This window comes from Vidua chalybeata, chromosome 7 (genome assembly GCF_026979565.1).
Source record: "Vidua chalybeata isolate OUT-0048 chromosome 7, bVidCha1 merged haplotype, whole genome shotgun sequence".
Lineage (NCBI taxonomy): Eukaryota > Metazoa > Chordata > Aves > Passeriformes > Viduidae > Vidua > Vidua chalybeata.
The window spans coordinates 627,117-736,648 of NC_071536.1; the positions used below are offsets into that span (position 1 = coordinate 627,117).

The 109,532-nt window shown below is 53.9% G+C and overlaps 3 protein-coding genes across 14 annotated transcripts; 2 read left to right on the forward strand and 1 right to left on the reverse strand.

The window, feature by feature from the left end:
- Window positions 1-10,396: 10,396 nt before the first annotated feature.
- Window positions 10,397-46,452, forward strand: COL18A1 (collagen type XVIII alpha 1 chain). 2 transcript variants are annotated; one of them, XM_053947478.1, is made up of 43 exons: window positions 10,397-10,483; window positions 10,969-11,036; window positions 32,695-33,239; window positions 35,862-35,942; window positions 36,035-36,094; window positions 36,276-36,414; window positions 36,516-36,619; window positions 36,705-36,731; window positions 36,829-36,999; window positions 37,087-37,113; window positions 37,204-37,266; window positions 37,346-37,432; window positions 37,572-37,625; window positions 37,705-37,854; window positions 37,976-38,029; window positions 38,211-38,255; window positions 39,167-39,307; window positions 39,389-39,451; window positions 39,564-39,590; window positions 39,709-39,753; window positions 39,875-39,937; window positions 40,286-40,321; window positions 40,392-40,481; window positions 40,621-40,650; window positions 40,760-40,786; window positions 40,950-41,012; window positions 41,156-41,230; window positions 41,323-41,358; window positions 41,477-41,530; window positions 41,743-41,808; window positions 41,995-42,066; window positions 42,266-42,299; window positions 42,430-42,492; window positions 42,582-42,625; window positions 42,719-42,841; window positions 42,938-43,082; window positions 43,236-43,309; window positions 43,389-43,517; window positions 43,700-43,735; window positions 44,033-44,293; window positions 44,377-44,574; window positions 44,853-44,968; window positions 45,051-46,452. In XM_053947478.1, exons 1-43 carry the CDS (start codon window positions 10,473-10,475, stop codon window positions 45,262-45,264), a joined length of 4,011 nt encoding a protein of 1,336 aa, XP_053803453.1. In that variant the 5' UTR covers window positions 10,397-10,472; the 3' UTR covers window positions 45,265-46,452. The 2 variants fall into 2 exon arrangements, with proteins under 2 accessions (XP_053803453.1, XP_053803454.1); XM_053947479.1 differs by lacking the exon at window positions 37,976-38,029.
- On the reverse strand, window positions 46,247-52,735 carry SLC19A1 (solute carrier family 19 member 1). The gene is made up of 6 exons (XM_053947487.1): window positions 52,590-52,735; window positions 49,116-49,414; window positions 47,688-48,435; window positions 47,251-47,443; window positions 47,026-47,167; window positions 46,247-46,926 (listed from the first exon to the last, which is right to left on the reverse strand). Exons 2-6 carry the CDS (start codon window positions 49,326-49,328, stop codon window positions 46,738-46,740), a joined length of 1,485 nt encoding a protein of 494 aa, XP_053803462.1. The 5' UTR covers window positions 49,329-49,414; window positions 52,590-52,735; the 3' UTR covers window positions 46,247-46,737.
- A 149-nt stretch (window positions 52,736-52,884) lies between these two features.
- Window positions 52,885-109,327, forward strand: PCBP3 (poly(rC) binding protein 3). 11 transcript variants are annotated; one of them, XM_053947796.1, is made up of 17 exons: window positions 57,466-57,554; window positions 63,517-63,591; window positions 64,742-64,851; window positions 75,921-76,058; window positions 81,571-81,714; window positions 81,983-82,006; window positions 82,786-82,818; window positions 83,357-83,473; window positions 83,979-84,110; window positions 84,381-84,509; window positions 86,773-86,847; window positions 89,275-89,316; window positions 93,535-93,613; window positions 94,325-94,384; window positions 97,398-97,450; window positions 100,201-100,370; window positions 108,936-109,327. In XM_053947796.1, exons 5-17 carry the CDS (start codon window positions 81,646-81,648, stop codon window positions 108,979-108,981), a joined length of 1,029 nt encoding a protein of 342 aa, XP_053803771.1. In that variant the 5' UTR covers window positions 57,466-57,554; window positions 63,517-63,591; window positions 64,742-64,851; window positions 75,921-76,058; window positions 81,571-81,645; the 3' UTR covers window positions 108,982-109,327. The 11 variants fall into 11 exon arrangements, with proteins under 11 accessions (XP_053803765.1, XP_053803768.1, XP_053803771.1 ...); XM_053947791.1 differs by having other exon boundaries at window positions 81,643-81,714; XM_053947795.1 differs by lacking the exon at window positions 75,921-76,058.
- Window positions 109,328-109,532: the final 205 nt, after the last annotated feature.

Sequence of the window (109,532 nt, forward strand, 5' to 3'; positions counted from 1 at the left end):
CCATCTTGGTGTCATGCCTATGACCTAGGCAGATCTAGTGCTGGTTATTACTGCCTGCTTGTTTGCCCTTGTTGTTGATGGGTATATCTCTTTGTCACTTTCTCCTGTAGGATGAGAGGCCTGTGTGGAGGTTGCAGTCTGACCCTATGGGACAAAAATGAAACCCTGAAGAAGAGTAGACTGAAGACCTCATCGGGGTCTGCATTCTTTCCTCATGAGGAGCAGTGAAGGGACAGCTCCAATCTCTGCTCTCTGTGACCAGTGACAGCACCCAAGTGAATGCCTGGAGGTGTGCCAGGGGAGGTTTAGGTTGGATATCAGGAAAAGGTTGTTCCCCCAGAGGGTGGTAGGGCACTGAACAGGCTCCCCAGGGAATGGTCACAGCCCCAAGGGTCCCAAAGCTCTGGGAGCATTTGGACAACCCTTTCAGGCACAGGGTGGGATGGTTGGGGTGTCTGTGCAGGGCCATCCTCAAAACAACGCATCCCCACAATCCACATTCCTTTGGATGAACATGACCTCTCCATGTTCATGAGGAAGTGGTGCCTGGGGACAGTGGCTTTGTGTGCCATAAGGGAGGCCACGAGGGTGTCCCAATGCTCCCTGGCTTCACATACCTCCAGAGAGATGATCTGACTGCGGCACAGAGGCTGCTGGTGCCATGCCATGTGAGCATCAGAGCTGACCTGGCAGTTACATCCAGACACTGGGGCCCGGGAAAACCCCACCATTCCCAGAGGTGAGACCCAGAGGACCTGGAGAGCTGGAATCTCAGGGTGAGGATGAGACAGTGGGTCAGGGAGGGGTTGTTTAGCTATGGTTTACTCAGGCAGTGTTCATGGCCACTGCCTCTCCAGGAGCAGACTCTGGCTTTTCAGTCTTATTAAAATTCACAGAAAGTTTTGCTATGAATATTTTTTCCCCTCCTTTTAAATCAAGAACAGACAGTCCCCGGTGTGCCTCAGTGCTGGCTCTAGGTGAGCACCGACAACACTACAGATGCAGCTCATTAGAGCACGGGCAGCAGGGTGATGATCCTGCTGCGTATTCCTCTGGGAAAAACTCCTATTTTACAGCTTAGGCTGGCTTTCAAACAAGCGGGGCGTGTTCTGGATCCAGTCCTGACTCCAGACTGTGCTAACGTGGTTGTCTATGTAAGGATCCGTGGGAAACTCGCCCTTGGAGATGGCCACAAACATTCTCCCAGCCAGGGACCGCCGTCTGTCCTGCCTATGTGTTGAAAGATCGGCAGAGGGCAGGGCAATCCCGAAGGATGGATGAGGACAATTCCCAGGAGCCAGTACCCTACTGCAATGCCGTGGGTGGCACATACGATTAAGAGTAGGCCATGGTGCCCAGTCGACCTCCTCCCTAGGGAGGGTGCAGCCAGCTGGGCAGGGTCCCTGGCAGAAGATAGATAGGGTGCTAGTGAAAGTGCACTTGGAGGTGCCAGAGTTCCTTCTCTTGGCATCCTTTGGGACACGGGGAGCAAGCTGCCTACCACAGTAGTGTGAGGTCCACCCAGGAAGCAGAAGCTGAGATAAGCTACCTATTGCACAGGTGCAAGGTCCACCTGGAGACAGAGCCATCAATAAACATACACTCCCAGAGATCAGCCAGGACTGAGCTCAGGTGCCTGGGGCTGTGACTGAAGGATGTGTGGTTGGGGACACCAGGTGAGGCCACCCAGACCCCTTACTGCCCTCAGGGGTCCATCACTTGGGGCAGCCCAAGGTTTGAGAGGGAAGCAATGAGTGCCTTGAGGGCCCAGCTCTGCTTGGGACTGCTCTTCTGGATGGGGGCTGAGAGGAGCTGCAAGGTGGTACCCATCCCCATGGCTGGTCGTGACCAGCTCCCTGTGACCTTTTCCTTCATGGACAGGAGTTTACAGATTCTTTTGGGGGTGACCTGCTGGTTCAGGAAAGGGGAAAGAGCTGGGCACTGTGTTTGTAAAGAGGTTCTGCCAGAGGCCAGAGTACCCCCAACTCCCCAACTCTTGGTACCTTTTCTTGTGTGAAATCCCAGGAGCACCTGGGTCATTGAGTGTTGGAAAGGGTCATTGGCTGCCTAAGGCTGATTTGCTGTGTTCTCCTGGGCACTTGGCTTTCAGGAGTCCTTGGCACTTGGAATGTGAATGTGCGCAGAGCGATCTTATCCCCTGGAGATGCTCTTTGCCCTTCATAGCAGATGGGCAGCAGAGGAAAGCCCCAACTTTCCTATCCAAGAATTGTAGGCAGATAAATGAAGCAGATGAGCATCCAGCTGTGCTGCCAGGGTGATGTGCCTGAAAGCCAATTTCTGCCAGGGGCTGGGGGCCGGGCAGTGGTAGAGGAGCTGCACCTTCTGTAGAGGCCTTGGGGAGGGGAAGTGGAAGGCAGAAACACTGAACCCACAGCCCAGATCAACAGCCTCCTTCCTGTAGCAACAGCCATGCTCATAAATAGCAGGAAGTATGGAGAAGCAATGAAAAAAAAAAAAAATCACAGGAGACAACTGCCCAAGAGTCCCCAGCTCTGTGGAGCCCGTCGGGAGCAGAGAGATGCCCAATGCCCAGCAGGCACCATGAGGGGAGCACAGGGAGGTTCAAACCCACACCCGTGTCTCCTACCTGCTGCATTTGGGGAGAGCTCTGACACCTTGAGTTCTCTGGGACAGAACCAGCTCTTTCCTTTCTACACTCAACCCCAGCATGGGAGGGGAGTGAAGAGGGCCCCTTCCTCCCCACCTCTAGCAGACAGCAAGGGCAAAAGTGGAAGAGAACAGAAAGCCTCCAGGGGCCAAACTTGCACCTTGTTTCGCTGCTGGGGGCTGGGGGTGGGAATTTGGCAGCTCTCCTTCTTTGGAAAGGGTCCAGCTGCCTTAGGAGAGAAATTCCTTGCATAGCTTTGTTGTGAAGAAAGTGCTGACCTGTTTGGGGGCATTTGCTGAGCAAGTGAAGACGAGCCAAAGGCAGCTTGTAAGTGCTGGAAGAAAATGGCCCACTTTGCTCATCACCAGCGTTAGGCAGCTGATCAGGATCTCTGGGGGAAGTGGTGCCTGGGGACAGTGGCTTTGTGTGCCATAAGGGAGGCCACGAGGGTGTCCCAATGCTCCCTGGCTTCACATACCTCCAGAGAGATGATCTGACTGCGGCACAGAGGCTGCTGGTGCCATGCCATGTGAGCATCAGAGCTGACCTGGCAGTTACATCCAGACACTGGGGCCCGGGAAAACCCCACCATTCCCAGAGGTGAGACCCAGAGGACCTGGAGAGCTGGAATCTCAGGGTGAGGATGAGACAGTGGGTCAGGGAGGGGTTGTTTAGCTATGGTTTACTCAGAGATGGTTTGACATCTTGGGATGCAAGGGACTCCCACAAGACATTGATCACTACGGTGTCAAAGGGGATTTAAACCAGCAGCAGGTGGCTGGGGGAGAGGGCATGGAGGGACTGGCGTAGGAAATGGACCTTATGTTCACTTCTGAAAATGCCAGCAGGAAAACAAACAGTGTAACTGCAATAAATATGGGAGGCAAATCCGACCTCTTGCAGTGCCAGGAGAGCAGCCAGGGCGTAACTTAAAGAACGTCAATTTAGTTTAGATAGAAGGTAGCATTTTTTTAGGATGATGGTGGTGGAACACTGGCACAACTTGCCCAGGGAGGTGGTGGATGCTCTATTCCTGGGAACATTTAAGGCTGGGATGGACAGGTCTCTGAGCAACCTGGTCTAGTGAAAGGTGCCCCTGCCCATGAGATGGTGTTTTAAATGCCCCTTCCAACACAAACCATTCTGGAATTCTGTGATTCCATGACTCCATGTTCCTTTGCCTGGACAACAGAGCAAGGGCAAACCTAAATGTGTTTCCACATCAACACCAGACACCTAAACCAGCTACTCACATATTTTAGGGGAGGCTATAATAAGGGGACACATCCACTTGCAGACTGGATTGAAGTGTTGGAGAATAAGACATAAAGATAAAACTTTTTAATGCAGGACCACCAGGAAAAGGTGCTACTCTGGATCTGCTCTGAAAATGAGGAAATATGTCCAAAAGAAAACCCAAAACACAACAAACCAGGCCAATCGCAGACAAAAAAGAAAAATTATGAGTACAAGGAAAAGTGATGCTGAGGAGTAGAAAGTCTCCCAGAAGAACAGGAAAGCTGAAAGAATGCATCAAGTCAGATATAAATAGGGAAGCAAGACAACTAGGAGCAACCTGGAGGCTTGTCCTGCTAAATGTGCTCAAACCAGTGGTGACCAGCTCAGCCAGTCTTCTGCAGGTACTGGGAGGTGGGAAGCGTGCACAGGGATGGGATGGACACAGTGACAGGGCTTTCTTGTGGGGGCATTCACACTCCTACCCATTTTTTCCCTCAAGGTGGGAAAGGCTCTTAAATTGGAATAAAAATCCTGGTGGGGTTATGCTGGAGAGACAAGCTAAATGTCCTGGACAGTTTGGAAGTGGCCAACACCAGGATGGGGACACTGATGGTCAGCAGGAGCATGGTCAGGTCCTGTCCTGGGGTAGTACAAGGATTCTTGAGCCTGGGGATACTCACAGGAGCAGTCCTTCCTTGGGGCCACTCCCCCTCCCCAGAAGGGAGCCTGTGCATCCTGTCACAGGGAACTGGGGCAGAACCTCAGGATATCCAGCTGCTGAGGAGCCTGGAGCAGTCCAGTCCTTAGTGGGGAGCTGGGAATTTCCTTTTCCCAGGGAGGGAACAGTTCCTATTTTAAGTCTTGCTGGAGCAAATGGCATTGATTTTTTTCCCTCTCTCTCTTGCTCTCATTTTTTTTTTTTTCTTCCAGATGAGTCAAAATTGACCATTCCTCTGCAGAGAAGATGCTGAGTGAAGCCTGGGAGAAAAGAGGTGACAGCCTCAAGGCTGCTGGGACAATCCCCAAGGAAGCAGTGGGAACATGCCAGGATCTTCCATTTTGAGGTTCTTTCCTCTGTGTTACCTGCACATAGGGAAAAGCCAGGTGTTTTCCACTACCCACAGCATCCTTAAGGCACTGCTGCTCCCTCATGCAGCCACCACCCTGCACTGCAGCCTGTATCCTGTCCACATCCAGCTCCCTGTGAGGCCAGAGACAGCCACCTCAGCGCTGTGCCTTCCAAGGTGACAGGGATGCTTTCAAGGCTGTCCCCCAAGTGACAGCCTGGGCTCAGCCCCATTACTCTCTCCTGGAGGTCCTTGTCTTGCCTGGCTGGATTTCAAAGCTCTCCCTTGAGCAAGCACCTGTCTGGCAATGTAGGAAGGAGGAGGAACATGTTATTTTTCTCCAGTTAAAAATGAACTGCTTTTCAAGTGGTCCCTCTGGAAGGGCTGGTGAGGGGAAGCAGGAATCCAGATGAGTTTCCTTGCTTTGTGGCTGCTGGCCTTGGCTCATACCCACCAGGGAAGGCAGCTGGTGATGATTTGAATTGAATTGAATTGAATTGAATTGAATTGAATTGAATTGAATTGAATTGAATTGAATTGAATTGCATTGCACTTTGTGGGGAAAACAGGAAGGGGCACAGTCCATGGAAAGGAGGGAGATCCTGGGAAACCCATCCCAGCCAGGACTTGGAGGCTGTGGATAGCTCCCACTGGTCAGAGAAGGGATGTGGAGGGACTGGAGATGGCAGCCAGGGTGTTCTAGTGTGGGAGGAGAAGGACTCCTCCCTTGAATGAGCAATTCAGGCATCACAGAAGGTTTTGGGAGCTCTCCCAACCTTCCTGAGTTTGGCAGAGATGAGGGAACAGCTCTTGTTACCAACGAGCCCCAGCCGCGCAGAGGGATGGGGATTTTGGGCAGGATGTGTAGTGGGATGGGGGAAAGGGGTGGTCTCTCCATCCTCTCCAATAGATCCCTCGGAAGCTTTGAGGGGACTAACCCTGCACCCTGCACCTGGGGCATGGATGCCCCAAGATCTGAGGTGGCTGCAGAGCTCTGCCCTCCTCCTCTTGCAGTGCTGGCCCGCGACTGCAGAGCGGGAAGGGAAACATTTCCCACAGCCAGCCGAGAGGCAGGGACCCGAGGGCGAACCGCTGGGATGAGGCATGTGAGAAGCATCCGCCGCGTCCCCTTTCCCATGGAAGGCTTCTCCTGGTCCTTTCTCTGATGTGTGCTGAAGTAGTGGTTTTCCTCTGGAGTGGATGAGTCAGCGAGAAAGTCGGGAGGGAGCAGGGGCTGCCCGGACATCCCAGGTGCCCTGCCCACTGGGAAGGCTGTGTGGGAGGGAGTAGGCACTGCCCAGGGGTGTGGGCAGAGAGCACGAAACATACATGTGAACCGGGAAGCTGGGGCTGGCTCTGTCCCTGCAGACACAGCACGGGGCTCCCCAGTTCTGGGAAAGGAAGGGAGGGTCCCTCCTTTGGTCCCCCTCACCCTTCCCTGGGGAGGAGGTCACTGTGCGTAGGGGTGAGCTCCCAGCTGTCCCTCTGCTGAGTGAGTGGCTGTGTCTCTGCTGGCTCCGCAGAGCTCTCACTTGCTCTTCTCTTCTTCTCAGGCAATTTCATTGACAATGTCCAGCTTGGGAACACGCCAGGCCAGCTCTGTCACGTCAGGATTCCACCAGATGGAAGCTCTCCACAGTGGCTGTAGGATGTGGCCAGGCCTGGAGTCCCCTGCCCAGCAGCTCTGTGTGCAGGGCTCAGGGCTGTGGACTGGCCTTGCTGCGCAGGGAGGTGATGGTGTGGTGGTTCCCCGGCCCCGTTCACCTCCCTGCTGAGCCTCAGCAATCTGTGCTGTCCCATCCCATCCTCTTCCCATCCATGGGTGGGTGGGCTGCGGGTGGGCTCCAGATCTTGCAGCATTTCTGCTGCTAGCCAGGTCTCCAGCCGGCCCTGGAACACCTCGTGCTCACTGCAGCCCCTTGCTATCACACCCACCGGCTCTGGCTGCCGAGGCCAGGCATGGTGCTGCTGCACTCTCAGCCCCAGCAACCCGGCCTGGCTGAGCTCATCCCCCGCCTACATGGGCAGGTAACTGTGCTCCCGACTCAGCCAAGCCCCTGTGCCTGCCAGCTTTCCTCACTGAGGGATTATCTGGATTTCCAGTTGTTTCCACTCCTGCCTGTGCTGCCTGGGTCCTTCCCAAACTCCCACCTTTGTGGCTGTGCTTGCTTCACCTCTGGAAAGGAGGGATGATTTTCATGTCATCCCTTGCCACATCCTCTCCAGAGGTGTCAGCTGAAGGCAGGGCATGATGCTGCCCTTTCCTGAGGACATCCTGGCAGGTCCTGGGCCATCAGCAGACACAGAGTTCTGAGCCAGAGCAACAGATGTGACAGCAAGATGCAAAATCAGTCCCAAGCACTCACACCTGGAGGCTGCCTCGGGAGGAAGCAGCTTTAACACGGACAAATGGCATATCAAAGTGGCAGCACCAGCCACAGTCTCCCCATGGGGACTGGCCCAGATGGGACAGCCCTGTCTGGCGGTTGTTGTCTGCTCCCTCTGTCTGCTTCAGCCTTTGTTTTTCTGCAGGGACACCTGCCAAATATTGTCCTCCACCTTCTTGTCCTTTATTGCCCCCCGACTCAATTCCTATGTCCCCCACTGCTCCCCAGCATCCTCACTTGGCATGGTGGCAGCGTGACTAAGCAGGTCAAAGGAGCCTTCGAAGGCAGCCGTCCACAAGCCACGTTTCTGGGCCCTGGTGACAGCTCACGGTGCCTGCTGGCAGCCCCGCCGCTCCCGCCGCTCCCGGGTCACGGCTCCTCGGGCCGCCGGCGCCTGGGGACACGCCGCCCCTCCTAGCGCCGGGCCAGCCGAGCCGGGAGGGGGACATGGGCCCTGGTAATGCATGTCAGCCCCGGAGCCACTGCCGGGGACGCGCCTGGGCCACAGCAGACGAGTTTCCAGCCCCTCCTCTCTGCGCGAAGGAGGGAAAACAGGCCAGTGTCCCGCAAGGTTGCCAGGGTGACATTTTTTTGGCGGCCGTGCCGTCGCGGCCGCTGAGCTGGCAGGGGCTGTGTGCTGGGATCTGGGGCAGCCACTCTGTCCCTGCACCGGGGTGTCCCTGCCCGGGGCCACCCAGCAGCGTGGGGCCACCCAGCAGCGTGGGACCACGGGCCGCAGGATGCAGGTGGGAGCCAGGCGCAGGGGTGGAGGGACAGCGGAACACTGTAGGATCCACACAGAGATGAAAAATGCCAAAGCTTTGCTGGAGCTGGGAGCCTACGGGGTAGGAGAGCCTTTTTGGCTGGGGCTTGGGAAGTCTGGGCTGCAAGCTGCAAGAGCCACCATCGGAGCACCGCTGGTTTCCATTTGGTCGGGTTTCGAAAGAGCTGCCTCCACTGGCAGCGTGGGTGTCCCTCCTCCTGCAGCGGGCAGTGTTTGTTTGCTTGGGAAAAGATGAGCCTCATTATCTGTCCTTCATGGGTCTCGGACTTTAAAGCTCAGCAGGAGGAGATTTTGCGATGGGAAACTGCCCTGGTGTCAGGCAGGCTTCGCATGGAGGAGGGGGACCACGGCCCCGCTGTGGCAATGGGGACAAGCACCAGGGCTGAGACATAGGCGAGACAGGAGGGTGGCAGAAGGTGACGCGCTCGAACAAACGCAGCTGGGTCAGGTGGAGTCTGGAGGTGCAGCGAGGAGGAAGTGTGGGATGTAATCCAGCTCCACATTGACCTGCAGCAGTGATAACATCGCTGTGCTCCATGTGTGGGAAGGTTCGGGTAGGCAGTCAGTGTAGCCCCCAGTGTTTGCACCTCCCGGCTCCGGCAGCGCTAATAACACTGGAAGGGCCAGAATTCCCCCATGGAGCCAAAGCAGCCTTTGCAGAGCTGCCCACGGGCTCTCTCACTCCACCGGAGCACTTATCCACCCGCTCTGATCCAGCCCACATAAAGCCAGGTCACTTCACACAGGTTTCTGCTATCAGGCAGGATTCTTCTCCATTTTCAAGGAGTTTTTTTTTTCCAAGCACCATCCTTGTCCCAGGACTCTCCTCCCCCTTGCTCCAGGTCCCGCAGCCCTTCCACTCCCCCAAATCCCTTCACGGAAGTGCAGCCCGGTGACTCAGGGCTGCCAACATGTTGCCTTTTGTGCAGCTCAGGCACTCCAACCTCTACCTGGAGGGAAGGAATCCAGCTGCGGGAGAAGAAAGGGCTGGTAAATCACTCAGCATCCAGCTGTGAAAGCATAAATTCAAGAGTCCTGACCACGTGAAAACATTCTGCAGCCAAACAAGAGGCAGCTTCGGTGTGTATTCATGGCCCCCAGGCCGGGGTTGTGCTGAGGGACTACCTGCCTTTGGCGCCATTGAAAGATTTACAGCCAAAATTTGGAGAGCGCTAGTGTGCCCCTGTGTGAGCGCAGAGCCGAGCAGATGGATGTCATGGTTTATCCTGCTAGATCCAAACCCTGTCTTAGACTAAACATGCCTCTGCCATCATTAGTGAATCACTTCTACATCCCCTCGAACCTTCCAGGGCTTGGATTTCAGAAGCTTTTTGCTGCCGCGGGGCACCAAAATGCTATAGAAGACAAAGCAAGGTGTGGCAGCAGGTTTTGTGGGGATTATCCCGATGGGATAATCCTGGGGCTGGAGGAAGAAGAAAGCAGGGGTATGGGGAGAAGTGAAAGTGGCAGCAGCCCCAGCTTTAACTGTTTTCCTGCCACGGGCAGGGTGAGGTGCGAGGCGCTGCTGCCCTGGCTCTGGCATTGCAACCTGCAGCCAGAGCTGCCCCGGGAGGGTGTCCAGGAGCCCCTCAGCTCCACACCCTGCCGGGCTGGGCTGGGCTCACGGCACTATGAAGGAGGCAGGATCGTGGAGTTCCCAAGCCCCGTGCACACAGTGAGGGCGAGCGAAGAGCCAGGAAAGGAGAACTGCGGTGCCATGTTGAGAGCGCCCAGCCCTGCTCCGTGCCCCGGGGCTCGGATAAGTGCTGGGAGAGGGAATGAGCTCAACTCGCTGACTCACTCCCTCCTTCAAGACCAGACCTGGCCTGCGAGCCGAAGCCCTGGGCTTGGTGGAGTAGGAGGTGCCAGGGCAGGGTCCTGCGGGCAGTGAGTGCCCTTTAGAGGTGAGGGTGCTCTCCGGCGCCCCGGGCAGAGGTGGGATGCTCCTCGGGGAGGGATGCTCCTCGGGGAGAAGAGCTGTGCCTCTCCCACTCACCCATTCCCGGGGAGTGCCCCCGACCCCTGCAGGAGACCGCCGGCTGTGAGAGTCCCGGCCCCGGGGGCTGGGGGCGGGCTGAGCCCCGGCCCCGGCTCACCCGCCGGGGGCGGGCTGAGCCCCGGCCCCGGCTCACCCGCCCGGGGCGGGCCGGCCCTGCCGCCCCTCCCCTCCCCTCCCCGCCCCCCAGGCCGTGCCGATCCCGCCGCTTCGAGCCGAGCCGAGTCGAGCTGAGCCGAGCCGTGCCGATCCCGCGCGCCGAGCCGAGCCGAGCCGAGCCGAGCCGAGCCGAGCCGAGCCGAGCCGAGCCGAGCCGAGCCGAGCCGAGCCGAGCCGAGCCGAGCTGCGCTGCCGGCGCTGAGCGGGCACCATGCGCACGGGGTGAGCGCCGGGGCTGCGGAGCGCACCGGGCCCCTGGAGCCGTCGGGGATGGGGGGGGCACAGGTAGTGCGGGAAGCACGGAGCCGCCGTGGAGAGGCGGCGCCGGGAATCTGGAGCCACTGGGGAGGGAGGCACCGGGACCCTGACACAGGACGAGGGAGGGAGCCGCCGGGGAGGGAAAACGAGGACCCTGGGGGGCGGGGGGTCCTCGGTGTAACCATGGCGGGACTCCAGGAACACCGGTACCGCGGGGACACCGGGGAAGGCTGGCACCAGCACCGGGAAGCTGCCGGGCTGGGAGGCACGAGTAGCGCGGGAAGCCGGTGCACACGAGGGGCTGGGGGGGTACCAGGACCCTGAAGCCGCCGGGGCTGGGGGTCCCGGCTGTGACCGTGGGAGGACCTCGGGGTGGGGCTGGAGGCCGGGGGGCGCCCCACATTCGGCAGGAGGGTGGGTAACCTCTCTCTCCCCTTCCCTTCCCTCAGGTGCCCCCCACCGCGGCTGCTGCTCGGGCTCTTTGTCCTGCTGGTCCCCGCTGCTTCCCAGGAGCCGGGTAACGTGCACGGGGTGCTGCGGGATGCTGGGGAAGGGAGTGCCTGCCGCCGTACCCAGGGTTCTATACCTCCTCCCTGTCCTGAAGCCCCCCATCGCCTGGGAGGCTCTCCCCAGCAGGAATGGGGACTGGAGTCTCCTCTCCAGCCAAATGCTGCGCGCAGTTTTGATTCCCGAAGCTGAGGGTGATTCCTTCAATGGCCGCATCTCTTGTGGCTCCCGAGCCAGGGGGTCCCGTGTGCTCCATCCCATCAGCGGCCAGGGATGCTGGGGAAATCCTTGACTGCAGTTCCCTGGGAGGGGAGTGGTTTGTCAGGTCCGTGCTGGCTGTGGGACAGGCAGGATGGCGTTGCCCCAAAGTGGCTGTGCTCCATATGTTAGCGTTTTCTTCACGAATCCTCCCTGTGGCTGCATGTCCTTGGAAGTGTTATGAGTGGTCGGGAGCCTCGAGCGTATGCCCTGGGGATGCAACACCTCCCATACTCTTCTGGGCTTTTCCCTGCCTTCAGGGGCTCCCTGTAACATCCCACTTCTCAAGCTGCTGGTGTGCCGGGAGAGGGGAATTCAGTGCTGACTCAGCTCTCCAACCCTTCTTTCCCCACGAGGCACATGAGCCGGTTCTCCTACTGCCTGTGTTTCTGGTGAACTTTACCTCCCTGACAGGAAAGCTTCCTGCCGGCTGCCAGGCGGGATGAAAGCCCTCCTACCCTTGCAGCCGGTCTCTGGATGCGTGCCCAGTGCCTGGAGGCAGGAACAACCACTGCTGGCACAGAGAGCCCCCACTTGGATCCCAGGAACCCCAACTGCCAAAGCCACTGAGCTGCAAGTGACAATCCAAAAACAAGGATAGAGTGGATTTTCTCTGGGGTAGTGGTCTGGTCTTCGTCTTGTGCCAGCATGGTGTGAAGCATCACTTGTGTCCCTCTCTGCTGTCCCAGGCTGGGCATGACGTTTCTGTTAGTGGCATCCCCAGGTACAGGCAAACTGCAAGTCGGCCGTGAAATTGGTGGATTATTTACTGGAGCAAGGCTTTGTGTCATCTAGGAACAGCTCTGGCACTGTTCTGTGGGCAGTAGGGTCAGCTGTGGAGGGAAAGAGGCTGGCTGGGGCAGCGGGGATGCCCAGCACTCCCAGAGCTCGTCTGGGAACGCTAGGAGAAGCTCTCCAAGTGCCCTGGGCTGCATTTATGATGCCGCTTTCAGTGGCGTGGGTGCCTCCCCAGGGACCGCAGGAACAAAGCTCCCCTTGGAGATCTGCAGACATGGGAACATCGTTCCCATGTGAAATCCTGAATTGGCTATTTTAGGTCCCTGGAGACTGTCCAGTGCAGCCAAGCTGAGCTGGAGGGCTGGGCACTGCTTTAATAGTGTGTACTCAGAGTTATCCATGCCCTTCCCATCCTCTCCCATCAGCATCCTTGGGCACTCAGGGCTGGCCAGGACCCGCTGCTGGAGGTGCATCCTCCAGCTTTGGGAAGCCACACTGGGGGCCCCCAGGAGGTTCCCCAGGGCATGCAGAGGGGATGTGTGCTGGGGGAATGCAGCCGGCGCCGGTCACCACTGGCAGGGAGGTGCCCGTCTCACCCAGCTGACTTGGCTGTCTCCCAAAGGCAGGCTGCAGATCGGGTTTTAAAGGAATTCAGTGGGTTGGTGTGGCTTCTTTTCATTCTCTTCTTTTTTTTCTTCCCCCCCTTCCCTTGGTTCAATGTCCAAGGACTGCAGGGCCTGTTCTGCCAGCCTGCCTTTGTGATGGCTTCTGGGGAATGTTTGCTCCAAAGGCTGTCCTGGCATGGAGATAACCTTACTGTTTATCTGCCTGCCTTGCAAATTTGGGGGCTTAGCTGACCCAAGCTGTGCTGGCCTCTTATCACTGGATCTCTGGGATTCCTCAGGAAGGGCACATAGCCATGAGGAGTAGCGTGAGGATGCTGCCACAGGTCTGGTCTGGCGAGTGTGGGGGGAATCACAAATAGGTCTATGAGTGACCTCAAGCATGGGTGGGGTCAGACGCTGGGAAAATCCCCATTCTGGGGGGGCAATCCTGTGCCAGGTCCCTGGATAGGGGTGATCTGCTGGCCAGGCCACTTCTGGTGATAGAAGCAATCATGCATTGGAACAGACTGCCCAGGGAAGTGATGGAATCACTATCCCTGGAAGTGTTTGAAAAATGTGTAGATGTGGCTCTTGGAGACATGGTTTAATGGTGGAACTGGCTGTGCTGGGTGAGATCTGATGATCTTGGAGGTCTTTTCCAACTGTAATGCTTCCACGATTCTGTTATCTTCTCTCACACTGAACTTCTGTGCTTCAATTTGGGGTTGGGAGGAGCCCCAAAAGCAGCCCCAGCTCTCTGCTGTGCTGCTGCTGAGGGTGCAGTCAGCCCCTGGGAATTCAAGCTGCCTTCTCCCACTGTTATGGACAACAGGTGCTGGAGCTGCAGGTTGAGAGGCTCATTCCTGATAATTTCCATCCCCAGTGGGCTGTGGGTCCTTCTGGCTGGGATTCCCCACAAGCAATCGCTGTGCAAAGTGATTTACAGCCTGTGGCACAACTGCTCTGCTGTCAGCACCTGGTGGTGTTAGACAGGGGGATCAGAGCTTTCCTAGCATTATTTTAGGAATTTCTTCAAAAGACATGAGGGAATTGGCTGTGGGCAGCACCCAGCATCGTGGCTTTGGCTTGGGCAGGGCTGGCACCTCTCAGCTCTGACCACTGAGTGTCGTTTGACCGCTGAGGTTCCCAGCAGGGGCTGGAGGAGCTGGGGAGGATGCTGTGCTCCAGAAGCTCCTTAGGCTCTTCACCTCCTTATCAGCTGGCAGGACTGCTGTTTGCAAAACCTTATCTGTGCCGTGGGAGCTCCTGGGGAGAGGGAGCTGCCCAGGCTGCCGGCAGCTGGAAGGAGACAAGGCTGTGGGCATCTCCCTGCAGCATCTCTGAGTTCCTGGTCCATCATCCTGGCAGGTGGATCCCATCCCTCCTGCCTGTCCCAAGGAGGTGGCAGCAGGAATGGAGTAGCTATGCTTGGGTGGTGCTTTAGGGCTGGAAATTAGGTTTAAAAAGAGACTGAGTAATCCTGCAGAGTGGCTGTGCTCTCTGGCAGGAGCTTGCTTCCATTGAAGCCCACAACCTTTTCAAGCCCTAATTTTTCCATTACTTCCCCAGCTCTGTACCTGAACTTGGTCCTTCCACAGCATCCATTCTCCCAGAGCTCTTGCCTTGCTTTTAGGTTTCCATGTGGTGTCTACTGGCCCAGCGGCATGAGTGCCTGGGAGCTCTCTCCCCACTGCTGCGTGTCCCTGGAGGGTTGGAGAGCTGCTCTTCCCTGTGGCCACTAGAAAACCCTGCCCATACACTTCCATATTCTGGAGAAGCAGGGTTTTTTTTTTTTTTTTGCTCTGAAGAGCAGCCTCTCAGTGACACTGTTCCCTATTTATTTTGGCCTGCAGCTGGACTAACCTCTCCTTCCAGTGTTTATGGCGACAAAACTTGGGTGCTGTTAAGCAGCAAATCCAAGCCCCTGGAGAAAACATTTTGCAATCCTGCTTCAAGCGTCACTGCATGGCTTAAAAACTCCCTGAGCAGAAAAAACTGTGCAGATGGGAAACTGGCTTTGCTCTTGGGGGGTTGTCACCACTTTTTTATGAGGAGGCAGGAGCATGTGGAGCCAGGGGAAAGGACTCATCCAAGGCTGCATCCTCTGATATAAAAGAGGGAGAGAGACTTTTTACATGAGCCTGGAGTGACAGGCCAAGGGTAAATGTCTTCACACTGATAGAGGGGAAGGTTGGATGGAATATTGGGAAGGAATTCTTCCCTGTGAGGCCCTGGCACAGGGTGCCCAGAGAAGCTGTGGCTACCCCTGGATTCCTGGAAGTGTTCTAGGCCAGGTTGGATGGGCTTGGAGCACCTTGGAAGAGTGAAAGATGTCCCTGTCCATGGCAGGGGGTAGAACAAGGTGAGATTTGGTGTCCCTTCCAACCCACCCCATATTCTGTGACAGGGACACCACGTCTCTTCTGCACCACTCTGGCCTGTCATTACTGTTAGGGATGATGCTCTAAACCCTGGAATAACAATCCCAGCCAGCGCACTGTCTTTTTCCCAAACTCCTGATAGTTTACCAAGAAAAGAATTAATTCTGGCATTTCAGTAGAGAGTTCAAAGTACTGAAGGAGACATCTGGGATTAAGTATTGATGTATATCAGCAGCCCAGAGGTATGGGATTAATAAAACACTCTAATGATTCTTCTGTTGTATCTGATGACATTTGGGAAAGCATTGGAGAGGAGTCCTTTCCAAGAGCATGCTGCAGTCTCTCTGAGTGTGCAAGCCTGGAGACAATGTCTTGCATGTTAGGAAGAAATTCTTCCCTCTGAAGGTGTCATGGCACTGGTACAGGCTGATGAGAGCAGCTGTGGCTGCCCCTGGATCCCTAGAACTGTCCAAGGCTGGGTTGGACGGGGTTTGGAGCAGCCTGGGATGGTGGAAGGTGTCCCTGCCCACGGCAGGAGGTGGGACTTTAAGGTTCCTTCCCACCCAACCCACGCAGTGAGGTTCCATGTTGGATGAGTTCCTCCTTACCCCATGTCCCAGCTTCCTCTCTGCCAGCTGTGGGGGCTCTCTGCCTGGCTCTTGTGTCCTCCAGACACATTCCTCATCATTTGGGTAGCGATGTGTGTGGAGCAGCGCTGCTGCTGCCCTCGGGAGGATGTGCCCATTCCTGCTGATGGGCGGGAGGTGGTGCGGGGGAAACCTGCGATGATTTCAGCTGGTGCTAAGTCCCCTTAAATCCTGGGCATCGGGGAGAAGTCCCTGACTTTGTGGGTGGAGGAAGGCACGTGGTAGCAGCAGTGTGTGTGGCTGTTGGTGTCGGACTTAGTTAGCCTGGGGAGCTCGTTGCCAAAGATATCATTGAAGCACAAGGAGCTAAACAGGTTTAGAAAATGGTTTTGAAATTTGTACAGCTACCAGAGGCTCTGGCATTGCCTCCACACCTTCAAGGTGTAAGCGTGGTTAATTAGCCCTTTGGGAGTGAAGGGGTGGATGGCTTTGACCTCCTAAGGAGTGTTGGAATGAAGCAGGACACTGACACCCCCTGGGCTGTGGGCTGGGGCTGCTTGAGGGTCAAGGCTCCAGAGGCTTGCTGTGCTCCTGGCTCTGACCGGCAGCGCCGTTTGGCAGCAGCAGCCCCAGCACTGGGGCTTTCTCAGCAAGCAACATCTGGTCCGGAACATCCCGTGTCTTAAAAAGGTTGCTTTTGCAGAATTTTTATTGGGTTTTTTTTTGGCATCGCTTCCCAGCCCTTTTCTAAGATGGAAATTGGTCATTAGTGGATTTTATAGTAGTTTTATTTTATTCTCAAGCTTAGCTTGCTGTTTCCTCCTCCCCTGGGGACTGTAAGATCTGGCTGTTCCTCTGACCTTGTCCCCAGGTTGTGGGAGTCTGCTCAAACAATCCAGGGTAGGAATAGGAGTTGGAGCGCCTGGAACCCAGCATTACCATCCTCACGCTCTTCCCGCTGTCACCACTGGCATAAATCTCTGAGAGCCCAATGGTCCTTGAAGCTACCTCTGAGTTTATAATTCCTAATTTAGCCACTTGCCTTCCCTTTGGAAAACACAGTAATCAAACCAATTTATTCTTTTACACCCTCCTCACTAGTCTATAACTTAATGGAGTTGGAGATTGTTGATAAACAGCAACTTTTTGATAATCCCCAGATAAGCTTGTGGTGCTCACTTGTGGCATGGTGGGAAGGCATCTGTACAGCTTATTCCTTCCTCTGGGGTCCCAAAATGCTTTCCAGAGGGGCCTGGGGACCTGGGACATGTGGGTGACATGGAACCCCTGGACACATCGTACAACCCTATCAGTGATGCCAGCATCTCCCCAGCTGTGTCCCAAACTGGAGAAGCACCCTGTCGTTCTGGGAGCTGGATCTCAGGGGGGGTACTGAGTGGGTACTCCCACTCAGGTGGGAGTTGGTGGAGTAGAAACCTGCAATGATTCCAGGGAGCACTAAGTCCCATCGGATATCAACGTGGGAGAGGAAGTGCCAGCCCCAGGCACTGTGGGCGGAGAGAGAGGTGTGTGACAGCAGCACGTCTGTGATTTTTGGCTTTTACTGTAGATTCTTTGAATGGTTTGGCTTGGAATGGACCTCAAAGCCTGTCTCGTTCCACCCCCTGCCATGGGCAGGAACACCTTCCACTATCCCAAGTGGCTCAGACTTCAGGATTTCATTAACCAGTTGTTACTTCTAGAGCTGCTCTGGGCACATCTTTTTGGTGGGGAGATGGGGATGTCAGGCCAAGAAGGCGGAGAGTGTGTGTGTGTCCTGGCATCCCCCATGCCTGTGTGTGGTACCCAGTGGGCTGAGCTGGGCTCTTGATCAGAGTCTAATCCCACCAGGATTCTCCTGGTGCTGGGCTGGATGGAGATATCAGACAGTTCCCTCCCAGCTAGGATGCAATGGGGTCGTGGGCCTGGCTCCCTCTGGGTGCCAGGGGGATGGGAATCCTCATGGCATCCTTCAAGGCCGGGCTGCCAGCCCGGCTCCAGCCAGCCCTTGGCTGATGCTGACACTGATGGCTCCTTTCCCACATTCTCCTTGGGCTCAGCCGAAAGAGTTAAGGAAGCCACTGGAGAGGGGCCCCCAGAGGCAACTGCTGGAGGTAATAATCTTCCTTCGTCTCTTTCTTCTTTTCCCCTGCTAATTGCGGAGTTGACATCGTCCCCTCTCATGAAAGGCTCTTTTGTCAGCCGAGTTGCTGGGCAAAGCTCGGGTTTGGCAGCAGGTTTTGAGCCCCGGGCCGGCTCCGGCTCCTGCACAACCCTCTCCGGCGGCAGGTAGTGAAATGACTCTTTCAGCGACAGCGATGTCCCTCCCTCTTTGGCTCCCATCTGAAACAAAGCCTAACACCTGAACAGCGACAAAATGAAACACCTAAACAGCGACAAAAATCCCTCCTTTTAGCCAACGGGCCTGATTTTCAGCCGGTTTCACCTCGGCGGCAGAGGGAAAGGTCAGCCCGTCTAGACTCTAATCCGACAAGTGTTGTATTTCTTCCCGCGGGTGTCCCAGCAACGGGATTAACCCTCAGTGCGGGCGGACATTGGCGAGGTTCCACTCCATCCTGGCCTGGTGGCCTGCATGTGTCTGGCCGGGCAGCCCCAGAGGTGGGCTGGGCTCTGGTCCCGCTCCTTGTGCCTGCCCCGGGCTCTGCCAGCGGCTCCTGGTGCCCAACATCAACCCAGCGGCTGGGGAACTGAGAATACCGGTGGTGGAACAGGCTTGTGGATATTTGTTCCACCCCAGGGGTGGGTGGGCCTCTGGTGAAGCACTTCTGCCCCAGGAAGGACACCAGGCCTGGTTTGGGGACCACACTGGAGTGGGATGCTCCACACCAGCACCGTGGGACAGCCTGTGTCGCTGTAAATCTGCCTCTCACAGTGAAAATGGGTCTCCCAGTGCATCCCCTGATCCCAATGCTCTGATCTCCCTCCCAGAACATTCCTTGCCTCCCAGGGCTCTGGTCTCCCACTACATCCCCTGTATCCCAGCACCTGGGTCTCCCAGGACATCCCTCCCTCAGTTCCAGCTGTGTAGGGGTGGCTGTTAACCCCTGACACCCCTCTGGCCTCGGGGCAGCAACAGCAGTAAACAGCAGCAGCACCAGTAAAAATGTGTCTGTTTGGGTCAGGAGCAAAAATACCCCCCTTCATTCAGCTATTTAATCTTTTTATCTCTCTGCTGCTGCTCCATCACCTGATGGCCCCCGTTTGCCTCCAGGTGTTACTGGTGGAGTCTCCCTGCCCGTGTGCAGCCAGTGCCAGAGCTCAGCACCCAAACATCTGAGGGGTGCCTCCCAGTGGGTGCTGTGCATCCAGAGCCCCCACATCCGTGGCACAGCTGCCTGATAACATTGTTCCACTTCAGTCTTTTTCAGCCTTTCCTCTGCTTTCCCGGTGGCCCCTTTCCGGGCTTTCTTCTGCCTTCTTTCCTTCTGAAGTGGCCAGCCAGGGCTTCTCCCAAGGGCCGTGCAAGCTTTGCTGTTCCCCCCATCCCACTGAACTCTGATGTTCCCAAGTGCGGGGTGCAAAGGAGCCAAAAGGGGTTTGGAGAGCACAGTCTGGGTTTAATCCTTGCTGTTGCGATGAGAGGGGCCAGGAGCTGGCTCCCAGTGCAGCCCCAGGAGCTCCTGCAGCCTCCAGCATCCTCCAAAGTGAGGTGCTGGTCCCAGGGCAAGGCTGTCTCAGAACTGCTGGAGCCTCAGTGCTCAGGCTCTGCACCCTGCAAACGGCCCCACACTTTAATGAGGAGCTGGCTAAAGCTGGTGAGGCTGTGGGCCTGGGAGAAGGGGGGTCCATTCCCCCAAATCCCAGCTGGGTGCTCTGGAGTCAGGCTGCAGCTTGCCCGGAGTCCCAGAGCGTAGCTCCTGCCTACGTGGGATTTTTTTTTTTCCCTGCAGCTGGAGCAGGTTAAGTGGGGTTTTAGAAGCGTTTTCTTTTCTCCTGGGTGCTTAAAACAACAAAAAATAAAATCCCAGCCTGGCAAGTGACACTGCTGCTACAATGAAGGGAAGATTTATGGGGATTTTTTTTTAACTTTACAGGTCACTGCTAGTATTTGTGGAATTGGCTTTGCTGCAGGAAAAACTGGTTTCCAACATGCCCACTAGGAAGAAACTTCTGCAATCGTGTAATTAAAATGCAGAAGAAAATAAAATAGCAATATTTAAGTAGATGCCAGAGGAGCTGGTGCTCGTAGCTGGATCCTTTGGAGGCTGTGTGTGTCCTCTGCCTTGTTCTGACCTTGGCTATGCTGCTTGTAGCCTGTGGCAGGAAAAAAAAGGGGCTTTTTTTGCACTTTTTCTGGGCTTTCTGGCTCCTGCACCAGCCTGCAAAAGCAGAAAAAAAAAATCTACATTTTGACCATGGGAATGTTTTAATCCATCTTGAGGCAGTTTACAGATTTTTTTTTATCACCATATCTGAGCTGGGGCTGGCACCAAGATGAACTCCTGTTAGGCAGGGAATGTTGGGACTGTGACTCCTCCATCCCTTAAATTAAAAATTATGGATTTGACTCATCCCCATCCTCTTGCAGTAGAACAGCTGCAGCCTGCAGGGTATCATCCTGGGGGTCTTGGCTCCCTAGAACTTTTAAACAGGAGAGGGAAACTCTGCTTCCATAGGATCATTTTTGGGGGGGTTGTTTTTATGTGGGTTTTGTTGGTTTTGGTTTTTTGTTTGTTTGTTTGTTTCCAGAAAATATTCACTGCTTAGACTTGGATGTTTGGGATGTGTATATTTTTTCATCTGGGATGGTGATATGAGAAAAGACCCCCTCACTTTTGGGGCACCCTGAACCCAAAGCGTGGCCATCAGGAACAAAGCCATCCCAAATCCCAGAATGCCAGGTTTAGGTTGGAAGGAACCTTAAAGTTCATCCAGTCCCCACCCCTGCCAGGGCCAGGGACACCTTCCATTGTCCCAGGCTGCTCCAAGCCCCAGTGTCCAACCTGGCCTTGGACACTTCCAAGGATCCAGGGGCAGCCACAGCTGCTCTGGGCACCCTGTGCCATGGCCTGCCCACCCTGCTGGGGAGGATTTCTTCCCAATATCCCATCCATCCCTGTCCTCTGGCACTGGGAAGCCATTCCCTGTGTCCTGTCCCTCCATCCCTTGTCCCCAGTCTCTCTCCAGCTCTCCTGGAGCCCCTTCAGGCTCTGAAGGGGCTCTGAGTCCTCCTTCTCTGATGATGCTGAAACCCCACCTGGGCATGGTCCTGTGCACCCAGCAGGTGAGCCTCGAGCCTGCTTCAGCAGGGCTTGGATTTGCCAATCTCCAGAGGTGCCTTCCCAGCCCCAGCCTCCCGGGACCCTGGGATGGACCCTGTGAATGACGTCTCCCCGCAAGCCTGCTCAGCCTTCCCAGCCCGCCCCCCCATTTGAACTCTCTGGTATGTGAATTTTTGCTAGTGTCAGAGGGTCGGTGGCTGCAAAATCCCTCCCGGTTAAAGGCGGGGGAATACCAGTGTGTGGGGCTTGGGATAATTAACAGTTGTCAGCAAAACAATGGTGACATTGTAGGGCAGGAGTAAAGGGAAAGGGCCCCTGTCTTGAGAGTAATGTTACTTTTCTATTTAAGTTGCCATAGTCTTTGCTGAGAAATGGCCCTATTCTCTCTAATTCTCCCCTTCAGGCATGCCTGCTGGGCTTTTTTTGTGTGGTTTGGATTTTTTTTTTAACCCCTTATCATCCCAGGAAACAGCTTGTGGGTACCCATCTTGGTGGTGCTGTGCTGCAGGGATGCCCTTGGTTCATGGCATTGTGCCGGTGGGCTGAGCAGCTTTGCTTTGGAATGCTGAAGCCTGGGATGGTGCCTGGCTGTGGTATCATCCCTGTGTTCAGGAGGGGGCAAGCCTGATTTGGAATCTCTGTCTTCAAGCTCTGCCTATATGCTGTCTCCATGCAAGCAGGGACACAAATTACACCCCTCCTTGTTCTTGGCACCTCTCCTATTACAGGTGGTGAACCTCAGTGCATTAAAGCTGTTTATTGTGTTGTATTTTGCTTTAAAACCAAGTGACTTGTAGAAAAAAGGAATAATTGGTCAAATACTGGCTCTAGTTCTTGGTTGAAAAGGGATGATGTGAGTTCTGGTTTCATCCAGCTCCTGCTGGCTTTCCCCAGTGCTTGCTTGGAGCAGCAAAGGATCACCCACCTGTTTGGCCCATTTACTATCCATCTCCAAGGCTGTTTGGACTTTCTCAAAAGATCTAAGTTTTCCTCCTTAAATACTTGTGGAGACATGGCAGGGAAAGGGGGATTTCAGCCTTGGCTGATATCAAGTTTTCATCGCTCAACTTGATTTCAAGGCGTTCAATTGATTGATTTCTCATTGTGGCATTGGGACGTGTGGAGTTGGGTGGGTTCAAGGCCTGGGTGCTGCTTTCCCTTTTCCAGCTGCCCCTTATCCAGGCTGTTCATGACCCCAGCATCCACTCCCAAAGGGCCTGCCAGGCACCTCTCCCTGACATGTCCCCAATTCGAGGGCCCAAGAGGTCCAGCACAGAGCACGGTGCCCCACAGACAGCAGACAGCCCGGGATGAGATGCAATGGGATGTGACAACAAAGCACGATGGCCAAGGTTGGCTGCCTGGTGCAGAGGAAACTTTGGAAAGAGCCAAAACTTTGAAAATGCTGCCAAAGTCAGCGGCACAGGCGAACTATTGTCTGAGGAGTGCAAAGAAGTGGAAGGACCACAGAGAGGACACGGAGTCTTATTACGAGCACAGCTGGGGGCTTCCAAGCCAAACAAAGTCCCCTGCACTGCAGGAGGGCAGCGCTGACAAGAGCCAGGCTGGTTGGATGAGCTGGAGATTGCAGCTGAAATCCCAAAACAAACCCCCCTCCCCGATCCCCCTTTTCCTGTCCATTCCTTAAGAAAATAGCGTTCCTCACCACCTGGCCCTGCAGCAAGCGTGTGAGCTTGGATTCTGTTTGCCACACGCTGTGTTGAGGATGAGATTAATAACCTGCCAGGTGGTTTTCCTCCCTGAAAATCCATAGCAAGGCTCCATAAAGCATCCATGAGCTGTGGCAGTTGCCTGCTGCAGCAGCACGCACCAGCTGGCACCCAGCATCCCTGGGTGGGGCTGGACAGCTGCTGTTCCACAGGGTGGAGGCTGTGATGCTCCGTTGTAGCTTCAGGTACATCGCTTGGTAGCTCTTCTGTATTTTGTTTGGTGATTTGAGGTTTTTAAGTTGTATTGGTGTTTTCTTTGCTTCTGAAGTCCTGGAAAACAGCTGGGGATGGACAACTCCCAGCTTTTTTTGCATAGGCTTCAAAGCTGGTGCTGGGTTACCTGCTGACAGTGCTTTGTTTCTCTGTCACATTGGAGGGTTAAAATCCTGGCATGGTTAAGGGACATCATTGGCTTGGAAAGCTTTGTTTGAGCTCTGGGGACACGTACCCCACCTGAGTGCCTTGTCCTCCTCTGATTCTCTGGTTGGGATGGCATCAAGTTGGATCACAAACCCTCCAAGCTACACATAATCTGTCTAACAATGCTAACCGGGGTGCCAGGTGCATTGATTGCCCTGTATCCTTGGGGAAAGAAGTGCCTGGGAATGGGAATGCATTCCTCCCTGTTCCTCAGGGAGACGGCAACCAACACCCTCCACCACTGCCTGTCCCGAGGCCGAGACAAGAATGCCAAGAACTCAATTGAAATTTGGGGCTCCCCAGCTGAGCCAGAACCTTGGTGGGGGGTGAGAAGCAGAGTCTTCTCCTGTCCAGGGAGCAATTAGTCTGCAAGATGATTTATTAACGTGGAGGAGGATGATCCAGGGGGTCGCATTCCTTCCCTTGCCTTCCCTGCCTTATCTCCAGGCTGTTGGTTGCTCTTGGGGGCAGGTGAGTGATTGGAAGCAGAGACATAGCCCCAGAGGAGGCAGGATGAGGGGGGACTGGGGGCTACAGCTCACCCCAAACTCACCTTGTGTTTTATACACCTCCCTTGGGTTTGGCTGTGCCCAAATATTGATGGTCCCTCTCCACCATCCATTCTCCCCAGGAAACCTCACAGGGTGGCCAAAGTCACTCCGGCCACAATTCTCTGCTGCCTTGTCCGCTTGTCCGTGTGGATGGGGCAGAGTAGGACACCAGCACCTCTTGGCTGTGCCTTGTCCAGCCCTACTCAGTTCTGGAGGAGGAGGAGGAGGATGCAGGTAATGACAGGGCTCTGGGCATGGCCATCCTTGTTCCCCTCCTGGGGCTATTTGATGGCTCCCGCAGGCAGTCGTGACATTTTCACGGTTTATCTTATCGAGGAATTTGCCGGGAGGATGTTTCTGGCTCTCCATGAGTAAATGTTTAGGAATGCTGCAGTCCCCTCCCCTGGTTCCAGGAGGGCTGTACCCGCCCCTGCTCCCTCCCAGGCTCTGCCCGGAGCTCGGTGATCTCAGGACTGTGTCCAGCAAAGTGGGGTCTTCTTGAGGAAGCGTCTGCGCTCTGCTCAGCCTGAGGCTCCCTCTGCTGTCCATCCATCCGTCCCTCTGCCTGTCCGTCCATCTGCCCGGCTCTTGCTGGGGGATCCTTGGGGTCGGGAGGAATTGCTGAGCTGGGCTGTGGCAGGCTCCCTGTCCTCTCCCAAAATCCTGCAGGGACAGCAACCCCAGAGAGAAACATCGGTGTGCTTTGACCACAGATGAAAAGCTGCAGGTCTTGATGACAGGCTCTTTTTTCCTATTTCTATCTATTTTCCCTTCCCCACCCTTTTTTTTTTTTAACCTATTTTTACTCCTATTTTCTCTTTTCAGTTTCCTTTCTTCTCCTTCTTTTTCCTCTCTTTTTGTCTTTTTTCTTCCATCTTTTTTCCTTTTTCTTCCCCTCCCCTTCCCCCCTCTTGCCTTGTCCTTCTCTCTTTTCCTCCTTCTCATCCCCTTCTTCTCTTTTTTCTCTTTCTTCCCCCCCCTTTTCCCCCTCTTCTTTTTTCCTCTCTTTTGTCCTTTCTCCCCTCTTTTCTCTTTCCTTCTCTCTCCTTTCCTGTTCTCATTTTCCACTTCTTCCACTTCCCCCACACATTTTCCTCCACTTCCCACTCTTTCCTTGACTTCTCCAATCTCTTTTTTTCCCTTTTCTTCTTTCCCTCTTCCTTCTCTGTCATTTTCCCTTTCTCTTCTCCCCACTCTCTTTCCCCCCACCTTCTTCCCCCAATTTCTTTTCCTCCCATCTCCACTCTTTTCCCCCACCTCTAGTTTTTTCTCTCTTTTCCCCTTTCCCCCTCTTTCCCCCCTTTTCCCCCCTCTATTCTTCTGGCCCAGGACTGAGCCCTCTGTGTCTTCTTAGGGCAGCCCAATCCCCCTTTTCCTGAGGAACCATGTTGCAGCACCAGATGCCAGACAGTTTTGGAAAGATACAGTCAGCCTCTTTGGGAGGGAACTGGGACCAGGGTGAGGGTCCAGTTTTGCTTTTCAAGAAGTCCAAGGTTATGGCAAGCTGACAGCAGCATCTCATGGAGTGTGCAAAGTGGTTTAGGGAGTCTTTAGCCTGGAGGAGGCAAAACCAAGGTGTTCTCCCTACTCTGCCAGCAAGCCAGCTGCCATGGCTTCTCCCTGGGGGAATACTTCTCCAAAATATTTCACAAGCTGGTGCCTTCCTGCCTGGCTGCTTGGCCAGTGGCAGAGCTGGTTGCACTGGACCAAGATGCTCTAGTGCCACCTCTGCCACCAGCCCACCCTCAGGGCACCTAATTTGGAAATCCCTTTCTGGGGATGCCCCAGCCCTGGCTCCTTCCCAAGGAGCTTGCGAGGAGGTGTGCAGCGAAATGAAGATCATTGACTTAATGAGGGTGTCCCACAGGATTGCTGCTCCACTCTGCTGTCATGAGCTGCCTAATTCCAGCAGGAGGGAGAAGCAGAAATTTCTTTGGCTGGGCATCCTGCCTGCACATGCTTGGGGTACCTCAGCAGGGTGCTGCTGCCCAAATCCTGGCAGCTCATGGGGGCATGTGATGCTCCCAACCCTGGAAGCTGCACAGCTCTGGGGCGGGGAGAGGCTCTGGGAACACCAAGGTTTTCCATCCCACCAGTGGCAATGGAAGCAGCAGTTACTCCTATCCCTCTCGGGTGTGCCAAGGAGTCCTGCATGGAATGGTGCCACCGCACCCTGGCCCCAGGGCAGCCAAGCCCGTCAGGTCAGGACAGGACACTCGAGAGAAGGTTGGCAGACACCTGGCTCCTTCCCCAGGCTGATGGAAGTGCTGGAGTTCTGGGAGGGGGCCACATGGAAGCTCTGCCATCTGGACAAACCCGTGTCCTGTGCGGATTGGTGGGGGCTGTTCTACAGCAGGCGCCCCTAACAGCATCGGTCACGGGGAGAGCTGCTGGCAGCAGCAGCCAACTCCCATTTTCAGGGGAAAACTTGCCTGTTTTGCTTCAAAACTACCGTGGGAAATGTTGCATAAAGCAAAATGGACATCTGAGCATTTGTCTCGGTGATTTTCCTGAATATTTTTAAACTGGAGCATCAGCTCCGGCATGTGGAGATCTCCACTCTGTTGGACCACAGCACACTCTGACCTTTCTGGTCACACACAGCCAAGGGGAGCCAAAATTGTCACCTCCCCATCAAAACTCTGTCTCAGGGACACTTCTTGAGCCATGGAGGTGACTTGCCTGGTGTCACCATGGCAGGATAGGCCCTGGGAATGCTCCATCTCTGCTTGGCCATCCCTAGGGATGAGGGGCACCGTCACCCGAGCTGGATAAGTGGATTTGGGGTAACTTTTTAAAGCAGAGGCAAAAAAAAAAAATCAAAATTTTTGGGGTGTGGGAGAGTGCCAGCGCTGCCCAGGGAAGATTTTCATCCTGGGCTCCAGGAAAACTTGTGATTGGGAAACTTGTGATTGCTCAGACCTGGCTTTGAGGTGTTGCCGGCATGTGACGTTTGGGGGGGGCAGGAAAGCTGCAGTGCTCCCCTGGCTATCCTGTGACAGCACCTGGGCAGGGGGTCCTGGCCCTGTAACTGAGCCAGGAAAGCGCCTTTAAACACTTGGCTTTGGGGACTTGTGTTTCTGGCCAGTGGAAATATTGGAAATGTTTCCTGGGATTTGTTTCCCTCCTCGTTCAGTTTTTCTCTGAGATTATAACCTTTTACTGAGGCCTGAAGTGGGGCGTCCCACCAAAGCTGGGCATCCGTGAGGACCATGTCCATGCATGACCCCACCACGTACAGCTCTGTATGCTGGTGATTTAACCAGAGCCATCAAGCAGGGAGAGCGGATTTAGGATCTTTCAGGCAGGAAGGAGTTAAACATCTAGCAGCAGCTGCTGGGACAGGCAATAGGGTGCGTCTGAAGGCTGGCTTGGCTCCCGGAGGTTTTGGGGGGCTCAGGTGAGTCCCCAGGCAGGCGGCGGGGTCCCCGAGGAGCTGTGCCAGCAGCGGGAGGCTGGCGCTGGGGAGAGGAAGGCTTGGCAGGGCCGACGCTGTGGCCACTCCTCCTGCTCTGCTCGGGTTTGAAGGGTCGAGTGCTGGAGCTTGGGAGGAGAGAGCAATGTGAGTGCTCCGAGGGTCTGGCTGAGACAGAACTCCTGCCTCTTCCCTCCTTTCCTTCCTCCAGCCTCTCTGCTCTGCTCTCGGAAGCAACAGAGCTCCTTTTCCCTTTCCAATGGCCCCACCTCGCTTGGGGTTTCTGCTCCTCCTGGCTTGCTGCTTCTCCTGCTCCGAAACACAGCTTCTGGACTGGGTTTGGGACAGCACAAAGACCACAGGAAACCCAGCAGTACTTGGTGAGGGAATCCTGGCATCAGAGCCGCCAACCTCAGCGGCAGCTCCAGCTCCCAGCCCGTCCCCAGGGATATGGGGTGACGAGGTGGCAGGAAATGTCACCACCCCACGGCAGCAGGAGCCAGATCCTGCTACAGCAGCACCCGTGGGTAAGGGAACCACAGCCAAAACCACCGAGCAGTGGGACAGGAATACCACAGGGCTGGTGGAGAGCACAGCATGGCCAAGCATCGCTCCTCTCCACAGCATGTCACCTGCCCCAGGACAGCAGGCAGCCAGCAGCCCCACTGACGACCCCCAGCTACTGGGGTCAGCGACCCTCAAGGACCCCCAGCTCCTGGGGTCAGGGACCACTGAGGACCCCCAGCTCCTGCGGTCAGGGACCACTGAGGACCTGCAGCTCCTGGGGTCGGGGACCACTGAGGACCTGCAGCTCCTGGAGAGAGGGACGACTGAGCACCTGAAGATGAGGACCACCAAAGACCCCCAGTTCCTGGGATCACTGATGCACAAGGATCTGCAGCTCTTAGAGACAGGGACTACTGAGGACCTGAAGTCGCTGGGGTCAGGGACTACTGAGAACCTGCAGCTCCTGAGGATGGGGACCACTGAGGACCCCCAGCTCCTGGGGTCAGGGACTACTGAGGACCTGCAGCTGCTGGGGTCGGGCACCACTGAGGACCCACAGCTCCTAGGGATGATGAGTACCACAGACCTGCAGCTCCTGGTGACGGGGCGCACCAAGGACCCACAGCCCTTGGGGACAGGGACCACTGAGGACCCACAGCTCCCAGGCATGAGGACCACTGAGAATCTGCAGCTCCTGGTGATGAGGAACAATGAGTTCCTGAGGACAGTGACCACCAAGAACCCAGAGCTTCTGGGGAACACTGAGAACCCACAGCTTCCGAGGACAGTGACCCCCAAAGACCCAGAGTTCCTGGGGAACACTGAGAACCCACAGTTCTTGAGGACGATGGCCACCGAAAACCCAGAGTTCCTGGGGACAGGAAGTTCTACAGCAATGGAGACACAGGTGTCCTTGCAGAGACCAGCAGGTCTCCAGCCAGGTAGTGCCCCTTTTCCTTTCTCACCAGGTGACAGTACCCCTGAGCAGGCCGTGCCATTCCAGGACCCCTTGGCACACCCTCCCCATTACTTCCATGCAGCATCACCCAACCTATGGCATGGCAGCGGCCACCCGGGGCTGGCTCTGGCCAGCAGGAATGAGAGCCAGAGTCCCCGTTGGCCTGACCAGAGGGTGGATGAGGGTGTGGATTCTCCTGCTGCTGATAACTCTGTCCCTCTGGAGTTCGATTTACTAACCGCTACCATGCAGCTCTACAGGAGTGACGGCGGGAGGCTCACATCCTTCTTTCCGGGACTGATGCCAGTGGCCAGCCGTTGCCAGCCCATCCCGACCCACCTGCCCTTCTGCAGCGTGCTGGGCACCAGCCATGTCCGATTGCCAAATTACCTTCGGCACGACAGTGAGAAGGAAATTCGGGCAGCTTTGCATGAGTGGGAGGGGCTGCTTGAGTCACGGTGCCATCACTACCTGGAGTGGTTCCTCTGCTTGCTGCTGCTCCCCGGCTGTAGCCCCTTGGTGCCCATAACCCCTCCGCCATGCCAGGGCTTCTGTGAGGCCGTCAGAGACCTGTGTTGGACTCACTTGGCTGGCAGGCGCCTGCCTCTGCCTTGCAATGCTCTCCCTGAGGAGGATGAAGGGGTTTCTTGTGTCTTTATTAATGCTTCTGCAGGTAACGTGGCAGCATCCCTGTGTTGTGTCTCCCCTGCCCAGACTCCCCCAGGGGCTGGGGGATGCTTCTGCCTTGCATCTATGGGATGCTGCCAAATCCAAAATCACTTTCCATCCAGCCTTGGCTTTTCCAAACAGAGCCAGTGAGTTTTGGCTCCCTTCACAAGACCGAGCATCACTCCCGGTGAATCACAGTGGCCAGCACAGGGGATGCTCCCCAAGCGCATCGTGCTGGCATTCAGGGCCAGTTTCCAGGTGCTGCAGGGCTTTGGGGTGTCCATCCTGGCTGGGATCAGAGCACTTGGAGAGCTGGCAGCTCCCTGCAGGAACAGGGCAAGGACCCAGACCCTGTGGCCACCCAGCCACAGCACCCTGGTGGCGAGGACGTCTCAAGGTGACCCTCAGCCATGCCTGCACGCTCCCCTCCTCCGGAGCAGCCCTTTGGGGTTAATGATTCACCCGATGGCGGCTAATGTTTGATCCCCGCTTCTTGGAAAAGGGGGAGAGGTTACTTCACCCCCAGCTTCATCATTCGGTGGCTGTGACCTTCCTGGGACCCAGACAGGGCAGGGGGGTGAGAGAAGGGAGCAGGGAGGGGGGGTGACTGGTGCTTGGAGAAATGCAGTTGGGATGAAAGCTGGAACTCCCGCCCCGCCCCTCCCCCCCCCCTCCCCCCGCCCGCCTGCCAAAGCCTCTGAATGAGGCTGTGTTCCCCTGCCGACCCCTTCGCCCTCAGGGGATGGCCGGGAGATGCCGAGGAGGAATGCCGAGACTGGGGGCTGGCAAACCAGGGTCGCACACACGGTCTCCTCGGTGTCAAAGAGGCTCTGTTCGTGGGGGGATGCACTGGGATCATGGAGATGCTTGCAGAGGAGGTGCATTCCCATCTGGGACTGCACTGTGGTTGCTCGGATGGGCAATGTCAGGAATGAGTGGGGAATGTGGGGGCTGTGGTGCACCCCATGGAGTGACTTGATGTGCTGCTGTGTGCTGGGGGTGCCCTGAATCCCACGCTGGCAGCCTGGGCTGGGGCCAGCCAGGAAGGTCATGGCAGAGTGGGAAGGTGGCTTGGGGCATCCTAGGGATGTTTCCAATGGCAGAATCACTGTGTCCAGAGACATCCCCACAGCCATCCCATGCCAGCACCAAACTCACTGTGGCCCCCACCATCTCTTCATATTCCCTGGTGCATCCCCAGTTTGCCTCAGGGATGATGTGCTGCAATATTTGGGTTCTGGATGCCCTTTGGAAAAAGCAGGTGTGGCCTGAAAGCTCTGGGAATGAGAAGGGGCACTTGGCTTTTGTAGGGGAGCAGACATTTGAAGGGGTCTCCTCTTACCCCTCTGCTCTCCAGTCCCCATCCAGCCTCTGTCACGCAGGAAAAAAGTTTTGGGAAATTTGCTTTGGGAAGTGTTAGCACCCAGCTCCCACCCCGGACTCAGGGGCGAGTGGCATGTTTGAGGAGGAGGGAGACTCCCAGAGCCGGCTGCAGCTCCAAGGGGAGAATGGTTGCAAATAGCCCTGCTAACAAAAGCCTCTTTCAGCGTGTCCAGTCATCCTGAGCCCTGGGGGGACACAGTGACTTGTCTGGTTGCAGGAATTGCAGCACTGGCTCTAACACCCGTGTGGACCCCCGGGAGGAAGCTCTGGTTTCCTTTTTTCTTAAAGCTGCCATGAATTTGGCTTCATCCAACCCCAGATAAACGCAATCCCTGCATCCTGGCATTTGCAGTTGGAATGAGCTTGTGAGGTGCTGAGCATGGAGTGACTCAAGGGTGGGTGACAGGCTGAGAGGCTGGGGGAGCCCCACTCACTCACCCCAACAGTTCTGGTGTAGGGCTGTGCACATCTGGGAGTGAAAGGGTGCTGGACTCCAGGGTCCAGAGGTTCTTCTCTAAGCAGACTGGGGAAGCCTGATCCCAGTTCAGGGCAGATGAAGGGGGTAGAACTGGTGGAAGACTGGGAAAGAGATTTTCTCCCAGTCAGGTGCTCAGTTTTGGGGTGCCAGGGTTGGGAGGGACTGGGGACTTGGGGAACAGGGTCCCTCCCAACCCTGGCAGTTTCAGAGGATCAGTGTGTCTGGCTCTGGCAGAGCAAAAGTTTGCCCCCACCTTTAGCTGGTGGCACTTCTTATGTCCCCACTGCTGGGTCCCTGTCATGGGGCTGTCACTGCGTTGGACTTGGCAGCCAGGGAGCCTGGGAATGCTCCATGTCCCAGGCTTTGGAAGAGGCACCTAGATTTTCATCACCATCCCAAGAGACGTGTTTTCCTTTTGGGCTGGGCAAGGCTGGGTTGATTCTTTCCTTTTCCTTTTCCTTTTCCTTTTCCTTTTCCTTTTCCTTTTCCTTTTCCTTTTCCTTTTCCTTTTCCTTTTCCTTTTCCTTTTCCTTTTCCTTTTCCTTTTCCTTTTCCTTTTCCTTTTCCTTTTCCTCTCCTCTCCTCTCCTCCCCTCTTTTTTTTCTTTTTAATTTTTTTCTCTGGAGAAACTACCTGGCTCCAGAGCTAAGTGGATGTTCCTGGCTGATCCTCCTGGGTTTAGCCCAGGATACCTCAAGATACACCTCTGATTTCTGCCACTCCCCATTGATCACATGAAAATCAGGGCTGGAACTGGAGACACTGAATTGTGTCAGCTCCTGCTCCTGGCTCGGGATAGGGCTGAAACTCAGCGCTAAGCATCCATTCTCAGTGCAGATCCTTCAGCAGTTTCAGAGCCAGGGTGGTTGGGTTTCCTCCCTCCCAGGAAAGGAGAGGTTAAAAAGCCTCTCCTTTGGAGCTGGCAGTGGCCCCAGGCGGTTGACATAGGAGAGGAGGAATCCAGGGCCCGGTGTGTGGGCGATGAGGATGTGCTGGCTGCCAGAACAACGGGAGTTGGCGGACACAGCGCTGGTTCACCCTCACCAGATGTTCAGCTGCGCAGGGTAGGAGAGACTGTGTCCAGCAGAACTTCCCCAATTCCCTAATTCTCAATAGGAGTTGGGAAAGGAGGCGACCTCCAAATTGAGAGCATCTGGGAAGATGAGCTGGCTTGAGCTGCATTCCCAGGGTGTTACGAGGGGATGGCTCTGATTTATTCCCATCTGGGGTGACCATAGGATCTTGTCCTGAGATGACGCGAGGGGTCACTGTGATCCCGGAATGAGTATAGATGCACCACACTTCCCCAGGGCTCCATGGTGGTTCAGCATCCTGGTGCTCCAGCAGCATCTCCCTACCATGGGCAAGACCCCTTTGGTTTTATCCCATCTCAGGGAACCTGAGCAACCTGGTCTAGTGAATTGTGTCCTTCCTCATGGCGGGGGGATTGGAATGAGATGGTCTTTAAGGTCCCTTCCCACCCAAGTCATGCTATGATTCTGTGATGTCCCAGCTGTGGTTAAAGGGCCAGCAGCTGGGAATGGGAAGCATTTTGGGAGACGTATCTGAATGATGTAGTGGGAGCAGCTCAAGGTCACTGCCTTGGTCAACACATAAATCTTGGGGCGGGTGAGTGGAGGGAGTCACTGAAGGACACTGTATTTGGGAGGCATGGGCAGGGGTGTCCTTGTTAGTGACCATCCTTGTCTGGACCTGAGACCATCCCCTGTCCTTCCTCCTTGCAGAGAGCCTGAGTGCTGAGATCAGCCTGCTGGAGCTGATTGGGGACCCGCCAACAGAGGAGATCCACAGAATTTATGGCCCTGACAACAACCCTGGCTACGTCTTTGGTCCCAACGCCAACACGGGCCAGGTGGCCCGGTACCACCTGCCGAGCCCTTTCTACCGGGACTTCTCACTGCTGTTCCACATCCAGCCCACCACGCCCCGGGCCGGTGTGCTCTTCGCTGTCACAGACTCCTCGCAGAGCATCATCTACGTGGGAGTCAAGCTCTCGGAGCTGCGTGCGGGCCAGCAGCAGATCATCTTCTACTATACAGAACCGGGCTCGCCCAGCTCCTACCCGGCGGCCACCTTCACCGTGCCCACCCTGCTCAATCAGTGGACGCGCTTTGCCATCAGCGTGGAGGAGGAGGAAGTCGTCCTCTACCTGGACTGTGAGGAGCACGAGCGCGTCCGCTTCGAGCGCTCCCCAGATGAGATGGAGTTGGAAGAGGGCTCTGGGCTCTTTGTTGCTCAGGCCGGAGGGGCTGACCAGGATAAATACCAGGTAAGAGCTTGGGTCACCCCAAGGACTATCTCCCAGAAGCCTGGAGAGATGTGACACTGCCCATGCCCAGAAGACAACCAGCTCCATGTGTGTCCCTGGGGAAGGGGACACCTGAGATGGAGGTGAAGGTGGCTTCAGATGCCACTGATTTATTGTCTTGGGGCTGACCAAGGCAAAGCTCTCAAGCTGGGCTGGCAGGAGGACATGGGGTTGCCATGCAGCTCCCACCATTGCCTTTTCTCAGCAAACACATGGAGCCTCTTCAGATCTTCCCATTCCTAAAAATACCCAGCTCCTTTGGTGGAGAAGCTGGTTTGTCTGGGAAAATGTCTCTCACATGGAAAAAATGCTTGGGCTGGAGCATATCTTTGCTGGCTGATGTTGGGCGGTGTCTCCAGGAAGACTTTGGAGAGTGAAGAAGGATGTGATAGCTCATCCCATGCTTTGAGCAGGACTCGTGTTCCAGATAAGGGTTGTGGAAAGTGTGGGGAAAATGCCCAGCTGACATGGAAATCCCCTGCAGGACTAGAGGAGAGGAATGTTCAGGTTTATCCTGGGCTGAGCAGGATTTGCCCAGCAATAGAGGCTCTGCTGAGGGGAGCAATGTTTTTCCTGTGGAGTTCTGCAAAGCACGTTTCTGAGCTTAAACATCATCCTGACTGTACTGCCACATTCCCCCTGGAATGGCTTTGGGCAGGGAAAGTTCCCCCAGGAAGGGGTTAATAATTGATGAGCTACAAACTGGTTTGCAGTAACCTGGATTCCAGGTTACTCTTTGCTCTTGAAAAGCAATTTCTTTGCTCTTGAACATGCTGGGAGGGCCAGGTCATGGCTGTGGAGGAGCTCCTCTCCCCAGCTTGAGGGGTTTGACACCGTATGGAAGGCATGGCAACAGTCTGGAGCAGAGCAGACCCTTGTAGCAGGTGATGCTCCCAGGCTTGCCAAGCCCTGATCCCACTGCCCACCCCCGGTTTTCCCATGAGGAATAGCTGGCCAAGGAGGGAAGGAGGACTTGGATGGGTGAGAGGAGAGCAGCATCTGACTGCCTCGTGGTGTTTCCATCACTGTCCAGCCCTGCCTCATGTTATCTGGAACTAACAGGGCATCAAGTGTATTAAAGCTTGGCCCTGGGTCAAGCCTCAGGATTAACTTGCTGGGAGGCAGCTGGAAGGGTGTCCTGGCACCTCTGCTCCTTCCTGAGTTGCCTTTGTGGCTGTGGCAGGAAACCTGGAGGGGCAAAGCCTGCAGGTGAGACAGAAGCCCCTGGGACAGCAGCTCTCAAGGGGGCAAATGGGGTCTCAGCTGGGGCCTGGCAGGAGGGTTCGTTTGCAGCTGGATGGACATGGTTTAGTGGGGGACCTGGCAGCGCTGGGTTAATGGTTGGACTTGATGGTCCTAGAGGGCTTTTCCAGCTTTTAACAATTCCATGATTCTGTGGATTCACTATAAGATCTTTGGTGCTGCTGCTCTCTTTATCAGAGCAAAGAGGCTGCAAAGGTCCCCTATCACCATCCGTTGTGGGACTGCCTCGCTTCAGGGCTTGGCTTGTTTGCCATGCCTTTGGAAAGCCCCAGGTTTCAACCCTGCAGCCACTGCCCAGCACCACCAGCATGGCTGGACAAGCCATGTGCCAGAGCTGGCATCACATGGGCTGAGCAGAGGCAGCAGCCAGGACCCAGCCAGACACCTAGCAGAGCTTTTACAGGGATCTTTTGGCTGTGCTCCTTGTTTTTCCTCTCCTGAGGTCCCTCTGGCCACAGCCGACTGCCCTGCCCTATGCAAGGACAGCTGGCAGGTTCTGCAGCCCACATGTTGTATTTCCTGGGATAATCTGCACTTCCTTACTATTTGTTTATGTTCTGAAAGTACCGTGTGCATCCAGGCCACCTGTTTATACAAGAAACCACCACAAATTCCTTCCTAAGGATGCTGCCTCCAGGCAAACCTCTGTAGCATCCTGGCCTCAGCAGGAGAGGTGGTGTGGGTACCAGCCTGAACCCCACAGCTCCCATTGCAAGTGGGGTCACCCAGCACATCCCAGAGCCCAGAACGTGGCCTGGGTCCTTGCTGCAAGATGAGACACAGGGATGCTGTCGGGATGGGAGTCTGCCAAGTTGGGATGCTGCCTACCCATCTGATCCCAGTGGGAAGGAGCAGGGGACGATGCTGGGAAGTGAACTCTGAAAGAAGAGATACCTCCCCCTTGGTGTCTCTTCTTTGGGCAAGACAAGTACAATAATATTTGGGCTGGCCTGAAAGCACAGGGCACCATGCCCAGGCAAGGAAACGTGATGGACTTAGGAAAACAGGGCCTGGGGCAATAGCAGTTCAGCCAGGCTGACTGCGACATAATATTAATGATTTGTAAGTAGAGTAAGTTATATAATAAATATATTCTAAAGATATAGTTTATATAGAATTAAAACAATTATATCAGTTCCTCTCACAAGCAAATGCCCCCAGCTGGGTGGTGACCTCTTCCAGCTGCTCACAGTGCAGACAGCAGATCTCATCCATCCTTTTTCACCCACTTGAGGATGTGGTTCGCCGAGTGGCACAGCAGGTCACATCACAGCCAGGTGGCATGTCTGTGTCCCCCACCCATCCGTGGTCTCTTTGCAGGGGGTGATTGCAGATTTGAAACTCCGAGGGGACCCGCGGGCGGCTGAGCGCCAGTGTGAGGAAGAGGAGGATGATGCAGAGGTAAGCGCTGGCAGCATGGCTGGGGGGGGCTCAGGGCTGCCCCCACCGTGCTCCCAGCTCAGCTCTCACTCCTTCTCCATGGGCAAATGCAGGTCTCTGGGGATTTTGGCAGCGGGATGGAAGGTGGACAGCAGCCCTCAAGCAAGGTTGAGGTGAGTTGCTGCCCACAGGTGTGGCACTCAGGGCGGGACCCCAAAATTCTCATGACAAGGAGGGCTGAGTGCCTTGCATGGCTGAGGTTGTGGGATGCTTGATGGTGTCCCAGCACCTGTCCCTTTTGGGAAGGCACTGGGAGGTGAACGGTGTCATGGTGTCCCCTCATTGTTGGCGCAGGGTGTCCCAGGGCTGGTCGATGCTGTCCCCGTGACCTCCCCCCCCGTGGTGGGGGGCAGTGGCCAGAGGAGTGGCGGGGGGTTCCCACAGCAAGCCGAGAGGACCAGAGCGGAGGAGACACTGCGGGTCTCCACGGGAGGTAATTCCAGCAGCTTTCCCCTTCCCCAGGCTGCACAAGTGGGGACATGGTGGTGGTGTGGCCATCCCCAGCCATGACTGGGTCCTTTTCTTTTTCCACAGGCACCAGTCAGAAAGGCGAAAAGGGGGAGAAGGGGGAACATGGCTTGAAAGGGGACTCGGGGACCGGTGGCATTGTAGGGCCAGGCAGTGCCAAGGGTCAAAAGGTGGGTGAGAGCTGATCCCTGGGGGCTCAAGGGTGCCAGTGACATGTCTCTGTTTGACACACACTTCTCTGTTTCTGATCCTCAGGGGGAGAAAGGAGACCTGGGTGTCAAGGTGAGCATCACTGGGGGAGCTGGCACAGAGCCGTGCTCTGCCCAGGCTGCCACCCTCAGAGACCTGCCACCCATTCCCATCTTCCTCCCCTCCCCAGGGCAGTGCTGGATTTGGCTATCCTGGCTCTAAGGGCCAAAAAGGAGAACCAGGTGACCCCGGACCCCCTGGGACCCTCTCTCGCCATGCTGATGGCTCTGTGGTTGAGCAGGTCACTGGCCCCCCAGGGACACCAGGGAAGGATGGAGCCCCTGGCAGGGATGGCGAGCCTGTGAGTCAATTCCCCCCACACAGGGTTGTCCCTGCCCCCTACCCTACCCACCTGCACACTGACCTGTCCCCTCTCTGCCATCCCTAGGGAGATCCTGGCGAGGACGGCAAACCTGTAAGTGGGGTGGAGGTGGTGTCAGGGAGATTGGGGATGGCAACCCCCTTGCCTTGCCACCTGCTGACCCCCCACTGCTCCCCTTTGCAGGGTGAAATGGGGCCCCCAGGGTTCCCTGGGATGCCAGGGGAGCCGGGCCTGAAGGGGGAGAAGGTGAGTGCCAGTGTTGCCCCCCTTCCTCTCATCCCCAGCTCAGCTGCACCCCCAAACTGCACTCTCTCTTATATGCCAGGGTGAGCCAGGCGTCGGGCCGAGGGGACCCCCTGGACCACCTGGCCCTCCAGGACCACCGGGACCCTCCTCCAAGAATGATAAGCTGGTGAGTGCCCCCTGGGACACAGGGATTTGAGGGATGGTGGGTCCATCAAGCCATAGAGGTGCGGAGTGCTGCCACCGGCCCCTGGGCGAGCCCCAGTGCCACCAGGTGCCCTGACATCCCCCTTGTGCTTCTCCCCCAGACCTTCATTGACATGGAGGGCTCTGGCTTCGGTGGTGACCTGGAGAGCCTGCGGGTGAGTGGGGGTGAGTGCCTGTCTTGACAAATGGGAGTGGGGGGACACCCTCAGCCATGGCCCCCTATGTCTCTTTTAGGGTCCACGAGGGCCACCTGGTCCCCCAGGGCCACCTGGCGTGCCTGGTTTGCCAGGGGAGCCAGGACGTTTTGGGATGAACTGCACAGACCTGCCAGGACCACCTGGGCTGCCGGGCAGGGACAGGATCCCCGGGCCTCCAGGGCCAGTGGTAGGTCTGTGGGGTGGCCAAGGAGACCCATCCCAGGGCCACTCTGTGGCAGTGGAGGACTTGGTGCCCACCAGCCCTATGGGGGTTTCCTGTGCTGGAACCAACTCCTGGGATCTTACAGGGTCCTCCAGGAAGAGATGGGGAGGTTGGGCAGCCGGGGCCCAAAGGAGAGAAGGTGAGTGGCAGGTTGGCTCTGTCCCATGTGTCCCAGGAGCATGTCACAGCTGTCCCACAGGGCATCTGGCACCCCTGGCACATCTCCGGGAAGCCCCAGTTCCTGGGCTGGGGAGCACCATTCTGCTCCTGCCTGGAGCTGGGCAGCTTCTTCACAGCCTCTTCTCCCTCCTTCTTCCCAGGGCGATGTGGGTGACCTTGGCCTCCCTGGCCTACCAGGACCCAAGGTACTGTGCCTGGGGTGGGTTTTTTTGGGGTTCTCCATTGCAGACTGGAGGCAGGGATGTTGTCTGGGGGAGCCATCTTGCACAGGAATGGGAAGGGGGGTGCTGCTATTTGTGTTCCTCCCAGATCAGGGCCACATCTCAAAGGTGCATGGAGCTGCTGACCCCACAAAGGATGCTCACCAGGCACCTGCTACCCTGCCTTGGCTTTGCTCCAGGCATTGCCACATCAGGAAGTGGGCAGGAAAACCAAGGGGGGGTGTTTCAAGACACAGAGGAGACTTTGCTTGGGGGGTGCCCACACCCCACTGGAAAATACCCCATCATCTGTGCATGACTCTCTCCTGTCTGCTTGCTCCAGCTTCTTTCCACCCTGCATCCTCAAAGGTGGAAGTTAAGGCTTGCTGGGAGCCCCTTAGAGTTGGGATGCTGCCCCTTGTGATGACCATCTACTGCAGCCTGAGCTGGGGGCAAAAACCTCAAAAATAAAGGTTTCTTAACCTTAATTCCAACTTTCTGCACTTCTGCAGCACCCAGAGGGCAGATGGGGTGGCAGGGGGTGTAAGGTCCAATCCTGTTGCTTCTAGACCCATTGCAATCCCAGGAATGCCTGCAAGCATTCCTTTATGGCACTTAGCTCTGCTGCAGCACTGGACCCAGCCCCACGTTCAAAAACATTTCCATGTTATGATTTTAGACGAGCCTCTGGTGGCCACTGAGGACATTACATGGGGAGCTGGTGGGATGAAGGGTGCCCAAGCTGGGCAATGCCCCTAGGCATGGGGAACATCAGGAAGATCATTCTTGTCCTGTCCCAGAGGGGATTTGTGAGGGCATGCTCTGCCTCCTGTTGGCAGGCTCCAGGCAGTGACCACTGCCACCTTCCACCTGTCCCCTTCTTGTCTCCTTTGCAGGGCAACAAAGGAGAAATGGGACCAGCAGGACCCCCAGGAGAAATGGGCTTAGCTGGCCTTCCTGGGCCCATCGGACCCCAAGGGCAGCCAGGGCCCCCTGGCCCCCCAGGACCACCAGGGCCAGGCTACGAGGCTGGATTTGTGAGTGGTCATTGCAGTGATGGGATGGGATGAGCTGGAGCCAGGGACAGACACAGCTCAGCCCCTTCTCCCTGCATTTAGGGTGACATGGAGGGCTCAGGGCTGTCATTCACCCCTGGACCACCTGGGCCTGAAGGACCACAGGTAGGGCCGTTCCTGCCCTTTCCCTCCTCTCCATCCTGGGCTCCCTGCGGTATTCCCGGCCATCATGTCCCCTGCCATCACCCAGTGCTCATGGTCCCCTTGTTGCTTGCAGGGTCTGCCGGGACTGCCGGGGGTGAAGGTGAGGAACCCTTCCAACATGCTCCTGTTCCTGTGAGGAACCCTTCCAACAGGCTCCATCCATGTAGGATGCCTGCAGGCAGCCTGTAGGGATGCCTCTGACACCTCTTTCCTTGCAGGGAGAGGTCGGCAGCCCTGGACAGCCTGGCTTGCCAGGACCAAAGGTAGGAGCACTGGGAGATTGGGATGGCTTTGTGCCAGCACCTAGGTGTGCAGGGCAGTGGGCAAGAGCCCTGTGCTCCATGACCTGGGACTGCATCCCACCCTTTACTGCTCCCATTGCAGGGAGATGCTGGCATGCCTGGCATGGATGGCCGTCCTGGCCTGGAGGGCTTCCCTGGACCACAGGTAGGAGCCTCAGCCCCCAGTTCAAGAAGACCCCCCTCCCACTCCAGGCAGGGCACCCTTGATAGCAGCAGCTCCATCCGCAACAGCCAAAATTCCCCCTCCCTGCTGTGGGACTTGGTTCATCGCATGTCAGGGGTGCCCACACTCCCTAGGATCCTGTCACCCCCCACCTCATTGCCCCACTGACCACCACCTCCACCCAAAATCATTGCAGCTTGGCTCATTGCCTGGAGCTGGAGGCAGAGGTGGGGTTGCCTGAAGGATTTTTTGAGCCAGAGGTGGGAGGGGGTCTGCACTGGTGAGCCAGAGTCCATCTCCATTTGGTGCTCCTCCTGCTCCTCTTTCCAGGGACCCAAAGGTGACAAAGGCAGCACCGGTGAGAAGGTAGGTGCCACCAAGCTGGGGATGGGGACCAGCCACGAATGGCCCTGGGCTAATGGCTTGTGTTTTTCAGGGAGAGGGAGGCAAAGATGGAGTGGGACTGCCTGGCCCCCCTGGCCCACCTGGTCCCCCTGGACAGGTCATCAGTGTCTCCAGTGAAGATGTAAGTGGTGGCACCTGGCTTCAGCAAAGGGCAGGGGAAGGGCATCACGAGGGAGCCATCATGAGGGAGACCTCGCCAGCAGCTCTGTCCCTTAGAGCCAAGATCAGGGGGAAAAACCTCATTTTGTCTCTTTTTGCAGAAGTCTTTGGTGGCTTTTCCTGGTCCAGAGGTAGGTGCCCTTCTTCCACCTGTGGCCACCCCTCAGCAGTGCCAGGAGGGCAACTTGTTTTTAGAAAGAGGGGGTTTGCTCTTAGGATCATCTCTGCTTCTCTCTGCAGGGCAGACCAGGCCATGCTGGCTTCCCGGTAAGTTGGTGACACATCTGGGGACCACGGGGTGGCCCTGGTGACAGCTGTGGTTGCCAGTCCTGCTGTTCTTTGCTGCAGAGTGGTGGTGGTGATGGAGGGGGAGTTTGGGGCCTGCCTTTGGTGGGTTTGGAATGACATGGACTCTGTGTCCTTTCTTCAGGGTCTGGTGGGACCGAAAGGAGATCAGGGGTCAACTGGTCCCCAGGGTGCCCCAGGGTTGAAGGTATTTACTCCAGACCACCTGCACCTCATGGAGTGGTCACATTCCTGGTCCCCCATTCTACCTGGCCACCAGGTGACACCAGCTCTGTCATGAGAGGGAGCCTGGTCCCTCCATGTCCCCTCCCACCTCCCCTTCTCTTGCAGGGAGAGAAGGGGGAGCCTGGTGTCATCATCAGCCCTGATGGGACTGTGGTCACTGCCAAGGTGAAAGGAGAAAAGGTGGGTTCCTGGCAGGAATGGGGAGCACATCCCCATCGGACAGGTGCCAGGTGTTCCCAGTGGTGATGCCTTTCCCTTTTCATTGCTTGCAGGGGGAGCCAGGGCTGCAAGGCCCAATGGGACCATCGGTAAGTCACCATCACCTTCCTCCTCCTTGTGTCCCACGGGGAGGGATGGGAATGATCCTAGGCAGAGGTAGTGCTCCCATACTGAGCATCCCTCACCCTCATCTTCTCTCCCTTCCAGGGTCCCCCGGGACGAGCAGGGATGAAGGGAGAGATCGGCTTTCCGGGCAGACCCGTAAGACCTGCTCCAAGTTTGTTTGTGTCCATCACCTCCACCATGTCCCCCTCCCTGTCAGCACATCCTGCACCCACTGAGCCCCACACCCTGCCATGTCCCTGAGGGATGGGGCGGTGCTGGGGTGTCAGAGGTGACTCTGGAGCACCAGATGTGACACCAGGGGCTGGCAGGGGGACAGGGACGAGGCTCATTGTGCTACTCATCCACAGGGACGTCCCGGCATGAACGGGCTGAAGGGTGAGAAGGGTGACCCCACAGACGTGCTGGGCTTGCGGGTGAGTACTGCTGTGACCCCCAGCTGCTGGCCCTGCAGGGCGGGGCACACACCCCGAGGGGCTCCCCAAGGACCCCAATCCCTTAGGCAAAGGGCACGTCTCCTTCTCTCAGGGGCTGGTTGTCCCCCTCCATGGTGGGGAGTGTCCGCTTTGCAGGACTTTGACAAATCTTCTCGCCCCCCATAGGGTCCCCCAGGCCCCCCAGGACCCCCTGGACCCCCTGGGCCACCTGGCAGCATAGTCTACGACAATGGCAATGTGAGTATCACCACAGTCACCATGACGGACAAGCTGGTGACTGGGCCCCCAGTGTCCCCTGCCTGCCTGGAGGGCACTGAGAATGCTCTGGTGACATCCTGGCTGGGGCTGACATGTGGGACTGTCACCAGCATTGGGGAGGGGGGGGGGCACCGAGGATGCTGCTGTCTCTGCAGCCACTTCGTTTGCATCTCCACAGACCTTCAGTGACTCCAGCCACCCGGCATTCCCTGGTAAGGAGGTGTCCCTCTTGCAGCCCCCTCTAGGCATTTTGAGGAACCTTGGCAAAGCAGGCCTCAGGGGAAACCCCCTCCCTTCCTTAGGGCTGCAGCTCTGAGATGGCATCTCTGCTGCTCCCCACAGGTTTCCACCAGTTCTCAGGACAAAAGGGAGAGAAAGGTGACACTGGACCCCCAGGACCCCCAGGTAGGTGATGTGTGCCTGCTGGCAGAGGCAGGCAGGGGGTGGCTCATGTCTGTCCTGGCTCCTCTCCCCTCCTCTCCCTCTCTCCACAGGCCAGTTCCCCTATGATGCAAGAGACTTCGGTACCAGCCTGCGGGTAAGCCCTTTGCACACAGGCAGCTGAACGCAGCATCACTTGGGGTACCCAGTGCATCCCAGCTGCTCACCCTAAGGCTGTGCCATCCCACAGGGTGACAAGGGAGATGCAGGTTCCAAGGGTGAGAAGGGAGAGCCAGGCAGCACCCCACTCTACAGTCCTGGAGTCTCTGGACTTCCAGGGCCTCCAGGGCCCCAGGGATACCCTGGGCTGCCGGTGAGTACCTCATAGGGTGGAGAGTGAAGGGGGTCGCAGTGAGGGGTGGCATCCCTGGGGACTTTGCTCCAACAGATACTCTCTCACACTGCTTAGGGTCCCAAGGGGGACAGTATTGTTGGGCCACCAGGCCCTCCAGGACCTCAGGGTCCCCCTGGTATCGGATATGAGGGGCGGCAGGGCCCCCCTGGCCCTCCTGGTCCGCCTGGGCCACCCTCCTTCCCAGGTCCCCACAGACAAGGTGAGTACCTGCTCTACTGCATTCCACCCTGCAGCCCCACATCCCTCCCTGCCACCCCTAGCATTCCTGCTTGTATCCCATGCATCCCTCCTTGCAGCTCTGCATTCCTCCCTGTGCTGCACATCTCTCCATGTCACCCTCCTTCTCCCACAGCTGTCAGCATCCCTGGACCCCCGGGACCACCAGGACCCCCTGGACCACCAGGCACTAGTGGGATGTCCTTGGGGGTGAGTCAGGGTTCTGGGCAGGGGTTGCCCATGGTGCAGGCAGCCGATCCCTGAGCCCTGCCCTGGCCTGTGCCCACAGCTCCAGGCCATGCCCACATACCAGGCGATGCTGAGTGCTGCGCACGAGCTGCCTGAGGGCAGCCTTGTCTTCCTGACGGACCGGCAGGAACTCCACATCCGCCTGCGCGGGGGCTTCCGCAGGGTGCTGGTGAGTGGGGGGGGGCAGGAGGGCACCCTGGCTGGGGCTGCACTGCCTGGCTTGAGGGGAGCGTGGACAGCGCCGCCCCGGGGGCTCGGTGGTGACTCTTGGTGATGCTTGGGGTCCCCCCACCCGTGCGCGAGGAAGAGGAGAGGGGGGCAGCTGGGATCTGATGTGCCATGCCTTTGCAGCTGGAGGAGCACAACCTGATCCCCAGTTCAGCTCTGGTGAGTCCTCTGTTTCCTGTGCACATCCTCATCCCTATCCTCCTTCCCAATCCCATTCCTATCCTCCACCCTCATCTATCTTCATCCCATCCACAACTATCTCTATATATCAACAATCAACTTCATTCCCTTTTCCATTCATCCCCAACCATATCAATGCCCATCCCCAACCATCTCCATCCCCATTCCCATCTCCATCCAACCACAACCATCTCCACCCATCCCCAACATTCTCCATGCCCATCCCCACCTGGGGCACCACGCCCCCCTTGCCTCATACCGAGTCCCCCTCCCCAGGACAACGAGGTGTATGACAAGCCGCCTACCCTCCACTACGCCGGCCCCCAGCCCCGCGGGCCCCTGCACCCGCTCCGCAACCATGTCCCCTCGGCCACCGCCCGTCCCTGGCGTGGGGACGAAGTGGTGGCCAACCAGCACCGCCTGCCTGAGCAGCCCCTGCTCCACCACCAGCACGAACTCATCAATGGGTACTACATTCACCGCCGGCCAGATCCCGCCCCTGTGGCTGCCCATGTGCACCAGGACTTCCAGCCTGCTGTGAGTGCCACATGCCAGCTGAGGGGAGCTGATGGTGGTGGCCAAAGCCGTGTCCCTCAAGCCCCGTTGTCCCCTCTTGGCAGCTTCACCTGGTGGCCCTGAACACCCCGCTGAGTGGTGGCATGCGTGGCATCCGGGGCGCTGATTTCCAGTGCTTCCAGCAAGCCCGGCAGGTTGGGCTGGCTGGCACCTTCCGTGCCTTCCTGTCCTCGCGCCTGCAGGATCTCTACAGCATTGTGCGTCGGGCCGACCGTGCCACCGTCCCCATTGTCAACCTCCGGGTATGCATATCTCCATCCCCTTCTCAACACTCTCTGAGCTCTGATGGACCACAGAATAGGATCACAGAGTCATTATGGTTGGAAAAGATCTCTTTAAGATCAGCAAGTCCAACTATTAACCCAGCAGCACCAAGGTCTGGGATGCAGAGCATAGCAAAGCTCCCATCCATCATGAAGCATGCCCTTCCCAGAGGCTGCTAGGGCTTCTGGGCTGCTCTTGGGGTGCTGCAGGCAGGGCTAAACCCCCTCTTCCTCCATTTTCCCACCCTTCCCACCAGGATGAAGTGCTCTTCAATAACTGGGAAGCCCTTTTCATGGGCAGTGGGGCCCCGCTGAGAACTGGCGCCCGCATCCTCTCCTTTGACGGCCGGGATGTCCTACGGGACGCAGGATGGTAAGTGCAGGATTGAGCGATGAGGAAATGGGGTTTGGAGCATGGCAGGGCAGCAGCAGCCCTCCACCTTTCACCCTTCCAGGCCGCAGAAGAGTGTCTGGCACGGCTCGGATGCCAAGGGTCGGCGCCTGCCTGAGAGCTACTGCGAGACATGGCGGACCGAGGAGCGCGCAGTCATGGGCCAGGCTTCCTCTTTGGCCTCTGGAAAACTGCTGGAGCAGGCGGCCAGCAGCTGCCAGCACACCTTCATTGTCCTCTGCATCGAGAACAGCTTCATGACTGCCACCAAAAAGTGATACCTGCCCTGGCACCCCCGAGTACCCCCATGTTCCCGGGGAGGGTTGAGCAAGCCTGCACCCCAGCACCCCTGGGCCCCTCAGCCCCCTCCACGCGCCCACTCTTGCCCCGCAGGATTTCCTTCTCCTGCAGACCTGAAGCCAAAGAGTATTGCCATGGCCCCTGCCCTGGGTTGGCAGGGGCTCAGGTCCCACCCGGGGCAGGGCAGCCATGGGCTGGTGGCCTTCCTCCTCCTCCTCCTCCTCCTCTTCTAACTCCTAATATTTAACCACTTCAGCTTGTTCCCCTCCCTGCTTGGATGCTCTTTTTGGGATGGCTGTGTGGGAGGATGCTCGGCAGGGAGATTTCAGTGCTGCCATGTGGACTGTTCCCTGCAAAAGCCTGTGGGGCCTCTCTCACCAGCTCCCCAGCCCCACACTGTCCTTACCAGGAGCTTGGGGTTGGACCCAGATCCCTGCTGCTGAGGCCACAGGGTCTTCTCCAGCCAAGACACCAGCACCCCACCCAAGGGACTGTCCTGTGGTGATGCTGGGGCTCTCTCAGATGGTCTCCATCCTCTCCAGGTAAGGACCATCCCATCATCATTCTCACTTCCACCTCCCATCCAGCAGAGCTCTGATGGGGGTCTGGTCTCCTCCATCCCATCCATGCACCCTGGGGGACCCCGGCTGTGCCCCCACCGCCCAGTTACAGCCACAGCCAGCCCAGTACAGGTACTGGGGTGACAGGGTGGCCCCAAGGCGCGGCCAGCTGTGCCCCTGGCACGTGTTTGTGTGTTTGTGTGTGTGTGTGTGTGTGTGTGTGTGTGTGTGTGTGTTGAGCACTTGTGGTACCAAGGGCAGGCACTGCCATCCCCCCCTCCACATGCCACCTTCTTGGGCTTGAATGGTGAAGGCACAGCAAACCTGGTTGGAATTGGTGGGGGCAAATCCAAGGTGCTAAATAAAAAACCAAAAAAAAAAAAAGAAAAGAAAAAAGAAATTTGTAACTAGCTTTTTTTGTTATTGTATGGAAATTATTACCATAAAAGCTGTGCGAGTCACACGGTCTCTATTTCTTACAGTCTACTGTATTTTGTGTAATTAATGCAATTTAAAGCGTGTGGATCTTTATATTATTTTTTTGTCATCAGTTGTGTCCTATAAACCATTTTCTAAAGGCACTGAATAAAGAAACATTCTCTTGTAGCCTGGCTCCGTGCCATGATGGGGATGCAGCGGGATGGGGTCCTCATCCATACCCCTGTATGACACACGGTGGTGGCACCATGGGAATCCTGCTCCTACTTTACGCGTGGGGGACAGGGAAGGGGCACAGCTCTGTCCTCACAGAGCAGAAAACACATCCCAACGGTTACATCCTCGACAAAACAGCACCCAGGACCAGCAGTGGGACGACACCAAGCACATGGTGGCAATGACAACGCTCACTTCAGGAGCCAAGAGCCGGCCACAGTGTCGTGGTGCCAGCGCTCAGGCTTGCACGGTGCCCGCCTCCGGACTTTTCTCCTGTGCTGGAATTTCCACTGGGAGCTGGCACAGCTCCTTGGCCAAGGCCAGCTCCACTGGCTGCCTGCGGTGGCTGTACTGGACACCCACTCTGATGGCCGCCAGCAGGTAGACCACAGCCAGCAGGGTGAAGTAGCCAAAATATACATAAAACTGCAAAAGAGGAGAGAGGGGAGAACAGCACTTGGAGCCCTCCCTTCATCCCGCACCATTCAGGGACCACCTCCATCCTAGGTGCAACCCCATCCCTACCTGGGGATGCACAGATAAGCCCAAGCCCCTCTTGTCAGCCACGATGATGGTGATGACGGTCTTCAGCACAGTAGCAAAGAAGGTGTTGATCCCGAAGACCAGAGCACAGAGCTCTTTGGAGAGGGAGGTAGCAATCTGGAAACTGGGAAAAATGGGAATACTGGTGAACCCCTGGCATCAACCCAGCTGCCGGGGTGGGAGTGGGTCCCCAGCAGCACCACACACATGGCAATGGGCACCAGGAACTGGTGGGAACCACGGAAGAGGATGTAGGCAGCATAGCACAGCCAGATGTTGGTGGTGGAGTTCATGAGCAGAAGCAGTCCTGCCTGGAATGCTGTAACCACTCCAATCACCAGCTCTGACCACAGCGTCCAGCGGATCTTCACATAGCCAGCAGCGATGGAGGCGACAGCTCCTGGGGAGGGATGAAGGATGCTGTGAGTACCTCAAGGATCCCCTGCCCTACCTAGGCTGGGACCCAGCCCAGTGACTATCACGTCATCCCCAGTGCCAAACCACCAAAAATACCGTAAGGACCACCATTCCCAAGGGATGTAGCAGGACAGCAGTGACCCCCTGCCTCTTTGGTGTCCCCATAGGAGGCAGCAGAATGTGAGTGTCCCCCCACACCCCCAGTGTTCCCATCCCAGGCGAGTTACCCAGCAGGGTGGAGGCAGCATCAACGCCTCCATTGTACACGCGGCGGTTGTCCATGGTGTAAGAGATCTCGTTCCAGAGGATGTGAGCATAGTACAGCATCAGGTAGTACCCAGCTGAGTTAAAGACCCACCACAGGGACCAGAGACGGAGCTGGGGCTGACTGGCCAGCGCTCCCAGCTCCTGCAGCATACGGCACAGCACCATGTCCCGCCAGCCCCGTGTCCCCTCGCCGCTGTCCCTCCCAGCCATCCTGTCCAGCTCAGTGGGCACAGTGGCGTCACTGGCCCCTCCGGGCCGGTTGAAGAAGAGGCTGCGTCGGGGCCGCTCAAGGAAGAGGGTGAGGATGAGGCCAAAGCTGACAAAGCCCAAGGAGACGTAGTTGAGGGTGAGGAAGGAGACACCACCCAAGGTGACGGAGAGCTGGCCCAACACGGAGCTGGTGAAAACCCCCAGGAGCACAGCAGAGCGGGAATAACTAGCCATCCGCTGGTAGCGGGACGGTGTGACCAGGGAGAAGATGTAGGAGGAGTAGGCGATGCGGGCAGCCATGGTGATGCTGTAGAAGAACTCCATCAGCTGCATAGCCAGGACAGAAGTGCCCAGCACCAGCAGCAGCCAGATGGAGATGTGGCTCAGGCTCTGCAGCACCAGCACGGGCTTGTAGCACAGGTAGTCTGTCAGCAGGAAGATGGGCACCAGCATGGCCATGTAGGAGTAGGACAGCACCGGCGTGATCACATTGGTCACCTGCCATGAGGGCAAGGAGGGGCTGAGCGCTGGGCACATCCCTGGGGATGCCCGCCAACCTGCAGATGGTGTGGGCACTGGCTGCTGACCCCCATGGCAGGACCTCCTGGGGAGGAATGTGACCAGCAGCATGCTCGGCTGGGGGTCTGGCTGAGCCTCGGCCCCTTCCCATGCTAGGAATGCAGCGTTCCCACAGGTGCAGCAGCTGGCTGGGATCGAGGCCAGCATCCCTTGGTTGGGAGATGATGACATTGTGGCTCTTCCTTGACTAACCCCATCCTTGCCAGTGGCCTGGCAGTGCACTGTGCCATCATGGAAGTCTCCCCAGTGGTAGACTCCTCCCAGCCCAGCATCCTCCCACAGACTGCTAAGGTGGGCAGGGGTCACACACTGTCCCCAGAATCAGTTGCCAGCCTGGGCACGAGGTCTTATGCCAGGGCAAGTTGAGCCTGGGACTCAGGGGACAGGGTGACCTCACAGTCAAGTGAGACAAGACCCCACAACACACCACCTCCACTCCCCAGAAAGCACCACCACAAGTCACCACATGCTGCCATGCCCAGGACATGACACCCCTGTGCACCCCAGAAGCACTGAGGGATGCTCTGGACAGCCCCAGGATGGTGACCATGGCCATAAAAGGGGACACCAGGGTGGAGGACCAGATGCCCACAGCTTACCTCTGCCTTTGTGAAGTTCTTGTCGGCCCCCAGCAGATAGGGGGTGATGAAGCTCTCCCCGGGCCGGATCTGTGTCATGAAGCCATAGAAGCAGAGGTAGAAGACTTGTAGCTTCCAGCGCTGGTCTGGCACCATCTCCGACGCTGGCTTTTTGGTACCATCATTCTTGGACATGGCTCTGCAGCAGGACAACGGCATTATCCCAGGAGCCATTAGCTACACAGGCTCTGCTGGACCATGCAGCCCCTCTTTGTCCACAGGCGCTCTCGGACGCATGGAAAACCAGGGTGCTGCAGTTTCTGTGGAAAAAGCAGCATTTGGCACAGGCTCAAAATTCCTCCAGAATCACAAGACAAATAAATACCACTACCTTCTCCCCAGGAGATGTTCTGGGAAGAAGAAAAGCAGCCATGCATCTTGCTGTGCAGAAGCAGGGGAGGTCATTTCAGGAGGCATTCGTACATCACGTGCATCCGGAGCCTGGATGCATGGAGCATCTGGATCCACAGTGGGGCATCCTCAGCTCCCACCACCTCCTTTTCCTCCCATTTAAGACTCAGTGGGGTTTTGCTGATTCCTGGAACAACACTTCCTTCTGAGCTGCAGAGGCAGAGGGATCCAGATGCCCTGCACCAGGGGATGCTCCAGAGGGGATGGCACAGGAATGTGCTGGCTGTTGGAAATGAGTTAATGTGCACACCGGGCATGGAGCCACTCCTGTTACTCAGTAGCTGTGTGGCTGGCAGGACTTCAGCTGAGCCGCTTGCCTCTTCCCAGTGGGACACAATGCCCGGCCTGGGGAGAATGCAAAATGCCACAAGATTCATGGTCCAGAGGGGGATTAAAAGCTCAGATCCTGAGGTTTGGCTGCAGGAAAGCTGGCAGTGCCAAGAGACCCGATTAGCAGTCATGGGATGAGGGCAGGAGAAGGCCTGGACTGGTGTCCTCCCAGCACACCCCACTCCCACAGGCTGTCACCAAGGTGACTTTTCATGCCATATGATTCCTCGTATGCCAATACATGCCACGGGAGCAAGGATTAGAAACCTGATTACCCTGATAACCACAGAACAACTAATCACAGTCATTAAAAAGTAAGTTCATAGTCCCAGTCTGTGTCCCAGTGGATCCTGCATGGTGAAATTAGGGGACAATCCCCTCTCTTCTGCCAGATAACACAGGATAAACAGGGACATGAGCCAGCACTGGTGGTGGCAGAGGAAAGCTGGTGGTAACCTGAACCTACAGGAAGCCAAGTGTTCATTTGCCCCAGTGAGGACCCACCGCTCCAGCAGCATTCCCATGGGATTTCAGCACTGGTGCCTGAGTGTCACCAAAACACTCATGTGCCAGAGCTCATGGCTGGGCAAACAGCCCCCACCTCCTAAACAGATCCCTGAGGATCAAAGCAGGCACTTGCACACTCGTTGCCCAGCGAACCTGTCCAGCAGTGGCTGGAGCACTGGCCCCTGCTGTGGCAGGAAGGATAAGGGGCAAGGAGCAAGGGGTAACCCCCGCCAAACACCCATCCCAGCACCGTGCCAGGATTACTGCCAGCTGTGAGTGCCTGCACTCTGCTCCATTGCTTTCTTGTCCCCAGGCTGGGCTGTGGATATCACCTGTAGCAGCCGCTTGCCTCCACGTGCACCACAACCCCTATGGGATGTTTGCTACTCTCTGCTCCCCATTCCTGCCCTGTCCATGCAGGAGGGATACACACATGCATCCCTGACCCACAGAAAACCATCCACATGAAATCTAGGATGCAGCTCCACAGAGCTGCTGCATTTCCAGGAGCACTGGCTCCTAACTCCCAGCATGTGTGTCCCCACACACTAAGGGACTCCAGACCAGAACCTATCTGGCTGCACTCAATCCCCCTTCTCCAGAACATCCCTGGAGCTACTCTTCTTGAGGTGAGCGGGCACGAGTCCCAGGGAATGCTCCACCCTCTGTCCCTGGTTCAAGCCAGGGAGTGGAGGGAAGAGGAAGAAGGAGAAGAGAGAGGGAGGGAGAGGGAGCATAGCCGGTCTGCTATCACTGTGTGAACCTGTTTGTCACCGAGTTATCTGGGTGTGACCTTGACATGGATCACTGTCACACCACACACTGCTGTCAGCCTAGGGTCACAGGTGACACAGGTGGCTGAGCTCAGGCTAAGCTGCCTGCAGAGCCATGGCTACCGTGGTCCAGAGGGGACAGCCCTGGGGGTGGGCGTGATGCCCTCCCCCCAGCTGTGTGTCGGTGACATACAAGTGACATTGCCAAGGCACCACGTGTTTTGTGCAGAGCTGCCACGCAGAATGGGGCGCGCGAATCCCTGGGGTACTGTGAAATAGAAAGCTGTGTTTCGTGTCAGGTAAATAAAGGCAACCTGTGTAGTTGTGGTTATGAAATGTGTGGAACATGGCCATGGGACGGCTATAAAGATGAGTTCTAATAAACAACCGAGGAAAGCACAGAAGAAGGCTTTTGAACCAATCTTTTGTTTGTAAATAACAATTATAAGTCTTAAGCTGTTTTGCAATAAGAACTTTTGAATTATAACTTTAGAATGTTGCTTAGTATTAAGGTTTTAAACTGTAGCTTCAGAATGTATAAGTCTTAAGTTGTTTCATAATAAGAACTTTTGAATTATGACTTTAGAATGTTGCTTAGCACTAAGGATTTTAAACTGTAGCCTTAGAATGTATAAAGGATTTAAACAGAAAGGGAAGTGACCCTATCCCAAGCTCCTGGAGAAGGAAGATGGACATCAAGGTTGCTGATTAATGATTTCGAAAAGGGAAGCTGGACATCACTACCATAGATTAATGATCCCAGGAAATAGAAGCTGGACCCCACCATCTGGACACACATCCTGGGATGTACACAATAGGGTATAGAAATTGGAAAAGAACCATCATAGATTTATGATCCTGGAGTATAGAATTGTGACATTAAAAGGTAGAATTGGAAACTGCCGAAAGCTTGCATAAAAAATGGGAAATAGAAACTACTGGGAAAAGCTTACGAATATGCATGAATATGATCAATAAATACCAGCAAGCCCAAGAACCGGTGTGCAGTCGGAGGGGAAAACCCCCGCCACGGCATCCAACGCTGTCTTTGCTCATACGCTACCATATTAATTAATAAAGTGAATTGTTGCTTGACATATTGGCTGGGTCAAGCGTCTCATTTCTAACAGTACCTTCCCTAAAACAAGGGCTGGGAAGCTGCTGAAAATGCACCCTCGCCCATCGTACGGGCACCTCTCTGCCTCCCACCGCCCAGCACCAAGGGATGGGCACTGCGCGGTGGTGTGGGGTGCACTTGGCAAAGGAGGGTGTTTGGGGTACGCGGCACCTGCTCACCCTGAAACAGGGGCGGGGGAAACAACACAGCACCCGGGGGAAACAACACTGCCGGCATCCCAGGGACCCCACCGGCCGCGTCCCTGCCCCGGCGACACGCGCACCCTGCACCCCGTACCTGGTGGGCGGCGGGCATGGGCACTGCGGGCCGCGGCAAGGCGGAGATCCGGGGCTCCCCGCTGCCACCCGAGCCCGATCGGCGGCGAGCCTGGGACAGCGACAGCAGTAGCAGCAGGAGGAGGAGGAGGAGGAGGGTGCGGGTGTACCTCGGGAAATGTAGTCGCGCTCCACGTGTGGGGCGGCGCGGAGACTACAAACCCCACAGTGCAGCGGGAAGGAGGAAGGGGAGGAGGAGGAGGAACAGGAAAAACTCCGCCAGGCCAGGACAGAGCTGCGCCGGCACCTCTGCCCCATATAGGGACAAATCCCCCTCCGAAAGCATCGGCAGGGCGTGAAGGACTCCCTTTTCCACTGCCCTCAGACGGAGTCAGCTCCTTGCCCATCTGCCGTGGCCTCTGGGCTGCGGGCCCTGGGGGACGCTGCCCCTGCCTTGGCTCCCTCCTCTGATTTATGATACCCATGGCTGCTTGGATTTATTTCTGCACCCCGTTTTATCCTGGGGGTGGATTTGTTCCAGTCTGCTCTGTGCTGTATCCCAAAGGGTCCTGAGCAGTTCCCCCCTGTGCTCCAAGCAGAGCTCCCGAAACTTCTCATCCCCTCGTCCAGCCTGGAAGCAACCACCGAGAGTTGCTTATGGGGTGAGTCCGGCCATCAGGACCTGGAGGGGCTGAATCACGGCCGTGCACTTCTCCCGGAGGGAAGAGCATCCCTAGAGGAGGTGGAGCCCCCCGAAAATCGGGTCTCGGAGCTGGTGCCCCATCTCCCGGGAGATGACGCATCTTCCGAGCGCATCTTCTCTCCCCGCCTTTCCTCCCCCTTTCCCAGCGCTCACCCTGCCAGAAGCAAATGAAAGCTGACAGGGCTCGGCTATTCCGCTGAAATATTTATATCTTCCCGCCTGGAAGTGCGGCAGCAGGATCCCAGACGTCCGGGGACTGTCTCACACACACACACACACACACACACACTCATAATATACCCGTCCCACCCAAGCAGGGCCAGGCAGCCCTCGATATTCCAACCCAGAAGCTTCCAGCCCTACTGAGCCCCCCAGGTGGTCCTGGTGAGGATGGCCAGACCACAGCAGACGTGTCCGCCAGCTCCCTGTCTCCACCCTGTCCCTCCCGCGGGCAAGTGGGACCTGTGTGTCCATCCCTGATGGCCAGGATGGTGGCAGGGTTAGGTCCCTCCCTTAAACGCAGCCGGGTGCGGCTGCAGGAGCTCCGCAGGGTGTGGGTCCGGGGCGATGTTGGGCACCGGGGCAATGCCAGCATCCTGGGGCAGAGTCATCCTGGAGCAGAGTCACCGTAGGCGGTGTCGCCTGGGACTGGCCCCAGCCACCACAGGGCAGGGGCAGGGATTGGGTAGGGGCAGAGCTGGTTTAGGGCAGGAGCAGGGGCTGTAGTAGGGCGAGGGCAGTGAAGGGGCGGGGACAGGAGTAGGGACTGAGTAGGGGGAAAAGTAGGGACTAGGGAGCTGGGACGGAAGGAGCCGGTTTAGGAGCAGGAACAGAGGCAGGGGCTGCATTAGGGAGAGGGCAATGACGGGGCGGAGGCCGGAGTAGAGGCTGAGTAGGGGGAAGAGCAGGGCAGGGGAGGAGCAGGTACAGGGGCTGCGGCAGGGGCCGAATTAGGGAGAGGGCAGTGGAGGGGCTGAGGAAGGAGCGGGGGCTAGAGGAGGAGTTGGGGCAGGGGAGGAGCAGGTTTAGAGGCAGAAACAGGGGCAGGGACTGGGTCTGGGACGGGAAGGGACGGGACAGGGGCAGGAAGTCGTGGGGCCGGGCAGAGCCGGCGGGTGGCGGGCAGAGCTGGGCTCTCCCTGAGTCAGCCCTACCCTCCCCCGTCCTGCCCCAGCCGTCCCTCGGTCCGTCCGTCCGGACACAGGTAGGACTTTGCCTTCTCTGAGGGGTGTGTTCTGGGCGTGGGGGGCCCGGGACCTGGAGCGGGGAAGGAGGGTCCCCGTGCTGGGACGCGGATGGGTGTGGTGGCGGCAACAACGGGGCTAGGCGGCTCCCTGTGCGCCAGCGCTCCGGGGAGCGGAGGGCGTGCACCCACCGACCTTGTCCCCGTGTCCCCCGCGTCCCCAGGAGGTGCCGCCGTGTGCTGCCACCTTCCCGGCTGGGCGGCTCATGCGAGGCTGCTGGGAGTTTTCGGTCCCTGGCTCCCAGTCTTGGGAGGCTCCCGGGCTCTGCTGAAACAATCCCAAAGTGCTGTCCCCGTTTGGGGATAAGTGGGGGTCCCCAAGGGGAACGGCTTTCCGACCCGCCCCCACTCGTTACTGCAGGGAGAAATGTGCATAGGGATGGGTGACGGCGGGGATGCTGCCTGACTTTGGGTGGGAATATCCCGAGGGGTCCCACGGTGTATTTCTGAGCCCTGGCTGCTGGTTTTTGGCTGTCAGCACCCATGGTGCCTTACGAGTGTTAGGCTGGTGGTCACTTATGAGCCCGTGCTCCAGGTGTGGTGGTCAGCAAGTGGTGCAAATGCAGCCTCAGTATCAGTAGTGGGGGGGAGAAAAGGGCTCCCAGGCCTCAAAACTTCCCGTGTAGCTGGGTAGATATCTCCTGGGAACCCATTTCCCCAGGCAGGACTTTTCTGTCCTTCCTCCAAAGTCAGAATCGTCATAGAATCACAGAATGATTTGGGTTGGAAGGGACCTTAGAGACCATCTAATTTTAACCCCCTGCCACAGTCAGGGCTGTCACCCACTCAGTCACTGAGCTGGTTCTTCAGCATGTGCCTCGAGGGAGCAGTGGGTGCCCTGCGCTGGGGTTGCTCCCCACTGGAGCCACCACCTCTCATCACACAGAGCGGGCTCAGGAGGGGTCAGTTTATTCAGCTCTGGTTCCTGGGGCAATGTTTATTGCCCACCTCCTTTCAGCAGGTCCTCCCAGGGTCTGAGTGAGACCCGTGCTGGGGAGGGGTCCATGCAGCAGCCTGGCCAGTGCAGCATCCTCCAGCGCGTGCTGCGCTGCAGATCCCTACCCCATGCAGATGCTGCATGGCTTCTTGGGAATCACTGCAGGGATTCCCCCCAGTCCTGCAGGCAGGGCAGGGCAGGGCAGATGAGGCAGCTCAGGGTGCCCCTGATGCTGGGGGTGTGGGGGAATGCCCACTGCTGTGGCACAGATCGGGTGTTCCAGGTTTTCCAGGCCTGGGCGGTTCATGCTGCCTATCCTTGGGAGAGCTGAGAGCTTTGGTGCATCGTGAGGGATGCAGTACAAGGGAGTGGGTGGTCCTGGTGGGAGACACAAGACACTGCATCCGGAGTCTGGGGTGAGCTCGCAGGGGCACAGGGATCCCCCAGGATAGAGGAGACGCTCAGCAGCCCCTGCTGCAGACTGTAAGGAAGCAAAATGGGAATGGAGAACCCTGGGGAAGGTGAAGAAGCCACTCAAAATCTCCATGACCTAATCCATGCTTTCAAGGAGCATTTGCATAGCGACCTGTGGGAAAATGTGAGAGAGGGAAATCCCTGTCTGAGCTCGCTTTAAATGCCCTGGGCAGGTCCATGCAGATACCAAAACACTGCCAGACTGCTGGGGTGGGTGAAGTGATGCTTGGGTCCACGGGTGTGGCAGGAGGCTCCAGCCCAGGTTAGTGGGTATCAATGTAACCCCAGCACCTTTCCCTTCTCTTTTTGATGGCTCCAGGAGAGGCTGGACTTGTTTTGGGGCCCTGTACAGCAAGGTTGCAGTGCAGCACCCACTCCTGGGTGGACCCTTCACTCCCAGTCCTGGACAAAGAGCATAATCCTCCATCTTCTTGCCCTGTCCCAGATCAGTGATGCTCATGCCCACTGCCACGGCCATGGTTTGAAGCTCCCACCTTTCCACACTGCAGGAATAGATCCATGGTCATCAGGTTGGCAGGAAAGCTGGGTGCTGGCACCTCTCTGCCTGCCTGCAGGGAGGAAAACCTCCTTTTAACACAAAAATTCCCACTTGTCCCCACAGGGCTCTTTTCTGTCAAGGAGGGAATACGGGATTCTCCAGCAGGCTAGTTCCCCCTATTTTGGGGAAAGCTCATCAAGTCTTGGCACACTAAACAATGAGGATCCCATCAGAGCTACGGATGGTTGGCGGGTTCCTAAGTGAAACAAGGAGTGCAGGAATCAAGACCCTTTCCCCCAAAGGAGTGGAAATAAAGAGCTTTATATTTTCCACCAGATTTTTTTTTGAGTTGTGTTTTCGCTTTGGTGGACTCCAAACATTGTCCTGTTTGCTGGGCAGGCTTTGTGGTGGGACATATGGAAGAGAAATGGCGTTCCCCATTTGGGGGGCCTGCGTTTCCAACCCCATTTGGACTGGCAGCAGCCCATCACTGGGGTCTCATGGCATGTCCCCCTCCCTGCCCTTGCCAGGGCAGTGTTGGCACCTGCTGGGTGCACACAGTGGGCAAACCCAGCACTGAGCAGAGGAGGAGAAAGGATCTGCATGGCAGGGCAGCCAGCCAGCTTCTGCCAGGAAAGGGTTAATGCTGGAGCTGCAGCTCTGGTATCTTGTTGCTGGCTACTTTTGGTAAAAGCTTTTTTGGCTCTGTTTCAAGGGCATCAGGCTGGAGGATGACTCATGCATCCCTGCCACCAAGGAGCAAACCCTCTTGTCCCTACTTTCCCAGCACAAGGTGATGAATTCCTGAAAATCCAAGTGGCCCAGAGGCCTCTGATCATGCCTTATAGGACTTTGGTCAGCTGGGCTGGGAAAAGCTGCATCTAGGACTTGCTTGTCCTGAGAGAATTATGGTGGTGACATCTCTCGCATGGGCTCAAACGCTTGCGTGGGTGTCCCCAGGATGGGGACCTGCTGTGGGGGACACATTGTTTGGAGGATGCTTTTGCTCCATAATTGACTCTCATCCCTTTATTCCACAGGGAAGGAGCCACCCATCCAGCTGCAGCAGCACCCTTCCAACACTGCCAGATGTGCCTTCAGGTTGTGCTGCACCTGCAACCCATTCTGGAGGTGAGGAGGCAGGAACAGCCCCACCGCAGGCCTGGTGCTGTCTGGGGGACCCTTGGGGTGATGATGGCATGTTCGCCCCTGGCACAGGTCATGCAGGCTGGTGACCATTCCAGGCTGGACACTGCTGTGGGCATGGGGTCACAACCATGGGTATGGGGACATCACCATGATGATGTGTGATGAGGTCCCTGCTGCCCAGTGTGCTCTGAAAAGGATAAAAATGAGGCCTTTTGGCGATGGCAGTGGCTGAGGGTATCCAGGGAACATCTCCTTGTGTGCAGGCAGAAAATGGAGGGCTTGGAAGAAGTTTTGAGGTTTCAGGGTGGAGTCATTTCATACCAGGCAGCCTAACCCACCTCTGGAGTGACCATGCTTGGGGTGGGAGCTGGGCCAGAGACGTCCAGAGATGCTCACTCACTCTGTGCCTCTAAACTTTCCTTAAAATATAGAAACAATTCCCTATTTAAAGGCTTTTATTGGACTGATAACATGAAGCATGACGACATGAGCCCAGGGTATCTGGGAAATGAAGCCCTTCCCTGGGACAGTGTGGCTCCATGGGATAGGCAAGCCTGTCCATGGTGGTTTCCTCTGTGACTCAGTTTCCCCACCTGGAAAACAGGTTTTTTTGGGGTTCCCTCAGGGAAATGTTGGGATTTTCCCCAAATCTCCCCTCGAGGGCATGGGGATGGATTAGTGGGGGACTTGAAATTGCCTGTTTTGACTGCATAGCTTGAGTGGCCATGATTCCCAGGGACAAACCAGTGGCTCACCCTCTGTCCCAGGCCATTCCTTTGGATGTGCAGTGGCACCCAGAGAGGTGGCACTGATGCTGTGCCACACTCATGGGTATCACACCTCATTGGGGCTTCCCCGGGCTCTGCTGGCCATTCATGATCCTCCATCCGAGGTGCACAGTGCAATCCAAACCCAGAGGCCACACATCCCAGCCTGTACCTTTTCCATCCTCTCCCTGGGCTGCAGCCTCCTCCTTCCAAGTGTTTTGAGAGCTCTCCTGCTTGTCCTCATCAGCTCTCCTGCCTTGGAGTTTTCTGAGAAGGGCTGACAATATCTGGCAAGACATTGTCCCTTGTGAGCACACAGGAGGAGTTTACGAGCCCTTAGGCAAGGGAAGAGGGGGAACAAGAAAGAAAAGAGGAGGGGATAAAAAAACACAACCCAGAAGAATGAAGAGTGGCACAAAATTTGCTGACCTTCTCACTTTCTGTGGCCTCTGGAGCAGAAGGAAAATGAATTTGCGAGGGTTGGCACTTGTGGATGGCCCTGGGAGCAGGACCAGGCTGTGTGTCCTTGGGCTGACCTATGGTTTGGGGTCTTTGGTCTAGGGTCTTTCTGAAGGACATGGGCTTAGCGTGGCTGGGGGTGATGTCCATGGTGGGATCTGCTGTGGGGCTTTGACATCAGCACCTTGTCATTCCCAATCCTTCTGGGGATATCTGTGTTTTGGAGAGAGCATGTTGGCTCTCTAGATCACATCCTGTGAATCTGGACTAACTCTCTCCAGTGGACTTAGTCCTCCTCCAGCAGTGAGGAAGGACCAGGGAATCCACTGTGGGTAATCCACCTCATTCCAGTGGCTGCTCCTCTGGCTTCCCACACCCACCAAGGACCTCTCAGTCTTGAAGAAGCCTCAGCCTGTCATGGCTGGAGAGCATTTTGGAAGTTTTAAGAGCTCACCAGATGTGGTTTTCCTCACAGAGACACCAGCTGCTGTGCCTCTCTGCATAGGGCACGTGAGGCTTAGCTCTCTGTGACCTGAATGTCTGCTTGTCCCCAGAATGGGTCTCCACCAGGTACCCAAACTCCTGGTGCCTCCTCTGCCCTCAGGAGTGCTGTGATCCCTCTGGGTATGCTGGGTGCTGCTGGGTTTGCCAGAGGAGGGAGGAAAAGGTGGAATGTTGAGCTTCCCCGCCTTGGCAACTGATTTGTCCTCTAGGAGATTAGTCCCTTCCCTGACTTAGGGGGGATTTGTGGCTGCTCCATCTGCTTGAACCCAGCAGATCAGCGGGTGCCAGGGAGGAGCAGCCTGAACCCAGCTGCTGTTTGCATTCCCAGGCATCCCAGGGAAAGGGTTGCACCCTTCTTTTGGGCGTTTTTAGCTATATTTGTTGGAAAGGAGCAAAAATCCCTGGAGCCAGGCAGGTGATGGAGGTGATAGAGTTTAGACCTGAGACTGTGCTGGTGGAGGTGGTGAAAACCATGTGAAGTAATGTCAGTGTTTTTAAGCTGTTTTTTAGACTGGTGAAAAGCCTTGAGGATGCTCCAGGATATCCCCTTTCAGCCAGGATACTCGCAGGGAGGTGTTTTCTCTGTAAATCCACTTGGCCTTTAGGAAAGCAGGCAGACAGGTGGGGAGAAGAGCATTTCACAGTGGGATTTGGGAGGGAATGGGGCTGTTTGATGGCTCACAAGTACTTTTAGACCCAGGTTTTCCTGAGGGAAAAGCTGGGAGGCAATAGGAGTGATACAGGGCTCTCCCTTCTCCTGCTCCATCGCTCTTGTCACCAGTGGAAGGTGGTGGGAAGGGAAGAGGCTGGAGGTGAGTTAGGGAAGAACTTGTGACAAATGGGCTTAGGGAGGCTGGATTTATAGAGACTGACAGAACTAGGTTTGTGGAAGCATGGGGGGGCTGCTGGGCGATGCGGGGGCTGAGGCATTGCTGAGTGCCATCCTACTCCTGGGATGTGGAGACCACAGGACACAAGGAGCCTTTGCCCGTGCCCAGATCCTAGTCTAGAGCAGGTCTGGTGTGCTGCTGGACCCAGGAATGTGCTCCCTGCCATGCTGCTTCCTTTTCCTGGGGAATGGGGCATCATGGGACCCTGCCAGACTGCCCCCCCCCCCCCCCAGCTCTGAGAAAGCACCAGTTTCTCTTTTAAGGTGGCAGAAAAACACAAGCAAGGGATATTTGGGCAGCATGGATGAGCTGCTGAGATGTCAACCCCGTGGCCATCCAGCTCACCTACCCCTGCAGAGTCCAGGGGTGACTGCTGTTCTCCTTCCCCTACTGTGTGGTCAGGAACACCGATGGAGGCTGCCAGGTGTCAGCTCGGAAATCTTTTAACTTTTCCTCATCTCCACAAATGGACAGTGTCTCCCCTCATTAGGTACCCACCCAGGGGACAGATGTCAACTCTGCTCATGGCTTTTCTCAGCTCATCTATGCCCAGGTTCCTGACGGCTCCGCAGCGCTCAGGTTCCATCACGTCACCGGGCTCTGCCCGTGGGGCTGCCCCTCTGCCAGCTGAGCGGCACCTCCCCTCCAACCCCTGCCCCAGGCTTGCTGACTCCCCCTCCTCATGGGTAGTGTTTGCAAGGATTTTTAGTTAAAAGGCTGGAAAATCTCAGGCACCAGTGACACGGTGTGTGTGTGTGTGCAAAGCTGGAATTGGTTTTCCTTGCCCAGGCAGCACATGGGAGGAGAAGGCAGCTCTGAAGGCTGCCCTTTGAGGCTGATGCATCCCGACAGCTTGTTCACTGGGACATCAAAATCATTGCCTCTGTCTGCGTGGAACACCCGGACAGGCGGATGATGGGAACACAGGTCAGGGGAGGATCCCTCTCTCCCTGCACAGGGAGCGGTGGCATCCAGAACCCCAGAGCAGAGCGGATCCAGGTGATGTGGGGGCTGCTGCATCCCCAGTGGAGGGAAGGGGAGTTCCCTCCAGCACAAAGGGGGCTGGCAGCCTGGGGGATCAATGCAGATGGAGCCATGTCACTGGTATTCCTGTCTTTGGGGTGTACAAGGTTTGGTGGTATGGTGGGAGAACATCCCCATCCCATCTCATCCCATCCCCATTCCCATCTCATCTCATTCCATCCCATCCTATCCTGCCCCATCTCATCCCTTCATATCCTGTCTCATCCCTATACCATCCATCCCATCCATCCCATCCATCCCATCCCAGCTATTCCCATCCTCATCCCATCCCTCCCTCACCACTGCACAGCATGTCTTCCAAAAGACCTTGAATTTTCCCTGGAGGGTCACAGCAAAGCTATAGGACCTCTCCAAGCTCTCCACGCTCTCTGCAGAGCTTGGACCTCACACATGTGCACCGTGGTCCCAAATATCCGAAGGAAGGTTCCTGATGGTCACAAAAAGCCAGGGACTCACCAGTGGTGAGGGGAAGCTGAAGTCCTGAGTTTGCAGGAGAGGCAGGATGGGTGTTGCAGCAGGGGAGTGGTATGGAGTAGGGGATGTGGTATTAGAGATGGTAGGATAGGGACTGCCTGGGCAAAAGCAGGGAGTTTTCACAGCCCTGTGTGACCAGGCACGGGAGCTGCCCCCACATGGAAGTACCACCAGCTCACCTTGGAAGCTGGGCATGAGCAGGGAGCCACCCTCAGCTCCTTCCCCTTGGCATTCTGCTGATGGCCCCAGATTTGTCCATGTGTTTGTGTTTCCTCCATTCCCATCCAAGACTAAATTTTGAGCCCCCTGGAATGAGGTGGCTGAGGGCTCCAGTGCAGGTGGGGCCATCAAACTGCCCAGCCCCTGGGTCCCTGTGGCCTCACTGGAATGAGTTAAGTGCAGTGAAATGCTGTAGTCTCCAGAGGCTGATTTTTGGGATTGGTCACATCAGTGCATTGGCATTCCTTGCATCATCAGGTGCTTTTATCTGGGAGCAGTAGGTGGGATTTTGCTGGGATCTGGGCACTCTGCTGTTCAGAAATGACTCCTTCAGCATCCTGAGTGATCCTTTTGAACATTCCTGACCAAATTTCCTGATGGGACGTAGTCTGTGAGCTAGCAGGCGAGCTGTCCATGCAGGGATAGAGCCATGCTCTCCACTGCTATGGATCAGGAGGTGGAAAGCTTTTGGTGGGAGAGGCCTACTGGTGTCTCTCCTGGCAATGCATGCTTCACTGGAGAGAGCATCCAGGAAAAAAATTCAATTGACTCCTTTGCTTTTACTGTCAGGGCAGCCACAAGGTGCAGGGCCTTTGGCCATGCTGTAAAGAGGATTAGGGAGGTGATGGCAAGGGTGATAGTCCCCCAGCAGCCCAAATGTTGCTTATCCATCTCATGATACCTTTTAAGACAATCTATGAGTGCCTTGGACTGGTTAGTGACGAGGAAGGAGCCACTGTGGTGTGATGTGGCATGTGCTGGATGGCTGTGCTCAGCAGAATCTTCTGGAAACAGCCCCACTGGAGCTGTCAGATGGTGCTTAAAGCAGCCAAGATGCCCTTTGCAGTGTTGAGGTTTCTGCTTTTGGGTTGCTTGAGGTTCACTCTTACCTGTGCTGGAACTAAGGTTGTCCCAGCACAGCACCAAACCTCCTGTGTGCCTGGGGGTGACCTACACCCTGATGGCAGAGAACACCTCGTGCACATGCACTGGTGCCTGCTACAGGAGCACAGGGTCATGGCTGGGATCTCACATGTAGCTTGGTGGGTTGAAGGGTTGGGACATAACAAGGAGCAGAGCTGCTGAGAGATGGACTCATTTTTGATTAAGAAAACTGCTAAAAAATTCCTTAATGCTGTGTTTGCTGGATGCTAAGCCTTGCCTTTGGATAAACTCAAACCTAGGACCCGGAAGATGAGTGCAAGTCTCTTCCCCCATGAATTTATGGGATGTGGGTTGATGATTTGTGCCCACTCTGGCTCTGGGAAGAAGGGTTAGGGTTTCCCTGCAACCCCTTGTCCTTCCAGCATTCCTACATCCTTGCCTGAGCTCCCTTTTCATGGGTATGTTGATGAGACTGGTGCCGTGATGAGGATTTTCCCTTATTATGAATCCTGGGATCAGTGACCAGCAATTGGTACTGATTGGAATAAAACAATTACCAAGGACTCCTCTGATTTGGCCCTGGGCTTCCCTGTTCCCTGTGTTGCCCTCGGCCACGGCAGCAGGGCTGGGAGGATGCTCTGTGGATTCCAGGTGAGGGGGCTGCCTGGGCTCCTCAGGGTGCTGAGATGTGCTGTCTTCCAGATCCTTCCCTGCCTCCTGCACTGCTGACCACCAGCTCCACGGGATCCCTGACCTGGCCCTGCAGGTCTTCCAACGGTGAGCCACAGTTTGAGGTTTCCATCCTTTCCAGGTTTTCAGCTTTGGCCAGAGCCCATGGGACTGGATGTTGCGATTGCAGCAGTTACTGGGATTTAGAATTTATCTGGCTGGCGTAGGCTCAATGGAGAGTGGGGAAATCCCTCAGAGTCCATCCTGGCACCTGCGCTGCTTGCAGGTGACACCAGCTGGGGATGTAGCCACTACCTTGGAGGACGTGGAGAGAACTTTTTTGAGAGGAAAAAACATAAATTATGAAGACAGCTAGTTGCTGCGAGAGGCTGTGTTTGCTCCGTCCTTGGAGGTTTTCAGCCCCAAAGGGATAAAGCCCTGGGCAGCCCGCTCTTACCTTAGTGCTGATGCTGCTGTGAGCATCAGCAGGGCTGAAGAATCACCTCAGGAGGTCCCATGGGCTCCCCTCCCACTGACAGGCTCCTTGCCATGGCAGGAAAGTGCCCAGGTCACTGGGGATGAGCATGGAGGTTGCTGAGTCACTGGGAAGGGGAAGGTTTTCCTTGTTAACACATAAGGTGCCCCAACACACTACGAGCAGCACCAAGTTCAAGCAAGGGGTCTCCAGCTCACCCACCCTGCTGCCAAGGGAATATTCTGAGCAGTGGAGAGGTTTTCCTGCCCTCTGGCACTTGGTTTATTAGTGGCTGAGGCTGTTCCATTGATTGTATTGATGGGTAGTGCATGCCCCAGTTAACTTATTGAGAGCAGCAGCAAAAATCCAGCTGACACCCGGAACCGTGGTGCTGAAACGTGCTGGATCCTTTCCACCACCGCTGGGTTTATGTACAAAGCAGGCCCCTGGCTCCACTGCTGGGCACGACCACAGGCAGGTGACCATAGAGGAGGACTGTTGGGCTGTGGTTACCGGGGAGTCTCTGACATTCCAAGGATCTCCTCCTCCACAGGATGATTTCCTGTGGTTGGTGGATGCTGACGATCTGCCCAAACCTGTTTGCAATGCAGAAAAAAAAAATTCTGCTTGTCTACCCAAATACAACCTGGAGGTGATGCTCTTGATCATTCTCTCCCGATCCCCACCCCAGTCTGTGTTTTACTTCTCTCTGAAGTTCACATTCAGCAGCTTTGGTCTTTCCTCTGTGCCGTGCTTTAACCTCTGCCATGTCCTGGTCTGCAGGCTCGTGCGTGGACTGCTGGGTTCCCCCCCACGCTCAGCATGCCCTTTTCTGGTGCAGCCAGACCTTCCCAGGAATCATTCTGGAGCTCAAGGCCATCCTGTAGGGTAAGGTAAGGTCCTTTCCAAGTCGTACAATCCCAGAATGGCTCAGATTGGAAGGGGCCTTAAAGCTCATCTTGTTACATGGGGACACTTTCCACAGGCCCCATCCAACCTGACCCAGAACACTTCCAGGGATGGGGCAGCAACAGCTTCTCTGCAAATCTTGGGAGGAGGGATCTTTGCAGATCCCTTAGGCTGTAAAACACCTTCAGGGAGGGTGCTTGGGCCTCTCTCCTGCATCTGTGCAGGTCTCTCAACCTGCTGTCTCTGCCCTTGACACCTGCTTTCTGCCACACTGGCCATTCCATTAAAACCAGCAAAAGAGCTAAGCTGGGAAGTGCAGAGATGGGGTGATTTTCATCAGCCCCTCTGCTTTTGTGACTAAAATAGATCAGGAGTGGCCATAGGCCATCGTGTTGTCCCAGGCACGAATGGATGGTGGTGCAACATTTCAATTAGTGGAGGGGAGGATGCACGTCTCCAAGGGAGAAGACCGCTCCATAAAGCAGAAATGTAGTGACAGACAAACCCATTCTCTTTTCTCCCATTCCTTTTATGAGTGTCACTTATCCCTGTTTTCTGCACAGAAAACACTGGGAGAGACTGGCCAGAGCAAACAGCCTGCACCTGCAGCACAAGGGTGTGTTTTGGATAGGGGGATGGAAGTTCCCCAGCAGAGCTGCAGGTGACCCAGTAAGGTGCAGCAAGGATAGGACTTGCCAAAAAAACAAAACCTGTGAGGAGGTTTATCTATGGCCTCTGGTGATGTGGTGGATACTGGTTGTGTCTGGTGTGAGGTTTCCGCCATCGCCTGTCCAGCAAGTGTGTTTTATTCTCTGGCTTTAGTGTATACACTTTCCTGCAATATAAGGCTAAATTTGGGTGAACATCACAACATCTCATAGCTCCCATCTCCCTCTGGTAAGGTCTCTGTCCTGGTTTAGGGCAAATTTGGGAGAAAACCTTTGGAAGGAGCCCCCAGAAAGCAAACCCCCACAGCCCCACCCCCCCACCTGGTTTGGGAAGAATTTCCTGGGAGAGAAGTGGAAAAAACCTGTTTGTTTAGCAAGCAAAGAACTCCCCAGTACAAAAAAAGTGAACAACACCAGATGACAAAAACTCTTTCACCTCTCTGAAGAGATGACAAATTCAGAAAGTCTCTCCTGGGAGCGGTCGCCCAGCTATCAGTCTCCGGCGCTGGGGATGGCTGCTGCAGGTCACAAAATGCAGGCTCTCAGTGTTTCTTGGTGTTTTCCAGCTCCCAGTCAGGAGCAGGTTAGAATGGTATTCAGGAAAGGGAAAGAAAAACAATACAGGGAAAAAATTGGACTGCCTAGCTAAACTTACTAATAAGCAAAAGCAAGGGTAAAAGCAAAAAGCAGGAGCAAGAGCAAAGTGAAAGCAAGCCAGCAAGCAAGCAAGCAAGCAAGCCCTATCCTCTCTCCTAGACACAGACCGTGGGGGAAGGTGAGCTGGCTGATAACAAGACAAAACAAACCTTCACTTTTCAGAACCAGTCCTGAAGGCACAGAACATATCATCAAGCATAAACAGAACACACGATTGGGGATATAAGCACTATAACGTCACCCTAGGACAGTCTCTGACATAATTTTTCTGCCTTCTCATGCTCCCTGTCCACTATCCCATCCCTTCTCCCAGGTCTGTGTCCCAGCCCCTCTCCCACATCCATAGGAGGGAGAGGAGCCTGATGCCTGTCTCTCACAAGCCCTCCCCAAGGCTGTGTCTTGGATCTCTTGCTCCATGGGATTCCATGGTCGGAACTCAAGGCTGATCCTATGTGTGTGGTACCATGACATTTTTATAGCAAAACTACAGCTGGGAGAGACACCTGGAAGAACACAAGGTGGGATTGTGGGCATTGTCCTCTGCAGGGCCAGGAGTTGGACTCGATGATCCTTGTGGATGCCTTCCAACTCAGGATATTCTGGGACTTCACACTGAAAAAACTGCCGCTCCATCTCCCATCCAGGTGATGGGATGGGTGGTCACTGCTGATGCTGGAAGATGGAGATTCTATGGGGTTAGCAATGTGCTCAGGTGGGAATGCTGATTCTGGAGATGCTGTGGGGTGGGAATTGCCCATTCCAGCAAGGCAAACAGCTGTGACACAAGGCTGCAGGGTGCTGATGGGGACATGCCTGCCAGTGCCAAACCATTTCCCAGTTTGACCCTTCTGCTCAATCTGAACTTGAAGGTGAATGAGTGGAGCTCACCCATCGATCCAAACTGGGCTGATGAGCACCATGCCCTGCGGAGAGCTCGGCCCCCAGCGCCACCTCCCTTTCTCCCCGTTTTGTTCCTGCCTCCCCTTCACGCCTTTCCAAAGCCATCAGTCAGAGCATAGCACCCTGGGCTGCTGACCTTGCTGGGGGCTAGGGGGACAACATATAGGTCCCCGTAGAGAGACGTTCCACTGTCTGATGGGCTTCTCCCAGTTGCCACTGCCACCTCTGCACTGCCGGTAAGCCTGGCATTCACCTGCCATCAGCCTGGGGTGTGGGGAGGCATGGGAGAAGGCAAAGGGGTTGGTGCCCATCATGCCAGGAGCCACATTTTTTGTGGGCAGTGATGTTAACTGCCATGCACTGGTTCTCCTGATTTAAGGGCTCTGATGGCCTCACATGGGAAAAATACAACTTGAAGCATCTCTTAATTTTTAGCTAAAAAGTCATATGAACTGACAAGGTGTATTTTTTTACCTATTAGGAAACAAAACCTGATTTAAGGTTGGAAACTTAGAACTTGTCTTGGCTAATATGTAAAAAGGTTGGGTTTTGGGGGAAAAGAAGATGATGCGCCTTTGATTCCCGTCTTCTGTGCTTTAGCCACAGATTTTTTCCCTTAGCTGAAAATAACAAACCATTTTAATCTAAGTATTGCTTTTTCTGATCTTTTAATCCAGCTTGCTTTCTATCGGCACAGTGGCCTGAAATGATTTATCCACCTGCCTCTCTATTATATAATTATTGGGAAGATTACTGGGAAGCCAGCTTTAGCTTTGCTGGGGAAGGAGGAGGGGGCTGAAAAATGGGGCGGGGGCTCATGGAATCACAGAATCATGGAATGCTTGGGGTTGGAAAGGATCTTAAAGGTCATCTCATTCCAAACCCCTATTGTGGGCAGGAACACCTTCCACTGAGTCACAGGGTGCTCAGGTTTCTTCTCTGTGGCTATCAGGAAACATGGGAGGGGCAAGCGATGAGCTGGGTGCTTTGGGCTGTGGCCATAGTTTGCATTTGAAAATTTTAGTGTGGGAAGTTTCTCCCTCTGTGTGTATTCATTGGAATTGAGTGCCCCGTGATCTGGCTGGAGCATGACCCTCTGAGCCAGAGAGGATTTGGGTGAAACCCTGCACTTTTCTATACTGTTTGGGGCCTTTTATGGCTGTACTTGTGGCTTTGGGAACAGCATGGTGAGACAGTCTGGCCTCGGGAAGAATCTGGAATTAGGGGTTGTGCTCCCAATGCTTCCCGTCACTGTGCAGAGCCATGGAAGGGGAGCATCTGCAAGGAAGAACCAGCATTTGGGACATAGTTGTGATGCTAAGAAGGGCTGGAGGTGGCCATGGCTGCTTCAAGCTCAGCTGGTCCTCCCAGGAGCCTTAGGTGCCACTCCTGGATAAGAAGGTCTTGAACCCTTGGGTGATGGGGTGGCTGGTGACAGCTGCTCTGCAGAAGGGCTCTACCAAGGGCAAATGCCCAAGGTAGATTTGGCCGTAGCTTTCAGGTGAACAGGTGTATCCCTGGCATTGGAAAGATGGTACAGCCAAGGGTTGGCACAGCCCGATGGAGACTTGGGTTGCCAGAAAAATGCTGCTTCTGACTGGTCTGAGTGGCTTGAGCTCTGATGGACAAAACATGAGGATATCTGAGGGCTCCAAAATTTCCTTTTCCCTTCCCCAAACAGAATGTCTGGACACCAAAGGGCTGGTACCTGCCCTGGCTACTGAAGGAAGGACAGGAGATCATTAGTCTGTGGACCATGGCCAGCTGGGATGTGGTGGCTCAGAGCTGGGACAAGGCGACACCCCCCAGCACTAGTCAAAATCAGATACTGGGAGCAGTGGCTTGGCTTTCCTTGCTCCACAGGGTTTTGGGGATCTTTTCGGGATGCCCAGAATTGTCCTGCATTTTGGGCTGGGTGACTGTGTATGGGGGGACACTGAAACATCCTTTGGGCCTGGTGTGGCCAAGGGCTGGTGGGAGTGGGCAGTGCCTACCCGGGGTGTGCCATGGTCCCTCCACTGCTCTTGGTCCAGCTTCCCAGAAAGCTGTTCCAGCAGCCTCCAAAGGAGGAGATTGCCATCTCTTGGAGCAGTTGTCTGATGCATCAGCCAGGAGGACAGCAAAGGATGGGAACAGCTGAGGAGGGGTCGGGACCAACATCGGGGCACGAGATCATCTGGTTTGGGTGATGGAGCAATTGTAACACATCCGCTTCCTGCAGGGAGCCAGCTGAACTCTGGGATGTGCAGGCAGGGCTTGAGCCTGGTCCTTCCCACTGTGCTGCTGCCTCTGAGATGGAGGGTTTCGCACAGCCTGTCCCTCCCAGAGGCTCTGGCCCTGCATTGGGTGGGCAGGCACCCTGTAAAACATGCCCAAATTTCCCCCTGCACACGGGCAGCACACTGGAGCTCATCTCATGCTGGGATCCTTTCTCCTTCATGTTGGAAGCGTTGGCTGGTTTGCCCTCATTGCCTTGAGGCATCCAGATTTGCTCAGTGGCCTTTAAAAAATAATAAAAAAAAATAAATAAATCAAAGTCCATGAAATGACAAGAGCATCAGCAGTGGGTGCATCCCCCTTTTCAGCAAACCCAGGGATTTGGGAGAAAATAGGTCATGTGCCCTTATTCCATGCCACGTGGTGGATCTTCCAGGACCAATGAGGTTGGGAGCCTTTCCGCGCTGAACAGCGGAATAAGAAAAAAAAATCACTGGGATTTTTTTTCCCCCCTGTAGCATTTTTCATCCTTTCCAAACGTGAAAAGACTGGCCATCTGTCTGGATCCCCCTCCTGCCAAAGCAGTACGAAAGGGGTTCTTTGGGAAAGGTAAGGAGATTTAAAAGATTGTCTTGGTGAAAGACCACCCGCCACAGGCAACTTTTCCCACCAGTGTAAGTCAGGGAAGAGTCCTGGAATGAGCCGGGTCCCGGGCTACGGTGTGGGTTGGAAGAGCTTTGAATGCTTAGGAGCAGTTTTAAGGGAATCTCTCATGGAGGAAATTTAAGTCTGTGGCAGCGTTGGGTGGGATAATGGGCGACAGTGGCACACGAGCAATGGGATTCCTTTAAGATAGCGACTACTCCCCAGGTCTCTCCTGGGAGAAATTCACAGAATATTTTTTGGAAATTATTTTTCTGAATAATTTTTTTTTTTTTGTTTTTTGCAAAAAAAAAAAAAAAAAATTGCCAAATATTTTTTGCAAGTTAAATTTGACAAATCTTGCTGTGACTTTGTTTTGCAGATTCATCATTCTTGAAGCGTATGCTTTAAATAAATTATTTATTAAATAGTTAAATTAGTTATTTTAGTTAAATTCCATTTTACCCGTACCCAGCAGCCAGTGCCACCCTGGGCAGGGAGGCATCCATTTCTTCCTTAACCAGAATACCCAGCTGTTCCTAAATTCTGTCATTTGCAGCTCAGGCTTTGGAAAGTGTCATTTGTGTGTGCACTTGGGTGGGAATGGCACAAATGGAATTGCCTTCAAGGAATGGACACTAAAATAACAGGGATGTTAATCATGTCTTAGTGTGGCAATAGAATAAAACCTCCAACCCTGATTAATTTGATTTTTACCTTCCATTATTGTGTTTTGTTTGAAGTATTTTTACTTTTTAGTTCCAGTATATTTCCAAATTTTTTATATTTTTATTTTGAATTCCATTCTAGTTCCAGTATTTTTTAAAAAAATATTTCTAATTCCATTCCACATCCATTAATTTTTAATGCTATAAATATTCTTATTATTTAATTCCATCCTATTTTCATTGATTTTCTTTCCTTTTGCTGGGGAAATTTGATTTGGCGAGAGGAATCCCTTGTGTTATGATGCTCGCTTTGTTTTCTGTTTTCCCTCAAATACACATTTTCCTCAGGGTGTCAAAATACTTCCTTATACCATCATGTTTCTGTTGCATTTTCCTTGGTTTCATGATCACTTTATAAGTAGGAAAGTGAAATATTAGTGGCAAATGCTATAGAATATTTAAAAGCTGTTGAAATCAACCCCAAATTATCATCTCCATACTATAAAGGAAAAATATTCTCAGATATGTTTTTCTCATAATCTGAGATTTTTGGGATAATGTGATTTGAATGTGAACCATCTTAAAAAATCTGATTTTATTAATTGGAAGTCAAGTCCAGCTTAAAAATAAACAAGAAACAGTAGCTCAAGGACATTGTGTTTAAGTTTCCATAAAATGATTGACCTTTGTTTTGACAGATGCAAGGACAGATGCTGGGCTACATTTTGATACAGAAACCTAACCCTGAATTAAACAGGCATTCTTTCCTAATAGCTGGGGTTTTGCTCTTAATACAAAATTCTAGAATAACTCAGTAATATTTCCAAAGCTCTTAATCTCAGACTTCCTCTTTCTTTTTGGGATTCATTTATATAAATATTTTCAGCGTTCTCAGACACAAAACCAAATTTTTCTTCCTGGGAAATAACTGCAGGAAATGTTCTTTTAATCTTGCTGAATTAAGAGGATGCTTATTCCTTCAAAGAAAAGCGGTCATTTTGAGATGGGGACAAAAGGCTGCTGGGACAAATCTCTTTATAAGTGCTTCCAACATTATTTCAATGCCTTCAAAATAGCATTGGAGAACCTGTGGGGAGGTAGCATGGGTTGCAGGAAGAGGAATGCTGTCGGGATCACTGGCAGATGGAGCAAATCCCTCAATGGTGGCCAGTTCCCTTTTGGGGTGGACCAGGAGGCACGGGGAGCTGCTCACTCCCCACCTTGAGGGATACTCCCCTGGGTACCAGCCAGCCATGCTGCTTTGGTGGTCCCAGGATTGCTTTCCCCAGGGGATCAATTGCTTTTTCCAGACCCCCTCTTGGAGAATGAGTGCTGCAGAGCAGGCGGAGAGGGCACCTTGATGGCAGCGTGGCTCTCCGTGGTGGGGAGGGAACATGCCTGGCACACTGGGGTGAGCTCGATCCTAGTGGTGGCGGAGCACTTGGACCCCTGGCTGCAGGCTGTGAGTGCCTTTGGAGAGCAGGGGACGGTCCCCAGACCTGCAGGGTGGCACCTCTGCCCTTGAGCCCCCAAGTCCTGCAGCATGAGGGTGGGTGACAGCCCCTGTGATGGGAGTCTGATGGTTCTCTGCATCTGCTTTATGGCCAGCTGAGTTGGAAAGGGAACCTGAAAGCTTCCCCAGTCGGTGAGGGCTGTCTCTATCTGCTGAGCTTTTTCCCAGCTTTCTGCTGAATGCATCCATCCTGGTGCTGTGATTGCACACACACACACACGGATCTGGTTTAATTTATTTATTTAATCTGGGGGTTGCTAAGTGGGCTGGCAGCGGGCAGTGGGGGCACCCTACTGCCACCAAACCCCCTCCTCTCCATGGATGCAGCTTTGGAGCTGGATACCACCCATGGCAGAGGCAGGTTGTGATATCGGTGGCACATCCTCCATGGATTTTGCCAGAGACCCACAGCCCTGCAGGGATGCAACCACTGCAGTGGCTGTGCCCTCACTGCCAGGGCCAGGTTTGGGGACAGGGGCAGTCATGACCCTGTCTCTGGCAGCCCCAATTTCCAGCAGAGCCAGTTCACCCATTCCCCAGCTGAGGTTTGGCTCAGCATTGAGACCCGAAGTTACAGAGGACCTACCACAGGGAGAAGGGGAGAGGAGAGGCAGCTCTCCTTGATTGTAATTGGGGTTGAGGTTTAGTTGAAGTGAAAACAGATCGGGAGTGACAGTTTTGGAGCCTGCTGTCAGGGTCTGAGTGCAGCACACTGGCGATCCACCCCCAGATGCTGAGGGCCCCCATCCTCCTTCTCGCCAGCTGGAGCAGGGAGAGCCAGCACTGTGCAGGATGGGGACAGTGCAGCCCAGCATGGCCACCACGCAGCCCTGTCACACACTGCCCTGCAGCCCCTTCCTTTGGGCTGGGGACAATGTCGGGTGGGACACGGCCCTGTGGTGGCTATTGGTGTGGGATCCCCTGCTCCCGCCTCCTCCGGCCCTGCACCACTGGGGGCTTGTCAAAGAAGGGATGGGGTCAGTCCGCATCCCAACTGATCCCCTTGGAGTGCTGGGTCGCTACTCCAGGGAAGGCAGAGATAAGAGTCTCGTTTCCCATGTCTCTGATCAGTCTCCCATTCCCAAAGAGCATCCATGGCCAGGGTGAAAGTCATGGGTTTGAGATTGCAGACAAAGAACACTGGATCCAACTGGGATTGATGGGACCAGGGTGGTTGTAACTCCCCCCATCACCCTTGATTGATCTCCACATGTTTTCTGTGCTGCACCTAATCTGTCCCTTACATCCCCAGCATGGCAGCTGGGGGGAGTGGGAAGACCCGTTCCCCCATCCCTGGATCAGGAGGGGCGTGGACCTGTCCCAGGTGCTTTGAGAAGTTGGGTGGCATTCATGAGAGTAGCTCCAGTCCCCCTTGTTTCTGTCCAGCAGCACCTGGACAGACTGCTCCAGGGCAGCCCATGTGCTCCAAATCTCATCCCTGTTTCCAGGGATTAGAAAAATGGAGATGGGATGAGATGAAACAGTAGATTGCTTCGCTCTCAGGATGAAGGGATTTGTGGACTGTCCCCAGATCAGTGGATTGAAAATGGAGGGAAGTAGATTGAAAATGGAGGAAATTATTGGGATGCTGCTGCCTGTGGGATTAAAGTCAGGGCAGTCGGCAGGCTCTCTGGAGGACGAGGTGAATGAGGGGGGTTGTAGGATGGCTGCTGCTGGGCACTATGGAACGATGCTCCTGGTTGCATCCTTATCTGTTTTAGAGGATGCCTGGAAGATGGGCACTTTCTGCTTTCCTAGGTTCTTGGAGGGGTTCTCCTCTCAGGTGTCCCCCAGCTGCAAGGATGTTGGGAATGTGCCTGGAGCTTTTTGCAGTGCTGTGCCTCTCATTTCCAAAATGCTGGAGAACAAGCTGCTTGTCTCTGGAGGTCCATACACCTCCCTGTCGTCTCTCCTTTGTAAGGATCCAGCATGGGTCTGTGGCCACGAGCATCCTTTTTGGGGAGTCCTTTGGGTTCCCCTGAAAAGCGACATCTAAAATCTGGCACTTAGGTGGTTGTTATTTGACTGTCTCATCCCTTGGGGTGTGTTTGCAACTGTGCTGGCTCCTTTGGGGCAAGACATGGGTCCTTTGGGGCCGATGCACAGCCCTGGCAGAGCATCCCTGGGGCATCTGTGGAGGCATCTCCTGCTGCAAGGTGGCACCTCCTGGCTTCCTTTCCTTGGCCTTTGGCTGGGAGGAAATAACCCTGAACTGGGTGCATTTGGCTTGGTGTCAAGGTTGTGAGTGTGGTTGTTTAACAGAGATGAGCTTTATTTCCCAACACATGAATGTTTGGAGGACTTAAAGAAGAATAACTGGCAGCATGGCATGGCTGTGGAGAAGCTCTTTTCCTGGATCTCCTTCAGTGCAGCTTAAGCCCCTGGCTCAAGGCCCTGTGTCCCTGTGTCCTCCTGTGCTGCAGAGCCTTGGTTCCTCCAGCCCTTCCCGTGGGTCCGTGTTTGCTCACCCCAGGGTTCTGGGGTTGCTCTTTGCTGCCTGGATCTCCTTTGAAGAACCAATTCACCATTCCTGGTTTCCTTCTCCTGATCTTGCAAGTCAGCTTGTCACTCCCAGCCACTTTCAGGTGGATGGGGAGCATTTCTTCTGTTCCTGTGCACTTAATTACACACAGTTAAGTTGCAAAATTCTATCTTATTTTCTTCACATTGCCAAGCTCATTTTGCCTTCTTGCTCTGCTCACCAAGAGCTTCTCCCATGTGGGTTGTCACCTGGCATTTTAACAGGACCATCCCTGATCAATATTTTGGGGGGTTTTAGAGCATTTCCCAGCCATTTTCCAGTGGTTTCACCCACCCCAACTCCCTGCACAACCCACTGTTACTCCACTCTCCGGCAGGCTCAGTCCGGCTGCCCTCTGCAGCACTGCTTGTGGTGCTTCCCAAGGCCCACTGGTGCGGTCAGGGATGTGGACGCAGAGTGTGGCACTGCAGCAGTCACTTTCCTGGTCTCTGCAGTGCCAGGCGATGACGTTGGACGTTTGGGATTCTTTCCCCTGGATCGGCTTCTGCAGCAGAACCCGCCCCACTCTGCAGTGCCGAGCCCTGCGGCAGGGTCTGGGCTGGGGGGGCAGTGCAGTGCTGCTGGCTCTGCCTCCCTCAGCCTGCTGGGTCAGCTGGCATCAGCCAAGACCCAGCCAATGCCTCATCCTCGCTGGACCGTCAGCAGCTCCAATGGATGTTCCCAGTCTCTCCAAAATAATGGCTTGGGCTTGGAGGGAAAGCTGGTATTTCAGGAAAAACTGTAATTCCTTTTATCTATCCTTTTATCTGCTGGTAGACCAAAGGAGAAAAAGTTGATGTTCCTTATCCCAGGAAATGTTATTTCCTTGGCATTCAGGGTCTTGCCAGAGGCTCACAGACATCTGCCGGTGTTTCTGGTCACTGAATTGTGGTGGACCCAGCTGCAGTGAGCATTGGCTTTCATCACCTCATAGGGGGAAGTTTCTGATGCACTTACGCAGTGTGACATTCACTGAAAATACTGTTTTCATTGGCAAGTTGTTCCAGAAGTAACTAAGAGAGTGATTTGGAAGTGGCTGAATTATAGCACGATGTTCCCATCCCCTCCCTTCTCAATCCAACCTTCCAAAATCAGCTTTAATTAAACAAATTAAATGAGGTCCCATTATTCTTTGAATAACTCTTAATAATTCTAATAACCTTGTTGAGATGGTGGTTAAACAGGTTCAAGCCACTGTTTTTTCTCAGGGTCTTACAATCAAAAAGCCCTGAAAAGAGCCCAAACAAGGTTTTCTGTTTTTCCTAAGGGCATCTAACATCCTGCTGCTACTACATTGCATTTCCCTCACTCGTCTGTGTCTGACCTCTGTTTGCAACACTGCAGCAGCTTGTGTGAGTGAATGAGAATTCTGCGTCCTGTAGATCTCTGCAGATACATCTCTCAGGTACCTGATTTTCCTCTAAACCTGCAATTAACACAAACCTCAAGGTTTTGTCTCCCACAAATGTATCAGGGCACAGAGACAGATACTCTCATCCTGCTGTCCTGTTGCAGTGGGGAAAATGATATTCCAGACCATCATCCTGGGGAGGTTGGCAGGGGAAGGCTACAGTTTCATCCAGTGATCTTGACACAAAAGATTGCTATAGTGGTTCTGCCATCACAACAAAATTAGTCGTTCTCCCTGGACTGAGCTTGCTTTGGTGGAGGCTAATGCCTGAGCCCATAAGTGGGGTTCACCAGATAAAGGAGAAAACCAGGAAATCATCTGGGAATTTCCTGGAGGGGAGGGCAGGTGTTTGGCTGTGATGTGGCTGTGCCCACGGCAGTGTGACTGCACTGGAGCTCTGCGTCATTGTACCAGCGCAGACGTTCAGAACAAGAGGAAACGGCTTCAGGATATGCCCCAGGAGGTTTAGATTGGACATTAGGAAAAAATTCTTCATGGAAAGGGTGGTCAGGCACTGGCACAGGCTGTCCAGGGCAGTGGTGGAGTCCCCATCCCAGGAACTGCTAAAAAGGCATGTGGATGTAGCACCTGGGGACAGCATTTACTTTGACAGTGCTGGGGAAACAGTTGGACTCAGTGCTCATAGAGGTCTTTTCCAACCTAAATGATTCTGTGAGGCTGTGATCTCAGCTGGAGGGGAGCAGGGAAGTGGGAACAGGCAACTGAGAAAGAAGCCTCCAGAGATGCCTGCTGTGCGGGCCAGAGCAGGACATTTGTCTCCTGTGCTGCTTTTAATGATCACAGGCAGGGGAGAGGCAGGCATATCCTCTGGCTGATGTACTAGCAGGGCACAGGGCATCTTTTTTGGTAAAATAGTCCCACAAAGCTGGAGAGTGGAGAGGAGGAAAGGTCAACCAAAATGACTACAGCTATGGAAAATGGCAGCAGCTGGAACTGCAGCTTTGTTCCCAAAGGGTTTTTGGTGTCACTCGTGTAGATGGTGCTGCTGCCCTCCCACAGCTTCAACTCCCAACAGTCAAAGCGTGTTGGTGGCTGATGCATTTATATGTGGTTTGAGGTTTTTCCTCCTTTCAACCCTGTCTTGACCTGGCCAGGCTGCACTGTTGTCATAATCCTGAGCTGGCTGCATCGCCAAGCTTCCCAGCCGCTAAAACACCGTGCTGGAAATTGCCGGATTAGGTCTTAATGGCAAGATCAAGTCAGGGGGAGATGAGTGGGGAGAAAGCTCTTGCTTACGCAGATGAACAGGCAGCCCTCCTTGAGAAAACAGGCTAGAAAGCCTAAAATGTCAGAAAAACATCCTCTTTCCTGGCCTTCTGGCTTTTCTCTGCTTTTAACACATCTATCATCTTCCAAGGGTCAGAAAACCCTGGTCTGAGTTTTGTGAAGACGATATGGAGAAGTCAGAGGTGTTTAAACATTTCCTCCCTCACAGAGGAAAATGCTGTCTTGAGTGTTGGACGTTCTGTCCCAGATGTTAATTCCCAACACTAAATTCTGCCACCCCTGTTTGAAATCCTGACTGTGGGATATCGCAGTGTGCTGGAGGATGCCAAGGGGTTTTGGGTGTGGTTCCTTCAGGAAGGCGTCACAGTAGGGATTGCACAGAGCAAGGCCCTGCCCACCCTGCTCTTTACCTGCACAGATCATCAAGGGCTCATGGTCAGCAGGGGTCTGAGGTGTTGGATTTTATCAGCCTGCACTGATCAGGAGAAGCTGTGGCTGCCCCATCCCTGGAAGTGTCCAAGGCCAGGTTGGACAGGGCTTGGAGCAACCTGGACAGTGGAAGGTGTCCCTGCCCATGGAAGGGGGGTGGAACAAGATGAGCACTAAGGTTCCCTCCAACCCAAACCATATTGTGATTCTGTGATACCCCTACAAGAAAGTGGGATTTTCTGGAGGCCCTGTGATGGGGGGAGGGGGGGCAGGGGTGGGGGGTGATGGAGACTTTCTCCTTTGCATTGGCTTGGTGGTGCCTGTGAACTTTCCACCCAGATGTTTCAGGGAGGGGGTGAGTTATGCCAGTGGGGCATCTTTGCACAGAGTTGTCGTTTCTGTTTGGTTTTGGACAGCTTGAACAAAACATTGCTATACCCCCCAAAAACAATTCTAGGAAGCAAAGCTTGCTTGTATGGGGCTTGTGCACCCAGCGAGCCCTAGGAATGCATGGCAGGAGGAGGAGGAGGACAAGGGCTGGCTTCAGCAAGCACAGAGCTAGCAATGTCCCCCAGCCCCTGCAGGGATTTGGGCTCTGCCCAAGCTCAGCTGAGCCTCCTGCCATCAGGGATAACATCCCTGATAGGATATCAGAGGCATGATTCCCTGGATCCCATCACCTGCTTTTCCAGCTCCTGTATGGAAGCTACGCTGGAGAGCAACATCCAGCCCAGAGCTCCATTTCCCTCCTCCTGTTCTGCTACATGTGCCGCCTCCTGTATGGGAGATGATCATGTTATTAAATTAATTCAATACACAGTGTTCAGATTTCCCCTAATTGGAAGGGAATTGCTCAAATTTTAGGATCTGTTGGTATTTGTGAGGTATCAGCAAACATAAATTCAAGAGCGCCAGCTGAGGCAATTGCTCCAACCTCTAAAAAATGGGAAAAGAGAAAAATTGGAGTGCGTATGTTTGCATCTGAGGAAAAGGAGTCTTCCTGCTCTTCTGGGCTTTCATTTTCCTTCCTATTCCTTGATTGCTGATTCCTGAGTTGCTTTTTCAGACATAGGGGATTCCTGATAGATTAAGGAAATTTCCCAGAATTTAATATATTTGAACCAAGGAAGAACCAGATTGCTCTGAGAACTGATGATGTCTCCTCCATGCACTTTTGCAAAGGCAGCTGCAATTAACAGGCCTATTTCTTGTGGAATGGGATCATCCTTTGGAAGGCCATTGTTCAGTTTTGGGGCAGATCTCCCCTTGCTGTGGTGCAAAAACTTTTGGCTGCTCCCCATGCATGGCGGGAGGATGCTCCAGTCCTCCACCTGTGGTTGCCCAGGTGTGATGCTTGGCAGAGCCTGGCTTGACTCATTGTGGAACTTCCTTTTTCGGGCCCAGCTTGACACTTCTGTCTCCTAAATCCATGTCTTTGACCTCTGTGGGGCTGCACCTACTTCGCACTGGGCTGGAGCTGGGCTCTGTATCTACTCTGTCTTTTGGGCCGCATGTAATGGTGTCCTCAGGGCTTTCAAGTGGCTGGACAAAGGAGCCATTCCAAAGCTGTGGTGAACAAGCAGAACACAATGGTGAAGAGGAAGGGGCTGAGATTGTTCTCTCTCCAGGCGGTGAATACTCTGAAATGCTCAAAATGGCATTCTGGGGGATAATTTTTCCCAGCCCTTTGTCCATGAAGAATGAGGGCTGTTGGGGGAGGCCTGTGCCCAGAGTAAATGCTTTGGATCTATTGTTGCCATGCCTTCCATTGAGCTCATGAGCCCCCTATAAAACACTTATCTTTCACTAGTATGATTAAGAAAAGGCCAATATAGCTTTCCTGCTCACTGGAGCATGAAGCGTGTTTAATTTAATAATGCTGATAAATCTTAAAGCCAGGAGCATTTGGCTAACACATGACCCACTTTTTCAATCAATTGGAAGCATTTACGTAACAGCCTGATGCAGGGCTCCTCCTGCAAGGGATGTGGAGCTGGGGATGGCAAACACCCTCCCTGCCTCAGGACCAGGACAAATGGCCTTAGACTGAAAGAAGGGAGGATTAGATGAGATTTTAGGAAGAAATTCTTCCCTGTGAGGGTGGCGAGGCCCTGGCACAGGGTGCCCAGAGAAGCTGTGTCCCTGGAAGTGTCCAAGGCCAGGTTGGACTCCAAGGCTTGGAGCAGCCTGGGATAGTAGAAGGTGTGTCTGCCCATGGCAGGGGAGTGGAATGGAATATCTTAAGTTCCCTTACAACCCAAACCGTTTTATGATTCTGTGATATCTCCGGTGCAGGAGTTTGTCTCCTGGCACATTGTGAGCACTGGAAATGCTGTCCTCCACCTATCAGCTTATTGACCCTTTTTGGCACTGCCTCCAATGCAGGAGTCAGCCTGGGGTTAACCAACACAGCTGGTTACTCTTTTCCTTCTTTGTACACCTCACAGTAGGCTTAGTCTTGAAAATTCCTGATCTTGCCTGTTACAGTGTCTCAGCCCATTCCTGTTACTTTATTCTACAATGTCGTCGCCTTTTTCCTTGGGAATATTCTCCTTCTCCCCACCCTTAAAAGCACCTTTTGGCTTGACATAGAACCAGATGGTTTGGGTTGGAGGGGACCTTAAAGCTCATCTTTGAGCTTCCACTATCCCAGGTTGCTCCAAGCCTTGTCCAACCTGGCCTTGGACACTGTCAGGGATGGGGAACCCACAACCACTCTGGCCAACCTACGCCAGTGAACCTGTTTTGGTGTTCGGCACATTTCATTTCTTATCCTTCTTGTGAGGATTCCATCTTTTCTTTAATTTGTAACATGCAGCAGCCTCAAGCCCCATGTTTGCATGTAGATCATAAGCAGCCTCATTCCCAGTGAGCAGCCAGCATCCTTTAGCTTTAGGGAGTTCTATCCCCCTGCAAACCACGTGAGTTTATCCATTTTGGGTTTCATAATAACCTCTAGGAAGAGGTTTTGCATCAAACCCATATCCCAGCCACGGTCTGTGCATTGCTGCTGTTTATTCATCCCGACTTGCATTAAAGCAGTACTTGAGAACTTGTTTATCTCCTGCTTTTTTTGCTCACTTAAGTCCCTGTCTGAGCAAAGGGAAATGCCAGATGCTTGTGAGCAGGATGAAAAAACTCTCATCTGATACAGACTGAGGGATTAAATAACGTGAGGGAGAATTGCTCTGTATCCCTCAGCATTGCACACAGAAGGATGCTGGCACCTCCCTCTGGGACAGGAGTGCTGTCCCCATGCAGTGGGCTGCAGGGACATTTCATATGCCATGTCCTCATGCAGAGATGCTCCTAAAGAGGCATCAGGAGTGAAAAATGAAGGATTTGTTGCCATTCTGTGTTTTTTATTTATTTCTCCCCACTGACTTAAAAACATCAGTGACCCTCTAGAGGGCAGAGGAGGAAAGAGAGAGAATGGAAAAGGAAAACGGCACAGTTTCCTTAGATATCTGTGACAGGAGTGGCTGGAAGTGATGTGGTCCACAGTCTGCCCAGCTGGGGAGCTCTCAGGTCAGGATGTGTGGCAATCAGGATGCCAGTTCTGTCCTTCCCATTCAGTGCTCCTGGAGTCAGATAGACAGTTCTTGATTACTGAAAAAGTGCCTTGTGGTTTTCTTGATGCTGGAAATGGTGAACTTTGGTTTGCTAGATAGGTGCTGTGGGTGCTTTAAAGCCCCACTGCAGCCACTGGCCCTTGGCCAGGCTGCTCATCTGATGCCCTGCTCCAGAGTTGTTTTTTAGCTACTCTGTGGGGTCTGTCCCACCCTGAGGAACTTGTTCTGAGAACAAACCTTTCTCTCTGTGTCCTCAGGTGATCCCACCAAGGTGCTGCCTGTGCCGGGGCTGCTCTCCCAGCTAACGCACGTCTCCTGTCCCCTGGTAGGAAATGGAGTCCAAGGTCTCCGAAGGCGGCCTCAACGTCACCCTCACCATCCGGCTGCTGATGCATGGCAAGGTAAGGGACTCCCACAGCGGGGGTGTCCACACAGGTCCCTCTCCCACCTGCCCAGCCCCACACACAGCTGTCCCAGCCCCGGGAATAGCTGTCCTGCCGGTGGGGACGGTAGCATGGTGCTCCTGCTCCCTCTCCTTCCTGCCCCTCAACCCCGTCCCCCTCCTGGGGATAATGTCCACCAGGTCTTCACTTCATTATGGGGTTGGGTTGGATTCTCATCATGTTTTCTAATGTTAGTTCCTCTCGTTTTGGCTTTTTCTCTGTGTAGGAAGTTGGAAGCATCATTGGGAAGGTAAGGATGCCTTTTAATGTACCTTTGATGCTGTTCCTGCACCTGTGGTATGGCAGATGCCATAGTCACCTCTTCCCTGTGATGTCCTGAAAAGTGTTGGGTGCCTGAGCTAGCTGCTGCATTTGTGAGCCAAAAATCAGGAGAGACACACAAAGGGGTCAAAAGACCATTCCCCTAAAAACCTCACCAACCACCAAACTGTTTCCAGCTGTTTCACTGAGTGATGGCTGGGAGTTTACAGTCATGTTGCTCTGGTGTTTTCATCAAATAACTTCATTAAGAGATACTAAAAATGTCACACAGATACATTTAAATTATATTTTAAGTAATTCTATAGCCCTGTCTCTGAGGCCAGAGGACTCCATTTACCATGTGCAAAAAAACTTCCTGAGTTGCTCTGGTATTTCCACAGTGTTTTGGAAAGTCCTGGCTATATAGGATCAGGCGTTTTTTTTGGGTGGTTTTAAAATAAAGGTTTATAGTGGCAAAGATTTGCAGCATGAACATGTTTTCCCTTGTAGGCTTGTGCCTTATTTTTCCATCAGCATGTCCAACTCCGGGAAGATGCACAGTTGTGAATTTTTATATATATATATTTAATGATTTACATGCTCAGCACTTCAGCTGACCATCATGTGGGGATGCAGGGCCAGGCATCACAGCTCCATGTTTTTAGCTACACATTGGCATGTATTAGGGAGATGCATTTTTGGTAAGATTGTTTTAAAGGTAGAAGTTGTGAATTTTCATTAATGGCTTGGTTTTCCCTCTTGTTTCAGAAAGGAGAGACTGTGAAGAAGATGCGTGAGGAGGTGAGCAGACTGCTCTGTGGATGATTGTAGGAGGAAAGGAGTGCAGAGTGGCCATAGCTGCACATTGCCCTGTGCGATACGTGCAGTAATTCCCAGGGTCAGGACAAGCAAGCCAGCTGTCCCCAGAGCTCTTTGGACCAGTTTTTTCCTTCACACTCAAACTCCTGTCACATTTTCCAGAGTCAAGTATTTAATGAAACATTGAAATTAAGTCACTTGTAAGATGCTTTGAGTTTGTCCAGGATCTTTGTGCCTGCAGCTCCCAGGGATTTGTCAGGACAGTGAGCAAAACTCTTCACAGGCAATGACCCCATGAGCTGGTCTTACCTCGATCCCATGGGTTTGCTTTGCAATAAAACATTGGAAATGCTTTCTAAGGTTGGGATAAGGCAGGACTGAAGTCACTGCAGAGGAGGGGTGGGAGTTTGGAACGTTAGCTAGAATGCTATGAGGCTGGCACAGGTGTCAGGCTGAGTGAGGACCCAACCTGATGTGGCTATTGGCTGTGGCTATTCCAGGACTCCTCTTCTCTTTCCAGAGTGGGGCAAGGATCAACATCTCGGAGGGGAACTGCCCTGAGCGGATTGTGACCATCACTGGCCCCACTGATGCCATCTTCAAGGCTTTTGCCATGATCGCCTACAAATTTGAGGAGGTAGGAAATGTGAGCCAGCCCATGACTGGGGACAGCAGTGCCTGGTTGGATTTGCCTAACTGGGACATGGTCTCAGCACAGAACCTTTCACACATCTCTAACTAGGGTGACTCTGGAGCACAGGTCTGATGGGGAGTGGCTCAGGGAGCTGGGGGACTCAGCCTGGAGAAAAGGAGGCTCAGGAGGGACCTTCTGACTCTCAACAACTGCTTGGAAGGAGAGTGTAGCCATTTAGGGGTTGGTCTTTTCTCCCAGGTAACAGGTGACTGGACGAGAGGAAATTACCTCAGTTTTGGGTTGGATATTAGGGAAGATTTCTTCTCTGGAAGGTTGGTCAGGCCTGGGAACAGGCTGCCCAGGGCAGCGATGGTCACCATTCCTGGAAGCGTTCAATAGGGAACACTTTAGTCACCTGACTGCAACGTGTGTAGATGTGCCACCTGGACACTGGAGGTGGCTCTGGTCAGGTACCAAGGGCTGACATGCTGCACTTTTCCTTCCCAAGGACATAACCAACTCCATGAGCAACAGCACCGCTACCAGCAAACCTCCGGTGACACTGCGGCTGGTGGTGCCAGCAAGTCAGTGCGGCTCCCTCATCGGCAAGGGGGGCTCCAAGATCAAGGAAATCCGAGAGGTAAGGCAGATTCCATTTCATTATTGCACTTCAGTGCAGCTCCTCAGAGCTGATCTGCAGCCAAGGAGGAGCTGCCTTGGAAAAGGGGATCCCTGTGCTGCATCATGCATCATGTTGCTTCCCAGGATGGTGTGGCTGATGTAGGAGCAGTATCCCACGGGATGCCATGTGCCGAGCCCTCGGGAGGTGCATGGTGTCAGAGCTGGAGCTGGCTCTGAGTGAAGGCATTCAGCTGTGGGATTTCTCCTTCCTCTCTTTTTCTGTCTCCAGTCCACAGGTGCTCAGGTCCAAGTGGCGGGGGACATGCTGCCCAACTCCACGGAGCGGGCGGTGACAATCTCGGGGACACCCGACGCAATTATCCAGTGTGTCAAACAGATCTGTGTGGTGATGCTGGAGGTACAGTCTGTAACAAAAGGGGTAAAGTACATACAGAAAAAAAAAATCACAGCTGGCCCCACTACAGCGCTGGGAGCTGTGGAGCGTGTCTCTCTCGTCCTCTTCACCACATGTTGTCGGACCACTCTCATTTCCTGGTACCTCTGCTGGAAATACACCCCACGTCTTTTGCCCACCATTGTCTGTAGTTTCTAGAGTCCCACACTGGAAGCCTGTCTGGTCAGGTGCCCCAGAGGTGGTTTGTGTCAGGGCAGAGGGGTGCCAGCAGGCTGGGACAGCCTGGCCTGGCATCCCAGCAGCACTCAGGGTGCCATGAGAAGGATATAGGGGCTACAGCCACTGCTCCAAGAACCTGGTCTCTGCCTCACAAGGACCACAACCAGGAGGAGGAGGCTAGAGCATCCCCTGCACTGGGGGAGCTGGAACTGGGAGCACAAGGCTATGTTCCAGTGAGGCACAGTGGGAATGGTAGTGAGGAAGGCTGGTGGAGAGCAGGGACTGTAGGGCACATGGATATATGTCCAGGGTGCCATTTTCTGGGATAAATGCTGACAAGCAAAGCTTAAAGATCTCTGCCATGGAGAAATGCTGATGTACCAGTTGCTGGAGATGACCTCAGCCACATGCCTCACGTCCACACCTGCCACCTCAGATGGTAGAAGCTCCAGGAGGAAAGCCCCTGGGACACAGGATGGTGACACATTCTACTCCTGGTGCATCCAAGAGACAGACAAAGCAGGACCGATGTAAGGCCCTCTGCCTAGCTGCACAGCCCTTTCATAGCAGAAAGGAGCACTTTTCCCACTGGAAAAGCTTCAGATGGGGATGGCAGGGCTTGGTGAAGGTGATGCAAAGCCAGATGGAAGCATCTTCAGCTTGGCAGCAGCACATCTCGGGAGGGATAGCCAGGAGCCACATTACCCATCCCTGCTGGCTGTGATGCTCAGGCAGCTGCACTGCTGCCAGAGGAATTTTGGATGACCAGGTCACAGACTGCAGCACCCGATGACTCCAGGTCACAGACTGCAGCAGAGATGAGCCTGAGGTGATGATTGCCAGGTGTATTAAAAAGTTTTTCTCACAAAGCAAGATGTGCTGCTCCTCTGTACAGATCAGCCATTGGAAGGAGAAAAACCCACAAGTCTTCTTGCAGTCTGAAATCTGGAAAGTGCCCTGTCTTTAACAGCTCACAGAGATGTTCCATATCACCTTTCAGTCTTAAACAGATAATCCCAGCTCGTCCCCTCCAAGATTTGTAATGCAATAAAAGAATGAGTGGGTTTGGAGATGTACTTTGATCAGCTTTCCCACAGACAGGTTCTTAGCAGCAAGATTTAGATAATGCTCCTTGCCTGCAAGTAGATATCCAAAGAATGTAGAGAAAAAAAAAATCCATGAGATAGAGTAATTTCTATTGCCTGTCCTTATATAGCAGTCACTGAGTTGTTTATTTTTGGGTAAAAAGCAGGAGGAGAGCTGAAATCTCTCCTAATCCCTAGAAACCTCCATGTTTCCTATAGCCTGTAACTTGTTCAGGAGAAAACCAGTAGGGAGAACCTGGGTGAGCAGCTCCTGAGCATCACACCAGTGACTCATTCACTGCAGTTCTGCTCAGACCTACCCAGGGACCCAACAGAGAGCAGCAAGACCACAGAATCATGGAATCACAGAATGTATGGGTTGGAAGGGACCATCAAAGCCATCTAATTCCAGCCCCTTCCATGTGCAAGGACACCTCTCAGATAATGCAGATCACAGGTGCCTTGCAGCACCCACATCGCAGCTCAGATGGCGATGGACTGCACCAAGGCCTGAAGGTGACCCTGTTCCAGTAGTGAGGAAGATGAGGGCAGCCAAAGACCTTGAGCATGGTGATGGGTTGCTTAGATGGGGTGTACCTCCCCATCTTGCTGCTTGAGGCTCTCCTCCGGGCGTTCTGAGGAGGGTTTCCAGAGCCTAGAGCAGGCAATGTGGTTTGCACAGAGCAGAGCAAAGCTGAGGGAGGCAGCGAAGGTCCAGGAGGCCATTTAGGGGCCCGTGCCTTGGCAAGGGATCTCCCATGCCCCAGGTTGTCCTTGTTGCCCTTGAAACCTCTCTTTCCCCCATGTGCTCTTGTCCAGAAATGCAGTGTTGCCTGGTACGGGTGTTGCTGTGGCGGCCCCAGGGGCCGTGCTCCATTAGGTGCTTTCTAACACTCTTTTTGCCACCATTTCAGGAAAGCTGTTCTAATGTTCTCTCTCCCTCTCCTTATCCCTTTTCCTAGTCCCCACCAAAAGGTGCCACCATTCCCTACCGCCCAAAGCCCGCCTCCACCCCTGTCATTTTTGCAGGTGGTCAGGTAAGAGCCGACCCGCTTGCAGCCTCCACTGCCAACCTGAGCCTTTTACTGCAGCACCAGCCGCTGCCCGTTAGTGCACTCAGGTTTCTTGCCTTCTGACTTGCATGGTGTCATCCCATCTATTGTGTGCCACGGCAGCTGGACTGAAAGCTCTTGGCTTAGCTCCTGTGATGGATGCTGGACAATCAGCAGAAGGGAAGAGCCAGCCTGGGTCGACAGGGTGTCATCTCCAGTCAGGGTGTCACACAAGGAAAGGCTGGAATTTACTTCACTAGACCCAAGTTCAGTATTTGTCAGTGGTTGAGAAGGAGAGGATTAGAAAAGCATTGATGAACAAGAGGCTGTCACTGCTCTCTGGCACCTCCAGCTCAATTAAAAGTACCTTTATGTAGCTGTAATTGATCCAAGGTAGGAAGGGTTTGTCACAGCTACTCCACTGCTCAGGGCAGCCACCATGGAAGAGGCGTGTGTCCCTCCCTGGTGCTCAGCTGGTTTGGGGTACTGCTTCCTCCTGTGGCAGAGTCTGCACTATATCACCCCCAGTGACACTGCAGCCTTGCAGACATCACGTGCTATTTCAGGCAGTGAGCTTTGGGGTGTTTTTTTCTTTGTGGGATAACCATCACACAGGTGAGCTGGAGGTTATTCTGAGAACAAAAATTAGCAGAAACAAGAGCAACTGAGCACACGGCTGTTTCTAAAGAGGGAACATGCACTGTTGCTTTCTCCACCTCATCTCCTCAGCTCACCTGATGACTGAGGGCCTGCCTGTAGATGCCACCTTGCTGAGGTGCATGACATCCAGCAGGGGATGTACCTTCCCAAGAGCTCCAGCACCACAGAACCACAGCTTATGCCACCCAGAGTAGCTCCACACAAGTTATTTAATTTCTCTCCATCCATAATAAATAGAAGGACAAACTAAGAACAGGAGCAAAGTCCAGAGCACAGACTATTTCAGGCTAAATTAGTCAGTCATCAGGATCAGGAGTGCGTCATTCCATCTGAGCAGCTGTCCTGGAAAAGAACTTCGAGTCCAGCTGCCTGGTCTATTCAAAAGGGAGAGTGAGATAGAGGCAGCAATTCTGCTGTGAATGGTTGGTTTCTTGGACAGAAGCAACTGTCTCTGAAGTGAGAGCTCTTCCCAGTGTTGGGAGCCCTTTGACTCTGCCCGGGGGTGGCACGGGGCGGGCGGGCCGAGGACAGCTGGTGACAGTGGTGACAGGTGTTTGGGGTGGGATGAGCCTCCAGGAGCTCAGCAGGCTGAGTGATGTAGCAGCCAACGACAGCTGCCAAAGGGACCAGACCTCAAAGGTCAGAGTTGAGTTGCATCTGTCCAAGACACCTTCCTGCCCTTGATTACCTTTTTTGACTCAGTGTTTCTAATCAAAAACCAATGGCCAAATTAAACCACTGGGACGGGCAACTCTTCAGCCTCTGTCATGTCCCCATTGTGCTGGGATGCTGGTGGGCACTGAGACAGCCATTTTCCCTTTTCCTCCTGCATGATTTTGGGGGTTTCCTTCACACAAAGCACTTTGCTCTTTGCAAACAATGCAGCAAATTTGCAGGCGGACCCAAGGTTTTTACCTTTCATTTTTCTTGGCAATCTTTACTCTCCCTTTTCAAAGTGTTCTCCATCTCTTTTGCCATTTCTTTCAGAATCATCTGAATAATGTGTCAACAAGTGAGATATATTTGGCTAGCTGGTTAAGTCCTAAATATTGGGCTCTCTAGTGTCTGGCTCTTCACCTATATTGGTGTTTATTTTGGGGTTATTTACAAACAAAAAGAGAAAGGATTGCTGCAAAGGATGGGAAAAACACACAAACCCACTTGCCTGGCAGATACTTGCATGGATTTATCAATTACAGCTGGTGAAAGGCATCACAGTGCAGGCAGCCCTCACCTCCATGCCTTTCCAATGCCCCAGCAGAGCACTGGATTATACTGGGTGGATGTAAAGTATCCACTGGGACTTGTGCACCTGGAAATATGGAGAGGCTCACGTAGCTGGTTTGCTTTTGGGATCATGCTTTGGGCAGTGATGTCAGCGTGCACCTGCTACACAGGTAGTTCTGGTTATCAGAGGGGCACTAAATACCATCCACTTTCAACCCCCGTGCAACTGATCCTTATTTTTTGTACAGCAAAGACCAGCTACAGCCTGATATTCCTGCTCCATGCAATGCTGGCACCTATAAAGAGCTGTTTCTTTCCTTCTGAAAAAGCCAAACCGAGCATGAGCCCTTGAAGTCAGGTAGCTCAGGATGCTCTAGGTTGGATGGGAGGTGGAACATCTCCCTCTTGCCCCAAGGATTTGGTGTCCCAGGGAATTTAATGTGGTACAGGAGGTCCCAACAGAGGGATGGAGTTCTCTCCTCATGTCCTGCCAGCCCTGGTAACATCTTTGTTTTTCCTTTACAGGCCTATACAATTCAGGGACAATATGCTATTCCACACCCAGATGTGAGTTTTGCCCTAATTTTTCTTATACCCTTTTCTGTCACCTGCATGCTACTGTCAATTCACATAATATTAATATTAGCCAATAATATTAATAGCGTAATTTCAAAGTAACTGGCTGTGTGTAGTATCTGTAATACCTCAAGTAGCCTTTTAACCTGTTAGCACTAAACTTTATTACTTCTGAGGACTTGGCCTGATGCTAAATTGTTTGCATTATTCAGTGCTATCCCTTTATTCTGAGAGAAACCTGTGCATTTTGTGCCTCAAAATGATCAAAACAAGAACAAAAAAAAAAAAAAGAAAAAAGAAAAAATAATACCTTCCCTTCTATTTTCCCCTTGTCTTTAAAGTGTTGGTAAGCCAAGGGCATATTTATCTGCTGAGTGCCTTGGTGAGGTGAGAAGAAGCCAGAGCTCTGGGAGTTTTGTGCTTGAAGCCTGGGCAGGGATGTGCCTTTCTGAGGGAGTGCTCCTTTGGGTGACATGGAAATTGGGCAAACCCCCCCACCGTGTCTCCCAGAGGGATGGGGAAGGTGTTAATGCTGAATCTCACCTTGCTGAGAGCCCCCAGACCAATGTGGTCACCCTGGGTTTGGTGGCTGTCTCACTGCTGTGGGTGGCAGGGCAGCATGGGGAGAGCCCTCACTTCACCTTGGGCTCCTTGGTACAGAGACGGGAGCTGCTCTGAGCTGCTCTGACTGAGGCTTGCTGATGCTGGGATCCCCTGGGCTCCAATGCCTGTGGGAGGTCAGGGAGCACTTTTGTGGGGGGACATGTAGGGATCAACAGCTGGAATGTGAGCACCTGAAATTACTAAGGGAAGTAGAAAATCAGTCTGTTTGAAGGATTTCTTTGAGGAAAGCAGTGAAGCTCAGCTTCTGAGGTGGTCATGGCTCTTAGAAAAGGCAGGAACTTTCTAAATGTGTTTCCCAAGGGGATAAAATACCCATCAGGTCCCATTGCAGAGGGTCCCTCCTGTTGTGAGGCAGGGGTCTGCAGTGGGGCTGAGAATGTGGCAGTGGGTGAAAAGCCTGCTCCAACCCCATGGGAAGGGGTTGATGCAGCTCAGCGTTCTCTTTTCCAGTGAGTGCATTGGGTACTAAATAATGGAATTACTTTTTCCATGGCTGAGAAGGTGGCAAGGCTGTTTGGTACCACAAATGCCTGCCCCGTATAGGAACATTTGGGAGCTGTAGGCTGGATTTTCATCCTAGGAGAAATAGTTGAACTGGAATTAGAGGAATCCAGGCTTTGGCTTTCCAAGTGACACCAGTATGTGTGTACTCTGAACAACCTGCTGTGTTAGTTGATAATTAATATTCCTAATTATGTACTCTTTTCTTTTGCTTCATAAGCAGAATACAACTAAATAACCTGTATAGTTAGGGTAGGTCAATGCAGTCTTTATCCCAGTTTTTCTTTGCAAGTTGTGCCAACAGCTTAGTGTTTTCCTTGTTCCTATATTCCTCTGATTGTCAGGATTAAAATACATTTGCTGACTGCACTCTGCCCCACTCCCAGCAAATTTCCTGAATAAAGGTGTTGGTACCGGGCTACTGACTCCATCCTTACTTTCAGGGTGTTCTTTCAATGATTGGTCATTTTAAGCTGCATTTCTGTGCAGAATCCAGTCTAGAATGTGCTTTTAGGGCATTTTAAACACGTTTTAGGTGTCTGTGTTTAGTGGCTGCCTTTTGCAGAGCAGGCAGAATTTTGAATGCCCGGCATGTTCTCCTGTCTTGATTTTCCAGGATTTCCAAGGGGCTGAAGGAAGAGAGCTGGAGAGGGACTTTGGACAAGGACCCAGAGTTACAGGACAGGGGGGAATGGCTTAACACTGACAGAGGGCAGGGTTAGATGGGATTCTGGGAAGAAAGCCTTCCCTGGACACCCTTATGAGCCATAGTTTCCCCTGGACACTAAAGGACAGGGGAAGCTATGGCTCAAAAGGAGCTTCGGCATTGCCTGGGTGTTTTTGGCTGTTTGGGATGTGATGGGCAGCTGTCTGCCATCCCAAATGCTGTGGGATCATAGAGTCAGAGACTGGGTTGGATTGGGTTGGAAGGACCCTTAAAACTCATCTCACTCCAAACCCCTGCCATAGGCAGGGACACCTTCCACTGTCCCAGGTTGCTCCAAGCCCTGTCCAATTCTGGCCTTGGACACTTCCAGGGATCCAGAGGCAGCCACAGCTTCTCTGGGCACCCTGTGCCAGGGCCTCAGCACCCTCACAGGGAAGGATTTCTTCCCAGAATCCCATCTAACCCCGCCCTCTGTCAGTGTGAAGCCATTCCCCCTGTCCTGTAACTCCGGGCCCTTGTCCAAAGTCCCTCTCCAGCTCTCTTGGACCCCCTTCAGCCCCTTGGAGCATCTCCATGACCTTCTCTGGACATGGTCCAACAGATCCATGTCCTTCCTGTGCTGGAGACCCCAGAGCTGGATGCTGTACATCAGGTACAGTTTCACCAGAGCAGAGGGGGACAATCCCTTCCCTTGACCATGGAAGATGAGCTGGAAGAGATGGACATAGCAGCTTTTTCTATGACATCTGGATGCAGCCGTCTTCTCTCCTAGACGTGTTTATTACTCTAATTGCAGAGGCCGCATAAATCCCACTATCTGAACTATGTCTGGAAGGTCTACTAGGTCAGTGTTAGAAAAGATTTTGGTCTCCCCCACTTGGCAAAGCAGGAGCCGTGTCCCAGGGCACAGCTGGAGCCCACTGGGCAAAGAGATTTCATCTGGAGTCCTGCCAGCAGGACCAGGTGTCATGAAGAATTCCAGAAACTGGTGCAGCTCCAGAAAACCGGATAATTCTGAAGTTAAAAAGCAGTAGATACTGATGTCCCTGCTTCCTGAAGGAGCTGTGGCATGCCCAGTGTTATCTGGAGACAGCTGTGTTGTGGCAGGAACCCATCATATCACAGCTTTGGCTAAAATAAGCCAAAGACAGCCAAAATAAGCACAGAGATGTGTAGACACCTCTTTTTGTGGAGTGGTGAGACCTCTCCCCTGAGGCAGTGGAGGCTGGGTTTCCTCATGCCTCTCTAGGCAGGACGGGGATCCCTGGTAACCTGTCCAGGGATTTTTCAGGTGTTTTACTCCTTTTGCTGCTTCCCTCAGCCTCCCCCAGTGTGTGCAGGCCCCCAGGTCAGCTCTTCCCAGCATTTCCCCCTCACCACTGCCAGCCAGACCTCCCCGCTCTCCCTCCCCAGCCCTGCTGCAGCAGCAAAAAGGTGTTTGAGTCTTGTTGTCCCCCAAAACATTGAAAAGGAGTTATAAATCCTGCCTCCCCATTGCCAGGGATGATGGGCAAAAGAAGCAGTTTAAATTTGGGGGGGTGATACTGTGCTGACAACTTCCAGAGCACCTGTGAAAGTGGGAGGTGGTAAAGTCTCCCTCCTGCTCACTGCCAGACTTCAGCCCAGTTTGGTTTGTTTTCTTCTATTTTTCTGTATTTTTGGGTTTTTTGTTTGGTTTTTTTTTGTTGTTTTGTTTTGGTTTGTTTGTTTGGTTTTTTTTTTTTTGTGGTTTTGTTTGTTTGTTTGTTGGTTTGGTTTTTTTTAATTTGGAGCAGTAAAACTGAGCACAAAATGTATTCCAAACAAACACCTCTCTATAAAACTTCCTGACCAGACAGTGAAACCTCCTCAGCACAACAAGGGATACAAGGATCTGAAATACTTACTGGTCATAACTGAAGCCCATAATTCCCCATATTTCTAAAGAGCTGGCATTTAGAAATACAATTTATCCGTCTCCCAGAGGCACTTCCCATTGGAGGCACAGTACAAGAACATGTGCTGCAGGGACAAGTGGTGACAGCGTGGCTCTGGTGGCACAAATAGGGTTCCTGCGTGCTGGCTGTGATGCCCACCAGCTGGCCCTGCACTGAGGCAAAGGAGTTGAACTGACACTAACAATGGGCTTCTTGCTGGTATTGTACTTCAGACCCTGACCAAGCACTTCTGCCAAAGATTTGGGCTTTGTTGCACTATACCCAGGCCAAGTCCTTTCTGCTAATGTTTTTGCCATGTCTCACCATGGCTTCCTGGTTTTTTTTTTTTTTTTTTAAGTTTTTTTTTTCTATTTTTCAGTTTGATTTCCTTCCCCCCCCCCCCCCCCCCACCCGTTATAATTTTGTTCTTGCTTTTTGCTATGACTTGTTGTACTCTATGACAATAACCTTCTTAGCTCTAATGTCCCTCCTACCCCTCAGCAGTTGACCAAGCTCCACCAGTTGGCTATGCAGCAAACCCCCTTTACTCCCCTTGGACAGACCACCCCCGCTTTCCCTGGTACGTACCCACACACCCTTTCAAGATATCCTTCTCTTACCTGTAGAGTTTCTCTCTCTTTCTAAACTCTTGTTGTTTAATGGAAATGAGCAGGGCGAGTAAAAAGTGGCAATATCCATGGGGAGAGGTTAAGGAGAGGCTTGACGGATGTTGTGGGCGTTATGGTGCTCAAGGGCAAGCTCTCAGCCTGGGCTTTCTCCACAGAGGAGGCAGCATCCTCTGCTCCGCGCCGCTCCAGATTCTGGCGGGATGTCCGAGCTCTCCCAGCGGGACATCCGCGCTTTCCCGGCAGGACGTTCGAGCTCTCCCAGTGGGACATCCGCGCTTTCCTGGTGGGATGTCTGAGCTCTGCCGACGGGACATCCGCGCTTTCCCAGCGGGAACGGCTTGGGGCCGGCTGGGGGTGCTGCCTCGGGGAATGGTGATGAGCCAGGCAGGACGGCACTCCCGCAGTGGAAAGGGGTCATGGCCGGAGGGGGTTGTGCTGACGGGAGGACAGCCAGCCCCGACCTGAGCCTTGTCCTCATGGCCAGCATGTTCCCAGTGACCTGGGAAGCAGATAGAGCACAGGGGATGGAGGTACTTAAAGTACTGCTTGGAAATTACTTTTCTGACAGTATGTTCATCATATTTTGAGCTTCCTAGATGAAGTGACATTGCTTATCTCCTCGAAGGGAAAAGCATTAAACCTGTTTCTTCTTTGCTCTTCAGGAGAAAAGCTGCCCTTACATTCCTCCGAAGAAGCTCAAAATCTGATGGGCCAGTCATCAGGTAAAACACAAAGCTGGAGGGAAGTAAGCAGGCTTTGATTAAAATGTATTCCGTAAATAGGACTGTGCCGTTGTTGTGCTCCGAGAGGAATCATGGTATTCATAGTGAAGACAGCAGATTGTCTTGGTGGGCAGGAAGAGATTGGGCAGCACCCTTCTCCTTGGTGCAGCACGTCAAAGGAAAAGTGCCTGGGCTTTATTACCTGTCTCTGTGACATTTGTGTGTAACTGCCATAGAACCACAGAATATCCTGAGTTGGAAGAGACCCACAAGGATCATGGGAGTCCAATTCCTGGCCTTGCACAGACACCCCAACAATCCCACCATGTGCCTGAGAGCATTGTTCAAATGCTCCTTGGGCTCTGGCAGCCTTGGTGCCTTGCCCGTTCCCTGGGGAGCCTGGTCAGTGCCCCAACAACCTCTGGGGGAAGAACCTTTTCCTGATCTCCAGCCTGACCCTCCCCTGGCACAGCTTCATGCTGTTCCCTCAGGTTCTGTCCCTGGCCACAGAGAGCAGAGATCTGTGCTGCCCCTCAGGTGCAGTGAGGTCTCCCTCAATGCTGTCTGTACCAGGAAGATACCAGAGTCATCACCCTTATTCCTGCATTTAATTTTGCATAAACTTTACTCAGAAACCACAGAACAGTGCCAGTGGGAACAGCCATGACATGCAGCTCTGAGCCATTCAGGGTGAGTTGCAATTTTAGTGGGACAGGACCCTGAGGACTTGAAATGTGGCTGCAGCCTTGGAGAAATTTTGCTGTCATATGTCGCACATTCCTCTGTATGTGAAGAAGAGATTTGTCTTTTTTTTCCTATCATTGCATAGATGAGCTATCCTGAGACCTGGAGGCTCACAGGCAGGATGAACCAGACCTGGGGCACACAGCCATCCTATGCATGCCTCAAAGGTTTGGTGACAGCACCCAATTATGAAAGCAAGCATAGCCCAAGCAAATAGACCCCACAAGACTGCAGAAATACAGATGTCATGACACTGACCTGTGCAGACATGTTTCTGCATGCCCCCTTTGCCCTTTGCCATCACCCAAGGCATTAATCCTGCCCTGACACCCTCGTTACAGCCTCAAGGATTGCTTGTACATATCAGAGAAGAAGGATCTGGTGTGATGAAATAAACAGTCTCCATGTCATGGAGAAGAATGTGGCCATTTCTCAAAGGCTATGTGATGCAGGGATGGTGCACCATGGCACCAGGTGTCCCAAGGGCTTTCAGCATCATCCATGTCATCTGAGTGTTGGATGGAGGATGCTGCCTAGGAGTCTGAGCAGATTAGTTTATATTCCCTAAGGTCCCTGGATGCCTCAGTGCTGCTTGGAGCCCTCACTGATGCTCTGCTCCCTTCAGAAGACATTTTCTGCCACACCCAGGCTGCTGCTGAGCTGAGCCTTGTAACACATGGCCAAGGGAGAGGTACACCCTCACCAGAGGGATATGTCTGTGATAGGTGCAGTCCATCGTCCCCCAGACTGTGAGGAGGCTCAGTGTACCAGCCAGTCCAGGTGTAGTGTGTGCTGTAAAGTCAGCATTGACTGTGGTGTAATACCTGGGCAGGAGATGTTTTGTGCAGGTTTTGGCACTAGTACCCCTGGCAGGGGTGAATGGCAGCAGAGGGCTGCCAGTGGAGGATCTGCATCCTCATTCCCTGCAATTCCTCTCCTCTCTGTGCTCCTAAGTGAAAAATCTAGTGAGGAAGCCTCCTGCAGGCAAATGTCAGCAATGTGTGTCTGGGAAGATGCATTCAGGAAAGCACATTGTCACATAATCATGGAATGGTTTAGATTGGAAGGGCTGTTACAGCCCATCTTGTTCTACCCCCCTGCCAGGGCAGGGACACCTTCCACTAGACCAGGTTGTTCCAAATCCCATCTACCCTGGCTGTGAACACTTCCAGGGATGGGACAGCCACAGCTTCTCTGGACAACTGGTGCCAGAGCCTCCTCACCCTCACTTCCTAACATCCTAAGATCATGCATGAGCACATCAGAGATAACCAGAGCTCCTCTTCCTCTGTGCTGCGGCCCTCCGTGGAAATATGTGAGGAATTGGGTGCTGCTGCTGTCTTGTTTTGCAGGAGCCCTGCAGTTCCAGTCTCTTTGCGCTTCTTCATTCTGCACCTCTTTAACCATCCTCTTTCCATGGATACAGATCTGGCAGTTGTTTCTGCTCTTACAAGCTTTCATCAGTGGTTTTATATCATAAGGATTAGGGGTTTTTTCCCCAGTTATTGCAAATTCCTGTCAGGCACCAGACAACTTCTTTCTTGCAGATTTGACATAGGACGTCCCTGCTTCGGCACTGAGGTGATTTAATATGGGAAACCATGGAAGAGGCAGGCTTTGTCCTAGGAGCACTATGGCATGGTGTTGTCTTACTTCTGGAGCTGCACACACAGGGTATCCTGCTGGCTCAAGCCATTCCCACCATAGAGGAGAGAGCTCAGCTGGTCCTGAGTCCAGCTAGTCTGCATGTCTTAGCAGTCTGGCTCAAATTCAGAATAAGAGTCTGTGGGGCTTGCAGAGGACTTGTACTGCCAGATCCCGCGGGGACACTTGTTTTGGGGACACGAAGCTGCTGTCACATGTCAGCAGCTCCATGCTGCTGCATTCAGAGAGGGCTGGAGGGTGCATGAACAGCCTTCCTGTGGGGCTGGTGGGTGTCCCAGCCGGCATGCTCTCTGCTGCTGTGTGGGAAGGTGTTTCACCCACCTGTCTTTGCTGATGCTGGAACGTTGCACCCTCCTCTGAAGCCATTCCTGAAGGAAAGGATGGAGGGTGGGAAGCGAGGCACTTGTGGGATGCAGGGAAGGTGACACCCAGCTCCAGCAGAGTCAGGTAGCAACCGTCTTCCTCCTCCTTGTCCCAGAATGTGTGATCCCCTTCCCCTCCCAGCCCGAAGCAGGACGCAGCCTTGGCAGTGTTACGGGAAAGCAGCGGAGCTCCATCACATTGCCTCTACCAGCTCTAACCATGTTCCCTTGCATCTGCCCAGGTTTGGATGCCAGTCCCCCGGCCAGTACTCATGAACTCACCATTCCCAATGATGTAAGTAAATCCAAGTGCTTCCTTGGCACGTCCGTGTGTGCATGTGTGTATACACATGTATGTTTATATATACATACATGTATCTATGTATAATGTGCAGCCATTTAGCTTTGTTAAATATATTTAGAGATGCCCCTTCCCCATGTTCCCTCATCCATGTGCAGTCTGCTGGGGATCAACCTGCAGCACAAAGTGTCCATTGGACTTTAGTCCGTTGGTGGCTTGCCTAGGTACAGTCCTTAATACTCCATTTTCTTTTCCAAGTGAACTCAGTGCTCGTGAAATATGCCCAGTTGACAGCACTGGGAAAGGGAGAGAGCTCCCATGCCACCCCTGATTAAACTCTTAATTGCTTAATCAGGCTGTGGCTGGTCTGAGATGATGTTCCAGCTCAAGGGTAGTGACAGGGTAGGGTGGTGGGGAAGAGGAGGTAAGAAAGTGACATTTTTGATGCCACAAAGTGCGACAAGAGTGTCTGAAAGACAGTGCATCTCATCTTGGCACTGCTGGCAGGCAGCTGTGGGGTCTGATAGGTGGAAGCTTTGTGGTAACATGGGTGCTGGTCTGGGATATTTGCTGGGATGAGGCTGGAGCCATGCTGGTCAAGGAGAAGGTGGGATGGAGAGCATGACACAGCCAGCACCTGGATCCGTGAGCCTCACTTGCTTCTGGACTGCTTTCTATGGATTAAGACCCAGTCTGTGCTCAAATCAGGATGAGGGCAATTGGAGGGATGACATCGAATCTCTGTTCCCATCTCCATCACTGATAACCACCTTCAGCCCATCCTCATCAGGAGTCTCTGGATGGGGCCTGGCAGCTGTTGCTCCTTCTTCCTGCCGTTCACCAGCAGCCAGCAGTGCCCTGGAAGGGCAGCAATCCTGGCTGCAGCTGCTGGGCACCTCTGCCAAGACTTCTGTCCACCCAAGAGACATGGCAGTGCAAAAGCCTTTGAGCACCTGCTGACCCTTGGAAATGCTTTGCCCTGGGCCAAATGACCACGGGAGGGATCTGCAGAGGAGTGGGGGCTGATGCCAGATCTGCTCCACCCAGCAAGGACACCTCTCCAAGAGGCTGCAGAGGGCTCAGCAAGCACCAGCAGCCACATCTATTGAGCGTGGAGGACTGGAGCAATGAAGGCATCTTCAGAAATAGAAAGAGACCCCTTGCAAAAGAACTCACATGGGAGGAAAGGATGCCAGGAGACCTCTGAGAACTCAAGAGCACTCAGAGCATTCACTCACCAGAGTCCCAGCTCTCACCAGACATGGGAGATATTAGATGTTATCAACTACATCTTGAAAAACTCCTTCTTAGCTCTCCCCATTGTTGATTCAAAGGCTTTTAAACACCCACTGCCACCCAGGAAGCAGAGGACAGGTTTGGGCTCCTTTAACAGTCACCCGGTGTGTTTTAGTGATGTAGCTTGGAGTTGGGCTAGAGTGGAACGAAATCAGATGATACCCATCTCGCTGCTCCTCTGACTGTCAGAAACTTGAATGCTGTTCAACTTGAGTGTAGCTGAGCATCTGCCTAAATAGTTTGGCTCCTCAGGTCTCTCCAGTAGATTTTCATTTGCTGAAGCATCTCGCAGTTACTTCTGTGCTGTGAAGACCAGGATGGGCTGAACATCCCCCCACAGACCCTGGGACAGTGGATACCCTTCCAGTGTATATTCAGGTCCATATGGGATAAACCACCATGGCAGCCCCATGGTCTGATCAAAGGATCAGGGAATATTTGGAGGAGTAATCATCTTATATCATCTTATCATAGCTGCAGAGATGAGCTGGGGACCTGCTCCATGCAGGCAGTGAGCTGTGTCCACAGGGTGCTCACTCAGACCTATTTGCCTGTGTCTTTGGACTCGTGGTGCAGAAATCCAGCAGCTGCCAAGATGAACATTCCATGTATAAAATGCCCTTGGAAAAGAGCTTAAATGGCCAAAAAGGGCAGGCAGAGCACTTTATGCTTGTGTTGGTCAAGCTGGATATCCCCATACGTGTTACCAAGCTTTGGAGATGCTTTGAGGGAGATGCACAAATGAGCAAAGACCATTGAAGAAATTCGAGCCCCTGAGGATCATTGAGGAAATTCAAAGGATGAACAGTTGAGGAAATTCAAGTCTCCATCTGGCTCCAATTTTTTCAAAAGAGTATGAAAGATGTGTTTTTACATAGAGTCCACCTTTTCTGTGGGTGTCACAGCCGTGTGGTGCTCTCTTGTGCCTGCTGGCAAACCACTGGATTGCACCGAAAGAGCTAGAGGGGGTAGCAGAGGCACTGAGGGTGTCCCAGTGGCATAAAAGAAATGTAGGATGGGGTCACTGCACCAGCTGATGAGGGGGCTTCTGGGGTTGGCCTTTCCCCAGGCACGGCAGCAGGCTTGTTTCCTTCTAGTAATGTGTCCAAACCACCTTTGGGTTTTGCTGTGACTGGCAAGGGGATACTTGCAAAATATTGACCATTCATTAAAACATGAAAATTATTACTGAAATGAGCCCTCCTTGAAGCCTTCTGAGGTGCTGGGCACCACGTGCAGATAATGGAGATTCTTCCCCACAAGGAGCAGAGCAGGGGTCTGGATGTGTCCTTGGACCATGCTCACACGCTGGTAGGAATCACCCTGGGCTGTCCCTCTCCTGTTTTCATGAGCATTAAGGTCACTTTTGTCCCAGGTGTGCTCACATCCTGCTGGTGACTGCCAGAGCTGCCGCTTCTCAGACATTCCCTCCGTGCTTTCTTTCCTAGCTAATAGGCTGCATAATTGGACGCCAAGGGACCAAAATCAATGAAATTCGGCAGATGTCAGGAGCGCAGATCAAAATTGCGAACGCCACGGAAGGGTCATCGGAGCGCCAAATTACCATCACAGGAACCCCTGCAAACATCAGCCTTGCACAGTACCTCATCAACGCCAGGTGAGACCCCCTGCCGACCTCCACCACCTCCCACCACAGCCGATCCTGTCCCACCATGGCTGATCCTGTCCCACCAGCATGCTGGGAGCAACCTGCTCTCCCAGTGCCATGGGCCAGCAGGGGCTTCCTTAGGCCGGCTGGGATGGACGATGTCTTGCTGAGACCTCTGAGCAGGGACCAGACATCGCCAGCAGAACATCTGGCCTCAGCTGGCACTTTGGCTGAGGACCGGGAGCCACCACACTGCTGGTGGAGTGGCCACAGGTTGTGCTGGGCACCTGCTTCCCTCCACCCTCGCTCAAGGATTTTGCTCGCGGGTGGGCAAAGTTGCCACCGTCTTTCCTGTGGATGAGGCAGGGGACAGGGACAGGAACGGATCTGAGCCACTGGCAGGGAGGCGTCACTTGGGACCTGCTTGCTGGGATCCCAGCATTGCTTACTGCCTCTTCCATGTGCTTCCAGGCCTCCAAAGGCTTTGCTCCATTCAGTGAAAACAATCAGTCCAATAAACGCAAGACATGGGAACAGTCTGACTGCTTCCTTTTCATCATGGAAAGCTTGGCACAGCAGGACTTCACAGGGGCCAAGGGTTCCCAGCACTGCTGCTGTCTGGGGAGAGACATAGCCCATGCCATGGGGGCCGGGGGCTGGCAAGGGCCTGCAAGGGAAGTGTGCAGGGGAGGCATAGCTGCAGAGATGACCTGGGGACCTGCTCCATGCAGGCAGTGAGCTGTGTCCAGGGTGCTCACTCAGACCTGTTTGCCTGTGTCTGTGGACTCGTGGGGAGTGAGTTTAAAGGGATACAGGACCTTTCTGGTAGCTTTGCACCCACCTGGCAGAGCCACTCATATGGGCCCATCCGCCTGGGCAAGATTGATGCCATGCCAACCCGCTGCCAGCCCTGGATATGCGCAGGAGGGAGGCTGCTGGCAGGGCCTCGAGGACAGGGGGCTGCTGGCGGTGACTTACACTTGTTGGGGTGTGGGCTGGAAGCACCGATGAGATCTGTATGTGCTTTCTCCTCCTTGCACCCAACCCACCCAAGCCTTGAACCACAGTAGACCCCTGTCATCCCATCCTGCCCCACTACCCTACTCCCCATGCCCGTGGCACCTCTCCCCCTGCTTGGGTGAGGGACGGGGCCAGCCCCCCACCTGCAGGCATGGCTGAGTGGCTTCCCTGCAGATCCTTGCCAATCCCCCCCAACTCCTTGAGACAGGAGAGAGAAAGAAAAGAAAAAGAAGTGGCTCAGTTGCTGGGAAGGACTGCCTGAGCTGCCCCTGTGCAGAGGTAACCTGGTGGGGTGGCAGGACGGCGCTCTGCCTCTCCCACAGTTTCCAAACCAGAGCAAAACAAAGCAGCCAGGGGACCTAGCACAGCTGCCTGTCCCCCCTGGGAGGGATGCTGCTGAAAAAGAAGCTGTGCTCTGGGATGACTCCTGCGAGCACCTCTGATGGGTGACATTCCTGCCATAACCTGGCTGCAGTGAGGAGAGGGGAAGGCAGCCAGCCGTTGCGCTGACTCTGTGCTCCAGCCCCCCATGCCCTCCTCGGGGGACTGCCAGGCTACCCAGTGATGCTCTGCCCACTCAGTCTACGTGGGATCTGGGCAAGAGGAGGAGCACCGCCCCACAGGTCTTCCTTTTCTTTTCTGCTCCAGTGATTAAGCTCTTGTTTTTTGTCTCCCCCCCACCCCTCTCTCTGCCCCTGTCTATTCTAGGCTGACGTCTGAGGTCACTGGAATGGGCGCACTCTAATTTCCACCCACCATCCTTCACTCCGCACCACCCGACCCTCTCCAGCCACCGGCACTCTACCCAGCCTGTACTGCCTGTACATTTACCGTCTTCCCTTTGCCTCCACAGATACTCTTTTCTTTACTAACAAATATATATATATATATATATAAACACACAGATGCATATGCACACACTGGAACATTTCTTTACAAGCTCTTTACTCTGTGCTCCCTAATCTGCTCCCAAACTCTTTTATTATGGTCCTTGTTTTCAGTGTTAGGATGTTAAATCTTCATCTGCTTTTTGGGGACAAGGGAGGGGGGAGGGGGGCGTTGTTTTTTTTCTTTCACTGGCAAGACTTCAGGAGCTGGCGGGGTCTCTAGTGTCAGTCTAGCATAGCTACGTATACATTGAGGTGACATTGGCGGTACTTTCTGTAGCGTATGGACATAATGATGCCACCCAGAGTTGTGCGTGTTTCAGACGACTTGATTTTTCTCACCCTCCTTCCTTTGGTGCACCCCGTTGCTTGTCCTGGCTCACCTTCACCACCTCACGCCCCTGCCTTTAGGGTAAGGGCATACTTTTCACCCCGTGTTATTTGGGAAGCAGAAGCCAAGTACGGGTTCAACCCGCAGGCTTCTCTCTTGGAACATGGCATGGTCCAGACAAGCCCATTTTCCTACTAAACTAAGGGAATCACACAAACACAGATACACACAGATGTTCTTTTTTTTTTAACTAACAAGCACCTGAATGTGGGAAGAACTCAGCTGTATGGGATTCACACCCCCAGGGGTCTTTGAAAGCACTCTTTTGGCAATCCCCCACAAGCAAAACCTCAGGAAGCTCTGTGAGCCAGCTGTGTTTGTTGTTGTTTGTGTTCAATAAATGTCTGTGCAGCTCTGGTACTGATGGGCTCCGACTGTTCTTCTCCCGGGTCGCCCCAACAATGCCAGCCCCATCCTTCCCTCTGCATCCTTCCACACCTTTTTAGCTACTTGGAGGGAAGGTGGGGGTTTTATGCAAGAGTTCTCCATTTTTTAATTATTATCATTATTATTACTAGTATTACTATTATTATTTATCATCAGCATCATATTTTTTTTTGTTTCATTTTTTTAGAGAAATGCACTTCCAATGCTTCTTCCTGAGTGATTCCATGCTGTTTTTTCTTTTTTTTTTTTTCCAAAGAGAGAGTATCTGGCTTGCATAATCCTTTGGTTTTCCCTGAGATTAATTTATAAATTATGGTGTGACAACCGTCATCTCTCACTGCACCCTTGTCTGGACGGATCTGCCATGTGTGTGTCCCACACCCTTCCCCAAGACCCTCTCTGCCCCGCCCTGCCTTCTGCTTCCAGGCTTTTCTTTTCTTCCTGCCTTTCCAACAGGGAAACGTATGTTTTTCATCTGTTAATTCCTGACTGTCCCTTTTCCCAGATTGCAAATGAGGGGACCATGACACATCGTGTCCCCAGACAGCTGAAGCAGCCACACAGTACATTTTTGCACTGTACCGCATGGGAAATACATTGTTTTTTGAGGCGAGCCCCAAGATTTCTTGGGCCTTTCCCTCTCTTCGACCCTCAGTACCAGCAGGCACTGCTGGCAGTTTCCCACCCTTCTCCTGCCAGGATGGAGGCCACTTCTGTCTCCAGCACTGCCTGCTCAGCACTCACACAGGCTGTGTCAGGGATCCCAGGTGATGCCATTGCATCATTGGAGCCAAGGATGGGCAGGGGGTTGTGGGCTCCAGCAGGGAGCTGGTGGGGATGAGAGCATAGCCCAGGAGCCCAGAAAGCTGAAGGTGGTGCCGCTGAGCATCAGGGTTTGCTCTGCCCAGGTGTTCTGAAACCTGTGCATGCTCAGCTCTCCAAAGCACTCCAAGCTTCTATGGTTTAAAGGTGCTCCCAGATCCTCCATAAGATGCTTTGCTGCCTGTCTCCAACCCCTTACCCTGCTCTCCTTGGCACTTTGTGTTCAACTGTGCCTTTTGGGTGGTGCAGCAGCCACGCAGGCTCAAGAGCATCCCCTGGTTCTCCATCCAGAGTAGCACAGGTGCTGTGTGGAGTGCTGAGGGGCACAGGTGGAGCCAGCAGCCTTTGCTGTCACCTGCCCCAATGTATTTGTGCTGATGCTGAGGATGGAGGGAGGCAGGCACCAAACAGGGCCTACTCCAAGTTGCCAGCTGGCCAGCAAAGCACAGAACCACCTGCCAAGGTGGTGGGTCAGCTGTTGGCAAGGTGACTCCTCATCTTCTCCTGTTCCTCATTCTGCTTTAGAACAAGTGTTTTATCTGTTGGAAGAATGAAATATCTGTGTTTGATACCCAGTGAAAATAACAACCCCGGTGGCCTGGGGGGTGAGCCATGGCAAAAGCTTCACATCCCACTGTCACCACCCTCCATGGAAGCCTGGAGTGCTGTCCCCTTAGAGAGGAATGGTGTATGGAAGAAGCCAGCCCATCCTGCCATTCTTAGCTCCTCTGTGGGGCTGTAGAACAAGCTGGAGCATGAGGAGAGCTTCTTCACGAGGAGAAGATAGAGGCACAGCAGCAGCAGAATCACGTTGACCAAGACTGAGAAATCCATCCCAGGCCAACAAGGTTGTGGGATTCGGATATCTGGGGAAGGCCGGGGAGTGTGACAGCATCCTGGACACAGAAATGGCTTTGCACAGTGCCTGCAGATCACGGCTGCCCTGAATTCCTCTGCTCTGTGTGTGTGCTCCCTGTGTCGTTCCCCACCTCCACTGAGAGAGTGCTGCTGAAAATAGCAAATGCCGGGCTGGGTCTGCCAGATGCAGCTGAGCTCAGAGGCTGCTGGAGAGGGGGAGCAGACTGCAGCAATACCTCTGCACCCATCCCCATGCCAGCGAACCCACAGATAAGACCCCCTCTGGATACCGTCCCCATCCCAGACCGCTGCCAGGCATCCATCACCCAGCCAGGCTGCAGGAAAGTCACCCCAGGAATCAGTGGTGAGGCAGAAGAGGCTGGATATGAGTGTTGCTCGGGCGTCAGGCAGGCGTCCGAGACGTTGTGTCAAGGCTTATGCTACCACAAGGATCTGTGCTCATGGGAGTGCTCCAGGGAATGCTGGATGCAGCCACAGGGGAACAAGGGACAGTCCAAGTAGCAGTCACCTGGGTCACCTCACAGGAGCACTGCACAGTCATAGGATCCTAGAAGATCTTCAGCTGGAAGGGATCTACAAGGATCATTGAGTCCAGCTCCTGATACTGCACAGGAGAACCTGAAGCATCCCTCCTCCTGGCATTCCCTTTGACGTCACAACTTTTCTTTGGGGGTCACATTGCCAAGCTTATTTTGCAAATTTAAAAAGGAAAAAAAAAAAAAAAAGATGAAACTGCAGTGTTATGTGGGAATTGGCTTATCCATCATCATCTGGGCTTGAGCAAGGTTTGGAGAGGTGTTGAAACCATTGCAGCATCTCCTGGGAGCATGTTGATATGAACAAGTATAACAACAAAATCACAAGGAATGTATCAAACTCTGATTTCCTCGGGATGACTCAAAAGGAGATTTGCTATTTTCTTTGGAAGGAGCCTCAATGTTTTGCTTTGATTTTTGATAGGTCTTGGATTTCCAGTTTAGATGAACTTAAAATACCGTGATGATGCGTCCACAGCCATGCCACTGGGAAAAATCTCTAATATTACAGTGAATATTCAGTACAAGGTGAATGTCCCAGTTAATCAACAGAATAGCTTTAGTACATTGGTTTTCTCTCCCAGAACAATGCAATGTTATCCAGCCAGAATGATTTAACATTTCTGGAAGCAACCAATTCAGTCAAACTCTTTAGGAATTAGTTATTTAGAGGATATTTTGACTTTGACTGGAAAGTATTGGTCCAATGCCTCCTCCTGCCCCTGGAGTGTGGGGGTCTCCATCAGAGAAGGGCCAGCTGAGGTCTGTGCTCAGCCCTTTGGCCTCAGCTGAAGGTCCCCACTCCCCTGCATATCCTTGCTGTGCTCCCAAAATTGTTTGGAGTATTGTTTTGTGCATTTTTTTAACCCTAGACTGTATTTGGAAATCTAGTACAGAATAAGGCTGAAAAAAACCAGACCGTTTCCCCTAAGGGAAAGTGACTTTCAGCGGGGAGACTCTTTAAATTTCATACTCTGTTTGAGCTGTTATTCCAGCATTTGTTATTGTATCCATGCTAGTCACTTTTAATTATATTAATTCCCAGTTTATGCTCCATTAGCAATGGTAATCTCCTGCCTCCTGTACGGGCAGAGGCAGAGTTTCTGGGGCATCTCTGCGTGGAGTAGCAGGGATGAATGCTCAACCCCATTTTCTCCTTGGCCACAGGGATGGAAGGCATCTCCCCTAGCCCAGCCTGGCTGCAGTCCCCCGCCTGGAGGGGGGGTAGCCGATTTCCGGCCCTGGGCGCCTCCGAGTGGTCACTAGATGTCCCCATTGCCCAGCTTTTCATGGATACATCCACAGCCACGCCGGGATGTGGGCGGCACTGGGATGTCCGGTGCTTCCAGCCGCTGTTCCGATGCGTGCAGAGGACATCCCGCGCTGCTGGAAAGGGAGTGGGCTTTTGTGTGTGTGTTTCCGTGACACTGGTGACGGGCAGTGACATCCCTCGAGCGGGTGACTGGCACCGTGCCCCCCTGCAGGAATGGTCACGTGTCAGTGCTGGGACCTTCATGGAGCCAGCCCACATGGGCAAGGATGTGTGTCGAGCATCTCCTTGGCCGTGGGTGGCACAAGCTACCCCCTTATGCTGGCCCGAGCCCACTCAGGCTGGCAGAAGGACGAGGTTTTCCTGGGGAGGTCCAAGGGGTCTCCATGCCTGTGGTCCCCAGGGAGGCATTCCCAAGCTGGCTGCTCTGTGCCTTGGCTGGCAACAGGAGCCTCTGCAGCTGCTGGAATGACTTGCAGAAAGGTCATGGTCTCCGTGCAGTCCCCCTGCTCCCACACTGGATGTTACAGAGAGCTGGGACTCTGCTGAGAGGTTATTTTTGCTTTCCCTTCATAAGGAATGCAGCTGCAGATCCTGATCTGCTGTGCTATGCAGCAAGCCTCAGGCTCCCGTCCAAAGGGTAACGTGGCAGTGACTTTTAGGAAGTACTGAATGTACCAGATGTGCAACTCCCTCCACCCAGATGTGCAGCCCTCCTCCCACTCTGCCCCAGCACCCTTGTCTTGCAAAGAGGAAGTTGACACTCCAGATCGCTCTGAAAGTATCCCAGAGATCAAATACAGCCAAGTTCAAAGCCAGACTGGCTTTGGATTCCCACACTTGTGTTTAGGCAGTTTAACCACAGTGATGTCTCTTCCCAGAAATGATGATCAAGTCCACTCTGCACAAGGGGAAGAAAACCAGCCAGGAGATGGGGATGAGGATGGAGCAGCAGCAGGAGGCTTTGGGTGTGAGCCTCATCCTGAACTGCAGAACTGTGGCTCATTTAGGACACACGTGCTGTTTCCAGAAGGAACTGCTTTGGTCCCAAAAAGACAGGCTGTGATGTGCATGAGGACTGGAATATTTGAAGCACACTTGGAGTACTGTGTCCTGGTTCCCTACAGGCAGTGTCACTTTTTGTCCCTGGAGAAAGCCTGTGTCTGAGAGAATTTGTGTCTGGATCAAATGGGATGAGTGGTGCTTGTCTCTGGAACTTCTCTGGGTTTTGTTGTGTCCAATGGGACTGGGTGCCATAGGATGCCCCACAGGAACGTGGGCACACTGAGGGTGTGAGATGCTCTGTGCAAGCATGGGCACAGTGGTGATGGGCCAGCAGCCAGCATGGCCAGGTGCACAGAGCACTGAGGGATGGGGCAGCATTGCTCCGGAACTGAGTGCACACCTTGGGATCAAACCACAACATATATCCAATAGGATTTCCCAGTGCAAAGAGGAGAGGCCATAATGTGCTCACCCAAAAGCAGTCAATTAGCAGTGTGGAGGGTTTTTTGGTGGGAGGACATTGCAGTGATGTAACCTGACACTGCTGCTGCAGCTGGTGATGTGGTTTTCCCAAGGGATGCTGCTCCACGCTGCCTAGCACGCAGCCATGCTCCCAAATCTCTTAGAGGAGCACCACAGAGGAATTGTCAGTAAAAAGCCAGTTAAAAATGCAAACCCAGAGAAACTGCCATCTCTATGCTTAAAACAAATTTTCAGTTGCAGACTAAAATTTATTCTTGTCGCAAGTAGACCTCCCCTCGACATATTTTGGGCTGAAGTGTGATTACCAGAGGCAGGGTGGTGCAGTGCAGTGCAGTGCCAGAGGTTGTAGGGAATGTGTGCCCTTCCCCAGTGTTCCTCTCTCACTGCCCATCACCCCCAGCACAGCTGTGGCCTTGTTCATCACCCCCAAATCTTACTGATGGGGTCCAGCATCTCCACAGTCACCATCCCTGCAGCCATGGGTTTGTAAGGCAGAGAAAGGGCAGATCCTCAGCCCAGCAACAGCCTCAGTGTGCTCAGATGACTTCTCTGAAATTCCCAAAATGCTGCTCTCAGCCGTCAGTGAGAGTGCATGAGGCAAATGCAGCACACCGGGCAGCCACCTGGGCTCACCTGGCAGCCCAGCTCATGCTGGATGTGTTTGGTGTGAGCTCCCATGGAAAAAAAACGAGAGATTTGATGTGGTGTAGCAGAGCTCTGTGTGAGCATGGCTCCTCCAGCTTGGCTTTTTGTGGTGTGGGTGATTTCAGCATCACGCTAGAGAGTTGCTCAGGGTGTTGAAGCAGCCTCACGTTTGTGTAGCCTGAGAGGCCAGGAGGCCCTGGTACCAGAGCCTTGGCTGAGCCCTGACCATCTCCCTTGCTTGCCCCCTAGCTCTGCAGATCCTGACCCCCACGGGAGGAACACCTTCACCGCCTGACCTGGTGCCAGTGGCTGATGCTTGAGCCCCCTCCGAAGATGCTGCCAGCTTCCTGCGAGCTTCTCCCGCTCATTCGTGGCACCCTTGGGGCAACTGCCTGAACCCCCCACCCCTGGCTGCCCAGACCCTGCTCCCTCAGCTGGGGCACGGGGCAGCAGCAGGCTCGGGGGGCTGGGGCAGCAGGTCTCAGAACGACAGCAGCTTGCAGCCAGTGTGCAACGGTACCCACTGCGAGCCAGTGCTTCCACCACCCTTATCTGCGCTTCCTCACGCCCCTCACACCCCTGCCGCTTTGCGATGTATTTCGTGGCTTATCCCTGTCATTGCAATAAAGCTTTTGCTGCTTGAGGTGCCCTCCATGGTGAGTGGAATGAGGCTGGGGAGCCGTGCTTTGGACAGTGAGGCACCCACAGGGAGAGAGGTGGGGTGCTGGGGGGTACCTCCGTAGCCTACAAAAACCTCAATGCCCCTCAAATGGTTAATGGGGAAACTCAGCCCATGAAGCAAACCGTGGTTTGGAAAATGGGCCTCAGAGCCCTGGCTTCACTCAG

Coding starts and splice junctions, on each gene's coding strand:
- COL18A1 (XM_053947478.1), top strand. Junction 37,626..37,704: donor GTGACCTGGAGAGCCTGCGG/GTGAGTGGGGGT, acceptor TGTCTCTTTTAG/GGTCCACGAGGGCCACCTGG. Junction 38,256..39,166: donor CTGGCCTACCAGGACCCAAG/GTACTGTGCCTG, acceptor TCTCCTTTGCAG/GGCAACAAAGGAGAAATGGG.
- SLC19A1 (XM_053947487.1), bottom strand. CDS start 49,328: ATGGCTCCTGGGATAATGCCGTTGTCCTGCTGCAGAGCCATGTCCAAG. Junction 47,168..47,250: donor TTCCTGGTGCCCATTGCCAT/GTGTGTGGTGCT, acceptor CATTTTTCCCAG/TTTCCAGATTGCTACCTCCC. Junction 46,927..47,025: donor GCTTATCTGTGCATCCCCAG/GTAGGGATGGGG, acceptor CCTCTTTTGCAG/TTTTATGTATATTTTGGCTA.
- PCBP3 (XM_053947790.1), top strand. Junction 57,555..81,642: donor ACCTGCAACCCATTCTGGAG/GTGAGGAGGCAG, acceptor GTCCCCTGGTAG/GAAATGGAGTCCAAGGTCTC. Junction 100,371..108,935: donor CAGTACCTCATCAACGCCAG/GTGAGACCCCCT, acceptor CTTGCCCCCTAG/CTCTGCAGATCCTGACCCCC.